General features: G+C 40.6%; 5 protein-coding genes and 1 long non-coding RNA gene across 19 annotated transcripts; 3 read left to right on the top strand and 3 right to left on the bottom strand.

The window, feature by feature from the left end:
• Window positions 1–14,350: 14,350 nt before the first annotated feature.
• LOC127352050 (lactoylglutathione lyase) lies at window positions 14,351–20,573 on the bottom strand. The gene is made up of 6 exons (XM_051380150.1): window positions 20,334–20,573; window positions 17,278–17,360; window positions 17,011–17,151; window positions 16,202–16,269; window positions 15,346–15,435; window positions 14,351–14,804 (listed from the first exon to the last, which is right to left on the bottom strand). The coding sequence occupies exons 1-6, from the start codon at window positions 20,556–20,558 to the stop codon at window positions 14,713–14,715; spliced, it is 699 nt and encodes a 232-aa protein (XP_051236110.1). The 5' UTR covers window positions 20,559–20,573; the 3' UTR covers window positions 14,351–14,712.
• Window positions 20,574–21,578: 1,005 nt separating this feature from the next.
• On the bottom strand, window positions 21,579–42,943 carry eprs1 (glutamyl-prolyl-tRNA synthetase 1). Of its 4 annotated transcripts, none has more exons than XM_051379015.1 (35): window positions 42,773–42,943; window positions 41,187–41,271; window positions 40,387–40,486; window positions 40,017–40,310; window positions 39,723–39,817; window positions 39,483–39,609; window positions 39,163–39,355; window positions 38,882–39,053; window positions 38,534–38,767; window positions 38,248–38,332; window positions 37,614–37,673; window positions 34,900–34,920; window positions 33,076–33,186; window positions 32,842–32,978; window positions 32,531–32,738; window positions 32,328–32,440; window positions 32,085–32,202; window positions 31,498–31,698; window positions 31,223–31,411; window positions 30,724–30,969; window positions 30,009–30,245; window positions 29,651–29,881; window positions 29,307–29,569; window positions 27,584–27,635; window positions 27,211–27,420; window positions 26,938–27,010; window positions 26,687–26,766; window positions 25,749–25,850; window positions 25,427–25,582; window positions 24,974–25,171; window positions 24,567–24,740; window positions 24,222–24,382; window positions 23,128–23,206; window positions 22,971–23,035; window positions 21,579–22,567 (listed from the first exon to the last, which is right to left on the bottom strand). In XM_051379015.1, the coding sequence occupies exons 1-35, from the start codon at window positions 42,813–42,815 to the stop codon at window positions 22,417–22,419; spliced, it is 5,064 nt and encodes a 1,687-aa protein (XP_051234975.1). In that variant the 5' UTR covers window positions 42,816–42,943; the 3' UTR covers window positions 21,579–22,416. The 4 variants fall into 4 exon arrangements, with proteins under 4 accessions (XP_051234975.1, XP_051234977.1, XP_051234978.1 ...); XM_051379017.1 differs by lacking the exon at window positions 42,773–42,943 and adding an exon at window positions 41,700–41,807; XM_051379018.1 differs by lacking the exon at window positions 30,724–30,969 and having other exon boundaries at window positions 42,773–42,942.
• A 2,146-nt stretch (window positions 42,944–45,089) lies between these two features.
• On the top strand, window positions 45,090–54,381 carry tdp1 (tyrosyl-DNA phosphodiesterase 1). Its single transcript, XM_051380205.1, has 16 exons — window positions 45,090–45,227; window positions 45,786–46,415; window positions 46,981–47,024; window positions 47,351–47,406; window positions 48,231–48,327; window positions 48,517–48,551; window positions 48,886–48,978; window positions 49,058–49,228; window positions 49,454–49,532; window positions 50,101–50,277; window positions 50,848–50,896; window positions 51,123–51,189; window positions 51,470–51,577; window positions 52,095–52,197; window positions 52,398–52,500; window positions 54,128–54,381. Exons 2-16 carry the CDS (start codon window positions 45,788–45,790, stop codon window positions 54,199–54,201), a joined length of 1,884 nt encoding a protein of 627 aa, XP_051236165.1. The 5' UTR covers window positions 45,090–45,227; window positions 45,786–45,787; the 3' UTR covers window positions 54,202–54,381.
• A 1,735-nt stretch (window positions 54,382–56,116) lies between these two features.
• LOC127351084 (homeobox-containing protein 1) lies at window positions 56,117–71,645 on the top strand. Of its 4 annotated transcripts, XR_007880791.1 has the most exons (11): window positions 56,117–56,306; window positions 60,800–61,294; window positions 62,636–62,721; window positions 62,846–62,956; window positions 63,905–64,061; window positions 64,174–64,256; window positions 64,408–64,503; window positions 64,905–64,999; window positions 65,463–65,546; window positions 65,722–66,104; window positions 69,017–71,645. XR_007880791.1 is itself a non-coding variant. In XM_051378255.1 (10 exons), exons 2-10 carry the CDS (start codon window positions 60,801–60,803, stop codon window positions 66,049–66,051), a joined length of 1,530 nt encoding a protein of 509 aa, XP_051234215.1. In that variant the 5' UTR covers window positions 56,117–56,306; window position 60,800; the 3' UTR covers window positions 66,052–71,645. The 4 variants fall into 4 exon arrangements, 3 of the variants coding, with proteins under 3 accessions (XP_051234215.1, XP_051234214.1, XP_051234212.1); XM_051378255.1 differs by having other exon boundaries at window positions 64,911–64,999; window positions 65,722–71,645; XM_051378254.1 differs by having other exon boundaries at window positions 64,908–64,999; window positions 65,722–71,645.
• Window positions 71,646–72,430: 785 nt separating this feature from the next.
• On the bottom strand, window positions 72,431–116,408 carry kif13ba (kinesin family member 13Ba). Of its 8 annotated transcripts, none has more exons than XM_051378245.1 (39): window positions 116,366–116,408; window positions 114,988–115,323; window positions 108,985–109,078; window positions 97,863–97,875; window positions 97,227–97,287; window positions 97,032–97,124; window positions 96,102–96,282; window positions 95,072–95,159; window positions 94,431–94,565; window positions 90,225–90,337; window positions 89,700–89,811; window positions 89,369–89,581; window positions 89,174–89,284; window positions 88,920–89,054; window positions 88,299–88,429; window positions 88,051–88,137; window positions 87,544–87,734; window positions 87,162–87,441; window positions 86,815–86,977; window positions 86,551–86,706; window positions 86,246–86,395; window positions 85,687–85,812; window positions 85,259–85,432; window positions 84,901–85,058; window positions 84,610–84,742; window positions 84,306–84,461; window positions 84,104–84,203; window positions 83,569–83,695; window positions 83,361–83,416; window positions 83,145–83,269; window positions 82,772–83,047; window positions 82,519–82,671; window positions 82,207–82,284; window positions 82,072–82,122; window positions 81,634–81,790; window positions 80,658–80,803; window positions 80,450–80,509; window positions 79,489–80,074; window positions 72,431–78,820 (listed from the first exon to the last, which is right to left on the bottom strand). In XM_051378245.1, exons 2-39 carry the CDS (start codon window positions 115,055–115,057, stop codon window positions 78,615–78,617), a joined length of 5,445 nt encoding a protein of 1,814 aa, XP_051234205.1. In that variant the 5' UTR covers window positions 115,058–115,323; window positions 116,366–116,408; the 3' UTR covers window positions 72,431–78,614. The 8 variants fall into 8 exon arrangements, with proteins under 8 accessions (XP_051234205.1, XP_051234204.1, XP_051234206.1 ...); XM_051378244.1 differs by lacking the exon at window positions 116,366–116,408 and adding an exon at window positions 115,547–115,694; XM_051378246.1 differs by lacking the exon at window positions 116,366–116,408 and adding an exon at window positions 115,547–115,694 and having other exon boundaries at window positions 80,450–80,506.
• LOC127351085 (uncharacterized) lies at window positions 87,648–92,000 on the top strand. Its single transcript, XR_007880792.1, has 2 exons — window positions 87,648–87,753; window positions 91,176–92,000. It is a non-coding gene; the product is annotated as an uncharacterized LOC127351085 (long non-coding RNA).
• Window positions 116,409–125,183: the final 8,775 nt, after the last annotated feature.

Raw genomic sequence — 125,183 nt, 5'->3', positions numbered from 1 at the left:
CAGACATTACTGATAATACCACAGTCAGGGGTTAGAGATTAAGTTCAGAGAAATAAATGCAATGTAAGTATTTCTAGCTGACACACATTTTATTTATAATGATGACCTACAAACTTTGTTGTTTATTGGTTTAGAAAAAGGAAGTAATTGCAATGATGAACTAAATTCCACTAAATGAATAAAATTCATATTTGGAAATATTTAGTTTGTTTTCTTTGTGTTTATTAGACAGTCAAGATTGAGAGTGGCAGATATTGTGGCAAAGGTTGTGACCTGGATTCAAACCAAATATGCTAGACTGCTAAACCTTCACTGTGCTCAGGTGCACATGATGATTTATCAACATGATAAGGCTTCAGGTCATAAGAGAAGAGAGAAAAAGCATCTGTTCAATCCCCTCTGATCATGGAAAGTAGCACCTGAGCACCAAAACTGAGATAAGTGGTACTTGTGAGATGTATTTTGGTTAGAATCACTTAGGCCTTTACTGTACCTCAGAACCATATTAACATGTTTGATGTTTTCTGATGAGAGAAGGAAAACTCGTGAAAAGGAGAAAACTGGATGGAAAAGGCTGATAATTAATTAGAAACATTTTCATTATTTGTATTTTGGACATTGGACAGCAGCCATGCAGAGGAGACAGTTTTTGTATGTCATTGACTCACCTCTCTGTCACAGGCTCTCCTCTGTTCAGTCTGCAGCGGTGGATTATCAGCAGCCTATCTCTTCTGAGTGGTGGAACAGCTGATTGGTGCTGGCCGCTGGTTTACGCAGATGTCCGACTTTGGGATACTGTCCAAACAGGCCGCGACCTTCCCAGCTCCACAGACATCAGACTCTTTTCCACGTTAATCCACAGTAATTGTGGTGCTTGTATCGAGGCTAAGTATTATTATCATCATTGTCTCAATGTGATCTTGCTGAAATCCCCCCGCCCCTTTCACAACCAACACATATTACTGCACAGTGTGTGTAGTCTAAGACAACAGAGTGCTTAACCTATTAGTTTCTCATAAAACCTATTCTTCTTTTGCTGTGTACATGTGCTTCTACCTTCATACAGATGATGCTTAGCCTATAGAGGATTATATATTGTTGTTTCTGATATATGTATGTTTTGTTGAGTGTAAGATGAGAGTGTAAAGATTACAAATACATTTGTTAAATGTCCAGTGTGTAATATTTAGGTGGATCTATTGATAGAAATGGAATATAATGTTTTAATTAATGTATAGTCACCTGAAAATTATATAAAAAAAGAAAGAATGAGCCCTTTTATGCAAGTCACCTTCCATGGAGTCCATCATGTTGAACCGCCATGTTTTCTACAGTAGCCCAGAAGGGACAAAACAAAAATTGGCAATAGATAGGACTTTCACATTTTTTGCAAGTTTTGCGGCCATCGTAGTTTCTCCTACACACTTCAAAACCTGTTCTCATTCCCAGGTCACGAGTGGCGTTCAGTTTGTTGCAATCTGTATCTTTACTAACTTTTGTCGCCTACTAATATTAAATCCAACTATACAATCACTCCCTTGGATCCATTTTGTAATCATGGAGGAAACTAACTTGGGAAATGGAAACGCTTATATTCAGTGGCTGGAAATACAGCCATTACTTTGATTTTAACAAACAAAACTGAATTTTAATCGCCATATGATTTAGTAGATAAGTTTTAGGGAGACATAGAAGAAGAAAATTGACACAAGTAGTAGTGTAACTAATTACTGTTGGCAGGGAGTAATAAGTAAAGGAATAATATTACTTTTTAAAAGCTTAATGAGTAATAAATTATTTTTTTTTTAAGGAACTAGTCCAACACTGGATGCCACTTAATTCTAGACACTGGTCTTTTAAGGCTAAGAGTCGACAGCTACCCTATCAGCTCTGTGAGGCTGTACATAGCCATAATGGTGCTTTGAGCTAAATGCTAATGTCAGCATGCTAACATGCTCACAATGACAATGCTAGCATGTTGATTTGAAGCAGATGCTGACCATTTTAGTTAAGCGTGTTGGTATGCTATCATTTGGGACGAAATCAAAATTTCGACCTCATGGTGTCAGATATTATTAAAAGTTATTTCATGGCAATCCAGGTTCGGACATTTCACTCCAACCCAAAAATGTCAACCTCATGCTGGTACTAGAGAAAAAGTCTGGGGATCACCAAAGTCATTAGTATTCATTGTGATATGTTGATAAGACTTTATAATAAGGGTATAAATCATATAAGTACTGCTTAACTAATGCATGACTCATGATGATGTAATGCCTGAATTAATGCTGGAGGTTTCATTAATTCCAGTTGCTCACCATTAACAAATGCTCAAATCATTTAAAATGGTAAAAGTGTATGTGGAGAGTCCAGTGCTAATCTGACAAGCATGTAATAACCCCATTTTACCACAGACAGCACAAATGTTTTCATAGAGGATTTAGTATGAAGATACAAAGCTGCGATATATACCTGACATAGGTCAACAATTTCAATAATTTCTTCTACCATTCAAAAATAGTTTCAACTACCATGTCTGGCTGTTGCAACCAGTGCCTTAAAGGATGACTTGGGAATGAGAACGGACTGTAGGAGAAGTTATGTTGGCACAAAACATGAAAGGCCCAATATCCAGCCAATGTTTGGTTTGTCCATTCTGGGATACTGTAGAAACATGGCGGTTCATCATGGTGTAACAAGGTAACAAAAATTCATTTTTTCAGGTGATTATACACTAATGAAAACATACTTATGAATATTATATTCCATTTCTTCCAATAGATGCTCCTTAATATTACACACTGGACCTTTAAGAAGCAGTTCCAGTAATGGCTGTCAGCTCTTGGCTCCATAAAATCTGAATGTATCGAACTGATGCATGTCCAAGTAAAATACTGTATCAGCATTAATGCAGCTTTTACCTGAGAGCTATGAAGTGACCATTCACCTTTATAAATGCTAAAAACATGTCCTGATCCAATTAATAAACATTTTAGTGACTGAGCATTTCACTATCGGTGGACTAGGTGGATTTCTGAATTGAAGGTCACAGAATCAATCAAATGGTTTCATTGGCTGTTTCATTCTGCCAGCTGGAGTCAACCTTGACTAAAAGCTGAGTTGACATGCTCTGCGTAAACAGATTTGCTTTAGACTGCAGTGTAATCACAATGAAGAAATGACCGGCCAGGATGGGCCATCGTTTCTTATCAGGGGTCCAAGCAGCGAAGCTTGTATCTGGATTGTATCTGTTGGGTATCTGTTCTTCTTCTTCTGTTCCATTCAGTACTATTTTATTTTATTTTGATAACAGAAGTTATCTCAGGACACTTTTCACACAGAGCATTTAAAATCTTGTCCAGATCGTTTTTTTCACCAGTCCCCCAATGATCAATGATCAATGATCAATCAGCATCAAATTGGATACATAGTATATCTGGACCAATCTGTAAAAAACTTTCAGATTTTTGATATTCAATACGGTTTTGAAATTATACATTTTTAAACCCAGGCCTTTAATGTCAATTTTGTATAAATATTGATAAATCAAAATTGGCTTAAGCTATTGTAACCAAACTTTGTGCACATGTTTGGATGACAGGTCCGAGATTCACTGAGCAGTTCTGGGATATTCTGCCACTGGGGTCGCTTCAAATGCAAAAAGTTTGAAATCTATATGGATTCATACAAAATTCGGTTTACACAATCTAGGCTATGAGTTGTGTATTAAATGGGGTAGTGATTGATTAAAGTGAATTAAAAATAATATTAACAATAAACCCCCCCACGTCCTACAGAGCTGATTTTTTTTTTCAGCACATCCACTAAACTGTGACAGAAGTCTGTCGCTCTATATTTTTCAAAATATGCAGAATCAATTAATATTTATATCTCCACAAGTCTTCATTCAAATTCTGCAAAATCGAGACATTCTTTAGATACTAGATATCATGTGTTTCGAATGGTGTTCAGATTGGTCAAATGAGTGATATTCAATATCTTGCTGTAATTTGTACTGTACTTTTTTTTTTTTTTTTTTTGCTCAATTTTGGATCAAATGTCACCAAACTGAAACCAGCAGAATAATGTGATTTTATTGTGAATGTGTTTTTTACCCCCAGAATTTTCTCACTAGCATTTTGACAGTTAACATTTTAAAGCTGCAATAGGTATTTTTTATAAAAATAACTTTCCTTCTTATTTACTGAAACTTATATCACTATATCCTGACAATAGTACATGAGACAGATCACCTATGAAAGAAACTGGTTCCTCTGGCTCCTCGTGTTCCTAATGGCATTTAAAATAATCCACCCTAGCAGAAAGGAAACAAGGGTGCCTGGTTAGCTCAGTGGGTAGAGCTGGCACCCCATGTACCGAGGCTGAGTCCTTGCTGGAGCGGCCCAGGGTTCGAATCTGACCCGTGGCCCTTTGCTGCGTGTCATCCCTCTCTCTGTCCCCCTTTCCTGTTTATCTTCAGCTGTCTCTATCATAAAGGCAATAATAAGCCCCAAAAAATACTTTTAAAAAAAAGAAAGGAAACAACCAGTCAGAGCCAAAAAAAAAAAATACTCTTTAGGTTGTTGAAGATAGATTGATTATTGAGTCTCATTCCCAGTGTTGACCTGGGAATGAGATTCAACAATCACATATTTTTCTCAGCTCTGGTTGGTTTGTTTTCGTTCAGGCCCAGTGGATACATGCAAATTCCGTTCGCTCGAATCTGACCTCCAGCTTTTTGCTGTGTGTCATCCCCTCTCTCTCTACCTCCTTTCCTGTCACTATCGATTAAAGGCAATAAAAACCCTAAATTTCAGCAAATATGACAAAAGTAGTATTTTTTTCATAGTAGTTACCTACTGCTTTAAATTTAAACAGACAGAAATACCCAAATCTGGCCCATGTGATGTCACTGCCTCATATTATGTGGAAAGTGGACTAGTATAGTGATTAAAACTCTTGACACTGTACCCCTTTTAGATCCTAACTAAAAATCCTGCTAAGGGCAACATAGAGTAAAAATGCAGATGCACACAGTGCTTCAAAACTGCTGACTGAGGCTGCAAAACACAGTTCTTCTGAAAAGACCCGTCTTTTTCTCAGTTTTTTTATTGTTCACCTGGATACCTTCCGGTTTTGTTCACAACTCAAACTCACTTTAACACGCAAACACAAACAAACAATACGTACAGAAACATCATAACGCTGATTTGAGTGAAAATGTTACCACATGTTCTATTCATGGGATGTCATTGCCTCAATCTGTGAGAAGGTGTGTGGAAAATTATGTCTCCCCAGTGGTACAGTCAATGTTTACCCTCTTGGGGGATCCAAAGGTTCAGGGTATGAATCCCCAGGAGGCAAAGTCCTACCTGCCAACAATGTGTATATTTATGCTTATGCATACAGTGTCAAGTCCTTCTTGTCAATTAAATGAGAAACAAGCATCCAAATTTTCGCAATTTTTTTACGCACCCATTTATTATTATCTTTCTATTATTTTCTATCTCAGTGTCACAGTGCAAAGACAGAATGAATGCAAAACCACAAAAAAGTAAAGGACAAACAATGAGTTTTAGAAAAACATGAAAACAAACAAAACAACAAAATCTAAAGAAAAAACACTAACAACACAGGTCATAAAGGTTTATCATGGGATGATGTTTCTTGAAGATTTAGCAGTAGAGTCTAATAACTGAATGTAACGGATAATATAACGGATATAGGTGTAAAGGGCAATGTGCGGGTGGACATAGGTAAGAATGCATTGTGTAGTGATGCTGCAGGAGGTATGGGTGTTTGAGTATGGTGGTGTGTGTTGGTTACAGATGGAGGGGGGGGGGCGCATAACAGCCTGGGGGAGGAAAGCTCTTTCACTGGCTGGAATACGTTCCAGGTTCCTACTAGATAAATTATTGTTTGGAGGGTGACCTAAAATGGGCTGCTTACAAACCCTAAGGAGTGAGCCCGCCCTAACTGGGTCTTAGCCACCTTAGCAACAATACACTGTTTGTGGATGTGAGGAGGACTGTGGGTCAATTCTCTGCTATAGTGTCTTTATTCAGGTTTGTAAAGTAAATCATAAACTGAAACCCATTGTATGAATGTATAAGATGGAAAATCTTACAAAACACATGAAAAGGAAAACATGGAAAGTAGGAAATCATGTAAATTTACACTTATACCACCATATATAAAATGTAAGATTATGCCATATGAGTCAAAAGGTTTTTTTCCACGTAAAAAAGCTGACACATCATAGTCTACACTTTATAACCCTCTCTGTGTTTAAAGTGCATTATATTCTGTTGCATTATGTTGTAAATGGGACAACAGACTGGACAGGTAAACTACGGGTCTACCTGCCAGCCCTCTGAGCTGTTATTTGTCTCTGATGGGTAGTCAACGGTAAAGTGTATAGTGAAATATGCCTTCTTCCCAATGGACTGCATGCTAAAAATACCCTGAGTGGCCCTCCTTCAAAATAGGTCAGAGATGATTTTTCTTTTCTTAATACATGGCAAAAAGGTTGTGCCTGGCTGTCTGTCATCCAGGCTGAACAGTGTAATGTAAATCCGTACCAGAGTCAAAGGAGACATTTAAGGACCTCTGGCATTGGACAAGCCACTTAAAAACAGATAAGGCCAGTTAATACTAACAGTATTAGTGTTTCAATTTTTATCCATTTTCAAATTGGTGCTAATTAATGCTCAATCAGTGTGTGTGTGTACTACTACTACTACTACTACTACTGTTATACTGCTGAGATAGCAAAGGGTTTAACTTTGGTTTATGACCAAATACCAGTAAAACTATGACATTACTATCAGCCTCCACTGCACTTTCTGTTTAGTGTTAAGCATGTTAGCATCTAATTTATATTCAAGCCTGGCATTGTCATTAATGGTCTTGTGTGGAATATATAGTGGCATATAAGGTCTGCAAGTGGTGTTCAGTCCAAACAAATTTTTAACAATGAATTGGTGAGTGAGTGCACCATTGTTGGTCCAGACATAATACACAGTTTGTTACTTCCTCAACAGAAGCCTACAAAAAGACAGCGAAAGTCACAGAGAGTCATCAGTGTGACTGGGAATCTACGAATCTAGAGACGGCTGTGTGTCTATTGGCTATATGCGAACAAATGTGACAAAACTATGATTAATGAGTAAGGACTATTAAAGGATCATACCAGTGGTTTTGTATGTGCTAGACAAACAACAACACAGGCTTTCCAGACCATATTTTTGAAACTACTCTATGGGGAGACCATATAAGTACAACTCTTTGTACTGTGTTTTGCTTTTGTCCAATTATCTATAATTTTCTGCTATCACTATGTGAAGAGAACAAGCTGCAGGAAGACATCCCTGCAGTGCCATTTTGTAATCATATACTACAGCAAAGATTTTGTGAAATTTGACGAAAAAAAGTGACGTTCAGGGACTCTCTCACATTCTCTCACAAGATACAGACGCTGTAAATGCACATGTATTTCATGTTCTTTCACAGTGTGATTCATTTGTCCTTTTCTTTTGTCATATTCATGTTTTAGTACAATATGTGCCCCTTAAATATAGTAGTTCGTATATCCTATGTTGTAGAAATTTGTTTATTCCATGAAACAAAACGCAATTGGCCATTTAACCTAATCTAAATTATATGCTGACTGTTGAGCATCACATGTGGGACCTTTTATTGATAGCAAGGGTTCACTAACCATTTGCTATTTTGTATTATGGGCTGACCTGAACTAGCCTGCTCCTATAGCTCACATATGCAATTCTTTGCATATTATCTCAGAGCAAAGAAGAAAGCACTTTATGCTCAGTTCCAATTACCAGCTGGATGTACAATGGCAAAAAGATAATTGACACACACTTTTCATCATGAGTCATATTCAACAGGCTTATCTGCGCATGGGAGATAATGGAAAAATCCTCAGGCATATGGAATATTTTCCATATTCACATTAAATATATGTATAAAGTACTTTCAAGCTAGACGGCAAACATGTAAATATGTAACACCATACCAAACACCAGGCCAATCAGAGATAAGATGCATTGTCTCTCTGAGTCCTCTGATGGTGTAACAGACACTGTGTACAAAGGTTTCATATTTTGACCTTTACCATAACGTAGTACCATCTATATTAGTCTAATTTGAAGAGACAGTAGGATGTGTGTAGCAAGTTGTGTATTTTGTGTGTTTTTGTTCCATCACCGTTAATGTCTATTAACTGCCAGCTACTACCATTGGTTTGTGGTCATTCTTGATAATCAGAGGCTGCTCTTATTTCAAGAAATTAATAGAAAGCAGCATGCACAGATAGCTGCTACAATACTAACATAATACGCCATGCAGAATAGCCCATATATTTTTCTGACAGGGAACACTTATCTTCAAATGCCAGAGGTACTTTGAGGTAAAGAGCAATTAAAAGGGTAACTGTACTGTACTGTCACAGTTGTCAAGAGTGGTCTTGGAGGCTCTTGGCATCATCCTTGTGGAGCAGTACAGTATTCAAGTGAGAAATTACTGCTACAGTAAGAATTTATAACAACCAAATGTATGTTTTCCACAGCATAAGGTGAACTACTCTGTTCAGCACCCACACATCGAAGACTCTCACTACAAACATTCTCAATGAGTTGAAATCCAATTTTTAAATAGAGAAACCTGTTTTAATTGTTTTTGCTCTTCCTCCTCCAGTTATCTGTAGGGTTCCACTAGGGGGATACCACTGACCACTGATGTTTTCCATACATGCAAATTGTTTCTCTTAAAATTAGATAATACAAAGGAATGCATGTTTGTTTGCAGGTGATGCTTTTTTTACAGCAATATGAGAATCACAAATTTACATGATCAAATGTTCATTCATTGACTTCTATTACTAACTGGGTAAAACTGAAATTGGTGGAGGAAACTGAAACCACTGATTACAACATTTCATGTAGTTCTGATTGACAGGAGAGAAACTATTAAAATAGAATTTAATAGAATTAAATTACAAAATCTAATTTTAAAAAAATACATAAACATGATGAATTGCAATCCAAATGCAATGCCATCTTCCAAAATATATGCAAATCATGGGCCAATTTAATTCATAGTCAAATTGGCTGCCCTTCTTCTGTGTAGTGAGGGTCTAGTGCAAACCAGGGAGACAGGCAGATTGCAGTTTGCACTTAACAAGGAAGCCACAATGTTTTTAAATGTAGCTTTGAACGACGGCTCAGATTCCATAATAGACCATAATCAGATTGAACTGGCATTTCATTTCCACTTCTGTGAGGGGTCATTTGGAGGTCTGGAACAAGGCTAAATAGACTGGCCTTAGTTAGTTTTCAGTGCAAAAAGGTCATTTTAAAATTGCTACAGAAAAGGAACAGAGATGAGCAGAAAGGGTTTTATTTAAAGAATGATAAAACTGTGCGATTGCATCATGATAATCTATAAAAGGAATAAATTACATTTATTCAAAAGATACAAAAGAACATCCATCCATTCATCCATTTTCTTCCACCTATCTAAGGTCAGGTCGCAGTGGCAGCAGACCAGGTCATTATTCTTTAAAATTAAGTCAACATGGAATGCATACTAGATCGCCTGTGTCTGCAGCGACCCTGGTTCGATTCCCATCTGCAGTCCTTTGCAATCCTCCCACCCTATTTCTGCTCCCTTTCCTGTCAATCTTCCCCCCCCTCCACCACAGAAAATTAAATGAACCCTACACCTAAACCATTCCAGTTTTGCTTTGCAGAACTTTTGGTGAAACATTAAAGGAAGCGTGAGCTTTATGAATCAGAAAACCCAGTCGAAATATTTTTAGCGCTATCTCGCTTCCTTCAAAGTGCCAAAGCTTGTCTGCTGCTCTTTTCTCTCCCTGGGAATATGGAGGGATCACTCAGACAGACCGAGTCATCTCAGGTTCAGCCAGACAGAAAACAAAAAGCTGAGCTGGATGTTTCCCGTCCAGAGGCGAGTCACTATGGCTGGACTGCAAACTTGTTTGGTCATACAACACACAATCATTTCAAGTCAGCATTGACAAGACTGAGAAATTCTCTGGATTCTAAGGCTGACAAGGATGCAATTATCAGCCATCATAATAATGATGGAGCTGTTTCTGGATTCTCAGTGGACACAAGTCACTTTTTATTACTGTTATGTCAGGTAATATATTATATTTTGTGCCTTTGAATCATACATGACTTCAATTCTCACCTGTCTGAAACCATGAGTGTAACTAGACGGGCAGTTGGTGAGTGCAGACCTCCACAAAGGCAGACCAGTCTTCTATGATATACAAATCTCCAAGCGCAAACATGATATGTGTCTGAATTACATTCGACTTGTCTCACAATGTTGACAAAAGTGAAAAATAATTTGGGTATACGCCCTGTGATTGGAATTTGCTCCAAACTTCTTTCAGTTCTTTCATGGTCCATGCTACACCATTCCACCAAGTTTCATGAAAATGGGATCAGTAGTTTTTCTGTCATCCTGCTAACTGACAAACAAACAAACAAACAAAACAAACAAAGAGAGGTGATGAAACTGGTACCATTTAACAATGTCCATTACCAGTCACCCACAAGCATTCATCAGTTCAACAGACTAGAGACCTGTATGGATTGTGCACATCTGGCTGTCATATGGGAGATGAGGATGAGGTCATCAAGGTCACGTGGGAGTCTTGTGATAGTGAGTTAAGGTGTGAATTGTGTAAAATCACTTGAGAAGGAATGTCTCGATGGCAGCTGATTGCAGGACTGATGAAGGCTCTCTTATGAGATGATGTGTTGACTGGTGTGTAATGTAGGTTTAAGGTGTAAGGCACCTGCATTGTGAATCTGATTGGACAGACTCTTTGTACTTAAAGGTGCAGTGTGTAACATTTAGAGGGATCTATTGCAGAAATGGAATATAATATTCATATGTATCATATGTGTAATCACCTGAATATAGGAATCATGTTTTTGTTACCGTAGAATGAGACATTTTTTAGCTAAAAAACCATACACTGGCTATGGATAGGGCCTTTTGTGTTTTTTGCAGGTTTTGCTACAAACATCACAACCCGTTCTCATTCCCAGGTCGTCAAATATACACGAGCAGTGTTCAGTTAGCTGCAATCTGAAACCTCACTGTTAGATGCTACTAAATCCTACACACTGGTCCTTTAAATCAGATGCTTACTGCATGTTGAAAAAAATAATTTAAATTTAAAGTATACTGTGATTGATTTTATACTTCTTTGCACAGTGCTGATGAACGCAAATTACAAACCATAATCCTGAATATATCACACCAGAGGATATAATGTACTACATACATGAAAGAAGACTGGCCAAGGGCTGAGGCTGAATCACTTTATTCATTATTATGTGTCTGACAAATAACACTGACAGAACTCTTTTCCAAGCTCAAGTTCAATCATCACAGGCGTATTCATATAAATAATGAATCAAATTAAAATCCTGGTATTGCATGTGCAAATTATGACAAATTAATAACCCTCTTGCAGATCTCTGCAATGCTGCATGAATATTTTCTTAGTTTAACCGTAACATGTCCCAACCATGATTTGGTTAAGAGTACCCTCTAGTGGCAAAGTAAATTATATAGGGGGATACTTCAGTACAAGCAGTCCTTTGACCAAAAGAGAGAGAAAAACACAATATCTCTATCATGGGTACAGATCACAAAAACAGCACAATTAGTGCCATTATTATTTTAGTTGTAATTATTATTGACATGTTATTATAGTCCATTCCTGAAGACCCTTGCAGTATGTATGATATATGACCTTTAACAAAAGGGAGAAATAGGTGCTTAAAGAAGGATGGGTGGGACTGTGTGTAGAGGGACATTCTTAAGCAGTTACTATAGAGACTTAAATTGGAAGAAAATTAATTCTATGTAAATAAAATCTGAGGAATATTTACAAGCATGTAAGAGAAACTACAGTGGCCAAGAAACTCATGAAAAATGTATTTGTATTTTCAGTATTTGGTCTGTCCAATATAGCCTACTATCGAAACATAGTGGTTCAACATGGCGGCCTCAGTAATCTGTTAATAAGTCTTCCTGTGTGTTATGTTACACACTGGACCTTTAAGTGTAAGCTAGCACATTAACTTGTGACGAACAAAAAGGAGGACCAATCTGAACCACTGTTGGGATTTAATCTTACTACTACTTGTGGTTCCTATAGCCTCTAAAAGTAGAACAGGACCCAGAGCCTTCAGTTACCAAGCTCCTCTCCTGTGGAACCAGCTTCCAGTTGTGGTTCGGGAGGCAGACACCCTCTCCACATTCAAGAGTAGGCTTAAGACATTCCTCTTTGATAAAGCTTATAGTTAGGGCTGGATCAGGTGAGTCCTGAACCATCCCTTAGTTATGCTGCTATAGGCCTAGACTATCGGGGGATTTCCCATGGTGCACTGAGCTCCTGTCTTCCTCTCTCTTTCTGCACTCATTCATGTTCCATTAATGCATGTTACTAACTTCATTTCTGCCCCGGAGTTCTTGTGCTTTCTCGTCTCGCAGGTTCTTGTCGATCCTGGTGGAGCCTCCTGCCATGCTCCTGCTAGATTGCCATTGCTAATGTCACTGATATTATTGTTATTATTATTATGACTATTACTATTACTACAGTTACTATTATTACTATTGTCACTGCTCATTGTTCCCCATCGTTGTTGCTGTCGTCGTCATCATCTTCTTCATGTTCATCATCATCAGTCACTAATATTTGTGTAGTTGTTGCTACTGTTGTTGCTGTGCACCTCTGTCTGTCTGTCTGTCTCTCTCTCTCTCTCTCTCTCTCTCTCTCTCACCCCAACTGGTCGAGGCAGACGACCACCCACCTAGAGCCGGGATCTGTCTGAAGTTTCTGCCTCTTAAAAGGAACTTTTTCCTTGCCCTTGTCGCCAAGGTCTTGCTCATGGTGGTACTGTTGGGTCTCTGTAAATAATGTTATAAGGAGTTCGGTCTAGACCTGCTCTATTTGAAAAGTGTCCTGAGATAATTTCTGTTATGAATTGGCGCTATACAAATAAAATTGAATTGAATTGAATTGAATAGTCAAATGGATTCAGAGGTGCAGAGCGAGACCAGAGAGTATGCTAGTATTCACGGAAAAATGGTGGAGATAATATGAAAAGAGGATTCAAGACTACAGTTCACACTGTAGTACACAGTAACATTTTGGCTGTGTTGCATTTTGCATGTGGCTGCAAAAACTGGACTTGAAGTTACCGTAAAGTGATGTTGTGTTCCTGCTATTATGAAATACAACAGGCTTTAACCCAGAATCACTTGTTCCGACAGGCCCTTTGCAGTCCCCTCAATCTTTATCTTTTTAGTTTCTGATAAAAATTTTCAATTAAAGTGTGTTAGCTCTTTACACACAATAACTTGACTCTCAACAGTGGCAATAATTGGACCTGATGTTAACAGCTACTCCCTTTAAATGCCAAGGTTAGAGATAAAGGCTGTAGCCTTGTGTTTTCAGCAAGTCCATGAACAACTGTGACTTGCCAGTCGATACTTTATCAAAGCACTTTACTCTTAAATGCCACAGAAATAAAGTGCCATTGCTCCCGTGTGGGCCCAAACCACAAACCTCTATGTTAAAAGCAGAAGGTGCGGATTGATTAATATACCACAGAGGCCTTTGGCCAGGTCAATAAATAGACATGTAATCTGCAAATAATGAAGCCACAGAATAATCCAAGATACAGAGAAATGTGATTAATCCATATCCTTCTAAAGCAGAAACTGGTCTCACCAGCCTCCCCTATGATCCAAAAGTCACAGGAATATTATTGAGCTTCTGTTCACATTTTCCCTCATATTTAACAGGACTTCATAACTTGTGGTAAATTTTGTCTATTTAAATTGAAATTTAACATTCTGTAATTTAAAATTAAATTGATTTCATATTACAAATTATTGTGCAAATTCCAAAGACTAAATATTTTCAGCATTATTTTTGAATTTTTTTTTTTTTTTTCCCCAGTCGATTTTTAACTAATCAAGGATAATTCCTTCTTCAACATGATGTCAACTACAAAACAGAAACAGGTGTGCTGATAGAGGTGCACAGCAATCAACATTTTTTTGGAAAACAATGTGAGAATTGTTTCAAGTTTTAACGTTAAAAACTGTATATGACAATTTTGCGGCAAAGAACCAGGTCACCTTACTGTCGCTTGCTGTAATTGTAAATGTGATTACCTATACTGCCACAGTTATATCTTGGCCTTGAGTGTTTTGGCAAAAACACAATTAGTCTTTGCATTGTTTCTCAAAACTAAAAGAAATCACAAATCCATTTAATTTGAATGGTGTCTTTCACATTTATTACACAAACAACGCTTTACTTCAGCATCACTTTTTGAAGACACATACAAACTGCAGATGGTAAACAAACTCAACAGTTACACAAAGTAGTTGCTTTTTGTAGCAATAACTCAGGTATCTAATCAGTATCTAATGATTTGCTCATCAACTGTCCAGCCCATAGCACGGCACACTGATTGCCATTGTGCATGTGATCCCGCTCCTTTTCCCCTTGGCTCCCCGGTGCATGTTGCTAAATTCTTCGCTAAACCCCAACATTCTGCTCTCCCAGTGAAGCGACAGTCGGTCTGGCCTGTATGCACTGCAGCAGTTAGCATGTTGTCAGAGTTTTTCTTAGGAGGTAATGGACACCATGTTGTTGGGACTCAGGATCTCAATCCAGTAGCCATCAGGGTCCTGAACAAAGGCCAAACCTTTCATTTTACCTAAGAAGAAAATAGCAGAAGGGAGGGGGGCGCAAAATGAACTCTTAATACTGTCTGAATAAACATGTAAAATACATAAATAGAAAAACTCTGAAAACTTTAAAGTGTGTGTTCTAATCATAGAGCAGTAATCATCAGTCAAATGCAGATACAAGCACTGAGCAGGTGCTTTCTGTTCTGTAATCAGTCAGTACATGGAGCTATAGCAATATTATACAGTACATTAGGGCGATACACAATTATCTTTTGTCACTTGACAGGTGCACAGTACTAAAATGTTCTATTTTGGGGAGTCACAACTATAATATTGCCTGAGAGAAAGACAATTTTCACCTCTATATCTGAGCGCTTACTCCCCGTTTCTTCCCGTTTCCTTTTTTCCATTTTAAATTAAGTGTGCCAATACAAATCATCAGCTTTTGAAAAATCAAGGGTGAATGAATAGTTTCAGCCCTAATTTCTATTGTACTAAAAACACTGTCAAGTCAGAGCTATTTAACCCATCTATGACCCTCATATTCACAAACACGTCACATCTTACCATCATCTGGTTTCTTGACAAATGTGACTCCTTGCTCTTCAAACAATTTGCAGGCTGCATAGACGTCGGGAACTGCAATTCCAATGTGTCCTGTCAAATGTGAGGTAGACAAACAGAGACGGTTGACCAGAGCTCAAATGTAAGGATGCCTCGTTATCCCAGGGACAAAAAACATAGAACCTGGGGCACACGAATACAGTGACCAGGACAATTTAGGGACAGAAGAGAAATGCATCATTACAAATGAAATCATTAAGTTTATGCATCATGGAATTTTAATCATGTTAAAATTAAAAAAATGTGAGGTGGCACTGGCACAAGCTCAATGCCAAATCATACATGCACACATAAGTCATACAGAGAGAGCACTGTTGGGACAGTTGAAGGTCAAATTTGGGACGGGGGGGGCGTAACTTCAAGCCCTGCTGTTGACTATAAATCCATAGTTACACACATACATACACACGCACATACATACATAATCTTCAAGTAGTAACAGACAAGTATATCTAAAAAACTAAAAGCATGGAGCATGCCTGTTAAAGGACAAACCTGTGTTAAGAAGTAATAAATGATGGATGAATTGGTTCTTAGGATTAATTTTTAAAGCTGACAGATCAAGACAACTAAAATGTTACTGTTAAATCAAGTGTATGTTTAATAATATTATTGTGTGTTCCTGTATTTCAAGTCCATTCAATCATATTTTGTATGCCTTCACACAGAAAGAAGAAGACGTTGTCTTTTGGGACAACAGATTCTTGGAACTTGTAAATCTCATTTTCCATGACACTTTTTAAAAATGTCATTCTACTGCTCTTTCTTGGCAGTCTGTATTACAAGGAAGCAATCTTACCAAAGCCACGTGGATCTGAGTTTCCATTGTGATAAGACTGGCTTTCATCAGACTCGGAGCCCCAGTTACTGTCAGACAGGAGGGACGGGAGGAGGGATACAACAAGAAAGAGGAGAGAGAGAGAGAGAGAGAGGCACAATTTACAGAGATATCAGATATACCAGTAATCATATTTTCCCGCTGTAGCTTCCTCAATCAAAAACTGTAAAACTGATGAGAACTGCAGTGTATCCTCTGTATGCATTCGCACCGCCACACCTAAAGTTTCATATGATTATTTATATCAGTGGGCTACTATTACTAATGACAGGTAGTGTTATAAGAGGACACAGAGCAGAGCAGAAGAAATAGTTATCACTACGATGTCAATATGGCAGTAAATGTACAGTACAGACTACAGTGTGTCAGTTTATAAACACTGCGGTTTCTCACAACCAATGAAAGTCTTGTTTGCTGTTTCCCCAACTGCTGGAAAAGTGAAGTGGGTTAGCTCTAGCAAACATTTCCCCTGTGCTACGCTCTGGAAGCTGAGCAGAAAAGGCAGTACTTTTTTTGGCTGCTATGTAACGTTGACTTAGTGTTTAATTAGCAAATAAGACGAACATAACATCAAGATGGTGATTATGTGCCAACGTTAGTTTTTTTGTGCCTGCAGCACTGTCTTGGCTCGCCCTAGTGGTGACGGGGTAATCGCTGTTTGGAGTTTCCTCAGCAACGACGCTGAGGTTCTTTTGTTATGTCGGTTAGAACTGACATAAGTATTTTTGTTTCTCAAGTGACCAAACGAATTTCAGGACATAGGCCCTTACTGTGTCAGCTCAATAGTGGCTTTTCTGGAAAAGGTCCAGGCCGTCCTTTCCTTTACATCTGTAGGAATCTCCTTCTTGTCCTCGTAGCCCAAGAAGAAGAGAGAGAAACGCATGGAGGGGAAGTCAAACTTTTGCAGGAGCCTGGAAGATTTTGCACACCAGAGAGAAAACTCCACTTCAGTCACCAAATCCAGTTTATGTACAGAAAACGATCTCAACACACACACACACACACACACACACACACACACACACACTAATACTCACGTCATGCCGAGGATTCTGGTGTAGAAATCCAAGGATTTAACTGGATCTTTAACCCGCAGCATAGTCTGCTGCATCACAAAATCCTAAGACACAGAAACACAATAACAGAGTTTTATATGCAAGTAACACTCAAGTGGTCAGCAACACCATTAAGAAACCACAAAGATCACTGGATGGTGAGTTATCATTTATTTAAAATGTAGGACAAGAAATTAAAATTTTCCAGGATGTTGTACTTGAATACATCAAAAGGGTTTTTGTTTTTTTAAATATATATTTTTAGGGCTTTTTTCTTTTATTCGATAGGACAACAAGAAGAGAGCTATGAAGGGGGAAAGAGAGAAGGAACAACATGCAGCAAAGGGCCACAGGTCAGACTAAAACCCATGGCCTCTGCAGCAAGGACTCAGACTTGGTACATGGGGCGCCAGTGCTACCAGGTGAGCTTGAAACACTGCTGGTTACATGAGCTGCAGTTTGTTAGTCACAGACCTAGTACATTACTCAAACACAAATGACTGCCATCCATCAGCCTAAGTATCAAGATGAACACTATTTAGGATTTAAGAATTAAAGTAAAATGGATAAATATGAAGCAGTGCATTATTCTTGTTTTAGAAAGCAGGGTAGAAGGTCTGTCTTTGGCTCCTTTGGCTGAATTCTGAATTCCAGCAGAGGAAAATGTGTATCCTGGCAATCACTTGTGAAAAGGGATTTCAGCCAAACTGCACCTCTGTGCAACCAAGCACATAACTCAATGACCACCTCAACATCAAGGGCTCAAAATGAGCTTTTCTCCTCAGTTTCACGCAGCTGTCCGAGACTTTCAACCATAGTCCCAAAGTTCTTTTTTTTGTTCTACACACTAAATATAGCTTCATAACTTCATTGACTCACTCTGGTCCACCATGGATGTTCTGCTAGTTGTTCCTTGAACTTACATCTGAACAAAAAGTGTTTGGCCACAATCAGTTTGTGTCATTGTTGTTTTAGTCATTGGTTGAGTTTCTGTTAAATGCATCACTGCAAACTAGTTTCTGACTGGTATAGAGAAATTTACATACACCAAATAATAACAAACGCACTACAGTGTAAAAATAAAAAAGGAAAGCTATGGAATAATCCAGAGATCTGGAGAGAAAGAATTGTCACTTTTCACTTTTGAGAAATAACATAGCTGAGAAGTTCTGAGAAGTTGCTAATCTAATGTTAAATGCTTTGCCATGTTGGCAACCACAGATTTTGTGTAAGCATGCGTGTGACGTACAGCTCGTGCCGGTGCCACCTCACATTTTTTTAATTTGAACACCTAACGATTAAAATGATACATATTCCATGACACAAACATAACAACAACTTAATTTGTAATGATGTATTTCTCTACTGTCCCAGACACTGTATCTTTGTGTCAACTGGGACAACAGGACATCCTTACTTTCAAGCTCTGACCACATCTGTGTGAGATATGCATCAGTCAATATTACCATACTGAGCAGATCAGGCCTGCTTGGAGAAGTTGCAATTACTTCCTCTGCAAAAAGTTTACATGCCATGTCAGTGCTGAAGTCTGATGATGACAAATTTACTACTACAAAAGGCCCAATTCACACAAGCACCACTTACGCAAATGGAAACAGCATCACATTTCACCAGGGATTGTTGCTTTAAATTACAGATACATTTGTGAGTCCTGCACAGATCCCACATGTCCATGTGTGGTTCAAAAGTATGGTGTGCGTTTTGATTTGTGAAATATGTCAACACTAATGCAAAAAGAAGCAATTTTACATAAATGTTCAGCTTGCATGTTGCAAATGTGGTTAAACAGGCCTTGTTTTGTTCACCCTGATCCAGATACTCTGTAGTTATAAGTGACATCTCGTCTATGTGTGTTTTAACAGTCCGGTGTTATCTCTCTGGCTAGTGAGTGTCCCCCTTTCCTGTGCCCTTCCTCCAACCACGTCAAGTTTTCACAGTGTATGTATCACGCATCCATAGAAACTCCCCAAACACACAATGCTGCAGCATAACCCATCTCTCCAGTATTCCTTATGTTCCAGTCACAGTTTTGCCCAATGTATTACTTCTGGCAGAGCTTCAAAAGTCCAAGAGGGTTGATGGGATGACACAGAAGCAGTGCATTTAGCCATATTATCTATGTGTTTATCCAGTAATATGAAGTATGTTTTATTACTCAGGTCAAATTATAACATGTGAACTTTGATATGTGAGTCTGTTGGAACTGCCAGAGCTCACAATTTCTTAAAAGCCGGAGCAAAAAGTACAAAGTTCTACCTTTTTGAACAAAGGCCTGCAGAGTAGATGGACTCTCTGGTGTCTATAGATAAGAGATGGTATATAATGACCTGTCCTTCATCAAGTAGCCTATCAATTGTTTATATTCCTGTCTTATTACAGTATATATACTGTCTATGTAAAACGAAATAATACAGGCACAGCAGGCGGGACGATGAATGCCAGCACAGTGTCACAGAGTGAGTGCAGTAAATGTGTGTTTAAAAGGGTAAAGGTTTCATTAGCCAGCTGAAGTTAGCTCCAGCAGCATTTGTTTGGACCCCTGCCCACATTAGCCCTCTCCAGTCCCGCCTGCTTTACGCCGCAGCAGAGTAAATTCAGGTCTGACCGCGCCTAAACACCAGCTTTCTCGTTAATACGGACATTAGTTGCGTTGCGAACAGACTGGTGTTACTCTTGCTTTGATAAATGTAGTCTAAACTCCTCCGCCAAGTTTGGAAATGAGTTTGTTTCCACACGAGAAAGTTCAGCTGTAGCTAGCTCGCAATATCCTGAAATAACACCAGCACACATTTATTACGTGAGATGTGTCTGTCGAGCAGCCACTAGCATTGTTAACCATGTTTGACACAGCCGAATCGCAGTCGCCGGGTGACCAGTGCACATTTAGTGTAGAAACGTGTCGAGGCAATGGACGCATAGCTGGTTACCCTGTCTGGGAGTCGTCGGCCTGTTGGGTTGGTTTGACAAAGTCTGGTAGCGGGTTAGTTCAACTTCAACAAGAACAACAGTTATCTTACCCTAGTAACCGGGTCTCCATCTTTACAAGCTGCTATTGCTGCCTCGTCCGACAGACCTTTGTCGCTCATGTTTGCTAACAAACTGCAAAACGCTGGACCGCAGCTCGACCGGGTGGACTGACAGCAGTGGGACTCCGCTGAGGGAATCTTTACCCAACCACTTCCGGTACCAGCTTTCAAAATAAAAGAGAGGTGCTCAACATTCAGCAACTGCTGGGCCTTCATGATCGTTTTCTGTTTTTGTGTGGGTTTATATTATGGACCATAACAAACGTTAAACAAAACCGCTTATACCTGTAAATAATAACATCCTTTTGCAAGTAACTGCTTTCAATAAGTACTCTTATTTGGACAAGTTTGCTTACTTGCTTGCTTACTATGGTTACTGTTTTGGTATTTTCCTGTTTACTGTTATATTGCTTATAGGGAGACTACAATAATTTAGTATAGAATTATTTAGTATAGTTCAGTATAATTAGTATATTTCAATATATATCAATTTATATAATTCAGTTATAATTTAGTATAATTGGTAGGCTATAATTCAGTTTAATTCAGCTAACATGCATGCTTATTTCTTCATATGCAGGGAATGTTTATACTGGTGTCATATGATTTTCTTTTCTGCAATATTCATAATTTTGTACTTTAGTACTGATGTTTATATATATAAGCGTAAACCAAGATCCTCTTGGGCATGCAGGGACCAACAACCCTGGTCATGCAACATTTCCCCTGCTTCCTCTTAATTTCAAAAAACTGTTTTCAGAGGTGCTTGCTTACGAAAACACATAAAAAAGACATTTTCAAAATGATCTTGACAACTGTGAATATTGTCTAAGAGGCTACACATGTGCCAAGACAATGCCTCCATCCTCATCCTGTGTCAGTGCTTTGGCAAGCATTTTGTCTTTTGCACTTCACTGTGGAGCTCAACTGACAGTCACACATGCCAACAATTTTATTTTGAAAAGAAAGGATGTGCCACTTTTTTATCTATTGGGTAGACAAGGCTTAGCATTATGTAACTGAGGAAGCTTGCTGTACAATATGCATATGCTAATTCCACCACATATATGTACAATGTTGACCAGTTCGGTACAGCTGCACAATCTAATGATTTCCAGTACAACACCACCACTAATACTAATACTAATGCTAATAATACTAACACTAATAATCAATGACCAACTCATTCTGCACCTACACCCATCTTTATCTAGGATGAAAAACCACACAAGACAGTTGGCCATGGAAATTACTTTATTATAGACAACTTGTAGAATTCATTAATGGGCGTGAAGTGGCAGAAGGCTATATTACAGGCTATTAACCACACACAGCTCATCAAAGCTTTAGTCATTTTGGCTCTGGCAGATATGAGGAATTTGTATTAAGCTGTGAACCATGAGCCTCCTACTGTACCCAGTCGTACAGAGAGAGGAGGGCTGACAATAACACCCCAACTACAAGCCTGAGTAGCTGCAGAGTTCCTGAGACAGTTTGGCTGCAAGAGATGGGACTGCTGGCAGGCAAAGAGTACTTCCCCTCCCCCACAGACATTTTTTTATCAGTACTTGTTTTTCAAGTTTTCAAAAGGCCCAAACCCATTTAAATCAGAATGTTGAGAGAAACTTAAGGGAAAAAAATTGATTCAGGATTGGTTTCCACAATCGACCAGCTGCTTTGACCATTTTACCTACCATGTTTTGAAAAGACATTTAATATTTGCCTGGTTTCTGGTGGTACTTCCCACCCTAATACAAAGCAATGCTGGACAGTGAGTGTTCTTTTGATGTGGCCTATAGAGAGTTAGCAGCCTGGTAGGAGAGAAACGGGGCTAACGGAATAATGAGAGAGTAACGGAAGAGTAAACAGATGCATTATAATAAGGTTAATGTATGTTAAAAAAAAAACAAAAACAAAAACAGCATATTCCCAGGCTAAATCCCACAGTCCAGTCACCTCCATACCCCTTTTACCCAAGACAACTACAAGAGATCAGTAAAGAACTAGATGAGAAAGGGTAGGGAAGCCCTTTTTGACTACGATGTTCATCCTCGTGCTTCAGCAGAGCAGGTCTTTAGTAGCTGCGTCCAAACAGGGTGTAGTACTGGGCAGGCTCCTTGCCGCTGACACACATCTGACCAGGCTGCGGTGTCTTCAGGGGGGAGAAGGGGATACAGAGGCTCTTGGCTCCCATGGACGGAGCTCCAGGCTCCAGGTCCTGGTCCCTACAGGAGAAGAAGACAACACAAAAATGTCTTTACTGGTTGAAATTGAAGCACTCAAAGCAAAATGAGGTGAAATTGGGCAGGAATAACTAAGATATCACATTTTATATTTTCCCAATATGATGCCTGATCTGAATGGGACAAATTATGATAGTACCGTACAAATAACACTGACTGAAAAAATCTTGAATATATGCATCTGAAATGACTCAATTGAAACAGCAAAATGTGATCCCCCCCCCAGCACCTGCATAATGTGACTCTGCATATTTATTTCTGATGGACACAAATATTTTTCCTATCTGTATAGACAATAATGTGAGGGACTATGTTGTATTTTGCTCCCTCAAAAAGTTGGGCAAAGCACAAACTCTCATGCCAGACAGTTACATGTCGGACGTACTTGGCAGTGGTTTTCTTGATCCAATCCTCGCACTCAATTCCTCCACAGAACGGGATCTGGACAATCTATCGAGCAAGAAAAAATTGTTATCAATCATTTGCTCAGGTAAGGACAGACAGTAAAATGGTTTGTGCTGAGTGTGGGTTGTGTTACTCACCTTGCCCTGGTCCAAGTCTTTCTGGAACTGTTCCATTGTGTCTGCAGCCACCATGTTACTCTTCAGGTCATCTGAAGCTCTGACAAACACACACACACGTAATACATTTTAATCAATTTTCTTGTATGTTTATGGACACCATGTAAGCATCTATTCTTATTTTTAACACAATGTTGCCCCCAGCTGGATGGCAAACGGGTTGATTTTTAATCTGCAATAACAGAGGGGGCAGTGGAAATTGGTGAACACAGCTTTGACAAATGGTCACCTTTTAAGTTGATATGGTGAACTTGTTAGCAGTTGCTTCACACATCCAGCAGTTATATGCAGCAACATTATTAATAATTTAATTTCTGGCTATCTGATGATGAATCCAATAATCACTTGCTTTTAGCTCTCAACCAACTCATGAAGAAAATAAATGCTAAATGCTATGCCGGTTGTGCACACTGGGTTTGAGAGCTTTTTCGTTGAAATGTGGCTATGAAACAGTGACAGTGAACTGAAACAGTGAAGTTGTGCCAGACAGCTAAACAATGAGCTAAATCTCACTATAAAGCTCTGAAAAGCTGTTGGGAGCTGCAGAATTGGTTGATCATTGTGCTGAAGTTCACCACTATGTGTCAGGTTGCCTTTTTGCTAGAGATGATCAGTAGTGCAGCTATCCTTAAACAATGACAGCCGAAGCACTGAACAATCTTTTGACATTAACAACCCTCTGTATACTATATACGGTCATACATATATCAAATATAAGTATATTTCATTACATTAAAAACAACTTCCAGCTGCAAGTTCCATGTGAGGATTTATGTAATCTGTATGTGTGAGTAAGGGTCCGACAGGCAGACATGACTCCTGTTTTCATATCTGTACATACATTTTTCTATCCCATGACACAAAAGCCCACAGTAAAATTCTTTCAGTGGGATTTAGACAATTGAAACCGGTTGCAATTGCACTTTTTCCACTTACTACAACAACAACAACACATGCCTTTTTAGTAGTAAGTTGTACTTGATTGCTGATATGTCAAGTTATAATAAGCTAAGTATAGCGCATGTCGGACCTTAGTGTGTAGTGTTGCATCTTACTTCTTAAACAAGCTGGTCTGAATGTCCTCCAACATGGCGACCAGCCTCTTCTCCACCTCAGCTTCTGGAACTGTCACCTTTGCGCCTGAGTCTCTCCTCACTGCGACACACTGACGCTGCTGCATATCTTTAGGACCCACTTCAAGACGGATAGGAACTCCCTGGACAAGAGACACAGAAATACACAGATGGAGACAACAAAGAAAGAGAGAAAAAGCTACTGTCAGTATCAATGCTTTCACAACAGTTTTGGCTGCTGTGACTTTTATCCTTTTTTTAAATTGTTGCCTATTAGACTTTATTAAGTGCCACCACTAGTACTATTATCATACTATTACTGCTAACCTTGAGTTCCCAGTGGTTGAACTTCCACCCTGGGGAGTAGTTGTCTCGGAGGTCAGTCTTCACCCGGACGCCAGCATTCAGCAGCATGCTTTGGTATTTAGAGCACTGGGTCAACAGTGCCTCCTTCTCCTGCTCTGGTAGGGAGGCAGTGATGCCACATGGGATGATGACAATCTGGAAAAGCAAAGAGACATTTTTACTATTTAATGATTGCTATTTTTCTGCAGTGTCTATCCTCGGCTGGCTGTTTGTTCTTTACTTTTAATACATCCAAAATATAAGAATAGAAAAAAAGCATGCTTCTTGTGCTTAATGGGTATGTTATTTCACATTTATAAGTTTTAAAAAAGATGAACATTGTCCATCAAATACAGTGTCTCTGTGAGAGAAGGAGTGTGTGTGTCTACCTGCAGGCAGGCCACCCTGGGTGGCAGCACGAGTCCCATGTTGTCTCCGTGGACCATGGTGAGGACACCGATGGTCCTGGTTGTGATACCCCAGGAGTTCTGGAAGGCCAGCTGTTTCTCACCCGGCCTCTTCGGATCCTCAAACGTGATCTCAAACATCTTGGAGAAGTTCTGACCAAGATGGTGGGATGTAGCACCCTGAGGAAGCACAAAGCAATGCCAAAGGCGTGCTGACTTCATGGGTTGTTGTTTTTTTCAGACAATGCAATGTTTACTATGTTGTAAAACATTGAATCAAATCAAGTAAAAGTAAAAAAAAATATTGTTTTGTTTGTTTCTCTGCAGCTCATCATCAGTGAGCATCAAAGTTTTATCTATTACATGTAATATTCTGCTGACCTCATTGTGAATGGACGAGAGGATCAAGTGAAGTATTCCAGTTTACTACAGTACCTGAATGGCTCGGCCGCTGGCAGAGATGAATGCCTCCACAGTAGTGGTGTAATCTCCTCCTGCAAACTTCTCCTTCTCTGTCTTCCTCCCCTTCACCACAGGGATCGCCATTAGCTCTTCATACACCCTGGCGTACAGATCCAGGATCTGAAGCACCTGCAAATATACAAAGTGTAAAGCAAACAGAGACTTACTGCTTTTTTGCAATACAGCATAGTTTGGACGATATCACTTTTCTTGGTACTGTATAAGTACTGCACTATTATGCATCTCAGCCAATACAATAGAAGGGGGCTTGTGGTAGCGTTGCCAGGGCTGTTACCTCCTCAGCTGCCTCCTCTTTGGTGGCAAATGCTGTGTGTCCTTCCTGCCACAGGAACTCTCTTGTCCTCAGGAAGGGCTGGGGGTGTTTGAACTCCCATCTCTGAAGAATGGGTGCCAGAAAGAAAGAGGTAAGAAGAGAGAAGACTGGCACCCTTAAGTCTTTTTATATGTACCAATTTTCTTCAACAAGCTTGTAATTACAAGCCCCAGCGGGGAAATCCGGTTGTTGCAGCAACACAACGACATACATAGGTATAGAAGGTACAAGAAAGAAATAACAGAGGTAAGTATAACTACTATAGGAAAATAATCCAAAATATAAACTACAAAAATACATTTGGAGCAACATTACAAGGTAAAGAGACAGTGGTATGAGTAATTGCTCTAACTCATTGTCTCTGGTCATGCTCCAAGCAACACAGTGATGGTCCAATGTGCTATCTGAGACAGAAAAATGATGGGTTTGGAACTGGAGATGGACACCTCATCTTTGGCCTCCCAAACAGAGTTACAACAATAACCAATAATAACAAAAACAGTAAGAGACTCTACTGTATTCTGAAAAGTAGCAAAAGTTCAAGGCTGGCAGAGAGTGCTGTTAGACTTAGTGCCATTAGAGTACCTTGCTTGCATATCACATTCAATACAATTTGGAAACCCTATCTGTGTTGTGTGTATGAATGTCATTTCATACACACAATTTCGTAATGTACCCATCTTCTAGCTGTTGTACAAGTAAAAAATAAATATATTGCTTTATTAGATATCCCTGTACACAGACGAAGTGAACATACACACACGTTTACTAAGGGCAGAACAGTCAACTTTTATCATTCTAAAACCATGCTGACAAAATGAAGGGACTGTGGGAGAAGCTACATAGAAAAAAAACAGTAGATAAAGATGGTGTAGGCATGGCTGTAGGAGGATACTGACCACAACATTACACCACTGGTTGAGTTTGATTGGCAGGTCTCTGTGGGACTGGACCCATTTAGCGTAGGCAGGGTACATCACTGAATCAGAACAAAACAGACCAAAGTTTCATACCAAACATAACAGAACAGCAAAAACAAAACCATGATAAATGTCTAAAAAGCTATAGATGTTGTATACGCTGTGTGTGTGTGCCTGCATTTATATAATCAGTTTGGTCTTTAAGTCAGAAAAAGAGCTGTGGTTCAGACCTGTCTCACTGGTGGGTCTGACAGCAATGGGCTCTGCCAGCTCAGTCTTTCCTGACCGGGTTACCCAGGCAACCTGACAAAGGGGACAACAGCACCATTAAATAATTATTAACGACATATTGTTCATTCATTCATTATCTTCTTGTTCCAGTCAAATACGGTGGTCATTTTATTTATTTATTTATTTTTCTTAAATGGTGGAACACATGCTTTTTCCCTCCATTATGTCATTTTATCCACGGAGGACATCATAAAAAAAAATATTTTTTTTACCTCTGGAGCAAAGTCTTCAATGTGGGACTTTTCCTTCTCCAGTGCGGCCTGAGAGACGAACATGGGGAAGTAGCAGTTCTCCACACCCAGTTTCTTAATCTCCCGGTCAAAGAAGTCTTTAATGGCCTCCCAGATGGAGTAGGACCAGGGCCGCAGAACATAGCAGCCGCTCACATCATAGTACTCAATCATCTCCGCTTTAGTGATGACCTGGAGGGGAGGAGCAACGTTACATATAAAGGGGAATTTTCTAACAAATTCCAGGAAAGACTGGACTTCTGTTGTCCAGTGTTTGTTTTTCTTTATCGTTGCTTTTCTAAAAGTAGAAAAAGGCTTAATTAGAATAAAGGAGACCTGTGTCTATTTAACTCACCTGAGAGTACCAGTCAGCCAGGTTCTCCTCTTTCTTGGCCTCCAAACCCAACCTGTCAGGAGACAAATTAATAAGTTAGTATGGGGCAGTATTTTTATTTTGTTATTCACACATTTTTATCAAATATTTTGTTTGAAGACATCATGATTTTTTAAGAATTGGTGATGTTATTTCGGAACCAAGCAGTTTGTTTTACTATATTTCAGTATTGTCTACATAACATGTTTATTATGCTCTCACTCAAAGAACTATTAGAATACTACTACTTCTACAATGAAAGGCAGGGGTGATTAAGAACTGCCCGAATACAGTGGCAGAGCGATCTGGGAAATGATCACAACACACACACTGACAAGTCAGGTCATGCCTGATTAGTTTGTCTAGGTGCAGGTACAGGATAATTCCTGAGTGCATTAAAACAATCTTAACAAAACAGAGCCATTCCCAGTCCAGCCAACCATGCAAATCAAAGCTCACATCAGCAGCTATAAAGCCATCAAACCAGCTTCTTACTGCTAACTGACACAACAGAGAGAGAGCTGCACTATAAGGGCAATAGCATAATCCCCATTATTATGTCAACATTATCCAGATTATTCATTTTTATCTGAGGAACATATGTTTTCATTGTACTTTTTGCATCTTATATGAAGACTTTTGACATTTTCAACTTCAGCAAGTCTTCAGAATGAAAAAGTCCACGGGTGTTGATGTGCCAAATGTGTAGAGAGAAACACATGCTGAATATAAATATTTATATATATTAGTAGTGCAGCACAATCATAGAACAATCAAATATCATCCTTGGGGCTGACAGCAGATCACAAGCAGATGAAAAACACACCAATCATTTAAGACTCACCAAATCTGAGCACAAAAAGAAAAAAACAACTCTTCAGTCGTTAAGCTACAGAGCCAGAGAGTTGTGCTTACAGATGGTCCATCTTCAGTGTCCAAGAAACAAATCCAAGTATGTGCTTCTGTCCCCACAATGTTCCAGTATAAAGGCTTAAAGGCTAAAATATACAACTCATGGCAAAGTCAGGTCTGAATAAAACTACCCATCAACTGCCAGTCACTGTGTGTTATGTGGTAACAATTTAAAACCTACACACAAAATAATGCATCTAGCCAAAGAAACATATCATTTAAATAGCTATAATTCACTCAAAACAGAATTCGGAGGGGATGGTTCAGTAAAAGGCTTTTTATTGGCTCACACACTCCGCTTCCAGTCCATTTCAGCCAAATCATTTTACGTACAACCCTAACCGCCATATGATCTCGCCATGCATCTGACTATATCCATACAATGTTCTTCAGTCTGCTGAGCCTTGCTCCACATGCAGGATGAGGGAGAAATATGTCCACCAATCATTATAGTTAGAAATATCAAAATAACAGTATGATGTATGATAGGAGAGGTTCAATCTGCACTTACAGAGAGAGACAGAAAGAAAGAGTTCAAAGTAGCAAAGTTGACTTCAGATGCAAAAAGTAAAATAAAATTTTGTTCCTCAATATCCCTAGAACAATGTTCACAGTATTTATTCTAATGAGGATTATCATTTTAGCTGAAATCTGGTAAAAACTTGCCATTATGGAGTTCTATTTTATACTGAACATTGTGCTGGCTGGTAACGTTTAAAATGTTTCATCATCATCATCATCATCAGGATGTACTTCTTCACCTCTCTCCTTTCATCAGGTTCCAGTCTCTCACCGTGTTTGTTTCTTAGGTCCTTGACCCTCTCCTGAGCCTCCTGCTCCTCCTGAGGCCTCTTTGCCCTGGCTGGCTTTGTCTCCTTTACCCTTCTTCCCTCCTCCTCCTCCTTGTTTCTCAGACTTGTTCTCCCTCTCCTTGCGGTTTTTATCCTCTCCTCCAGTGGCCCCAGCAGCGGCCACTGGTTTGTACTCTTCCCCAGTGAGTGTCTTGTACTGGGTCTTCAGGTCCAGGAGAGTCTTTATGGCTTGATCCACCTGGTCCTGAAATGGAAGGACAGTGGTTGTTTTTGTCCCTCCCCAGTACTAGTTATATTTAATGCAACTCTGTGATTGGTTCCTTACCTTGGGGGCCTTCTCAGACTTTAACTTTCTCACCAGCTCTCCCTGTTGGGCCACCTGTGAGAACAGTTCCTGGGCCTGCAGAGAAGAGCTGGACTGCTTCGCAGAAGAGCTGGACTGGGTCTGAGCAGGGCTACTTGTGGTTTGTAATCCTGGTTTGTAATCCTGTCCGGTCTGCTGTTTATACTCTGCCTTTAGTGCCAACAGCTGCTTCACTGCAGCATCTACTTGATCCTGATGAACAGCCAGCATGAAGAGAACCAGTTAGTCATAGCAGCAGGAACAGCTGCAGAACTATTTAACTATAAAAAAGACTGTGGAAGCAGGGAAACACTGGTAGCAGATGCATATGTTGTCTCACCTTAGAGGCCTTTTCAGTCTTCAGTTTCCTGACCAATTCTCCCTGCTCAGCAACCCTCTCATAGAGGCCGGTGGCAGCTGCAGGGGTAGCAGCAGCAAGGGCAGGGCTGGCGCTGCTCTGGACTGGGGCGGGGGCTTTCCGAACTGGGGCCGCTCCAGGCTTGTACTCCTGGCCTGTGATCTGTTTGTACTCTGCCTTCAGGGCGAGCAGCTGTTTCACTGCTGCGTCAACCTGGTCCTGGGGAGACATGGACAAGAATACTGTGACTCAATTCGCAGCAGTTTTTCTAATCCTGTCAAGGTGCTCTAACAGAACATGTGTATAATTAACATATCAATATAATATATGTCAAAAATATTAATATTGCAATGAAATGGAATTATAAAAATCTTGATACCAAAAAATCACTCATTTAAGAATTTAACTGATTTTCACTTTCAATAGCCAGGCAAGGATGAGCGAGTACACTATTACCTGTATCTGTTCAACCAACTAAATTATCTGTATTTGTATCTGTACTTGGAATGGGCGTGGCTTAAATTGTACATGGGTGGTGCTTGAACCTGAAGTGGGTGTGCTTATTGAAAATTCTTAGGACATGATCTAACCATGTTTGAGATTCTTTCTCATATGTTAACAATTATACTTTGAGCTTATAAGCACCCGTTTTTATTTGACATGTTTTCACTACATCTCTACTGTTACATCGGAATACCTTGGGGGCTTTTTCAGACTTCAGTTTCCTCACAACCTCCCCCTGTTGTGCAACACGTTCATACACGCCTGAGGGAGAGGAGGAGGAGGAAGAGGAAGAAGAAGAGGAAGAGGTGGTCGCAGGAGAAGGAGCAGAGGAGGTGGGAGTGGAAGGGGGGGCCATCCCTGGTTTGTAATCCTGACCGGTCATCTTTTTAAACTCCGCCTTGAGAGCGAGGAGCTGCTTCACTGCTACATCAATCTGGTCCTGGTACCATCAACAAACCAGCTTATTGTTGCAGGAAGTTAAGGATAAACTTGACTGGCATGCAAATGACGTGGGGACATGGAGCAATGACTGGAGAAATCATTTGGGATACGAGCAAGCAACTAGACGAACTACTCTGGACGCGAGAATTCACTGGACAACGAATGAGGACACGACGGATGACTTGGGATGTGAGTGCTGACTGGACAAACAGATGTGGAGATGATTAGTAATTGGACAAATGTCCGGGTACCTTAGGTGCCTGCTCTGCCTTCAGTTTCCTGACCAGCTCGCCCTGATGAGTAACGCGGGCGTGTGGACAGGAGGTGGAGTCTGTCTGTGTGGTGGGCGGAGCTGGAGCAGAGGTGGGCGGAGCTGGAGCAGAGGTGGGAGGAGCCATGCCTGGTTTGTAATCCATACCTGTCTGCTGCTTGAACTGGGCCTGAAGAGAGAGGGAAGAATGAGATTGCAAAACATTGGAATAATTAAGAGTCTTTATTTTGTTGCTTTGAATGACAGCTGACCTACCTTTAGAGAAAGCAGCTGCTGAACCGCCTTGTCCACTTGGTCTTTAGGAGCCTTGGCAGTCTTAAGCTGGCGGACAGTTTCACCTTGTGCTACAATGCTCGAGAACAAGTCACCGGCTGAGGTGGAGGCAGGCGCTGGGGCGGAAGCTGGGGCAGAGGTTGGGGCAGCCTTGGCAGGGGCAGCCTTGGCGGGGGCGGCAGGCTAAGACAAGAGGTAAGACAGATTTAAAGATAGAGAGGAAGAGCAAGAGCAAGAAACTGAGTTGAGGTACCAGGCATTGTTTCAGTTTTCAATGTTTTGTTTACCCACTTTCTGTACCCAGCCCTAGGAGGGTACCCCGTCTTTATTATATGCCTGAAAATCCCCTCCTATTTTACAGCTAGTGGATGCCCATCATAAAATCAGATTAGTGTCTAAATAATCAACAAGCTGACTTAGGTGAGGGGCAGAACACTGACTTACAGTTTAACAAGATTCAACTGAGTGCAGCCGTTGGCTCATTTAAGAGGACTTATATAATCATAACAAGTCTGACAGATAAAATGTAGATAATTGGTATTAATATAATTAAAATCAGAAACACTCACTGTGTTGCTAGAGGCCTGGCTCTTGCTCTTGTCCTTGGATCCAGCAGTTGGCATCTCCTTGACATGACCATCGGGAATGTAGAGCAGGACACAGGGACTCTCCTTACAGCTGTTAGGACTGTCGATATTAGACACAGACAGTAGGATGATCAACATGGTTAGACAGCAGGAAAGTGTGATAGTACTGGAAGGATCTCCATCAACTGGGGTGGTTCAAACGTATAAAAGGTCCTTTCCCCTCACCTGACTGGCTCATAGGGCTGGTCACAGATGTAGAAGCCCCGTCTCTGGAGCTGGATGATGTCACCTTTCTTCAGGTTCTTCAGGCAGGGATCTCCAAGCATCTTCTCCTCCAACTGAGAGAGTGAGAGTGAGACAAAGTCAACAAAAGATATAAAGGTGACCAGCAAATGTCTGGGAGGTTAAAAACACACTAAAGAACAGACCTTGCTGTTTTTATTAATGAACTCTTTGAAGTCGTCGTCTTTGGCGATGACTGCTTTGGAGATCAGAGGCTGGTAGTTTATGCAGATGGTGGGCAGCAGGGGGGCACTGTTTGTCTCAGCCAGCCATGTGATCTTTGTTGTCTTCTTGAAATCCTTGTTGTCCAGGTTCAGACGAGCCTCCATGGATACTACCTTACCATCGGCCCCTCTGAGGAGTGAGAAAGAGTGAGTGGAAAAACACAGCTTAACGTTAATGCAGCGCCACGTTTCTCAGCAACAATATGGATCTTCTTAACAATGAGCCTACACACTTGTTGATTTTGGTGATGATGAGGTTGCCCCAGTTGATGAAGGTGACCATCTCTCCCTCTGAGAACGTCTCAGCATCGGCTCCTTCGACCAGAACTCGAGGTCCGTACCACACTTGTTTCATGCCCACTTCTGTGTTCTGGATGGACACAGAAGTTGAGTGTTGTAGGATTTAAACAAACATACGGAATAAAGCCAGTTGGATAGAAACTGATTGAGAGAGAGAGAGCTCTAACCTTAGGGTGTTTGGCCACTTCCTTCATCTCCTCTGTAGCCTCTTGGATGGAAACGGGAACCACATAGGAGCTGGACAGAGCTGTGTACCTGGGAGCTACCGGGTCAATAACCTAACACACACACACAAAGACACACACACACACACAAACAGGTCAGTAAAAGAAAGGGCAGACTAGTGCTTTATAACAATTTCCACATTCAAAATGCTGAGTAATGAAAGGACAAAACAGAAAATGATGCAACTTTATTCAAAAACCGTTTCCACCAGAAAAAAAAAACTGCTCAATGAGTGACACAGGAAGAAAGTAAGAAACAATAAGAACGACGAGTGGAGAAAGAAAAGTTGATTTCATGAGTGAATCATGATTGTATGAAGGTATGGCAAACAAGCTTTTCTTCAGCTGCTTATTCAGCCACCATCCACTTTCACTATTTTACCAGCCAGCTGGAGTGTTTACAGGAGCCCAAAGATAACTGAGGATTAGCAGCAGAGTATTAGCAGAAACAACATCATCCCAGCAGGGTCAATGTTGTTTAGGTTATAAGAGAAGATCCCAAAGAAGCGTTGGTGGATAGTTTTACACAAACTACTTCACAGCGCAACGGAAGTAGACATTTTCAGTAGGCGAAAGTGGGAACAATAATAGTCCACAGTTCTAACAACAATGGAAAAGAACCAGTTGATAAGCTCAGTTTCCACAGATTAACTCCAAAACCAGACACACTTCAAACTAACATTATCTTCAAACAAAACAGTTTTATTAACTTATGTCCTAAAGGTGGCATCAAACGTATATCTGTGGTAATGACTGATTATTACAGAAAAAAAAACATGTTAAAAGGTCTTAATCAGTAATTAGGACAAAATGCCAATTATCTGTGCAGAGCAATTTGGCAATGACCTTTGACCTCTTCAGTAACAGAGGGTGTGATGTTGGTGCTTTAGGAAATCAAGTGTGAAGCACTTTTGAAATCTCACATGAATAAAAAATAGTGTTAAATGAAGTGGATATTGTCAATAATTGAAGAGGAAAAAATCTCAACTGCTGAGTCAAAAAGCTGCAACGGACAAAAGGACGGATGGAATAGATGCTAGGAAGACATGAAGGGAGGAGGTTTTAACATGATATGAAGGTCTAGTTTCTCTGGTCTGAACTGCTGACTTTTTAAATATATTTTACAGTTTATGTAACTGGTATGTTTGAGACAGATTTAAAGCTGTATTTGAAAAATCTACCAATCTTACTCCCTGGGTTTAAATCACAGAAGGGCTGCAGAGTGGAGCATCCTGTCCACTCTGAGTGATACATTGCAGTTACACCGCCCACCATGTTTACTTCAGTCAGTTTAAATCAGTGAGGATGGAGAATGGTAAGTGATGAAAGCAACAAACGGGTAAAAAAAAAACATGATGTGCAAGAGAATAACACTGATCCCTTGTTTTATCATATTACTAACTATACTATTTTACTTTTGTGCCAAGATAGAAGATGAGCTTTCACATAGAGGACAAACCACTTCATTAAATCATGTGATTACGTCTCTACTGCGTCGTCCACAATTAGATCAGAGGTCAAATTTTAAACAGCACCAGGGAGCTGGTGGAGTCTCCAAGTGTCCTGCTAAAGGACATGCTTCTCAGACCTACTGTTACACAACTCTGCTGCCCTTTGCTTTTTAAACTACTAGGATAGATGATTGATGATAGATATGTGGCTGGTAAAATAGCGGAGGTTGTTGGCAGATTTTCAGACAAACCAGCCCATGGTGAAAGCGGGGAGGAGGTGGGTGAAAATGGGCAAGAGGAGGAGGTGGAGGAGTACCTTCAGACAGCTAATTGGCAGCTTGGAAACAGAAGAGTGAGATGCTGTTTAATGTCCGATACAAGGAGGGAGGAAGAAAGAGAGGAAAGAGGTAGAGACACATTTACATAGAATGGACCGCTTACATAATTTCCCCTCGCCGCTTTTTCCTCGATACAACTGTTACAACTTCCTGTTTTGTTTGTCTCTTCTATTTCCCCTCTGGCTATGCCTCAAACAATGCTTTTTACTCTTGTATTGAGAAAGCACAATGCTGAACGCAATCTACGATTCTCGCCTGTTCTGAGAATGTTTTTTATCTTATTGGCAACATCATCCACCAGGCGACAAAATCCCAACCCTAAATACACAAAATGGATAAATAAAATATAAAGTAATTAGATAAATAAATTAAAAATAATTCTTTCCTCTGGGGATCTAATGATAGTTGATGATGATGATCTGTATGTTTTCTGTTGCCCAACACGTATATACATGGGATAGTCATGAAATAAAACAGAAGAGGAGAAATTTAACGCCATTATGAATTCCACTGCTTTTCTTGCCAAGACATGCCCTGCATAGCATTCAGGCACTAGGACTGGTTAGGCGCCAGTGCTCGTCAGGTGACATAGAATGCTTATTTAGAAAAGCTTCATACATAGGATAAATTGTGACAAAATCCAAGTCTAGCTAGGAAGTAGTGGTGGATGAATGGGTTAATCACAGGGCCTGTAACTGGAAACTGGGTTTCAGTTGCTGGTGAGTACAGTTTTTTGTTTGTTTCTTTTCTTTTATTGATTTTTTTATTTTTTTTATTATTATCTTCAGCTTTCAGTCGCAGTTTGGTTATGTTTGGGCAACAAAACCTCTTGGTTAGGTTTAGGAAAATATAAAATTTCACAATGTTAACCACATGTTCGACAGCCTTTCTGGCAGAAAACTTGTCGCATGAGAGAAGCATGGGCGCTTGGGTAATCATGGCGCTTGAATGCTGCAGAGAGCCTGTCTCACCATGAAAAGCGGTGGGATCGATAATAACGCAGAAATCTAAGTACAGCACGTCTTGAAAGTCTTGAAATGTTATTAACATTAGCTTGAAATTGCAAGGACTACTACTGCAACTGATTTAAATAGCAGCACCTGCAGAGATACCAGATTAAAAGTCATAGATTCATATTTAGTGACTTTATTGCTTTAATCTGTTGTATTCTGCTGACATGACTTCAAACCTGTTTCAGCTTGAGCTGAGTCAGTGAAGCTTTATTATGGCTTTTTCTTGTGTTTTGCAACATATTTCAGACACAAATGTAATCAAATACATTTGTGGCTATTTGCTAGTAAGGCATGTGTGACACCAGTAAGCAAACTGTCCATTAAACAGCCACAGAGAACAATAGTTGAAGACATACATGACTACTTGCACCTAAGAAGTGTATAATGAAATCTTTAAAATTCCCCAATTAACATAAGAGCAGTGTATTAGGTAGAGTAAGGAATGCAGTTCTTGAGCCAGCGCAGGAAAGTGAACAGGTTTTGGGAACCACTGAGACATACTACAGTGGAAACTATTTTTCATTTGGTTTGTTATACCTGAGTTGGACAATCTAAAATAAACTGTGAATAACGTCTGCTACCACATTTAAACATGAGCTGCTGTTGCAGCAACTTTAAATATTGGCAAGTTAACGTGAAAGAACTCTGGGGGCATGAGACTGTCTGAAGAAGGCGGGGGAGGAGAAGTTAGTTGACCATGCATATGAAGCCCTTTGCAAAAACAGAAGCAGCTGTTCCTAAAACTCAACCTAACATTGACTGTCAACACTGCTGTCCAATTGTGTCACTGATGCATCCTTACAGCATGTATTCAACTCCACAAATGATGCAAGACTAGCCCGACACTCGCTTTTATTTTAAACTAAGGTCTGAAACTCTTATTTGTTCTTTTCCAGGCATTAGATATGTGTGCTGTGTCTAACCACCTCTTCGCTCTCCGTTTATGTACATTTTTAAACTATTAGCTTCACACCTTCTACTTGACTCTGAGATGAAGCAGCAAGTGCCAGCAAGGAAAACCACACAGAGGAAGCAACACTGATGTCCAGACAGATGGAATTGGCTGAGACAACATGAATACAAACAAATGTGGGACATGAAATGAAGCAGCTGGTTTGGTTTTGAGGGTTTCAGTGTTATTGGGAGTGATATGGAGGGTGAGGGTGGGGTAGGGAGGCACGAAACCAGGTAGCAAATTAAAATGTTTAACAGAATGAGAACAGCAAAGCAGAAAGAAGCCATGCCAGCAGTGAACCCGCAGGCAATTCTCTGAACCTCTGTCAGTGAGGTTTGTGTCATATTCATTCACTATATCCCCTCTTTCTCTAACATAGAAACTAGGTCAGACAAACTTAAAATTAGCTCCTATCCTTCAAAAATAACACATTAAATGTCAGTATATCAAAGTGTTCTGCAATTGTATCCTACAAGATACAATTCAACAGTCTGATTCTAAGACTGCTTCAAAGTTGAGTGATAATAAAATGTACGATTATATCATGTCTTTAATTTAGAGTTTGACACAGTCAGTCGTCTACAAAGGGACCATTAGGCAGATTTGAAATGATTAGTTCAGTTATTAACTGAATGTCAGGAACATTTTTATCACCATTCAAGTATACAGCTAGGTTCAGACAATCAGGCGTAGACATGAGATGACTAAGAAGAGAAAAATGTACCTTCTTATTGAAGGCCCAGATCTTGTCCCACTCCATGTTCACCACTGACCTTGATCCACCCTAGAAAGCGGAGGGAAAAAGAAAAATAAATTTTAAATTGATACAGAATTGTGCACTCCATGAATACTATAGGTAAGCAAGAATCGAGCAAAATATGAAATCCTTAATGTTGACATTCAAATACAAGATCAATATGTGAGCAGATTAAGGCATTTTTAAAACTCATCATTAGAGGCTATGTTGAGCTGAATTAAGCCGTTTTTAAGCCGATCCTTGTTTTACGTCAGCTGTCACACAGGTGTTTTTACTCAAGAAGCTTTCAGCACAGTGCAGCTGTTGTCAACTCTCTCCGCTGTCCGTCTCTCCTCCATTCAGCTGACTTCTTGGTCAGAGGCGAGACAGAGAGCGGTGGAGAGCTGCACACTCTCAACGTCACTGTATGTGCACAAAAAGCTCCACGAACGAAAAGCAAATAAGACTAATTTATTAATGTAATCCACGCAAAAGATGTACAGACGACGAAAATAAACATTCAGCAGAAACATTCAGCAGAATACGTTTGTTTAGGGTTTGTTAGGCTTTCGCATAGCCTGCTTTGTTTATTATTTATTTAGTATTAAAAAAATATATGTACCTGGGCTGCTATGAACTGTTTCAGACCCTCAACAGTCATTCCTCTCCTCAGGACTCCTCTGACAGTGGGGAAGCGAGGGTCATCCCTGGAGGACAAGATAAGAAAAGTCAAAAGAGAACATGGGGTTGGGAAAGGGAAAAATGTCAAGGTAAAGAGAGGACGGGGAGGAAGATAGGGGGAATTGGGGGACAAGGGGAAGGAGGTTGTGACAGAGCACAGAGAACTAAGTAGTAGAAGTAATAGACACCTTCCCGGATTACTAAACGTCAGTCACCATTAAACCTACCATCCGTCAACGTATCCCTGGTCGACGAACCAGGTGAGCTTTCTCTTTGACAGCACTGTGTTGTTGAGGTTGAGTCGGGCGTACTCCCAGATGTAGGGCTTCCTGAGGCGCAGGGCTTCAATTATCCAGTAGAACTGCTCGTCACGATCGTGGTACTCTGTGGTCCTAAGAGCGTGGGTCACACCCTCCAAACTGTCCACAATGGGACAGGCAAAGTCATATGTTGGGTAGACTCTGGAGGAAAAGAAGGGGACAGTTTCAACAACAATTAGATTTTTTAAATCACAAATCATTACAACTGATAGTCTAGCTCGCCCCTCCCTGGACTTTAAAGTCAAAGTCAAGTACTTGTAGGTGTTTCCAGTGCGAGGGTGGGGAGCGTTCTTGCAGCGGAAGAGGGTGGGGTCTCTCATGCAACCGTTGTTGGAGCTCATGTCCATCTTGGCCCTCATGCAGCAGGTCTGACCAAACTCTGTCCCAGCTTTCATGTCTGACCACATCTTCATGTTCTGTTCCACCGCTACACAGGAGAGAGAAGTTGCATATTGTGGCCTCATTAAGTTTAGAAATGTGCATGTTGTAGCTTGAACATTCACTTTGGTAATCATGTCATGTTTCCCCAGGCGTACTGTTATTTCTGCATTTGGACTCAACACGCTGTTCCCTCTCCTGCTTCATCTGCTCAGGAGGGGTGTTGTCGATGTAGGCCTTGCCCTCGGCAAGCAGCTGTTCCGCAAACCCTATTATGGTGGGGAAATGGTCACTGGTGTAAGTGAACTGGTCTGGATGGATTTGGAGCATGGCAACATCTTCCAGGATTACCTAAGTAAAGAAATGTGTAAATAAGAACCCAAAACCTTTTTGGCCTCTTGTTTTCATCTGATGAATAAAGACAGTACTGTTTCTGGTTTCTTAATAATGGTGCACAACTCACATCACAGTATCTTACCTTTTCAAAGTCCTCCTTTTCTTTCTCGGGGTTTGTGTCGTCAAAGCGCATGATGAGCTTGCCTTTGAATGTGACCTGGTAGTGCTGGTTGAGCAGAGCAGCCTTGGCGTGGCCGATGTGCAGGTATCTGGCCACAGAAAGACAGAAAGATGGTCCCTGTTAAGAAAACTACTAAACTCCTAATGCACACTCTAACAATATATAATCTGAACTTCTCCTGAACTCCAGATCAAGCCTTACCCGCTGGCCTCAGGGGGGAATCGAACCACCACCTTGCCCATCTCAGCTCCTGGCAATTCCACAAACTTGCCAACATCCTGCTTCTTCTCATCCGACTGTTGACCAGGGACAAAAAAAGGACAGCTTGAAATTTTGTGTCATACTTATTCTGTTACTTTTCTCCCCACCGTGAGTTCCAGTGAGGTCAGATTACGTTTCAATAAAGTGATCACAAACACAATAATCCACCAATTAATCTCAAGACTCCAGATGTTATAAAAATAAGATCACATCAGTTTCTGAAATTGAACTTACATTGGATTTGCTCATTGGAGCTTTCTTTACAGCATACTTGTTGCCCACAGCACTGAAGGGAACCTGTGAGCTCAGGAAATAGAACCAGCGGCTGACATGGGAGAAGGATTTGCCCTGGCTGGGCCATTCCCCATGACCTTTGAGGGCAGCCCAGACAGAAAGGTCAGCCAGGGTGATGGCATGTCCGACCAGGAAGGTCCGCAGGGAAAGGGCCTTATCCAGTTCACCCAGTGCCACAGCCAAACCAGGCTGACCACACAGACGCCGAGCACTGAACTCCAACCAGTGGTCGACCTGCAGATAGCACAACACCATCTCAAATATCGAAACGATTACAAGGCATATCACACACACAAATAAAGGTACGCACCTCAGTCTGCTCCATCATGTTGGCTCCGTAGAGGCCAAGAGCGGGAGCCACCCGAGCCAAGTACCGGCTGATAGAGTTGGTATCATTGAACTGGATTGCACTTAGGAAACGAAAGAGAATGTAGAGTTGAGATAAATGAGTAATAAGCAGGGGTACTCAACTTGCTTAGCCTGGGTGCCACAAAAATGACAGAAGGCCAGGGGCCAAGTTAATAACCAAACATTAATAATATTTTATCAGATAAAATGAATAAACATTATGTTAATGTACGTCAACGCGACAGAAGTCATAATCTTCTCTTTTCTTCTGGTACTACCAGGCTGGACCGCTGCACTGAAGCTAGAGTGAGTTGTTTTGGCTCAAGATGATGTCTGATATCAGCAACCTTGCATACAGCAACTGACAAATTATATTGTGGTTTATGACTGATATGAGGTGGCAAAAAATAAAGGCAAATTAATTTGTCCATTTTTCATTGAAATGACTGTTTTCATTGCCAACCTTCCAACGTTTGCAGTCCTCACTCATCTGTGACTGGCAAATCCAGTCACAGCAAACCAAGCATCACCGCTACTGCACACTATACAGAACACTGACAGGCTAATGATGGGACATAATTGAATATTTATTTACTAACAAACAAACAAACAAACCAATTATTTTTATTGTGAATCAGAAAATGCTCCCAAGACCACCCAGTACCCTACTGCGAGCCAGATTTGGCCCTGGGTCTTAAGTTGAGTATCATTGCACTGAAACAACAAAATACACAAACTTCACATAATAATTATGTCACTTACTCTGAGACTTGAAGCCGGGTGTCTTTGCCTTCCTCCACTGATACCTGCACGCTGCTCTTCACATGCTCTGCAGCCAGAAGCGCCCCTGCAGGACGGAAGACATGATTTCAGTGTTTGTTAGGGTTTTGTTATGAGTCTGGGTAAACATGGCTTAACAACCTAAACTGGCTTCAGTCAGAGAAAGTGCTAGAGTAAGTCAAGGGCAACCGGATTCACTTCAGACATTTAGGTTAGAGAACCCGTTGAACTGGTCCTGTTATGAAAAACGCACACAGCAGTGTTGTATGTTTATCTGCTCAACATATAATCTTAACTTTTAAAAGTTTAAACAGATGATAAAAAAATAAAAAGCTAAATATAATTTTCTAAAAGACTAATACTCTGAGTTTTGATGTTCACCTGATGTAGGCTAATGTTTGTCAAAGAGATCACAGAGATCTTGTTCCTCATTCTCTCAGCTTTCCTGACAGTTAACAGTCGACCATATAGGTTTAACAAAATATATAGTTTTACTTTTATTAGTCCTGGTAGTTGTGTGCACCAAAACAACAGGCTGCCTTTAACCCCTCTTCCCAGGAGGACTGCTGGTTCTCAGCAAATGAAACAGAAATCAAGAGTGCAACCATCAGTGTCCATCCAACAGTCCACGTTGCAGCCGCTTGCGTCAGCCTGCTACCGTCTATGACGCCGTTTACCGAAAGCTACACATTAGCTTATCTTGGTACAAAGTATTGACACTAACCACCGGGAAAAACCCCTGTTCTTTGTGTAATGAATGGTGACATATGAATAAAATGCGTTGTAGATACAGTCTAACAACATTTAACATAGCATACGTCTAAACACAAAGCACCCAGCTGAGCTAACCGGGGTTAGCTAGCTAATGTCAGCCTGTACTGGTCATGATGTAATGTCATCATTTGTCCGTGTGTCGTTTCTAAGTTCATAAAGAGTGTATGGATACATGTAAACAATGTTTATAGGCAGTCCACAATCAAGGCTGAGTGGAAGAGTAAAGTGTGAGGTAGCCTGTGTGCACATGTTGTGGTTTGGTTTGTCTGCCACGACTGCAACACATCGCTAGCTTGTTAGAGCTAGTGCTACCTAGCTATCCTCATGCTAGTGTGCTAGTAACGTTAGCAAACTGAAACACGCCCATTTTAACTTATATGGCCACACAGTCACACCAATTTTAATTCATATATAACGTTAGCTCAAGTTACAGAGCTTCTTTGCTAAATAAACCACTTCGCAATCGTTTCTTCGTGTCTATTCCCATATTTCGAGTTAGAAAGATCCGCTATTTAATTCAACTAACTGCACATTATTCAACAATTAATGCAACTTTTACTTTTAATATCGCCTCAAAAATGTATCAACTATGAAATGTTGAACTGGTCCAGTGTCTGCAGGTTTCCTGGCTCTGCTATCTGTATGTGATTATACAAGCAAACATCAAAGGAGGAGTTTACAGTCTGAGTTTGTTTCATTTAACAGGATGACACGTAACGGAAGCTAACTTCTAGTCCTCTACAGTCAGAGCATGCACACTCTCTGAAGAAGTGTTTATTCAGGCTCTCACTCACCTAAGGGAGGATTGCTTGTGTTGATGGTGAGGTTTAACGCCATACTGCGAAAGTCTTCTCACTATTTAATAGACACACAACAGCAGACAGCCAAGACGACTCTCCACAACAAGTACCCCAAAGCGGCACGGCTCGAGAGCACACTCTGCACGACTGGACGAACAAGATCTTCTTCTTCTGGTGGGACTGCGGCAGGGATCCAGCCTATTGGTGCACTACCGCCACCTTCTGCTCCGGAGTGTGTGTGTGTGTGTGTGTGTGTGTGTGTGTGTGTGTGTGTGTGTGTGTGTGTGTGTGTGTGTGTGTGTGTGTGTGCATATCAGCACCATCAGCTATTCCTGTTTATGAATAATGAATAATGAATAATGAATACTCCTCTGTGTGTAGGATTTAGTGACATTTAGGTCATTATATACAAAAGAAAACATACATATGAATATTACTATATATTAATATTGATATATATACAGCTGTCAGACTATTTAACTTAGCAACCACATAATGTAGCACTGTCTGTCTCTGTCAACACTATTTAATATACTATTTGCACTACTAGTACTGTACAGTTTCACATACATATATTTATAATTATATAATTTCCTAAACACAAATATTAGACCTGTACTGTATATTCATATATGTTTACCAATCTATACTGCCTTATATATACTTTATGTCCAGTGCAATTATTTATTTGTATACCATGCCACTACCTCCTGCTGTAACCTGTGCGATATTCCATATCAATCCCTTCTGTGTAAAGAGCTGTATATAGTGTACATGCAACTCTTATTCTATTTTCATTATCTTGTATTTTTCTATTCTATTTTTATTTAATGTATATTTTCTTATCGGTTGTGTTATATTTGGAGCTGCTATAGTGAGTGAATTTCCCCAGTGTGGGATCAGTAAAGTCTGTCTTATCTTATCCAAATATTATATTCCATGTCTGACAACAGATCCTCCTAAATGTGGACGTTAAAAAGGGCCAGCGATATCCTAACCAGTGCTCTCTCACCCATGCCCAGAAATCCTTTTAATGTGAATTCCTGCACCCTTAATTCCTTTATTTTTCCCCTCATCATCTCTCTCTCTCTCTCTCTGTCCCACACCTCCTACAACTCAAAACTATATGCTCCACTGACTCTTCTTGCTGGCATCCCTCACATAAGCCTGTCTGATGTTTCCCTACCATTTACAGAGTTTTGTTTAGTGCACAGTGCCCCAATCTTAACCTTGAAAATCACAATTTCTACTGTTTTGTATCCAATGAAACAAGATATTCTTATTTTGTTTTTTATGACTGCTAACCAACAACTTATTGGTGTAACACTTCCACCAACCGTGTGGGAGTAAAACAATAATTACAAAAAACAAAAAAATAAATAAAACAATCCTTCTGCACTGCATCGTCCTTGCATGTGATGACCATCATATGGCACCAGCATGGTCGGTAGTTGCTGTTGCTGTTGGCATTGGAGCAAATGTGCAATAATGAAGCTTTTTTTAAACAACTTCCACAGAGGCAAGCATTGCAATGGCAGAGAAAATACATTCAAAGTCAAGTGGCAAGGTTGTAATATAATTGAAGTCTGTTCGGGCTTAATGGGGTAGGGGTGACACCTATGGCTTATGACTTCAATAATTATTATAATGACATATCAGTAGTAATAAAAACGACTGGGCTCTCAGGCAGCTGCCTCCAAGGGCACCCACCTGTCTTTACCTGATGGTAAAATCATTAAAAGCAGTAGCTATTCTGAGCATTTTCTGATGCACAGCTGAATAAAGACGGTCTGCTTGGATATAAAATAATTACGTTTGCAAGCACTTAGTTATTATCTGCCACTCTGGTCCATATTGAATCAGGAGGTCCACATTCTTGAGTGCTATGTGTGTGTCCCCCCCCACCCTCTGATCTATCACAATATTATATACACAAAATAATTAAGTAACAAACTTCATAAACAAACAAAATATAAACATAAACATATTTAATATATATATATATATATAACAAAAACTAAAAATGAAATACAAAGAAAAAACAAACATAAACAAAGACTAAATATAATATAATATAATAAATCAACGACTCTGCAACACGTTATTGTTCATGTTTGTGTACCAACTCTTATGTTGTACATGTATGTGTACTGACTGTATATATATATACAGTCAGTGGCTAAACCCTTATATATACTGTCAGTGTGTTTAACCTGCTCTTTAATGAGCGTAATGCTTGCCTTGTCTTTAGATCTCGTCGTTATTGTGGCGGAACTACACGAAAACACAGGAAAGGGAGTTCCTACCCGGACACGTGTTCCATGCGCACCTCCTGCGCTGTGGTTTTCTTGATGGAGATGTATTGTAGTGAAGTTTGTTTAGCGGTGGATTGATAAGAGTCTCAGCGTAAACATCGTCAACCTGTGCCGCTGCTCACTTATCTGACTCGGTAACTCAAATATGGCGCTCGGCCGATCCATTGTTCTCCACAGTATAATACTATCATCTTACCATCACAGGATCTGTTTGGCTTGTATTACTCTGGCATCTGAATTTGATATGTTGATCTTAAGTATAGAATATATGTTATTGCTTATATTTTCAGCTTTTGCATACATTGAACTATTTGTTTTTGTCCTTATTGTGCATGTACCCATGTTGTTAATAGATGTTTACACAGTTTATAATTAGACCTTGTAAGTTCTTGTGTCATTGAATTTGCACTATGCAATAAATATAACACCATTTTAAATAGCCTCGATGCATTAAATATGCACCCAGATACTGCTAGTCGTGGTTTTCCAGCTGCACACATCCGCTGCTGTTTACAAGTAAATCAGTCTTTTAGGTTCCTATCATAAACAGTAATTCATTCAGCACAAAGCCGTCTGTCCTTAAAGTTTATGGATGTCAGTTGATATATTTGGTATAAAACTCATAGCAAGCAGGTGGGGTGTCTGTTAGCTATATCAAGTTGTGGTTACTGTGTCTCTGTGTCTCTGGTCAGGCATGTCTCAGGACAGTCAACATGGCAAATGGACCATCTCCAGCAGTGATGATGATGATGACGATGAGGGTATTCCTCTATCCGGGACTACAACATCTAAGCCCCACCAACCCACTGTATCCAATCCCAGTTCCCAATGGTCTGCCTCTCCCCCCAGCCCCAAACTGGAACCAGTGAAAGCCACAGCGGAGGTGAAACCAGAACCAGCAAACACCCCTGTATCCTCACTGGTTGTCGGCTCTGAAGCCAGACAGTCTGCGGCAAAGAACCAGATAAATCCGGTGAAGTACGAAACCAGTCCGTCACTGGCTGGAAAGCGGAAGAAAGAGGTGTCAGATGGCTCAGGGTGGGCTCTCTCAGACAGTGATGATGATGATGATGATGGAGATGTGAAGGGGAAGGGTCTCAGTAACCTACCAAAGAGGGCGCCGCCTCCAAGCCCCAAAGCAAAGAAAGTGAAGGTGGAGAACGAGCGCCCTCCGAGTCCCCACGGCCGACTCTACTACATCGACGAGCCAGAGGACTTCTTTGAATCCAGTGTTCCTTGTCTAAATGACACCTACAGGTTTTACCTCAACAAAGTCACAGGCGTGGACAGGAAGTACAACAGTGGAGCTCTGCACATCAGAGGTGAGGAGAGTTGAATTGAATTAGATTTGGTGCCGGCAGTTTCGTCCTGCGTTTGAGGAAATAAAATGGCAATTCTGTAGCATGGGAAGTCTAAACTGAGCATTTCAGCATCTGACATCACTCAAATTGTTTTAAATTCCAAATTTCCTTCAGGCACTTCTTTGCTCCAGTGGAGTTATTCAGTGGCCAGCTGGTTGTATTGGGAAGCTTCCAGTCTGAGTTTGTGGGACAGAGTCAAAGTGAATAAGAGCTGAAAATGCTCACTGGATGCCTGGAAGCTGAATATCTTAACTTTACTTGTTTTTGTCGAATGAGAGAGAATTAGAAGAGAAGAAGTTAGAATTTGACTCTTCATCAAGTCAGTCTGTTTTCACTTTTTTGTTATGTAACTTTATGAAAGAGCAGCAGAGTGATCTCATAGGTGGTCCTCATAGTCCTGGTTTTAATCCCCCATGAGCCCAGTGCCTTGTCCTTACTGTGGATCTCCCTGCTGAAATCAGCGGAGTACAGACCACCTCTCGTCTTTTATACATTCTGTCTACTAATATTTGCTTCTTTCATCTAGACATTCTCTCTCCATTATTTGGGACCCTGAAAGAATCTGTTCAGGTGGGTAACCATATAAACTGTGGAGAAAAATTCAAAATTCATGTTCCCCTCAGGAGGAAACATTTCAGCAGACGAGGGATTACATTTGGTGTTTAAAACAAAATACATAATTAATGAGAGTATTAAGATTGGGAACATAGTAAGCATGTTACCTACTAAACCTCAGCATGTGAGCATTGTCATTGTGACATTAGCATTTAGTGCAACTATGACTAAGTGCAGCTACCAGCTAACTGTTAGCATGGCTATAGAGTCTTGTTTACATCTTTCTGCTAGGTTTGGGGTAATGTCAGCCATTAATACTGCTATACTGTCTGTCTTCACAGTTTAACTACTGCTTTGATATTGCCTGGATGGTTGAACAGTACCCACCAGAGTTTAGGTAAGTTCTCACATTCTCATATACCTATCCCTTTTTCTGACATAGGAGGAATGTCCACATTAAACTGATGAGAGTGCCCCCTGGTGTAAAGACTTTTTTCACAGCAGCTGTTTTGAAATGAAATAGCAGGGTAAATTTTTTTTTTTTTAATGATACTAATTAAGGTTCTGTTCTATTAACCTTCCAGTGAGCAAATATGCACAACAGCAGCACCCTGACTCTGTTTGACCTGAATGGAACATAATCTTAATTAGTATCACTTGTAATGTCTCTGTTTACCCAACTATTTAATATCAAAGTGACTGCTGTGAAAAGGTCTATTATGGCTGGTATAATATTGTTGCAAATGTAGGGCTGTATGTGACACGTTTCTTCACAATTTTAAATAAATGAACTGGAGAAGATCAGAAAAATATCTAACAAGTTCCAATATGAGTTAATATGGGCTGTGCAATTCTACAACCAGCCATTAATAAGTGTATACTTTTATTTAACAATTCAACAATTAAAAAGAGAGAGTTTATATGTTGATTGTACTATCTGTTAAGCATTTAGGAGATTGTTTGCATGGCAAGGTTTAGGGTTTTACAAACATGCCTTTTTCAGTGCTCTTACCAGTGTTGTTGTGTTTACTGTATGTCCAGTTGTATTTGTGAAATTTAATTCCCAATGATTGTTCATGTTTCCTTAAATTTCAATTCTCTGAAACTGTAATTAAATCACCACTGGACACTAAAATTCTTGATTCAAATTTGCATTATAACTTATTATGACTATTGTTTTAGCATTGTTTCTCAACCCTTGGTTTTGGGTTGTGTTTACAGGGATCGTCCAGTCCTGATCGTCCATGGAGATAAGAGGGAGGCCAAGGCCCGGCTGGTACAGCAGGCTCAGCCTTTCCCACATGTTCGATTCTGCCAGGTACAGACTCACTACCACAGGAAATAGTTGTTCAACAACAGTTTCTCTAAAGTGCAATTTGGCTGATATTATATATACTCTGATCTGTAAAGTAGGATAGTCATACTGGCAAGTGCCTGTTGAGTCCGGTCTTTAAGTACTCTGGATTTCCCTTGAAATGGGATTAATGTGGGTGCTTTTCCCTGACAGGCCAAGCTGGATATTGCTTTTGGAACTCACCACACGTAAGCATTACTTTCCCTGCTTGCAAACTGAAACATAGCAGGGTTTAACACAAGTGGAGATTAGTCAGGAATTATCTGTGTGCCTCTTGATTAAAATTGCACATTTACATTAGGGCAGTGTATTGGCAAGAATCTGGTGATAAGATACGTATCACGATACAGGGGTTACGATTCAACGTATTGTGTTATATTGCGATACTGTAAGCAAGGCAACATATTTCAACCTTTTAATAAAATAATATAAGTATATTAAGTATGAACAACACACCACCATATGAATAAAATCTGAGTAAAAAAGGTGTTGGAAAGTACTCTTTGTTGTGCCTTTGTGCAGGAAGATGATGTTGCTGTGGTATGAGGAAGGCTTCAGAGTCATCATTACGACCTCCAACCTCATCAGAGCTGACTGGTACCAGAAAACACAAGGGTGAGTCTGTGTGTGGCACAGTATCTAGATATAAGGTTTTCTTATGGAAACGCCCCTGAATGTATTCTTTCCAAACCAGGATGTGGATGAGCCCCTTGTTTCCACGGTTACCAGAGGGCAGCAGTGCGAGCGCAGGTGAGTCGCCAACCTTCTTTAAGAGGGACCTGCTGGAATACCTGGCGTCATACCGTGCGGCAGAACTCGAGGAGTGGATCCAACGAATCAAAGAGCACGACCTGTCAGAAACCAGGTGAGGAACGTACAGTTACACACTCACACACACACGCACACACACAGACTTGATATAGACATGACGCTGGAAAATAAGGAGATACGCAGTAATAATGACTCTTACATCCAACCAGGTAATATAGACATTGGTCAGTTGCTAAATGATAATCTTGCAGCATTAAGTACAGTTAAAAGAAAATAATAAAATCTGGATTATAAGCATCCTCTTGTCTTGTATTATCAGGGTTTATTTGGTTGGCTCAACACCAGGGAGATATGTTGGTGCAGACATGGATCGCTGGGGCCATCTGAGGCTGAGGAAGGTAGAAATTTGTTGTTGTTTGTTTCTACTCTCGTCACCTTCCACTCTCCTCTCTAGCTACTTTAACATACTGTAGTCCAAGACACAAAGCGGGGAAAGAAAGTCAACAGCTGCTAGTAGTTCCAGTTTGTCTCTCTGTTATGGTTGTTGCCTCAGTTCATTTCAGTGCAATGTGAAAAAAAATCCCTCCCACGGTCATCAAAGATACTTGTAATGAAATGCATTGGAAAGAATTGGTGCTTGTGACATCTGATTTGCACATATGACCAATGTTGAAATATGCAAACATGTCAGGTATATTCATTTTGCATGCCGACTGGCTGATAGTTTGCATCTTAGCAACACGGCATTTCCCAAAGTAACGTTCTAAGGTATTTCCTTGCATATACGTAGTCCATATAAGTGGTAATAGTGGTTATAATTCAGCAGCACCGCAATAACTATTGAGACTAAAAATAAAGTTCTTGGTTTTTTTCGCAAAACAATGACAACACTTTAAAATGTTGCAAAATATAAAACACTAACTGTGATTTTCTCCTCTCTGTCGTCTCTTCTTCTGATTTTATTAGCTGCTGTATGACCACACAGATCCCGTTCCCGGCGAGGAAAGGTGGCCTGTGATTGGCCAATTCTCCAGCATCGGCTCTATGGGACTGGACAAGACCAAATGGTTGGCAGGGGAATTTCAGCGCACCATGACCACACTGGGGAAATCCTCTCTTCGCTCAGACCCCCCCATGCACTTGGTACATGCCTCCAGCACAAACTCGATGTGGTCTGTTGTTTGTGTGATGCAGCATTCAAATGTTATAAGAAAGAGAACACAATACAAATCAGGTTTACTATGGCTGCTGCTGCTGCTATTATCATTGTGTTCCCTCAGCTTTCAAGCGGTAAATAATAGAACAGCCATTTTTAAGTTACATTTTTACACTTCCTGCAGGATAGTTCATTGTCTAAAATAATTTTCTATCAAGCATGCATGTTGTGCTTGATATAAAATTTAACACCTACCTGCCCCATTGGCAATACAGAATATCTCGTAATTAGATTTCTTGTGAAATGTAGAAATGTACTGTATCTCTCAGACATGTAAGAAAAGAAACCAATTTCATAAATTAAAGAGATGCTATGTAACTTCTGAAAGAAGAAATGACACATTCTTCTTCTTAGATGAGAAAAGTTAAACACATAAGCAATAAAACGCTGTAATTTCACTGACCTAATGACTCTATTTGTGCTACTGTTCTTGGCATTAACCTCTCTGTAAGATTATAAAACTAAGACTTTCTTGACAAATGGTTTTATCTTTACAGGTGTATCCATCTGTTGAAGATGTGAGGACTAGTTTAGAAGGCTATCCCGGTGAGTAGTGTTTTTTTAATTCACATTTGAAAACTGCATTTGTTAATATGTAATGTGTTGTCCTCTACTAGGTGCAGGTACATTTCGGCAGCTTGTTTGCTTTTTGGTATATTTATTTTATCATCCACCTCAAACATCAGGGTTTCACTGATTTCGCAATCGATCTAGCCTTTGAATCTTTAGTGACTGCTGTGTGTTTGGTTGTGATGTCTCTTTTGTCGTCCAGCGGGAGGCTCTCTTCCCTACAGCATCCAGACAGCTCAGAAACAACTCTGGCTCCACTCCTTCTTCCAGTAAGTTCACGCCTACAAATTAAAACTCAGCCATGTTGTACTGGTACTTCCATGTTACATCACGTCTGTAAAACTGGTTAGGATGTCTGTCTTCTTTGTCCCAGTGCACAAGGTCACAAATTGCATTTGCCTTTGAAATTTGGTCAGAAATGATGGGACTGGTCTCCATGTACAGGATGATTTTAGACCTACAGTTTACACAGCAGCCCTATTCATAGTTAAACATTGCTCTAAGTTTAATTCAACAGATGAATAAAATACTCTTTTTGCATGTGTGCAGCCGATGGAAGGCGAATACGACAGGAAGGAGTCATGCCATGCCACACATCAAGACGTACATGAGGGCATCACCAGATTTCACTCAGCTGGCGTGGTTCCTCGTCACAAGGTGTGTGTGCCAGCTTAATAATAGTTTTATTATGTGACATAATATATATGTCTTCATTTGCAATTGTTATTCAGTGTTCTTTTATTTCTTACATATTACTAATGAAACTTGTGCAGACACGAATTAAAGAAACAGTACCATTAAAGTTTAAAGCCAAAAGTAATTTTTGTTGCGCCAAATGCATTTCCTCTTTTTTCTCTATAACGACAACAATGTAATTCAATTTCCACCTCTTAAATAATTAGCAATATACTCTATGTAAGATGTAAACCATAATCAATAATAAATATGGTTGTATAATTTGTGTATTGTGGTTGTATGCATTATGTTTCTCATCAGTGTGTCAGATAAAACTGTTCTCGGCAGTTATTTAGGGCAGCAGTCACGTCAAACCCCACCAAATTGAAAATCAGTTGAAACGATCATTTCAGATTATTCATAAGCTGAGATGGTCCTTTCCTTATCCTCACAGCTGTATTAAAACATCAAACTGTGTGTGTTTCTGCGTGTGTTTCAGTGCCAACCTGTCCAAAGCAGCATGGGGTGCACTGGAGAAGAACAACACTCAGGTGATGGTTCGTTCGTACGAGCTGGGAGTCCTCTACGTGCCCTCCGCCTTCGTAAGAACAACCCACATGGACAAACAGTATCTCTGTGCTAACATGTCATTCTTTGTCCAATACACACCTCCAAACATTTCCATTGTTCATAAATATGAATAACAGCGTAGAAGATAAAGTCTTACATGTGCTGAGTAACAATAAAAGCTACACAGAGCTGCTGTGTAGTAATATGTGGTGTGATGGTTTTCTCCTTCCAGAACATGAAGACCTTCCCTGTTCACAAAAACCCATTTCCCGTCTCCTCCTCCGCTGGTTTCCCTGTTCCCTTCGACCTTCCTCCTACATGCTACTCCCCTAAAGGTACAGCAGTGTGTGTGTAGGAAATCTATTGTATGTAGTTAGATGCAGACTGGATTACTCAGTGAGTCTGTTGCTCTCTAACTTACTGTTTGACTCTTGCTTAACTGCAGTTAAAAGTGGGTCCTCTCAGGTGTAACCCTGGTTATAGTATCACATGGTCTTTAATAATGCTGTTTGAACTAATTTTAAAGTGTATTTTCAAAGTCTAATTTCAGCATTGTACTGAACTCTGTGGTCTTAAACTTCAGTGAATCCAGACGTGCAGCAGGATTAAACTGCAGTTACAGTGACATCTAGGGGCATTTTAGGTGAATGGTTTATATTAAAACCATAGCTGTAAATAGGTTTAAGAGAGCATCATTTATTCCTCAAAACACAGGTTGAAATTTAAATATTTCTAGAGAGTTGTGGCATATTGTTAAACTTGGACAGACCTAAATATAAATTTTGTCTATTTTTCTTATTTATCTTTAAATTAAGCCATGTTCCTAGTTTCACAAAATAATAATATATAATAACAATAAACTTTACTTCTTTTATAGCATCAAATGCAGCTCAAAGTGCTTCACAAAAGTAACAAATCAATAACACAGGTATTAAAAACTAGAGACATAACGATACTAGTAATAAAAACAATCATAAGATATACAAACCATAACACAAGTATGAGAAATAACATATAACAATGTAAAAAAAAGCTAGATCCTAAAATATGTTTTGAGCTGTTTTCTTTTTTTAAAAACAACCATATATAACACCATATATTTAATTAAGTCATCCTAAGCAACCTAATGGAATGGTTTGGAACCTACTCAGATAAGCAGTCGGAGAGGTATGAAGGAGGTGCCAGTGTAATGATGCTAGTACAGGAGTAATATTTTCTCTTTTCATGTTTTTTGTTATTCTTGCTGCTGCATTTTGAACGTTGCAGCCTAATAGTGTTTTTTAGGTAATTCCGCGTGTGAGTGTATTACAGTAATCCAGGTGAGAGAAAAAAGGCAGATTTTTTTCCAAAGAGAGGTAGGGTTTGGGTTTAAAATGAAGTTCATCCTGACTAGATCTTTTCAGACACTCCCTCTACTGGGTTGAAAGGTGGTTGTAAACTGTTTAGTTTCTTAATTAATGGCACACATCAACAAAATCCATTCCCCACACTGCCATCATCAGCAAGTGCTTTTCTGGAAACCACATATGGGGGGGGGGGCCCTGCCAAGATGGCACTATATCACGTTTATTGCGAATAGTCAGAGCAGTGAACAAATGTGAATAATTCTACCAATGAGGCTGAACTGACGAGTAGTTTTCCCGCAGTACTTCACTGTAGAAATCATTAGTTCAAAACTCCTCATTAGTTCAATTCATATTGTTTCATGTCATATAGATTATTTCAGAATCAGTCCTGTTTCTTTTAGCAGATCAATGCAGCTGAATGGGCATAATTTAAAATCGATGGACCCTATGAGATTGCACTTAGAAATTATGCTTTGAGTGAGGCATGTTGTACCTCTGAGACAGTGAGTGGAGACACTGCAGCTGGCATAAATGCTGCCATTTTGTCCCTTTTTATTCATGAAACCAAAGTATTCACGTTTAATATAGGTGACCTCTTTTCTTTCTCTGTTTTCAGATCAGCCTTGGATCTGGAACATTCCTTACAGCCAGGCTCCCGACACACACGGCAACATCTGGGTTCCCTCCTGAACACACACACACACACACACACACACACACACATAGACCTCTCTATTAGTTTAAAACCGCTGTGTTTGTAACTATCACTACTATGTCTAAGTGTTAGTTGTTGTCAGTAACATTTATTTTTATATTTTATACCATACTCACAGGTTTTCTACCAATAAATAGAACAGTGTTGTCATTGTCCATCTGTTTGTGTCCATTTTGCAACAGGATTTAACTGTAAAGGGACATACCTCATTAGTCTGGGTTAAACATTGATTTATTATATTGCTTAAGATTAGGATCCCACTAAGATACATCTTCAGTTTTTTTACATAAGGCCTGTCCAGCAAAGCATCATAACATAGACAACATACAATAATGAATGGTAACGATATACTCAATCACAGCGTAAGTGGTATTTTTTCTTTATTAGCTATATTATCACTCACTGTGATTTATTTTTCATTTTTTAGATGCACAGAAGGTCACCAAATTATGAGCAGTGAGAGAAGAAATGTGTCATTAAATGTGTCCGAATGTCCAGGATCATATTTTGGCTTAATGCAGCAGATTCAGCATCTTACTGAGTTTAGCTGACATCCTGCAACAATAGACCTTTCAAATCCAAATGGTTTTACAGCAACTCTCAGGTCTGCTCTAAACATGCCGATTGAGCAGTGTTTGCTCCTGAATATCATCCTGAAGAGTTTACTAACTGGGAGAATCCAAGATTATAAAACAGGTACAGGCCCTGCATGACCATGTTGTATCATATGCACAGTGCAGTCTGGTAATACTTTACTAAACTTTTCTTGCATACATCAATGGTTCTCAGTCTTGGTAAGTCAGGGCTCACATCACTGCCGATTTTCTAACCTACCAGGTTGATAATTGTATTCCCATTGTCTCCACAGTGTTAATTAGTCACTGATTAGGCAGCTAGAATGCAAACCAGCGGGTCTCAGAAGCGCCACTGATCTAAGTAAGGGCCATATCTAGGTTCCCTCTGGGCCTGACACATCAGCAGCATTCTGGGTAAAAGAGTTATAACACTCTGTTGTCAGCTCCAGAAGAGTCACAAGTAGAATAACTCCCCCTGTGTACTGAAATTCCCATTTTTTTAAAACTAGGACACAATGCGTCTGTGGCCCTAATGGGATATTTTTGCCCTAAAGCCACAAGGTAGCAGCACTTCAGCAGCCCAGTGACCTGGTGATGAGCCCAAATCCCCTAAAATGACCTAATACTTGTCTAGTTAGCTCAGTAGCTATTGTGACAATAGTTAAAGAAACCTTAACACAACCCTAAGCCTGCTGCCCTTTTGCTTCGGTGCACACCACTGACTGTCAGGAACCTCTCCAGCTGCTGAAAATGTTTCATGTCACTAATGTACCAGAAGAAACTGACCTGGTGGTTCCAATTACTCGGAGGTCACAGGAGCCAAACCGTGTCCACCTCTGTCTGCTCCAGTGTTTCGCAGCTGTGTGGGGACTGTGACTGTGTGAGGCACTCAGGAGAGCTTTTGAGTACGATTAGGTGTAACGTTTACTTCAGCAGGATAGTTTTTGAATTTATGTGAGACACTGAACTTTTTTGTTAATGTGTATCACCTAAATGTGTGACTTGTTTTAGTGATTGTGAAAAAAACAGGAATTAAATAGCTGGAATAGAATAGAAAGTTGGTTCTGAACCTGACTATTTTAATCATCCTGAGACAAACTAAGTAACATAAAAATGCTGGGTGGACAAAATACTAGAAACACCCTACAGTGCAGCCAGATTGTCCATAGGGTTGTCAACAAAAGCTGAACACCATAAACCAAATAAAGGTGTGTAACCTTGCAGAGATATTGTATTTATATCCAGGTGTACTTAATAAACTGGCACCTCTGTGAGTACAGTAAGTTCTGTAAACTGCGAATCCCGTCGTTCCTTGCGTCATTGTGTCAACATGGCGCCTGTCTGCCGGACAAAAGGCGAATCTGTCTGACGGTGGATTGAAACCCAATTAGAAACAGAGGAGACATTTTGGGAAAACTGACAGTCTTCGTGTGTCCTGGCGCCCCAAGGCAATACATATATGGTCAAATAAACATCTGTGGAGGCTCTTAGACTGGAATATTAAGGTAAGTTAAGTCCTGCAGCTCCAACTACTGCTGTCTTAAAACGGTCCTGCTAGCCCGATACATTTCCTTTTCTCTCTGTGGTGATAACTGTAAACTCCTTAAAAATTTCGGCTGTGCTGCGGCGTTTTACTTGGCGGTGAAGGGTCACACTGTTTAAACTGATATGAACGGTCTCATCTGAATAATAAAGAGTCAGTGTCTAATTCGGCATGCACGTAGTTCACCAAGAAACACTTAATCAAACACAATGTCAACTTTTCCAGTTGGTCTACAATGCTCTCTACCGCGATGCACAGTGTATTTTAGTATAGTGTGATAATTACGGTGAACAACAGACGAACCAGGAATCAAACGTACAGTTTAGTTGTGTTAAGAATGGTTAGGTTTATAAGATGCATGCCGAATTGAGGAGTTGTTCTTCGATATCCATAAATCGTCTTAAGACACCCTCTATCGGGCATGCACATTTTCCTAGAAGCAAGGCGAAATGAAAATCCATTATTTTTTCAATGTATTTCGGCGTGAAAGACGATCATTTCAAGAGAACGCTCTCCGGAGCTCCACTGCTATTTTGGAGCCAGCTGTTGTTTTTTTTTGTTTAAATTTCGTGCTCTGAAGCCAGTTAAAAAGTTGCCTACTGTAAATACATGACTTTTGTGTTTGTGCACATCTGGCTCATGCCTGCAACCAGGCTACACTTTGTGCCACGTCTGGATAGGATCTTATGCAGGTCACTGGGTTCAGGAATATTAATCCCGCTCATATTTAACATGTTAAAGCTTTATTAGACGTAAGCCTTTAAGCACAGCAAACATCATTCTCTCACAAACACACACAGACGGATAAAGTGAGAGGCTTTCTTGCATGGTGCGTGGAGGTCTGAGGAGGGAATCAGTCTGAGAGTTTGTTGATGTATTACTGTGTTATCCCTCTCTGCTGCTCGGGGAGGTCAGAGGTCAAGTTTAGCTACAGAGCAGCACCTGGAGCTGGAAGGCATTGGGTATCTTTGCTCATGACACTTCAGGATTGTGGGAGCTGGAAGGGCACATTAGATCTGGAGTCAAACAGTATTATCCTGGTTGTTACTTAAGTGTGTGTGTGTGTGTGTGTGTGTGTGTGTGTGTGTTCATGCCCACAGTCTTATACTTCCTGCTGTTGCTGCTTAGCAGAGATCTCTTAAGTAGTTGAGCAGTGCCAGTCAGCACTTTTTGATTACTAGTCTCTCCATCCCTACTGGCACACATACTCTCTCCCAGCCCCACATAGTCTCTCTCTCTCTCTCACACACACACACACACCGTAACACACACACACTGTAACACACAATCTCTGTGGCGGAGTTTTACTGGTTTTCTACTGGTTTGCTGTCAGTCCAATAAACCCTGAACTCTGCAGATAATGTCATTTACCCTCAGAACCTCCAAAGTTGCCAACATCATTTTAAATATGCCTTTTTCCTTGATGTGGCCACACTTATTAAAAACCAGTCCAGATGTTTGGTCAGGTGACACTGGCTCCCTAAAAAAGAATATTGGTTCATGGGGCGTGTGCTATAGCTCACCTGGTAGAGCTGGTGCCCCCCATATATTAAGGCTGACTTCCTGCAGCAGCAACCATTGGTTTGTTGTCCCACCCCTTTTCCTGTCACTCTTTCCTGCCCAATAAAGCCCCCCCCACCCCTAAAAAAAAAAAGGATAAACATAAAACATAAAAAACACATATAAAGAAAGAACATAAGACAATAATATTTGTTCATTGAAAGTCAACTTTTCTTCTTCTTTCTAATTTTCCACTCCTTGTCTTAATCTTAGTTTACAAACTGGAATTAATTTTAAGTCTGCAGCTGCCTTTTATAAAACAGTTTTCATTAGAAATGTTGCTGGAGATGTTAAATGATGTTGGGAGTAGAGGTTAGGTCCTGTGTTCCGTCCTAGTCAGCGTTTCTTGCTCTTTACTGGACTTTAAAGGGGTGCAGTTTCAGTGCATGTTTCGCAGGGCTACCACTGATCTTATGTGGAAGAGTCAAACTTCACTTAGATACAGCTTCCTCTGATTATTCTAAACGTGTCTGTCTATTGCATCTGGCAGATCTACACACACACACATACACACGCTGCAGTCCTCATAATTCACAGTGCATGTAGAGCAAAACTAAACTAAATCTCATCATTCAAAAAATGAAACTCAGACAGGGAGCAAACGGCTGGGTGGGCATGAAAAGTTATTTGGTAGGAGGCCCTGGTGGCCTGGGAATTAAGGCGTCGACCAAGAATTGCAACATCCCCTGTTTGCATCTGGGCAGAGACCTTTGTTGTCATTCCCCATCTCTTTCTTTCTTCATTTCCTGTCATCTCTCTGCTGCCGGCTATCGAATAAGCGCATAAAAGCTGTGGCTTGCACAGTGAACAACAATTGTAATCATATTTATAACTTTTTAATTGAATAATATTCAAGTGTTTCTCATACTTTCAGTTTCCTTGCATATGCTGCACTTTGGTCAGGAAAATGTTGCAATAACTGAATAACAGTAATGCAGAAAGACTGGAAACAAGATTTTATAAACACTACATCGAAATAAGTGAAATAATTGAAGTGTTAATTGGCAACAAAACATTGTTAATTAGTCATTATGAAATAAAAACAAAATATTTTAGATGATCATTTCACAGTCCTGTATCGATCCCATGTATCAGTCTAACTTTGTATGGCGTGACTCATCCTCTGCAGCAGTGAGAGAAAGTATGGAGCTTGGCTGCCTGAGATGTAAATTTTTCTTGGCATTTTTCCCAAGACTCACACACACACACACACACACATCCACACTCACCCTCACCCTCCTCTATAAGTGTTGACATGTCTGCTGACTTTGATTCTCTGCTGTGGCCTGTTTTTCTTCTTGGCGTCAGAAAAAAAAGGCACCAAGACAGACGTGTTATCTCATTTCTCCTGCTCTCCCTCTTTCTCTCACTTTAGTTCAGTGACCGTTATTGACACAAAATCAGTGCACATTTAAAAGTATGTGGCATATCAGTTTAAATGGGAAGCAAATTACTTTTTGTTAAAGCCACATTGAAGTGAGCATATTTTTGGTTTGAAAACATACCATACTTTACATTATTTGGGTAACATTATATGGTTATTGGGGTTGAAAAGGTATGTACTATAATAAAAGCCTTATTTAGTCTGGAGGAATGCACTTCATATCTGGAAAGCAGCTGCTGAGCTCTGATGTCTTACTGTGTGTGTATGTGCTGTAAATCTGCAGGCAGGAAGCTAACAGATGTGACTGTACTTCCATTTTGTGCCGTTATTGTCTCATTGGTGATTTTTTTTACAGGATGTGAAGCTCGGTGTGTAGGGAATAAGGTCACTATTGAGCAAAAATGTATAGATTTAATCAGAAGTAGAAAATACAGATTACATGATATCAGGTCTGGTTTTTATGGCCAGTCGTTTTTGTCCACTCAATGTCTTTGTATTCTTTAATTGCCTCTCTACGGTATAATAGCATTCTTTGCCACTGATGGAATCCACCCTCCTGAGTGGGATTTAAATTATGCACCCATGCATGGGGAGATTCACAGGGAACAATACATGCATGTACTGAATGTGATGTGGAGGATAATCAACCACGACTGAATTATGTTTACATTCAGTGTTTCTCACCAAAATGCATTGTGTGTATTGTTGAGGTCTTACAAACGGATTGAGTGCATTTCCTTCCTACTAATTAAAATAAAACAACCTGTGCCTTGTTTACATCCCTGTTTTCTCCTATGTTATCTCTGTTGGTGTGTTACTGCCACCAACTGCGTAATAGCGTAGAGCCAACGTCAAGATGTGAATAACGCCTGCTACACACTGCAAACAAAAGAGGCACTTTGTTCCACAACAATATTAGTGGTCCAAAACTACCTACACTTAGTACCTTAAGTGCTGTATATTCAGTGCAACATTGCAACAGTGCTCCATTAAATTTTACATAAGTGAATAATTGTTACTATTATTGTTATTTTTGTGCATTTTACTTGTATAAGTAAAGGTTAGAGACAGTAAAATTTACAAAATGATATAGAATGGTTCTGATCTGTTTTGTGTCTGCAGAAAAATACTGTTGGATAGGATGTAGTGCTTCTTGCCGAGCTGTCTTAAATACAGTTGTCCATGCTTGTGAGAGAAAATCGAGTCTAATTTGATCATGGACATAACCTACAAGAAGTATTTTAATGGTGTAGCTGTAGCTGACCTAACTCCCTTTGTTATCGACTAGACTGAACTTAAACAATGCACAGTGTGAATGGAACATTCCGTAGCTCTCAACTAACTGTAATGGATTGAAATGTACAACATTTTCCCAGCAAAAACTTTCAGGTTGGGAATATTTATGTAAACTACCACTGCTTCAAACCTGTACAACAAAGTACATCACTTGGGTAAATGTACTGAGTGTCGTTTTTCTTTGCCATTAATTGTGTTGTTATGATCTCCTCCAGGATGTTCCAGCAGTGTGAGGAGCCTCGTTTCACCATCGAGCAGATTGACCTCCTCCAGAGGCTAAGGAGGACAGGGATCACACAGGCGGAGGTCCTCCACGCCCTGGACACCTTGGACCACTTGGACCGGAAACATGGACACAAGTTGGCCCATAAACCTTCCTACATGCCTCCCTCGTCTTCCTCCAGCACCGCCGCAGCCTCTTCCTCCATGACTTCCACCGCCACTCAGACAAGTTTCCCTGACAACCGACTCTCACTGTCACCTAATAACAACTTCGACACCACCTCCCCGCCTCTACCGATTCCAGTAGCTTCACCTGTCGTCATAGCAGCGGTAGCTCAGAACGGTCTAGTCGGTGTCACCAACGGGAAGCTGTCACCACCCCGGTTTCCTCTTGGTGTGGTTAGTGGCAGCGTGACGGCACCGGGCTATGGGTTTGAGACCAGTGAAGAGGACATAGATGTTGATGACAAGGTGGAGGACTTGATGAGGTAAGACCAGACTAGACTTGTCTTAATTTAGACTAGGTTAGACCACAACTGTCTAGACCACGAAGTACCAGACCAGCTCAGAGCAGGTATTCAGAGACGGTATTTTGATGGTTAATGAAATATTGTCTTTGAGGTGCTGATATCATTGTTGCATCATGTTTAAATACACAGCAAGTATAAACAGTTGATTAATCAGCCAATAAATGACAAGGAATTAAAGTACACAAGTGAAAAAGATACAGTGTCACCTTTCTATTGTTTGTCCACCAGAGAGTAGTGACAAGGTTATTTTTCAACTGTAAAATGTCCTGAACATTACATTTCTTGGTTGCACTTGAAAAAAAAAAATGAAGGGAACCTTACATGTATACATGTATCATTATCAGATTAAAATAAAATCAACTATGGATATTGGTATCGGCAGAAAAAATGGGCTGTAGTGTATTTATAGTGGTTATAAATACTGCACACAACACAGACACAGCCAGTGTCTGAGTTAGCTAAAATGGGGCGGCTGTAGCCAGAGGTAGAGTTGGTTGTGCACTAATCATAAGGTTGGCCTTGAGCAAGATACTGAATCCCAAATTGCTCCCCAGATATGAATGTTAGTTTCTGTTTGTGATAAGTCATCCATCAATGTATGAATGGGTGAAAGTGGCATGTAAGCACTTTGAGTGGTCAGAAGACTGGACAGTATTAAAAAGAGGCAGACCTCATGGCAAAGACACAAGCACCTACCAACTGTATTTAGAGCTGTCGGATCACACACATAAATTGGGTGCAGTTTTCTACAATCATGACAATAATTTGCACTCATAATTAGAATTATGATAATTAAGACAATTTTACTTGCTATCAAAAATCTAACATACAGTATGTGGTTGCACTAGGTGGTAATACAGAGGGCCTGATGGTTGACAACAAGCCTGCCTGTAGCTCACACTGAATCTGAATATGATGCATGGATTAATGCCTACACGTACACTCACACACATTCTGTACACACACACACACACACACACACACACACACACACACACACACACACACACACACACACACACACACACACACACACACACACACACACACACACACACCTTTAGTCTGCAGTCAGACAGCAGCAATCAGAGTGGTATTGATTTGAGGGTGTGTGAAGATGAAATCAAACCAGAAAAAGAGCAGTGAATATTACAGCAGTGTCTGGCCTCTGATTCCTACACAAGAAGTGTGGATTGCAGACTTGCAGCTGGTACAGTAACTGTGTTAGTAATGGCTGTTGGAGATATGAACATTTATTGTACTTTGTGGTAAACAGTAGATTCTCCCGTCTGCCTGTAGGAGAGACAGTGCTGTGATCAAAGAGGAGATTAAGTCCTTCCTGGCAAACAGGCGGATCTCCCAGGCTGTGGTCGCTCAGGTAACGGGTGGGTATCAACCTCGTATGCCACACAAACCAGGCCTACTAAATCACCACCAGAAAAAGTTGTCATGCCAGCAAACATCCTGTCTGCTGACGCTACAGATCTCACTCTGTTCCTCTTCCTCCAGGGATCAGTCAGAGTCGGATCTCCCACTGGCTCCTGCAGCAGGGATCAGACCTCAGCGAGCAGAAGAAACGAGCCTTCTTCCGCTGGTACCAGCTGGAGAAGACCAACCCTGGTAACACCACCCTCCACCATCAGGCCTACATCTCCTGCATAACCTCCACACAGAAAGAAGACTGTAGAATAAAACGGATAACACTTTTTTTAAATAACCAGTCAGCTGCTCTGAATGCATGACTGGCAACGCAATAACACCCAGAGAACACTGACTGAGCATAAATCAGGTCATTCAGACTTAGGAGAACAATAATACAAACGTAATGGGGAGAGCTAATTATCTATTAAAAGGATGCTTTACAACAGACAATCAGTCTGTCCATTGCATACTGTTAAAGTTTTCTTGAGTAGGACTCTGGACACCTTAGATTGACAGCTCTAATACATCAGTGCGGAAAAATCATTTAGTACCTCAGCTCATTGGTATTCATAGCTGTGATTGCAGTATGAACTAAAAGGAAGATATTCTTTTTAAGCTGTTAGTCTGAAGCAGAGGACAGGTTCCTGGTATTTGGAGAGTTGCAGATGACATGAGTTGTAATCAAAGAGCCTTTTGACAGAAGAAAGCCATGGCATGTGTTTTCATTTTTATGGGCATCTTGAGATGTCCCTCGTTACAGAAATAAACACAGTAAACAGTTTTTCCTGTGATTGAACAATGACTAAATTGTGTTAAGTTGAGACCAACATATTGGAATGTCAAGTCAGCCTGTGTCCCCCATGGAAAAAAAGGCTTTGATTAGAATCTCTTGACTTTAATTTGTTTCATTGGCCCGATGCTGTAAAATAAATGAACATCGGGGTGTGATGGGTCCCTCTGTCCTTACAACCTGATGATTAAGTATTCACACAGCAAAGGTACGGAGTCGATGTACAATATATAATGATTTCATTATTATATTTGAGACATATTTTTAGGTGTGCTTGTGAATTAGCACCACGCTGTTTGACACACTGAATGCAAGTAAACTTTATTACTAACCCTAGCTGGTATTTATGAATTCAGGTGCCACACTGGCCATGCGAGCCGCACCGCTGGCTCTTGACGACATGATGGACTGGCACCAAGCCCCGCCTCCATTTGGCTCGGCCCCTACGGGGTTCCGTCTGCGGCGGGGGAGCCGGTTCACCTGGAGAAAGGAGTGTCTGGCTGTTATGGAGAGGTGAGGAGGAGGAGGAGGAGGAGGAGGAGGAGGAGAAAAAGTTGAGGGTTAGTTGATAATATACCTACGTATAACATCATAATATACTATAATTGTGTGTGTGTGTACACAGCTACTTCAGTGATAACCAGTACCCCGATGAGGCGAAGAGAGAGGAGATTGCCACTGCCTGCAACGCTGTCATTCAGAAACCAGGTAGGTAAACACATGAAAAATTAAAATGTAACTGCTGATCATTAGTAAACTTTTCACTTATTTGAAGTCTTGCATTACTTCGAAAATACTCTTTGACCAGTGAAATAAAATGTGCTTAAATGAGCCTCTGTCCTCTGTGTGTGTGTTACAGGAAAGAAGCTGTCAGATTTGGAGAGGGTCACATCTCTGAAAGTCTACAACTGGTTTGCCAACCGCCGCAAAGACATCAAGAGGCGCGCTAACATTGGTAATGTCTACCTCTGTCTGTGTGTGTGTGTGTTAACATTAGTGGATGTTGTTGGAGTTACACATAGCAGATACCCAGAAACTTTATGTATGTGATCCAGTAATAACAGCATATGCATTGTATTATGCTGGTTTCCCAAACAGTCTCTCTCTAAATAAATCAATAAGCACACATAAAAGAGCTTTTAGTCTTCAGCACACACCCTGGACCAACTGGATGTACGGCTGTAGAATTTTGTAAAGCGTCTTTGAGGAACATACACTCCTTCCCTTTTGCAGTTGTATGATTTTTACCAGCAGCAGTTGCAGGATGTTGTTCTGCTCTAAAAGGTTAGCTTCTGAACTCTTGAGTGTGTTGTTGTTTGAGGTCGATATCCTATGATGAGGTTTGTGTTTTTGAAGAAGCAGCCATCTTGGAGAGCCACGGCATCGAGGTTCAAAGTCCAGGAGGTCAGTCCAACAGCGACGAAGTGGACGGCAACGACTTCCCTGACCAGGTAAACTAGATGTAAATGAGTTGTAACTTCTCCCCAACACCGAGAGCCTCTCACAGAGCTGCCCTGTTACAACAGAAGATGAGCAGCTCAGAGGTATGAATGTGTGGAACAGTAAATATACAGTGGGGCTTAGTGAACTTTTGGTCAGTAAAGTTAAACAGCGTATGGAACATTATAATAATAATAATAATAATACATTTTATTTGTAAAGCACTTTTCATAAAAGAATCTCAAAGTGCTAGATTGCAGATAGCATTATAAAATCTCCTTGGTTTTAATTCCTGTTTGTGTAACCGGTTACACAAACAGGACAGTCACATGTCCCGGTCTATCTTTAGACTTTCAGTATGGTCAGCAGTAAAATCAGCATACATTTCTACCAGTAGTGAGAGCATTATGACACTATTCTTGTGATGGTAGAATGACCTGGTTATTGTATAACCTCTGTGCTTCTATGTCACAGGGTTGTGAGGTGTCCTTATTTGACAAGAGAGCTTCAGCCAGGCAGTTTGGTTTCAGTCGAGCTGATCTGTCCTCTCCGACCCAGGTACAGCCCGACTACACAAACACGCCGCCTCCTCACCACAACTGCATTTATCAAAGACCTTTGGCCTCAGATAAAGATATGAGGACAGGTGTACTGTAGAAACTTTAAATTAAAAGAAATAAAATGGAGCCAAAATGTTCTAATTGTTCCCTCCAATTCTGCTCTCCCTGTTTAGGTTCCCACGCTGCTCCCTAGCTGGTTTTCCGCCCTGGGTAGAGGAGGCTTGTCTGGACAGAGGGGCACTTCTCTGATTAGCCGCTCCCTAGTGGCAGGGGCAGGCCCTCAGGCGGAAGGTTCCAGATTGACAGGTGTGTCCTGGTCTCCCCCCTCCCCGTCCCTCCAGGACGAACCCACCATCCACAGTGCGCTGTCCGAGGCCCAGGACCCAATCGGTTTGGAGAAGGCGGCTGTCAATCACAGCAACCAAGCCCTAGCCAGTCAGGTTGATGGGGAAAGGTGCAGTATGGGGAATGAAATCAAGACGGAAACGGTGGAGGACGACTGAAGGGGGCGGTGGATATTGGAATTGTCGGGGTAATGAATGGAACAGGATCAGAGGTGTGTTAATATGCAAGCAGATTTTATAGGAATGTAATAAGTGAAAAAAAAAAAGACCAAAAGTCGTGTAAACTCCAACCCTGAGATACCTCCCAACCCTACCTCCAACCACCAACCTTCTGCTACGCTCTTATAGGCATTACTAGTATATTATAATATTAATGATAAACCTTTATCTGTTAAAGTCCTCCCCAGCAGGCTATGACAATGCCTAAATAAAAACAAATCAAACAAAGACGGAAATAAAATAAATCATGAATTATTTAATTAACACAGTAACTGTGTACTAGGGCTGCACAATATGGTAAAAGAAATCATATTATTTAGACAGATTGTACGATTGCGATATGATTCACAATTAGTGAGAATTTTTGCATCACAACTTTAATTTTTACTGAAAGATCTATTAAAATCATGATGTGACATTTTTTGGAGTCTGTACCAAACAAACGATTTGTAGGCACGGCACAACAGTACCTCATTATAATACTGTTTTGTTACGTTTTACTTTTATCAAAAAAATCGCAGCTTCTGCACTATTGAGATTTTAAGAATATTTCGATTAATTGTGCAGGCCTAATGCACAAATTAAAAAATAAATTCATATAGCAATGTATATTGTTTTTCACTTTGTTGATTTGGTTTTATCTGGGCATTTTAAATCTTCCGTAGGAGAATGTCTAACAGGACATGATGCATTGTGCAGATTTCTTTGAAAACTGCATTTTTCACAGCAGGACAACACTGTATTTGACACGGGGTTCAAATAGTTTCAGGGTCTTGCACTGTGATCACAACACAACTGAACAGCCTCAAAAGATAAATAACATGAATTTGAAAGTTAAGTTCATTTTAACTGATTGTTTTAAAATTATGTAGCACATTTCATCACAGTTAAATCATATTTCAATTTTTTGCTGTTTATTCCTTCCAGTGAGAAGAAGTGCAGAATAAGCTCAGTTTCATCGAGGTCACAGCTCGTTATATTTCTGTGAGCCTAAGATGATTTTAAAATGTAAAAGAGAGAAAGAAACAGAATCACTCACTCCTTCATCCCTGGCCCTGGTAAAATAAGCTTAATGTATGGAAGCAAAGAAAGGCCATTATAATGTAGAATTTTGTGAACTACTGAATGAAATTGAAAACCATCTATCTGCATTTGTGTGGTTAAATTACCCTCTGTGAAATGTCAAGTGAGTTCTCCAATTTCTAAAATGCAACTGAAGTGACTTTTGTTGGTTGTTGAACTGTGCAGAGGTTTCAGTAACCCATCTGAATGTCTTTATTGGATCACATGACTGACATAACTTCAGAAATTCAAGTTTTACCAATAACCCCTCCATACAAAGGCACTCCTGAGTTGTTGTTTTTTTAAATTGTAAAATTTGAAATTACAATGAGGATCCCATAAACAGGTGTTTTTTAATTTAATTCAGGGTATTTGAATATGAACAATAACAGAAATTTCATAAATAGGTATTCAGTTGATAAGATTCAGATTGTTACAGCCTCTCTTTGCTTCCATATTAATAACACATCATTAAAAAAAGAAAAAAAGCTACACGATAAATAAATATCAAAGGAAACCAAAATCATTGATAGATTTATAGAAAATATAAAATAAAACTAGGAACCCGGATGTCTAGGTGACCGAGTGTTATTCATTTGTACCCACTTACCCGGTGGGTGATCAGGCAGAATGAATCAATCACTGTGAGATGATCTATAATCAATACAGACCAGTTGGGAGGTATTCCACAGTGTAACAAGCTGTTACTAGATACTACAGATAAAAGTGTAAAGTGAATACATACATATACCACATGTGTATGTATGCATACACACATACATATATACAGTATGTTATATAAGCTGTGGGGGTATATATATATATATGTACCCTGATCCATTTCTATTTACAGTATATAGACATATTAGCTTCAAATGAGAGAAACTATCAGTATGAGTCTTTCTGTTGGTGAAAGGTGAGTGAACCATTAGCCAAAGTATTAAGTTTAAATTTAGTGTATTTTCTGAGTGTATGATAGTCATGGGTGGAATTATGTATTAGAGATATGCTAATCAAAGATGCATCAGATGTGTCAAATTATTGCAAGCAAAATGCATTTTTCCTTTTTAGGTATATCTGTGTTTGTGCTCGATATGCCATGTGTTCTAAACACATACTGTCATGTTTCAATTGTATTTTCATTTTAAATGACACTTTATTGGATCTTTATCATGGTGCTTAGAGTCCCTGCTGTTGAAACATTTCATTGATCGGTATGAATGACAGAGGCAGTAGAAAGACAAAAAAAAGAACTGGGAAACTGCGGTTTTCCTCAGAAAGCTAATAGTTGAACATTTAGTGAGTGAGTTCTCTTGATAAAACCACAGCAGGAAGTGTTATTTAGCTGAAACATAAATCTTTGATTAGACTAGTCAAATCAAGAAATATTTATCAGTACAGTACAGTCATTGTAGAAGTCCAATCCATCTCCATCCCCACAAGGAATTCTTTAAAGTTGGGTTTTGCTGGTTTTTTTAGCCTTTTGGTGGCTATTTAACCATATCTGATAACTGGATGGGTGAATCTTCTTTTAATTTGAAAGAACACTTGTCATTAAGCCTTACATCATCATCTTACCAAGTGCTCATTCACTAGTTTATCAGCGAGAATGTTAGCTCACTGTTAATACGTCCCTCTATAGTATGCACCTTTATAAAGTTGCTATGGCTAACACGTTAGCAAACTGTTGCCTGTTCAGACAAACAGCAACACTAGCATTTCATTTAAACTTATAATATTCATTCTCCTTTAAGCTCTGTTGACAGATTGGTGCAGCTATAATTGATTGAATTTTTTGAACTATGCTGTATGGATTTAAGTTTAAGTGCCTTATTTTTTGCAGTGAACTGGCAGGATCAGTGCATGAAGGACTTCTACAATGACTGTACGTATATACATCACTGTATCTGAAGCAATGCAAGGAAGCTAAACACATGATGTTCTGTAAGGGCCAACACTAAAGTGGCTTCATTTAAATCGGTTCATCATTGTTCATCACCAGGTGCTTTACAGGCTAAGCTACTAGTTCAGAGTTAAAAACTCAACACAAATACCTCACTTTACCCCCCCCCGCAGCTATAAGCTACACCCCACAGGTTCCTCCACAGCTGCTTCAATGTGAATCAAATTTAGACAGTGGAGAGTAAAAGTAACTGTAGAGCTGATTTATTCAGAGGAGACTGACAGCAAACTGTGATGAGGCTGTAAAGATGGTTCACTGGCTCATCTGGGACAACAGAAATGTCAGTGTCCTTTTTAAAAGGGAAATTCCTTCTCGAAATCGAGCCAATAAATATTAAGTTTGAAAGTAAAGGGAAATTCCACTCCAAAAAAGAATTTATTATTCATTCATAGTCCATGAAATACTTCTACAGATACCCCCACCCCTCAGCCTGGTGCAATACAAACAACCCATCAATGTCGGTTTCAGACTAAAATGTCTGAAGTTTTGTGGTGGAATGTCTCTTTAATTGTATGGCAGCAGAGCTGTCCTGGGTGTCTTTGCTTTAAGCGTTTATAAAACTCTGAGGCATCATTAGTCAGTTGCTTTCTGTCATCTGAATTATTTACACCAAAATACACTATCCCACTAGGGGTTAGAAGATGTGTTTTATTTTCTTTTAAATCTGCTAAGCAGAAGCCTTTCTGAAGTGAATCTGTGGATTCATTTAAGACAACGTGCTGTTTTGAGATTATTTCAGGGTTTTTAATCGTTTAAAATTGCTGCCTTCATGGTAGTCTCATGAAGTTGTACTTCGGAGTTCTGAAGCAGCAAATTGATGTGAAGTGAAAAAGTAGTTTATTAGTGTCATTTATAGTCATTTTAGAGCTAAAAAGTTTGAAAGTAAAAAGAGTTAAAATGAAAAACAATGAACAGAAACAAAACTGTTAATGGTACATGTGAGGCTGCTGTCTTAGTTTGTTTTTTATTATCTCAGATCCTCTTCCTGTCTTTACATTTTGCCTATTTTCTGTCACAAGGTGGCTGTTTAAACATTTAAAGATGAAGTGGTTATTCTCTTTAACTCTACAGTGTTAAAGTAGGGCCAAAATTCAGTAGATCATCTAGAAATAAGCCAAAATAACTGCTTGACATAATAAAACCAGAACAGTTTGACAGCAATCTCGTGACCTTTCATGTTGTTTCTCAATAACAGAGTTCATTTTAAATCGATTGGTCTTTGTTTCTTGACTACATTTGATTTTGCTTTCAGTTTTTGACCCTAAAGTGGCTCCTTACTTTTTATTTACAGAAATCAGAGTGTCAGAAAGTGTGTATTCATATTATAATCAACCTGAAATGCATAATAAGTCAAAATGATCATGGAATAGAAACACAGTTGTACCAGTTTTCCCATAAACGACACAGAAAGCCTTTGCTCTTCCAGTTATATTCAGCACTGTGTCAGACTACCCACGTGCAGTTTGTTTCTGACAGCAGTGGCGGCAGCATGTTGTATCTTTTCATTGGCTAAAATGCAGTTCTACCATCTGCCTTCAGTCCTCTGTTGCCTTGCTGTACTGTTTTGTTTGAAAGGATGAGCTTCCTTTGCTGGTTCTTCACAGGAACAAAAGCAGCTGAGGTTTCAGATCAGATCCTGTTTTTTTTTTTTTACACCTGGAACACCTGTACAGTGCACAGTCCTTCAGGCACTGATGTCTCGATCCCATTTGTCTTTGTCCTGCCAAATCCAACTGTCTCTTCCTCTGGCAATACTCCTGTCCCCTAACACAGACGGCACGGTAAATATTTGTCTTTATACTGTTTGGATTGTGGCTGCTTCCAGTGGCACTTGTCGAGGAAGGTGTTAAAGGGGTTGTAGAGGATCTTGATCTGATCTGAGGTCTGCTGTGTGATTTAAAAGCACAGGGATCTGTTGTCTGTGTGGTCTCTGTCAGTTCATGCCTCAGGACTGAAAGCTCCAGTCTGTCTCTAACCTTAGTCAACATTGTGAATATAATAGCTGCAGTTTGACATTTGAAGAGTTAATGTTCCAAAAAGCTGTTTTTATTGAGGTCGACATTCGTGCATTCAACATAAAAGTGTAAATGTTCCATTCCTCACGTTCTCCTTTAATCAGCCAATGACTGTATATACTTAAAAAATGAACATCTGGTTCAATCATTTTATCAGTCATGTAAAAAAAACATTTACTTTTCTTTAAACTTGAGTGGTTACCATTTCATTTTGGCAATAAACTCTTCAATAATTCTCTAAAGAATGAAAAATATCAACCTCAGCAAGACGTTTGTTGTATCAGTTTTAATTGATTTTTATCCCCTATCGTTCTTATCTATTTCAAGATTTAGTGCCTTTTTTGGACGGTAGACTGTTCTGTAATCGCTATGTAGAAAATCTACATATGCCTTTTGTTACTTTTTCATCTGTTGGATAAACCTTATTTGTTATTTTTAAGGTGTGTTTTTATTGATATTCTATTTACAAGGGAATAAAAACTGATCAGAGTCCATGCAGTGTGTCTTGGGTTTCTTTTGTCTGTATGTCAAAGTCAGGCACCACCACAGGGAAGAGTTTCTGTTCCCACTGGGACCACGTACAGGAAATGAAGTCAAAGTATAAACTGTTCATAGAAATGACACTGTTAAAGTTTATTCTGGTACGGTCTTAGTATAGAAGATTTAAAAGTACTACAAGGAGTTTATACTGATGCCTCTATATGATCTACATAAACAAACCAGGCCATCGGTGAGATGATTGGCTATTTCTGTACGGTTACTTTTAATGCCTGCCACCAGGTCTGATTCCTATTAAAATCAATGAAATGAGGCAGTGGAAACACTACTGCTTTTGTCCCCAGGGGCCGCCAGAACCAACACAAAATGAAAGTTTCTTGTACGGGCTTTAAATAAAAGGCTTGAGGTCTGAGAGCAGGCTTCACTTCACCCGCAGCTGTAAAGCCTCGGTTACTGAGAAGTCCTTTTAGATCTTTCTTAAACATTAAATTATATTAATCACAGCTAAATAAGCAAAAAAATAAAACAACTGCTTCATCAGGAATATGTGTGGTTTGATCAGATTTGATCCACAGAGAGCAGACATGTTGGAAAGAACAAAAACTGTGGAAAAACACTTTGGATAATTTCCTTGAGTATATTTCACCAGCGTATAACAAATAAAACCGGACCGAAGAGCAGTTGACATTAGTGGAACGTGTAAACCTCACGCTCATCGGCCTCCACAACTGCACATTTCTTTCAACATTAGATCAGTTTGGTACAAATAAAGAACAAATACTCTTGTTAATTTTCCTTTTTTTATTTTTTGTTACCAGATTCCTGTTCAGATGATAAAACATGAAAATTATAAATGTATTATAATACATGTTTATTCTTTGGATTGCAGCATAGAATTACATAAAACAATTAAATTAAATCAAAACCCAAACTTGTGCTCAGATTTTTCTTTTTATAAGTCTTAATATGCGCATATATACACACATACATACACAGAACAACCACTCCAATGATGCACTCACACATACAAAGGACACATCAAGACAAACCTGCTCCAAAGAATCAACAGTAGCGACAAACAGAACTGGTAATGTTTAGTTGGGATGATATAGTAATACTGTTGACCAGAACGAGGCCACATCAAACCCATGTTGGATTATTTTTTTCTTTAGCTGATTCTGTGAAAGCTTACAGGGACTGGAGGGGCTTTTTTTTTTGCAGGAGTAACGTGGTTGTATTAAAACTCCCTGACTTAGCAAGCACCAAGCCCCCTCCTTAAGCTCCTATTAGCCTTCTATTATTACACAGCTCAGTTAAATATGGCTGCTGGTACCTAGGAAACTTTAATGCAATATTCTATTGATACCAACTGTCTTTAAAATACACCAAGAAGAGAAGTTGTATCTGAATTTTCTTGGAAAGCAGACCCAGCTGTAAAAAAAATATGGGTCACTGCCAAAAACTGCAAAAAAGGAAACAACAAAAAAAACCCCAAGGCTGTATGGCATCACCTGGCAGCCGAGTATTGCGTGGTTGTTTGTGTGGTTTATTCTAATGTTTGAGAACACGGAGAAAGTGAACTGGATGCAGCCAGCAGGTACAACTCTTTGTCAGCTAAAAGGCCTCAGGGAAGAAGTTGGCAGAACACTCTGGTCAGGCGAGAAAGAGGTAGTAAAAAAGGTGAACACTCACAACCAAGGCTGGAAAATATATTTTAGTGCCCGGCAAATACAAAAACCGAGCCAATTACTTTTCTGAGCAGAGAGCAGCCTCAGACCGGTGGCTGGCAGCGTGATGATCCCGGGTAGGCAGAAGCTGTCAGGCATGCTGCTGCTGCTGCTGCAGGGCAGTGGTGGGTTCTTAATTCACTCATTTTGATGGTTTCTGGTTGTATATAAAATTCCCTTGGTGGAAGTCAGACCGTCGTCTGATTGAGGTGTGACAGCAGCCACCAGGGGGAAACAATGACTGTTCCTCCAGTGAGGCAGTAGGTGGGGGGTGGGGGTTAATAATCCCTTTGATGTCTTTAAAACCTGACAGCATCTGTGCCCAGATGTCCTTCTAATGAATGGTGTTGATGTTATCAGAAGATGAAGTGACTCCGTTAGAAAAATGGAATTTTAATAGTAAACCAGAATGGATTATTTATTTTTATGGTTTTAGAATGACTCTCTTCAATAGCACAGTGCACTGAGGGTACAGCATGTTTAGTTAGAGAGCTGGGATTGTTCCTGCTAAAACCAGTCTGGCTCCAGATTGAAGGCCACGTTAAGGCAGGGGGGAGGGCATGTTGCTCCAGACCAGTGATCCCATAGTTAGCACAGAGCTACAGGAAATGCAACAGGAGGTGAATGCAACAAAGATATGGGACAAATTCTGAGCAAAACAAAAGCACTTAAGACACGAAAAGGAACTGATGAAAGTAAAGCCGTTAAAGAAAAGAAACATTCTGAGGGGCTGAGGACTCGTACAGATCAATATGCAGGCTGAATATGATTGGACACGTCAATAAAAATAGAACTGAGTGTGGTTCTTGTGGTTGATTCAGTCACATAAATAACACTGCTGGCTTTGCTCTGCTCTCTACAGTGGCACACAGGAAAACCCCTGAAACAAAGTTACAACATTAAGTCCATTCTAAGCACAACAGTTATTACTGCTGCTAGTTTTTTCTACTTCCTTATTGAAATGGCTCTTGTTGCTGTGTGGATCATGTGCACCACGCGGCCCATGAGCTGCATTTTTCATATCTAATGTCAGCGTCACACTTTATCTGTTAAACTAATGCGTTTATGATGCTGCAAACTGTGTGGAGAGTTATAGACAGGATGTGTGCTGGAAATAAAGACAGTGTTTGAGCTTAGCTCTGCTGTCACATCATAGTAATAGCTCGCAACTGAACCAATTTTCATCTTTTTTACTTGCAGTTGAGCAGTGAGTGTGGGAATATAGCTGAAGAATATTGCTCCAAAAAACTCAAAATACTGAACTGAAAACCGAAGATTAAAACAATTTCAGTACAATGTAAAGAACAACATGAAAAATAAAATAAAATCAGGTTGCATTTTCTTCCTACGTATACAGGTGTTCCCTCTGGAGAATTCTGTGCAAATGAACTGAAGCGTTGATATGAAAAACAGTGTGTGGAAGATGATCACATGATTTCTGAGGCACAATAACATAAAGGGACATCCAGAAGCCTGAAGTGATCTCAAACCCCTTTAACAGCGCCACGAGCAAAGACCAGGACAGGAGAGGACACCAGCCACACAGACTGAAATGCAAAGAGAGTGGGGGGGTTGTTGCTCTCAGCTTAAGTCCGCTGTAGAATACGTAAAATGGCAGCTGGTGGTCGTTTCCCATCTTGGCAAAGACTCACGGACACGACTGAATCAAAGTCACGTCCACCCAACATTCACACACACGATCGACACACAAACACATGAGAAATCCTTACTCCCTTCCTTCATTACCACATAACTGTTACGAACCACAATATCACAACCAACCAACCCAACTAGAGTCCAACCTACATAACCACTTCACAACTTGCCAACCAATAACATACCAGACAGCCACCTATAGTAACCAATCAGAGGACTCCAGGGTCCTGGGCTTTAAGGCCAGATAATAAATACACAGATAATAACTAGACTATGGTGATATATTGTTTCATACTTCAACTTCAATGCAACTCCAACTTTATAGTTTCCTCAAAAAGGAAAAAATACATTTTCACCCAGAAAATATTCAAACCTTTTACTCCCACATCTTCTCCAAGGCTCACATGACAAAGTGCCTCATTTTTAGGAATTGTACTGCTTCATATTAAAAATAGATCGGCCACTGAACCAAAGCGCTGACTTTAGTTTCTCCGTCTGGGATTAAAAAACAAAACTATTGAATTCCAATCTAGTATACAGTAAGAGATAGAGTGTGTTAGATAAATCAATTGATCCATTTACAGGTAAATTTACAGTGCTAATAGCAGCAATTTTCATGGAATCATTTGTGCAATATTTATTAAAATAAAAAGGCTTTATCAATTTTCATGCGATAAATGCATGTGTACAAGCATTTAAATATAAATAGTAAATTCACGCCTCTCAAATTAGGAAGAACGCATGATAAAAAGAATGGAAAAACATATTGTATCCATAAAGATGATAGTGTGATTGGACATCCTGAGTGCGTTTATATGCACGCAGTATTCTAAATAATGTTTTCATATGCATGCATTGTCAAATCATCCCATCAGAAACCTATATAGATTCCATAGTATACATGGATAAACTGTATGTCACCATAGAAACAGCTTTCAGGCTGAAATACCTGCCCCAGTGGACATCAATAACAGAACATAAGCTATTGCTCACTTTGTGAGACAGCATCACTCCAACTCAGGACGACTCAAACACTTTACACTGACCTCATTCTAGTTTATTAAAGGGGCACTCTCGCGATTTACTATAGTGATTCTACAATGTTAGGACACTTGCGAGAGACAGATTTGAACATGATCTGATGATTTGAACAAAAAGAATAATCAAAACTGAAGCAGCAGAGGCTGACATCCTGACTTTTAGTCTATATGAATATGGGTCAAGCTCTCCTCCTGTGATATATTCCCAGGACTCTCAAACGCCATGCACAGGGTTTTTGTTCTAAATGTATAGCCTGCATGTAGTTACCATTTCTCAGACTTTATAAAGATACAGATGACATTATACAACTGTTGTCATAGGCTTGGTGAGAATGATGAACTTCATGTGTAGAATTGGCGGAGTGCACCTTTAACTCTAAGCACTGGGAGCATATGTATTCTGTCTACATATTTCATAAATTGATGGTATACATAAAGTATGAAACAGTGCTGTGGTGTTCTGCCATTGCTTTCCCATTAATTCATACACACAGAGTAAGGTCACTGTAAAATGTTAAAGTCCCTCTGGAATGTGATGTTCAATAAAAAACTAATTTAAAGTAAAGTCTGCCACATCATCTTGTATTGTCTTCAACAGACATGCCAGGAATGTTCAATCAGTCCGTATTGCTATTGTGTTCAATACTTTCCCAAACCGTACTGCTCGTTCTCCCAGCTGTGTCAGTCATTTAGAGACAAAAGATTAAAAACTAGATTCTTTTAAAACAGATCAAATGCATAGAAGAAAATCAATTCTCTTCTCAAGCGTGAAACACCCGGCAGAACATCAGCCTGTCCATCTCACCTTCTTTTCCTCAGCACATACACATGCATTTCCCATCAACACAACACCACAGTACTACCCTACACAGCGCCTCCTGGTGTCCGAATGTCAGCCACAGAGGACAGCCACCAAATCTGCTCTAAGAACAGACATCCAGACGTCCCACTCAGATGGAGAATGTACTCTGGTTCAAAGTCATCAATAACCATTTTCACATTACTAGTTGGTTCGAGGAATCTGCTTACACTTGCCTACTTCTCTGTCTAGCTGCACCATGATGACCACAGCCGCGTTCTGCTCACATACAGATGCTTCTTATCCAACGTCTCCAGTGCAAAATCGACTTTTAAAGCCTCCCAGTACAAACTTGCTCCCATAGTGGCTTTGTCCAAACAAGGACACGACTTTTCCTGCTTTACACATATCATCTTTAACATCAACACGACTACAACAATATGAACTTAATTTGTGCACACAGGGTAACACTGTACAACATTTACAAACACACATACACACACACACACACACACACGCCCCTCCTTGTCCTTTCCCCTCTGCAGTCCCTGAGATCACCTCACACTTAGCACAAGGCATTCTCTTAAAACACAAAACACAGCTAACAGAAATTAAATATACAGAAAAACAAATGCAAACCAAGCCATGGTGAAGGCACATTCTGGGAGGATCTATCTTCAAAAGAAAAGAGAAGGAGTCCAGGCGGAGGAGACGTGTCTCAAACAATGAGTCAAAGTGTCAGTATGCAGAAGAGAACTAGAGAGTTCAGGGGAATGGCAGCCGGAGCAGGGGATTCTGGGACATTGAGTGTCAGGAATATCTGTTACAGACATCATATCCAGGGATGCAAACACATCACTGGTAAAAAATCAGCATGTGACTGGCATGGTTTGAGCTTAATGTCACTCTAACCCCAAATAAAAAAAAATCTAATGGGTCTAATTCTATTTCCTAATTCACAAAGAACACAAAGCACATATTATAGTGAGACATAAAGAGAGAATAAAAATATTCCAAAGAGCCACTAGAAGATAATTCAATATTCTCCATTTAGTCAGCTTGTCACAAGGCCGTACACTATCTTTTGATCTTTTCTGGTAGCTATGACTACTAACAATAGCGCATCAGAGTGGTGAAGAGAAAAAAACTGCAAGTGACAAACAAATCCATCAGCCAGCATCCAGCAGGAAAACATGAAGGTTCCTTATTCTACAAGTGTTTTTTCTGCATTCTAAAATAACCCTCAGGTTTTAAATATATTTGCAGAAAAATAAAAAAAAGTGACTTGTGTGACTAGTTTGCATCCCTGTATATCAGCTCAGAAAGCATCTCTGAGGCAAATCTTCCAGCCTGCAGGGTCCCTTCCACACCCCCACAGAGCTCCGACACTCCAAATACGACAGTCTGCACTGACTTCCATTCACTCTTAGCAGTCTTCCCATTGACCGCCATTCATTTAGCATTATCTTCCCACATGATAAATAGTCCTTCCACGGACTTCTATATACTCTGCATAGTCTTTCATCAACTTACTTGCTTTCGTTCTGAATGGTCTCTTCACTCTCTTCATTCTATTTTATCCATTTCCTGTGAATGGATGTAGTGAATGTAGTTTCAAACTATAGGAGGGTAGGCAGTATGTTTGATGTGTGAGCCTGTTGCATAGCTGGGAGGAGAAAAAAAACAGGAGGAGGAGGGCTATGGGGAGTTCATCTCTCCCATCCAGCACCTAGTTTCCCTGTCTCAACTGCTCCAGGACTTGCGGTTCTCCCCCCGGCGGGCAACAATGGCTTCACCGCGCAAGACGGGGATGTGGACGGGAGCGGAGAACTCTCCCGTGCGCCGACTGGTCCGATCACGGCATGACAGACGGTCTGGGCGAACCAGCACCCCGTAACCCGGTTTACAGTGGAAATATCGATGACCTCCAACTGAACCGTCATTTTTACCTGTAGGGAGAAAATAAGGTCATCACCACCAATCAGAAGTCATTAAGCACTGTACTGTAGTCAGCTCCATCAATTAAAGGCAGTATATTAACAAGGGAACATCAGAAATTCAGAAATGATCTGTGCTTATTACAAAAGTACTACATAGAAGGGATGCCCATGATCCGATCCGATTCATTTAATATTGAGCATCTGTCGATACAGAGTCCTGAGACGATACTTGTGTTTTTTTTGATAATACAGTGCCCAGTTCACACTTACAAATACATTAGTTATTAAAATCAATCTGCTTGCTAATTAAATAGCTTTGCATTGCATTAAGAAACAAATGCCTGCATCAAAGCTATTATATGCTTTTCTTTTATTTATTTACACAGTAAACTATAAAATAACAAACCTTCTGTAACCTTTTTGGTCTTGTCGCTGCCTGGAGGCAGTTTCTCTCTCCAGTGTTTGGTGCTTCGGTGCAGCCTTTATCTGAGTTAGCCTACCTGAATGAACTGTCTGTATTCTGCTCACTGTTATTATCACTGTTACTTCCATCGTCTGTACATCTTTTGTGCAGATTACATTCATTTATTACTCTATTTGGCTTTTTGTTCGCAGAAGTGGTTTCTCATGTATTTGCGTCATTTGTGTGAAGTCATCCTTTTGAGTTGTGTACCTACCTACAGGGGTGTCCAGCTCCACCCCCACCCACACTCCTTCTGCAAACTGTGTCATTCCCACGTAGCGCACCGTCCCGGCCTTATTGCTTCCTACTGTAACATATGCCCCATCTGTCAGCCAATCAGGCAGTACGTCGTCATGGCTACGCTCTTCATCGTCCACAAAGATCTCCAGCCTCTCAAAGCCTTCACTTCCTCCTCCTGAGTTGACTAGCTTGTGTTGAGAGAAGGAGTTTTCGGTAGTCACGTTGTTGTGATTGGCTGAGCTGTGGGAAGCAGGTGGAGCGACGACGGCCATCTTGGTGCCACACTGAGAAGGAGAGGTCACAACATCGTTCCTGTCAGCACCCAGCTGCTGGGGGGTTGTGGTTAACGTAGTCTCAGCAGCCAGGAGGGAGGAAGACGAGGAGGAGGGTTGGAGGACGTCAGACAGGGTAACTGTAGAAACACTACTGGAGAAGTAGCCGCTTGATGACTGGCTGAGGGGGCTGAGGGGGGTAGTGTCATGCGGGTCATGCACAGGAAGAAGAGGGACTTCTGGGAACTCTGCCCGTCTGTCTTTGGTTTGGGGCCGTAGAATAGCAGTCTACAGGAAACAAACGGATGCCACAGGAACAGATGGACAGACGAGAGCATGCAGACAAGGCAAAACAACAAAACAATAATCAGCAATAAAAATCAACTTCCACAAAAATGGTACAATCACCCTTTGGACCAATCAGATTCTATTAATGCTGTTATGTGCAGCACAAATATATGTTGAAGGACCATTTGCATCATCTGCTAATGTTTTCTTGTGACAATGGCAGTCACATATTGGTCAACTAACACAGTCGCCCTTTGGACTAATAAGTAAATACATAAAAAGCTGTTAGTAAACAAACCATATCTAACATACATGTACACTTATGTTGCTGCAGTTTGCAGAAAACAACGGAAAAGTGGACAGGGACAATCTTACCGTTTCCACCTTGACTCGGCTGTCGTCCCCTCCTGATGTCAAGATGCGAGGAACATGCTGCTGAGTAACAACAACCAAGGTCATGACAAGAAAACAAGAATTAGTGCCTCGCTGCCAGAGCTTGAAATTTACAAGTTGGAATGACTATTAATCATATACGTGAAGTCTTATCCCGCCCTACTCCACAGTCACACAGAGCGCTACTAACATCATCTCTGCTGACCTGCTGGCTGTGTGGCGAAGGTCTCAGCTCCTTCTTGTCGTCTCGCGCTGGAAACAGGGACTTGAGCAGTTTGGGCATCTGAGGAACCAGCGCCTTAACTGAAAGATAAGAGGCAGCAAGTCCTGAACGCCCTGGGGGAGGGGGTGGAGGGGTGAGAGAGGAGAAGGAGGTTGAGGCAGAAGAGAGGAAGGAACCAAGGAAAGAAGAGTAGGTGTGGGAGGTAGAGGAGGTGTGAAAGATTAAGACAAGAAGTTGAAAGCGAGTCCAGGAAATGGCAAAAAATCCCAACACAGTGATAGACAGACAGAAGAAGGCATCAGCTGGCCACTGACACACAGATGGCTGATTTAGTCATTACAATGTGATTAAAAAAACCAAACATTCTAATCACTGGATTGTGAAACAGAAATTAAAATTGAAATTATTAATTCTGTTCATTTTTGAACAGAATTAATCTAAAGCACGTCACAGTGGCATGAATTCTGACATGGGCAAGAAATCACAATGAGACAGAAATATTCAGACTGATGAAATGAGGAGAAGTTCACACTGCGTTAGTCGAAGCAGGTTACAGAAATGGATGTAAGCAACACCAGAAAGAGCAGGAAGGAAGACAGATATTACACGTCACTCTAGCTGGGAAGAAAGGAAACAAGTGGAGACCCAGCATTTATTAATGTAAACAATGACACATGGGATTGTGTAGTGAACTGCAGAATTTTGGCAACATTAAACAAAAGGAGAAGAGGTAAAACAAAGTAAGTAGTCTGCCAAAGCGTTATTGACATGAGCACATATAGTAGAAATGGATAAACCCGTTGGGAAACAAGTAGAGAGGAGGATGAAAGAACTGTCAGGAGAGTAAGAGTTTAGAGCATGGAAGAAAAATGAAAAGGAATTGATGGTAGAGAAGAGAAAAGAGGAGAGATCAGACAGTGGGGGTTAAAGGGAGAAGGTTTACCTTGCTCCGGTTCCTGGGTTTGTGGGGGCGTCATGCCGAAGGGAGTTGGGGATGAAGAAGGGGATGTGGAGTAGCTGGAAGGGGAAGAGGCGGGCCGGGGGAGGGTGCGGTGAAACTGAGATGGCATGAAGATATCCTGCTGACTCTCCCATCGACCCTGAGAAACAGACAGATGACAACACAATGGTTTGTAAATAATGAAATATGAATACAATATGTATATAAAATGTAATACCATTTATATATGAATTCAGTTCACTAAAGTTTGGTAGTTTAAACCCTATGCGGCAGTTAGGTCTTCTTTGTTATGTAGTTGCATCAGATTAATAATTGCCACTGGAACCACAAATAATCACAAAATATTCGAATGATCATTTTGAACATTTTGTTGTTGAAAACAGTCAACATGTGGAGACAAGAAGTAAAAGTGTGTGTCACCTTGTCGTCTACCAGGCAGGTTGTGGACAGGTCTTGTCTGCTTCCAGACAGCTGAGGATGAATGGATGGACAGAGAGAGGGTAAATTGAAAGAAATATATTATACACTATAAAGGGAATTGTACTTGTGTTTTACCCTGTGGACAGAAGGTGAACTTAGGCTCCGTCTGCTGCTCCTCCCTCTGCTTGTCAGTTGCTCCTTCACTGCCACCTCCTAAAACACACACACAGAAAGAGGACATTTTCAACATATAAGAAAGCACAAAAAGAATAAAGTGGAAAACAGACAAATTACAACATTGATTAATGTAATATTTTGACATGCCATTAATCTCCTAGGCTGCTGAGTGTGTTAAAATTTTACATATACTGTGTCACTGAATCAATCAATGGATATCATTTCTATCTACCTGACTCCGTCTAAATCTGTACCAGTTTCTCCATCTACCTGTCTGAGTCTATCCAGCGTCAGGATGTTCTCCAGACTGAGGACACTGCGGAGGTATTTCTCAATTGCAGCCTCTTCATCAGCTGACTGGCTGTTGTGTGCGCTGGCAGCGAGCCGTGCCAGCATCTCCCGGTCCTCCGACCCAGGGGCGTCCTGATCGGACAAAACATCATAAGATTTGTGTTTAATAATCCTGCTCCTGAGGTGTTCTTCCTCAAAACACTAGATGCCTAATATTTTCCCCTGGCCTTACCCCAGGGATGTTGGAGACCACCTCAAAGGTGACCCCACAGCCAGGTATGGTGCTGCGGGTAGACATCCTTCTGAGAAAGTTGTGGGCAAAACCCTGGCGACCCGGGTTCACGTTGACGCAGATCCTCTTTCTCAAGACCAGCTGCATGTCGGCAGGGTGGCTGAGCTGAACCACCACCCGAACTGTCAGGTACACTCGCTGCTCCGGCCATGCTCCGCCACGACTGAGCTGGGGACATTCATGGACAGTAGAATCCCATGATGCTTCTGCTTTAACCTGCAGGGTCGGAAAATCACAACCGGTTAATAAAACAGCTCCCAAAATGGACTCCAGGAATTCCTTGGAAAAATACCTCATGCAGTTCCATCCTCACCTCTCCATCATAGTGTTTGACAATCTGTAGGTCAAAGAAATCGTCCTCATCCTCTCCACTCAGGGTGGCATCCCATCCTCCAGCCTCAGGAACCTCAAACTGGTCTGGAGAGCTGAGGTCATCAGCTGGGAAAACCAAGAGAAAACATCATAAATCAGCCCATGAGTAGAAACACATGCGAGCAAGCATATATTATTCAGCAAATAACTAACATACGTTTGAGGTTCAAGAAGACGACAGGAATATGAGTCTCCATGCCTGGCAGAGGGACCCTGTAAACAAACATGCAATACACACTGGGATCAACATATATACATGTTTTTGCCTTACAGAAGTAAAGTTGAGGCATTCATAAGGAAATATAAAATATTCAAATCACACACACACACACACATACACACACACACCCTTCCATGCGTCTTACCATTCAGCAGGTGCTCCAGGAATGCCGCTACCAGCAGAGGGCACCATGACAGCGTTTCTCTCCTCTGTCAGAGTCAAGCGCCACTCCAGCAGCTGGGCCTCCCTCTCTGTGTCATCCTCTGTCTTTTCTGTGGACACAGCAACACTTGAACATTAAACACTTCCTACACTTAAAAGCTCCTAAATTTAACTAGCAAAAAAGACCTTTCTCACAGCAGCCATTTTGACATGAAATAGTAGGATAATAAGGACCATTGACCTGATTGGAATAGAACCTTAATCAATATCAAACAGAGTTAAGGTGTTGCTACTGTGCATGTTAGCTCACTAGAAAGTCTCTGCTACACTTAATGGAACAGCACCTTAATGAGTTTCATTGGTAACAACAGTTTTTACCTTACTATTTCATGTCAAAATGGCTGCTGTGAAAAAGGTCTATACTGAAGATGCCTACAAGCTGTAGTTAACAACAACTCTGAGAGTTACACGAACAGAAGGTAGTGTTACAGACCTCTGAATGTGTGCTTGTGCATTACCTGCTTTGCTGACCAGGCTCTGCAGGTGCTGGTCCAGGTATTCTTGTCTCTTGGTGAGAGCAGCTAACCACTGCCCACGCAAACGTTCCAGGTCTCTTTCCTATACAACAAACCAGTCAGTTAATCGTCTTCAGTTCTCCTGTAAGTCAATGTAAGCCAAAGAGAGAGAACTAGTATTAAACTAAGTATTAAACTGGTCTACCTGATAACTGTCCATCTCATCTCCTTCCTGGTTTGCCGTGGTATTTCTGATCTCCACACAACCCACTGACACTGCAAGCAGTATTTCTGCTATCAGAGGCATGGTGCCTGAGTCCTGAACTGAACGCACCTCCACCTGGATTCGTCTCGACTGACCCTGGAGATGAGCAAGGGGAGGGGGCAGGGCAAAATGTTTAGAAGACAGGACATTACTTTGAAAATATTTAGAAGTTGGCTTTTCAGCTGAAGCTTGCTAGTTGCTCCTGCTGTGACCAGGTTGTGGTTGTGCTAGGGCCTATCCCTACCTGCCGAAGCTGGAAGATTCCCCCCGTCCGCACATCTCTAGCAGGAACCACTTCCACAGGGACAAAGTCTCCATTCTCGTTTATCTCCAGGATTTGAATCCACAGCTCCAGGCGACGTGTTACCTCACTCCACCTACAAAAACCAACATTACTGGTACATCTGGGCAACACAAGAGCATTGTTGTTTCAGTAGTTACTGGAAATCTACTCTTGCAAGCAAAATTAAGAGTCAGAGGTGAGTGTGTGTTGGTGTTTGTGTTTGTGTTTGTGTGTGTGTGTGTGTTTGTCTACCTGTCTCGTAGTGTGCGTGTCTTGGCCTGGATGATGCTGAGGTCCCACAGGGCGGGGTTTCTTCCTGCATCAGCCTGTCTGTGTCCATATACCTCAATGGCAACTGCCCCTTCAGTCAGATATTCGATGAAATCCTCTGTTACTGACACTGCCAGCTCCTACAGGACCAAATGAAAGATCAGTCTTACACCAACAACTTATATCCGAACCCCCCCCACCCCAACACCACCTTTTATTTTTTATTTTATTTGCTTTCCTACCCCCTGTGTGTCAGTTTAACACAAGAACAAATCCATACAGAGTTCTTTAAAGCATTGAATCTAGACTTGTCGTCCACCTCCTCCCTCCCAGGCTTCACCTTGCAGCTGTCAAACACAACCATGCAGTGTGGGTCCTTGGTGCTGGGCGAAGAAGAAGATGGGTCTACTTCAGGAGCCACGATGATGGGCTCAGGCTGGTCCCAGAATGCATACTGACAGAAGACGAAGTTGGACAGGTACTGAGGAAGACCAGTGGCCTGCAGAATCTTAATCTGTAGAGGGGAAACAGGTCAAAAGTAATTTAAACATATCTTCTTCAACCTTAAACTAATAATAAAACACTATTAACAAAAACTGAACATTATAACCTTCATGCAGGTAGGATATATGGCAGGAATGTTGCATTACACTGCATTAGTTTGAACTGAGTGTATACTGAAAATTAAAGTAGACTAAACACACTTTTTAAACTACCGACTGAACCAGGTGTGCGTAACCGAGATAATGTATGGTCTGTCTGTCTTACCATGCAGACCAGTTTGCGATCCTGGACTTCAGTGTCTTGGTTGTTGTCAGATTCATCTCCTCCAGCCATGTTGTCCTCCAACCCTCCTCCAACCCTCACCACCTCCACATGAAGACGCCCTGCCACCTGACCACAGAGAGGGAAAGCATATAAAACCTTTACGCCAACCATAGAATGTGTGTCTGTGAATGTAAGTAGTTAGTTAGTCCACTCCAGAGCTACTCATCTACCATTTGCAGTGGTATTGTGAACATAGACCTGGCATTTCCTTTGTACATCTTGTCTATTATACTAGCATTATGGCAACATTATCATATGAATATCATGTAACCTATGACTCTGATCTCCAGGAAGGAATAACTTTGAACTTCTAATCTCACTGAGTCACTCTGTATGGGTGTCATGGGGATTTCAAGTAAAATCTCAAAAGAAGCAGCTGCTGAAATTCAGAATCCACAAAACAAACTACATTGAAGAAATTCATAATACAGTAAGTCTAGAGTCTCTAATAAAAGCTCTGAAAAAGACAGGAATTATCAACAAATCTGTGACTACCCACCTCCCCCTTCTGGTTGATGATGGGAATAGCGTACTGCAGCTTGACATCGTAGAAGAGACAGGAAAGGAAGACATTGGCAACACCAATCAGACTGTGGTTTTCCTGCTCATCAAAGAATGGGTCTGCTCTACGGAAATATGAGCGCATCACCTGAACAAGGAGAAAAAATAACAAGGAATACAACTTTATTTTAATAAAATGTTTGAGCATGTTAGCTACAGTTCTAGGTCAGTGCTAATGTTTACTGTATTCATTCTTGTATTTGTGTACTCTTGTTTACTGACAGATTTGTTAAGCTAACTCACAGGGTTGTCTTGGTGATGGACGTGGTAGTCCTGCCACTCCTGGTACAGCTCTCTCATGTCAACCAAGCGGTTCTCCATCTTCTCCAGACTCCAAATCTGCTTCCCTCGACACCGACGTCGAACTTGAATTGCTGGTTCACTGAGCACTGCATCCCTCTACATACACACAAACACACATACACACGTATTTAGAGAATTGGCTGTGATAAATACAGACGACAGGAAATCTGTCTACAAGTGTTTACGTATTTGTGTGTGTGAGACCTTGCGGTTTGCGTTGAGGTTGTCTGATGGGATCTGCAGAGTGACTCTGTACTCAGTGTGTCGTTCCAGCTCCTCTGCAATGAAACAGGCTTCTTGCACCAGTAGGTTTGCCCTCACTATCTGCTCCCTCAACCGCCGCAGACTCCTCACTAACACCGCCTCCCTGAAAGAGGAGAAGAGGTGGCAGAGAAGAAGGGGAGACAGAGGAAAGGATGAGGGAATATGAGGAGAAGGTGTTCAGTTTGCATTCATATCCAAATGGATGTGCAATAGACGGAAGTAGAAAGGCTCTAATTTTGTGTGCGCATTTCTATTCTTGGTACACATAAAGACATAGACACTCCCACCTGTCCTCACTCCACTGCCTCAGTCTGCTCTGAGCGCTAGTTGAATGACTCATCCCTCCCATACTGAGTCTCTCCAGGCTGCGGTAGTGAGACTGCTGTCCCGGACCTTGCTGGCCAGACGCTGACCCTCCAGATGGTCCTGTGGACAGACGGTCTGGGTTCAGCTTCTTGCGGAGCTGCTGGAGTTCCTGCTCGTACATTTGTCTCTGACGCTCCAGAGCAGAACGCTTCTCCTCTTCATGCTGCCTCTCCAGAGACTGAAGGACTGCTTGCATGGGGTCTGACAGGACAAAAGATAGGAGGAGTCAGAAAACACAGACAGGAAACTAAACTAACCGATGATGCAGAATACGGATATTTCATTCTCCTAACGTCTCCTTACCATTGCTGCCGAGGGCCTTCATCATGACCTCTGTCTGGGCAAACTCATATGAAAAGCTGACTTCACTGGACACTTCACTGGCAGTGTCCCCATCTGCATCCAGCTGCTCACTGCTGCCACTGTTCTTCATCACACCACCCTCGCCCTCCTCATCCTCAGCTCCGCGAGAGCGCCGCTTAGGCAGGTTGATCCTGCAGGTAGGACGTCCAGGTAATTAACTATAATCTTTGGTATCAGTTGGTTAATTTGCTGTAACATCATCATGAGTGATAAGGTAATATCTTAGATACATAAGAAAAACTGTTAAAATAAAAACTAAAATAAAATATGTAAAAATGAAGATTAAAAAAAATTTATGTATGTATATTTAAAGCACGTGCAAATTATGTAAACTGATTTTTTAAGGAAATACTGAGTAATATTCTCTTATTTGAAAAAGTATGAAAAGTATGATTGAGTATCCAAAAAAGAAAACATTATACAAATTTGGAATCGTTATGAAATTACCTAAAGAAGTGGTTGTTTCCCCAGAGGATTCGATCACCATGGTGAAGCTGCAGACCACTGGTTACTGGAGAACCATTAACACATGTCCTATAACACAAGACAGCAGTGACATTAGGGCTTACTGTTTCAAACTGATGGAACAATGTCTCCAGTGGTACAGGAACTTTTAATCCAGGCACTGTCAGTGCCACGTTTTATTCTTATCACTCAGCCTGGTCTTTAGGGACTGTGATGTTGGTGTTCCTTACCTAGCATTGCGATGGGGGGTGAGGATGACGGCAGCATCTGCTGCAATGTCGATGACACAGTGCTCTGCCTGGATACCCATCCCACACAGCTGGATGTCCTGAGAGTCTGCTGAGCCCACCTTTGTGTGTTCCTGAGACACAGCATTCCAGATGTTACTACATGTTATCAGCTGAGAATCGGACCAGTTAGTAAAGTAAAAGCCTACACGCAAGTTTGTAAGTGCAATTACAACTGACTTGACCTTTATTTTCCCCTGAAATGATTATCTTGAGGAGACTTTGTTTTTCCTAATCGGGCCAATCAAACAACAATTTTATTTTATTTATTTATTTTTGTGAACGCTGCGCTTTCAAATTTAGTATAATTAAATTAATTTCTGTCTTGAGGCTTCCCAACACACAAAACACAAGCACTTACTATCAGTCAGATGACAACAGAGTCCTACTCAGCCAGTTAGTTATGAAAATGAAACTTCAGCTTCTATAAATCTAAACCGTTTGTAAAGATTGTGATGACAGCAGAGTTGGGATGTTTAAAGAGCAATTGGATCGACAAGTAAAAACAGGGAAATTAAATAACAGGGTAATAAGTAAAGCATGATGAGGTTAGTATGTGTGTACCTTCAGGTAGTACACCAGAAGTTCATTGAGGGCAGGATCAGCGTTAAGATTGACAAGAAAACTCTTATCATCGCCAACTTTAATCCCTGAAGACTGGAGAGAAATACCCAGACTCTCTAACTGCTTCTGACGCTCCTGCAAACACAGAGACAAACATCATATTTACACAGTGTATGATCTGATACTTTTAATTTGTGCTTGGGCGAAGTATCAAATGTAGAAAATCAAACTTCTACAAGTCTTGGGCGTCTTACCTGTGCAATCTCCTCAGTTTTGCGAAGCTTCTCCTCCCAGGTGATGGTCATCTCTTGAATCAACTTTTCGGACTCTTCCAGACGGTCTTTCAGCTCTGGAGCCTTCAAAGACTGGAAGAAAAAAAAAAGCAGATGAGTGCCAGGGAAAACATACATTTCCAAATGCTGATTTCTAAGATTTTGCAGATATCTCACCTCTGCCTGAGTCAGTTGTACTCGTAGTTTCTCTACTTCCTCTCTGAGCTCTCTGATGATGCGAGCGTTGGGGTCTTCGTTAACAACAGCATGGTTCACAATGTTCTTTGCTCGGTCTGCATAGCGCAGGGTCGATAGAGTCTCCTCATAGTTGTCTGCTGCTGGACTCACAGTTGCAACCATCGCCGTGCGGCTGTTGCCACCCAGACAGTCCTGGAGAAAGATGCAAAAAATGCAGGAACAGGGGGGGATAGGAAAGACATGGAGAAATGGTCAAACAGCAGTGCTTAAGAGGAAAGTAAAGAACATGCACTGGAGAATATATGTATACCTTCAGCAGCCATGTCAGAACAGAGTCTCTGTAAGGAACAAACTTGTTCTTGTTCTTGGCTGTTCCCTGTTCAGCTAGCGCCGAGATCACAAGGCCCAGTGTAGTGAGAGACCTGAAAAACACAAACACAGTTTAAGGCTTGGTATCACTATGTATCACCTTGTTCCTTTAGCGTGTGAATATATCCATTTATGTGTTGGGATGCTTTCAACAAAAAGCTTGTTTCAAAGCTTTTTACCAGGTTTTTCCAGACACCTTTACTAAGTATTATACTACGCTTTAGAAGATTTTAATAGTATATGCTTTATTTCACATCTACAGCTCTAAGTGCAAATGACAAAAAATGCATCTCAGGAGTGTTACGACAACAAAAAATTATTGCAAAAGAAAGTGACACTGAATACATCTGTAAGACAGTTTAGGGTTTAGACTCGAATAAACAACCTGATTGGGAAAACAGATCACAAATCATGGGTTTCTGTGTGGGTCAAGTTTATGTAACTGTATTGAACTGCTTTTGCGTACTTGTTGATGTTGCTTCCCTCCTTGAGTCGTTCACCTGCTGCTCCAGTCTTTGCTGCTCGCTCACTTCCTGCCAAGTCTACCAGACTTAACCGACTCACCTTCTCACCACTTGTCTACAGAGAAAGAGACAGAAAGTCTGATTAAAGTCTGATTATTGACAACTTGCATATTCTTTATTTAAACATTAGTGGCCCCCTACTATTCATTAACAAAACCCAGACTCCAGGATTTTGTGGATATTTGTTAAAATTTTTCTGTCAACATTTTTGTCCTTTGACAAGACAGCTTTTCACCTTGCTAAATTCTACACCAAAAATGGGCTTTGCACAAACTATGTGCAGTATTGCATTGAAAATGATGCCATATTATTCACAATGTGTTACATAAAAACCCTTTCAGAATGACATGTTACTCACAGTCATAGTCATAAATGCCACCACCATTAGGGAATTTTTTGTTTGTCTTGTTGTCAATTGCAACAGTCCAATACAAAAGTGGCAATGCAGCCGGACATGGGCCGCTTTTCACTTTTACCCTCTGCAAAATGCAACCAGCTTTTGTTCTCTTTCTTAATATGTGACGAAATATAACCATACATCCTCATGAGGTCTGAAAAACCCTGATGGCTCATTAATCACCATGGAAGCACTACGTCAAGGCAATCCCAGCTGAGTTTCCGTCAGCTTTCAACAGAGCACTACTTTGATTTGCAAGCAAGACACTCCAGAAATAAAGAACAAGGTGTTTGGCTTTATCAGAAACCTCCCCTCATTAATGAGGTTCGAGTTTGTTTAGCTACAGTTTATGATTTGGTCCACTCTTGTTCAGAGGACTTTCTCTATGCTTTCTGTGATTCTTGTGATTCTACCAACCAGGTGATGCAAAATGCTCTGTTAGACATTCTCATCCTTCAGTCTGTTGTTGACAGGTTCCTTCTGTTTCCTGTTGTAGGCTGTTGAAGATGTGGATATCACATCGCCATCTGTACTGGGACAAATCCACTCCTAGCCAAGCGTGACAGATCAGTAGCTGACAAGGCTGAATGTGACACCTGATCTTCACCTGCCGCACAGCGAAAGCAGCACATCAGCAGCTGCAGTCATTTATCTGTCTACAGTGAACCTGTTCAACCATGGGACTTCTGTAAGCTAAGAAGTGTTCTGACAAAGCTCAATGCACCATCATGCATCTAAGAAACAAGTGAAGTGTATTGTATTGTGCACATAAAGGCAACACTGGTTTGAGAAAGGGACAGGTCTGATCTTAAACATCTTAAAAAAGATTTTCATCACACATCCCACAACACATTAAAATCCCAGGTAAAGCAAACCCAAAACACAAAGTCCTCAAAAGACCTGGTCACGAGACTAACTGATTAAGATCAACCTCAACTGCACTGATACAGATCCGCCTCAGACCAGCACTGCTTCAACCCCCCACCCCCCAGAGTAAAGCAAATTATTAAACAAACAAGAGATTTCTATCTGGAACACTGAGCAAATAAGATCCAAAAATAGACTAACATCTTCTCCTCTTTTTTTAATTTATTTTTTTATAAATAGGGCCTGAAACTGTGAATACGTACTGGAAAGCCAGATAGAGGAGGGCAAAGCTGTTGACTGAACACGAGCAGATACAATAGGAAATTATAACTTAGGGTAATTCAATAATCATGGCTCCTTAATGCAATGACCAATGACTAGATTGTACCAAACAGTGAAGGTCTCGTTACGTGCTGATGTCAGACTTGGAAATAAACACCTGTGTTTTTCAATGTGCATGTCTATGTCTCCGCAATTCTATTCTTTGGTCCTATTCTTAACATGTTGCCGGATGATTAAATAGTGAAAAGGAGGACATACCAACCTCTGCAGCATTTTTCTTGCTTAATAAGAGATTCTGTAACCAAGACAGATGATACCTGGATCAGTAATCTGATCATCAGGATGAACATCAGCTCGCCAGCCTACTTGACAGTAGCTTTAAGGTACCAGCACAGAACAAGTGTCAGGGCATCAACAGACACTACACATGGTAAGACAATGTAGCAGATGTCATCATTGGAAAACAAAACTCTGCATTATACTACAAGGTTACCAAATCTAGACTGGATTTAGCAAGGAAGAGTAAGACTAATCAGCAAACAACTGAGAGTTGGTAGCAAATGGGGCCAAAGTTCAAACTGACTGAACTTTGATTGGAGTGTTTCGTTGACAAGTCTGAGCAGGGCACATTTAGTAAGAGGAAATCCTGCAATGAGCTGTCGATTTTCAGAACGAGTCATCCAGCACAGGGTGATTTTGCTGTGTGTCATAGGTGGCGGTAGGCATAGGAGTTTTTTTTCTTTTTCTAACCTGTCCGTTCATCCCGTGCCTCCACTCACAACACTGGCTGAGCCATTAGGGGGCACAGATGTGCTCCAATGAGCTAGAGGCAAGTCAGTAAAACTAAACATTTGGCTGAAAAAAAACAGTAATTAAATAACATTTCTTTCTCTTAAGCGCAAATATTTAAAGAGCAATGGTAAAGTCCACATTTATATGCATGTGCAATACTATATATTCATGATATTAGTGGGCTTTCTGTAGGGGATTCTGGCAATAGAATAAAAAGTACTACAGACAAAACCAACAAGATACCTGTGCAGTGAAACTAAATGAAAGATTCAATTTGATTCAATTTTACATCATTATACATTACAGCAGAAGTTCAGCATATAATTTAGGTGTAACTTAACACTAAATCCAGTTATTTGAGTTAGTAAATGAATTGTACAGTCATTTTAAGGCTGCAACTTATGATTATTTTCATTACCGATTAATCTAGTAATGTCTTATTAACTGATTAATCTTCTAGTCTATAATAAGCAGTTACTTGTTTTGTCTGACTAACACCAAAATATTTAATTCTGTAATTCATATAAAACAGAGATAATCAGCAAATCCTGCTTTGTAAGAAGCTGACACCAGATTATGTGTGGCAGTTTGCTTGATAAACAACAGTTGTTTAACAGATTATCAAAACAGTTACATTTTATTTTTCTGACAGTAGTCTAATCGTTGCTCTAAGTCACCAATATATATTTATATCATCACTTTCCCTCTTTTATAGATTTAGAAATGGGAAACACAAAATCAAGAAACATATGTGGTTCTTTACATGCACAGACTCTGCGGGCTACTGGGTACTGTTTCTCCCTGCCTTGAAACATTGTTTGACGGTACGAGGATTAACTATTGTTTTAAAGCATTAAAAAGGTATTACGCAGCTCTGCCTGTCTTCCTTTCACTTCTTCTGTACTTTTAAAGCAGCATCTCTCATAACTGCTGAGTAACGCAAAGCAGCAAAAAGTAGAACATAAAACCAGGCGGATCAGAATATAACTCCAATTGCACCAAAATGAGCTGACATCTGGTCTATTGGGGCTTGTAGTGGTCAAAGAGGAGTGAGAAAGCAAACTAATTAGTCATTTTCTGTCCATTTCATTTTTTTGTGTTTAGAATTAGGAGACAATAAAATAAGGCAACAAAGACAATAAAGAACTGACTCATCCAGATACAGGACGGGTTGGCTAAGTGATTCACTCACTGACTACACAGACTAGCATTAGCGGTTTCCTTGATGAACCTACTGACTGACTGAACAACTTAGTGACTGACTCTGGGTGTGCCTTGTAAACAGAGCAGGCTGTATCAACTGACAAACTCAAAGTCACACCTGTGAATTATTAACAGCTTACGCTGGTGGCAAGTTGGTCTGGAAATAAGAGCAAGGAGCAGGGGTGGTAAGTGGGTCAATGAGGATGGAGAATTAGTAATTTAGGACTTTTTTTGGATTGTCTGGTCAGACAGCTGAGCAGACATAATTTTGTAACTACCTTTTTTCCCGCCGGCTGCAGTGGTTGATTGATTGAGGATTAGAAATGACCACTGGAAAAAACATTAGTACATGTTCGCCTGTGTTAGATGAAGCAGATGGACTATGGGTCGACAGAAGGTGAGAGAGGACAGGCGCTTATGTCTAATGATGTGAAAACTAGGATGAAATAATAACGTATGGAAGGGACACCATAAAAAAACGCTGAGGAAAATTAATTATGATCTCTATTATTACAAGTTTCCCTTAAAAGTGGCTAACGCACACGTTTGTGTGTGTGTTAAAACTCTGCCCTACTCCAGCCTGTGTATGTTTGTGATATTATCTTACCCCAGACTTCAAGTCTTTGAGTGTGTGTGTGAGGATGATGTTGAAGACAGCGTGCGATCGACTGCTCTCCTCATTCATGTTGGTAGCAGCGACAGTCCGGGATTTATTCCCCTCTGACATTAGAACCTCAATGTCCTGTAAAAATAACAGTAATCAAACAATAAATAAATAAAGAATAATACGATTTTATAAAATTGATTCTCCATGCACAGTTACCTTTTAAGACTGAAGAATATTATACAGTACTATGTATTTGGTTGGAGATTCTATGCATGTTTATATATTTAGTGACAACTTCAATTGGTGAAGTGTGTTCAAGTCTCCTAGAAAGCCAAATATAAACTACAGAATGTGATTAATTCAGATTTTTATAACTAGCCCCTTTCCAGTGTGATTAGTGGGACTACTAAGCAGACTGCAGCCATCATGTGACCAGCACTGATGCAAATCCTCAAAGTCTAAAGATCAAAGTGAGAGGGAATGCAAGTAAGATGCTCTGCTCACATGTCTACTTGACAGGGACACACTGGTCAGAGTGACTGCTACGGATGAGGCAGCCAGAATGTAACATAGTGGTGTGATGAGTGTGCCAATAAACCAGCTTAAAAGCAAACTAAATCCACGATAGACGATATTTTTACCTTGTAGCAGGCCACAGCTAGTCGAGACAAGCCATCCACATAGGGACCCAAAACTTTATGCTCCCTCACCCTCAGAGTTTGTCTGCCCCTGGACAGGAAATAAAAGCAGGTTTCAAACACAGCCAAACAACATGGTCACTCTTGGTAAATTACTATTCATCTGATGTATTAGCAGGAGTGGAAATATAGGCTCAGCTGATTCTGGACACCACTACAATTTCCCCAGTTCATAGAGACTTTGTTAGCACCTAGCTCTCTGACCCTGATTCAAGCTTGCTTCAGGCTTGAGAACTTTATCATCCTCCGCTCCACAGCAAAGCCCATATGGCTGTCAGATGGTCTGCTTTTCTTTGGCCCATTTTACTGAGGTTAAAAGGTCAAATAGTGAGTGAAGGTCAAAGGTTAGGATGTCTGGGGCTGCAGACACAGGCCTGTGCTCCTGATTTACTGCTGACCTGCTGGACATGAACTGGACTCCATCAGGGACGGCAGGGCACAAGAGTGATCTTTTTAACTGCAGTCCACAGCAGCTGGTGGTACCAGGATCCACCAGTCACTTTCTCCGTTCTACCAACTGACTTGAGATTATAACAAAAATGACTTTGAATACTGATTGTTCACCTAAACTAGGTGACTAGACTAGACTAGCCTGATAAGACTAACTTGTCAGAGACAGACAATATCTACAAGAATTTAAGGTTGATGCCACAGTCCATGACTGTTCTACAGATTCATCCCAAATATATCCCCAAGGCTTGCACTTGGTAATTAAATTGCCACCAGTGACTGCAACTTAACTGCAGCTTCACAGTAAAAGCCACAATCTCATCTCCTCAGTGGAACAATTTTACTGGGAAGAATCTTCAAGAAGTACATTCTGTATACTACTAAAGTCTTGGACCAGTGAACGTAAACACACAGGCAGCAGTCAAAGTGTCTTGAGAACTTACCAGAACCACTATGCCATACAGAGGGAAAGAAATGATCCTTCCTTTCATAAAAGGGTTAGAAGATTAAGTTGAGCACATACCCTTTGGGATCAAGCAGATCTCGGACCTTCTCGTTGTAGATCTCCATGTAGGACACCTCAACAGTAAAGCTCTCCTGCTCCCGCTGTTCCTTCTGGGTTCGATCAAACAAAGCACTGCACAGCCGGGGAATCAGACCAGGCTGGTCCCCTGAACCCATCATGGTGTATGACTTTCCTGAACCTGGTAACAACACATACAAACAATGTCAACTGAAACAGGTAATTTGCTGAAAAGTGAAAATGGCCTCATGAGTAACAGTAACAGCTGATGTAAACACAAGTTGTTACTATTAAAACAACCTTCTATACACAAAGAGGCCAGTTTATTAGGTACATCTATTCAATTTAATACACAGCTCTACCTTTACAAAGTTTATAATGTTCAGTTTTTCTTCACATTGTGAAAAATGTGTGAATTCTATAACATGTTTATTACTGAGGTAAAGGTGTTGTTGTACTAGACTGCACCATATGTTTTTCCTTCTTCCCATTTACATACATGATGAGTGCAGAATATTAGGAACATCTCTGAATATAATGTATTTCACTAAAACACCATAAATTCATTCATTCAATTAACACCTTTGACAGTGCAAACAACTGGAACATTAGGGCATCATAAAAGTAAACTTTTATGTCATCAGTTTTAGATGGTTTTGTTAACATTGTGCAGGTCTGTTAGCTTTAAGCTTTGGTATTTTGTTCATGCTGGAGAGAAAAGAGGCTATTCAACCTTCCTGCCACAACATAGCTACAAGGACATTCTCTGAATCATTATATGAAAAGCTTTAGGGCACTATATTAATGAGGGCAAAGAGAAATTGTTCACATATTCTGTTGAACTCATGTAGCTATGTAACAAGCTCTGTTATAAAAATATATCCACATCGTCTTGACCCCACAATAGTGAAGCGTCTCATGGTACATTACCAGTTTGTCCATAGGCAAAGATACAGGCATTGTAGCCCTGGAAGGCGTTGCGGAGAAGACTTTCCCCAAGGCACTGGAAGACCACCTCCTGACCTGAAGACACACACACAAGTAATTTGAATATTTTGTTTGGCATTTTAATGATGAAATGTTAAAAGTTTTTATAATGTGAAATGGAACTGTAATTAAACTAACCTGCAAATTTTTCCTTATCGGTCTCGTCCATGGACCAGAAACAGTAATCATAGGCAAAAACCTAGGAAGAGATAACAGTGGCAGTATGAGACACACAAACGATATAAGTACATGGTCAATTAACACAGCAATATTACAATATTAAGAAATATTAAAAAATTATTACATGACATATGGTTTAGATATTACCTATATTACCAGTTACTATGTTTGTTCAATTAGCTCTAAATTGAGGAACAAAGTTAGATACAAAAGGACTTTTGACATACACAAACATAGTGGAGTTTAAGTGTCATGTGGTTAATGTAGCACTATGGGAACATCTCAGATGACAGAAAGAAAAGTGCTTCTTGGGAAATACTGATATGCAGTAAAGTGAACAGCACAGCCAGATACATGTTCAAAGGTTTCCAAGCAATAAGTATTCCTAGAGGGTTAAAAGTTAATAAATTAAACAAAACTCTTCTGGCAAAAACGGCTCTACAGACATTACTTTGTATCACTGCCTGTACAGTTGCACACATACTCCAAACTGAGCCAAATAAATACAGCAGTTCCTTTGTTTAACACAGAGATGATTCATAAGCATGTAATTGTGTTAAAAATGTCTCTGCGTTTGTGTGTGTGCGCCTTTACCTTGGACTGACTCCTGATGATGTTGGGAGGGTCAAGGTCCACAGCAGCATGTGGAGAGATAGGAAGATGACATTTAGTGCACATGTTAGCAAGGATGCAGTATGTTAATCCATTCAGAGCAGGCTCTAATGAAGGCTTTGGTGCTTCAGGTTTCATCTGCTCCAAATCAAGAATGGAAATAAGCTATCTGTCTATCACTGTTTTTCAATAATTATCGTCTGTCTCTCTAGCTAGAAAAGAGAGGCAGAGAGTCAGAAAAATAAATAAAGACATGGTTGAAGAGAGACAGATAGAAACAAAGGCAGAGCCAGAGCCACTGGCCTCAGGCGTTCCTTGTTTTCACAAGTCATTTTAGCACACATCGGATTCTAAATAAGCCTTGTGTGTAGCTTGTTTACATGTTTGTCACATGTCAGACCAACTTCTCAGGGGATTTGGTGTGTCTGTAGATGTCAGGGTTGGCAGTGCATTATCTCTAAGGCTTGTGGAAGCATAAAAAAAAAAGAATCTCTGGGACTGGGTGAATTGTTTGGATGGGAATGTCTGTGTGGGCATGTGTGTGAGTGGGGGAATGAGTGGTGGAGGGGGTTGAGGTAGTGTATGGTGGAATCAGATGGTGGCGTAAAGGGGTTACTGGGTTGAGGTCACGCTCAGAAATGAACAGGGACAAGTGGGAAAAATGCCTCTGAAGGTAAATAAATAGCAAAAAACTAAAAGAAAAGAAAGGGGGGTTGGCCCCAATATCTGTGTGATCTTTAACAGAAAAACTCAGTCAATACATATGCAAACAGAAGAGAGTCACTCCATCTGACTATCTCTGTCTATGAGGAATGTCTGAGCATCCAGACCAGACTATCTATTTTAACAAGCCATGAATGTACCAGGGAACATTCAGTATGGAGCTACACTTAAAACGAATGCTACAGCTTATCAAGAACCAAGCAGAGCTCCACAGTTTTCTTTACCAGCAGCTAGAGAAAAGGTGATGGAGGTTAACCCTGAAATAAGCTCAAACTTAGAAACTTTTAAATTAATGTTTTAGAATTTTTTTTTATTTTTTTTATAAAAGTCTTCTTAACTACTGAATATAGTAAATAAATACTACATAATACATGATTTTCTGTTTATCTTCAGTACAAAGAAAAACAAAGAATCGCACACAACCGAATTTGTATGCATGTAGTTTGTATGTTTTCATTGAGAGAAAATATGCTGTTTCCCAGTATTAAGGAAGCAGTGAGTAAGATTTAGTGGCATCTAGCCGTGTAGTTGTAGATTATAACCCTGTTGCCTCACCCCCCCATTCCATGAATGTAGGATAAACAGTGGCCATGAAGGAAAGGTCCCATCTAGAACCAGTTTAGTTTGTCCATTCTGGGTTACTGTAGAAACATGGCAGTTCAACATGGCAAACTCCACAGAAGAGGACCTGCTCCCTCTGTAGATAAAAACAGCTCATTCTAGGTTAAGAAAACACAAAAATCTGTATTTTCAAGTGATTATCCACTAATGAAATCATACCTATGAATATTCTATTACATCTCTGCTAATAGAGCCTCATAAATGTTACACACAGGACCTTTAACATTGCAGCTCTCTGGCCATTTCAGTATTTTCACCTCATTAGACACAGTATTTGCTTTTGATCTCTAACCGAAAGATGCAACAGCACAGATCTTGATATTACAGATCACGCTGATCAGATCTGAAACATCTCAATTACTGTGTGGCGCTTAAAGAGCACAGGTTGGAACCCAGCACAAACAATTATTAACCATTCATTCATTTCAACAACTTTAATACTTGGCACTGAGTCACTGAACAGTCATCAACTTATTCTGCTGCCAAGCTCGGCATCAATATGCTGTTAATATTCCAATCTGGGTGGACTACAATAAACAAGAGTAATATTAGCTCAACACAAACACTGATACATTTTAACTGTGCCTGGGAAATCTGGTCAGGTGTCACTTCAACATTTAAAGTAAACACCATCATGATTTTTTTTTTTTTATCACAACAGGGTTCATGAACAATATCTGACCAATACTTTTAAATCTAGGTTTGAGAAAAGTAGCCTGCCAGTCAGTAAAAGATCTGTTAGCATGTAATCAGTAGTAAAAAATAGTAACACTCACTGGAGGTGGATTTTGTTATTTCCAAACCTCAATGTCATATGAGCCAAAATAGATACTCCTAATGTATTGCAAAATGAGAGTAAAAAAAATACCTTATTTTTATTGAAAAACTGACATGCTGTCTTGTGACTGTGAAGTGACAACTGTCATTACAGTATTAACTTCAGCCATTTGGTTGGCACTTTAATCAAAAGGGCTTACAGCAATATGACAACTGCACTGGCAGTCCCTGAGGGAACAGCAGCCGTAACCCTGGCAGTCTTGTTCTTCCTATTAACCCATATATATATATATATATATATACACACAAAAACTCATGAATTTCTCTCATTCTCTCAAACATTTTCTCTGAAGTATAAAAAAAGTTATGCACTCCTCTGTACTCTGTTCTGTTCCTCATTACAGGCGACTATTCGTCTTCCTCCTCCATCTAGGCACCCACAGGGTGAGGGCAGCTGTCAATCAGCTAGATGATGAGGCCAGAGGTAAGAGACTGCTAGTGGTTTACACACACACACACACACACACACACACACACACACACACACACACACACACACACACACACACACACACACACACACACACACACACACACACACACACACACACACACACACACACGAGGACCCTAAACTACATTCATTCTATTTTTAAGTAATACTGATCATCAACAATAAATGCCAGACCCATATCTATCCATCACACTAAGCTACATCACAAAAATGTCCAGAATCTAAATGTCTCAAATTTGTCCTTGTAAAGATAGAAAACACACACACACACACACACACACACACACACACACACACACACACACACACACACACACAAAGACACTTACACACCTGTTTCCTTTTACCCATGCACATTCTTTAAAAACCGCCAAAGCTGCAGCAAAGTTTCTTGCACAAAGCAGCCAGCATACAGTCCAATGAGTAACACTTCATATTTCACTGACGTTCCACTGCTGACATGCTGCATTCAGAGAGCACAAACATGCAGAGTAATTCCTATCTGGAGGCTTATTGATTCCAGTAGCTCTTCAGGATACAATTAGTACTACTCTACACAGTGCTGACGTTTATCCTAAGCATTGTTTTTGAGTCAACAGGATCTCAAGCAGTTACAAGAGAAGATTCTAGGGGTATTTGAGAGGGTTAAAAAAAAATGTTAAAAGCATGTTATTGTCTAAAAATACAAAGAAAGGATATAACGGGATTTGACTGTAATTCTGTACAAACAATTGCCTCAACACAAATCTTCACAGATGGGGTTGCTTGAAGTAAAGTCTTCAAACTGGAATCCCTAATCCCCCGTGTATCAATTCAAAGGCTCTCTGATATTAAATAGTTTGTGAATCCCTGATTTCCCAATATTTTGGTTTCTCTGAATGCTCCTCTCAGGGGCTTTTAGAGCATCCTACTAGACTATCTCCCCACAGTCATATCTCCAAACACTTTAGGGGTAAAATTGGCGTGGCAGGTTTTGACGTACGTAGTGATGACAGCTGTCATGGTTGCTTCAAAGGCTGCAGGCGAGGAGGGTCATCCATGTCTTGCGCTCAAACGCCCCTTAACGAAGCTAGGGGGACCCCCCCAACCAATGAGAGGGGAGAATGAGGCGGTCAGGAGAGCCATGAACCCGCCTTCCTCGGTCCACGAACACTTCTATTTGTCCCTCCTCCCCTTCGGCCTGCTCCTCCACTCTGATCACCGTCATTTAAAAAATAACTTAATGCATGGTTGCTCTCTCCCCCCCCCCCTTTTTCTCTACTGTTCTTGCATTCTTTTTTTTTTTCTCTAGGACTGTACCATCCATGGCTGCGTAGGGAGGAATGAGGAATGGAGGATGGAAAGAAGGCTGAAGGTAGCCAGGGGGGTTAGGGAGGAAAGAGGCTGGGCCTGAGACTGGAATGTTAAGCTGATGCAGAAACAGAATCAGCATAACACAGTACATACTGATGGCACAGGACAACAGGACACGTAACAGGCTAATACATGAGCTCAGCACATACTGAATAACAATGTATAGTTCCTCACATACTGTGAAAAAGATTATACGGTTGTCAGCCTAACCATATCCGCCCACATACACACACTGTATGTTCCAGGGGACATACAGGGGATTATACCAATCACTGTTCAGCTGCTGTATCATTTGTAATTGTATATACACTTTGAGTCCAGTATTCTACGCTTACAGTACATGGGGTCTAGCAGCCTACCGATGTTGAAATGAATAAAATTCATTCAAGGAGGCCATGTTACCCACCCAGTCTGAGGTTGGATTTATTCACGCTGCCTAAGGGAATTTACTCTGACAGAAGGTTATTTTTTCACTTGCATCTATTTCACTTAATGTAAATAACAGATTTTAGGGCAGATTGTATTTTTTAATATCAAATCAATGTTTCATTGTTCCAAAAAAAAATAAAAAATTCAGGACAATCAAATTCAACTTCTTTCTTTTTTTGTGTGGAAATTTCCAGTACAGTAAAATCCAGTAATACGGTCTGCCATTTTACTTCTCTTTGCCCACTAGTATCAAGAAAGAAACCTTCAGCCATGAACTCAATCCAACTATTTGATAAGATAAGATCACATGGTTTACTGCAAAATTTAAAAAAAATAATTAAATTTACTTGAAATTCCATTGAACAGTAAAACTTGAAAATTACCAAATTCAAAATAGACCTAAGGCCAGCAAAACATAAATATATTTATTACTAATTGCTTCACTGATTGATTTTGACCATGCCAAGTGTATAGCAAACAGCTTGCAATAACTATTTAAATCAATGCACGTGTCTTGATATAAAGCCTTTGCATCAAACTGAAACCCTAATATACATATTTCACTTTCTGTCTATGTGATGCACATTAACTGGACCCTAGACAGTTGTGCTTTCTCATGCTCGCTTTCATGCTCTTCACAGAAATTTAACAGCAAAGTTTACATAGTTAATAGTTTGCATGGTTAATGTTTATCATCTTGAGACGGTAAAACAGTTCATATGTAAGCAAGACATTTTCAAGCTATGCCTCCATTAAATGTTGGGCATTTCTCACTGTAGCTCGGAAAAGTACAGTGAATAGGCTTTCTTCAACTTGAGGATTGAGTGTGAACTCACTTCCCTTTTTAAAATGTGTTTTTAAGATGGTACTAAATTAGTATACAATGGGCTAACATCCAGCTTTCAGGCAGGCCCCGACTCTGGATGTTCAGGCCCGAGCCCCACAGCATACATGATTTCCTGTCCCTTACCAAACCTGAGCTTGATACTCAAACACTCACACAGTCAGGCTTCAGCTACACTAGTGTAGGACAATCTGCATATCTTGATATAATGTTTCTATCTATGGTTGGAAAGGCACACTACATGGGCAGTGGTGGCTATGGCAGCCTACTCACATTTTGTGAGAAGGACCAGTGTCTGCAATACTACGGAGGTAGAGAATTTAATTTATCATTTCCTCTTCACTCTTAATGCTCACTATAACGTTTTCTACATTCACACTGGTTTATGTGTTTACATTTAAGCTCAGTAACTCCTCACAACAGCCCAGACACACTCAGTTTATGCTCATGGTGATGTATTTATGCGAAAGTCCAATATCCTATGGACCACTGAACAGCCTTACTTGTGCTTGTGCATGCGATGTTTGACACTTTACAGAAGTCTCACACATGAATGCTCTGCAGCACACACAATTACAAGCACATGCTGCTAAAGGTTTACTTTATTTTTATTCAAATGTTGTTACTGGTTTTGTTAACTAACATACTACTACTACTACTACTACTAATAATAATAATAAGTAGCATAATATAACCCTACCCAAACCTGACCAAGTGATCTGAAAACTGGTAAACTTGGACTTCACCATGTTTGTGTCAAATTGATGACATCCACACTGCTTCAGACAAAATTTAAAATTTAAAGCAGAAAGAAAAGTGAGGAAATGAGCCAGTGTGGCCTGTGGATGAATGATATCATCTTTCCTTAATTCCTAACCCTATCATTATGTCAGAGGACTGTTAGAAACTCCCACCATCAAACCTTTTTTATTTTTAGGCAGGACTGTTCCAGCAATTCGCCTCACCCTACACCCAAATACCACCTTTCTAGAGCCTTTACTTCCACAAATGGAGATTAACAAATAGAGGTGGGCGATATATATATCGTTTGCGATAATATCGTCATTGTTGTTTTGACGATGTGCAAATTTCCATCATCGAGTATTTAAATTACTTCGCCAAAAATATTGAAACACACGCGGAAACTCCTCACATCCACTTAATACACAGTGCAGCAACGCTCTCTACAGCATGGCAGGATTCAGTCACACGACTAGTGAGCTTACGTGATCACATGACCTCTCGCTAGCATCCTCCTTGCAACAGTTTTGCAGCGAGTTGCGATGGTAGAGAGAAAATGCAAGCACCTCCAGTCCCTGAAGCTACCGGTACTTCAGATGATTTAGTGCTGAGACGTGGGTCTACCTCTCTGGCATGGAAATGGTTTGGTTTCGAAACAAGCGGAGACTGTTTTTTAGCGCAGCCCTCAGAGCGCTTCAAGTAGAAATCTGTTCAACTTTTAACACCACTGGGTTAACCACTGGGTCTCAGCGCTAAAAACGTGTTTGGTGGACACAAGCCCTAACTCAGACAATTCCAATCACATTTTAAAGGATATCGACTGATTATCGTTATTGCCAAAATCCCCAAAAATAACGATATATTATTTTTTGCCCATATCGCCCACCCCTATCAACAAACATAATAACACCAGACACATACAATAAAAAAAAATGCACTCATAGACACACAAAATGTCCGACATCATTCCAAGATATGAGGCCACACAGTCTCTTTTGTGTATCGTCTTGGAAACCAAGCCGCTTGGTGTTTGCCTCACTGACATCTGACAGGAGACAGATCGTTGTCAGAGTGTGTCAACATCCAGCTTCAACAGTCCAATGCAAACAGCCTCAGGCCATCATGCAAACTATAGTGTCTGACCACATGTCTGCAGGGAGGATAGCTGTCTGCTTATCAGACAGACTAGTACAGAGTGCGTGACTCTGCAGCTCAAACCCTGGAGGTAAGGGCATTGGTAGGACAGGTACAAAAGCAGATAGGACACAAAATAAAATGTATGCAAGATTCCTAATACTAGACAGCAAAAAAAACCTATGTAAACCGTGGCTCTCAGAGAGCACAGAGAACTAGTACATTATATAGCATTAACAGTGCTTAAAGAGAGCAAAAAAGTCAAACTTCATAACACAAGTCACCACCACAGTGAGTCACTGACAGTGCCAGCATGAGAGACCTAAGTCTGGCCTGCCCAGAGTGCATTACTGGTGGAAAAACTGAATCAAACACACAAGTAGAACACACAACTGACAATTCAGGAGTGAAATTTTCCCCCCAAAAACATAAGAAAAGGAAATGACCTTGAAATGAGGTCCTTTCAAATTATTTATGGTGGAGAATTTAAAAATACTTGCTTTGATCAGGTAAAGCACAGAAACTTAAAATTGTTTTTGTTAGAAATACTTTTATTCTTCACTGATTGAATCTTGTCTTGCAACTCAGGCCTTATTTTAATGTGACAGCATGTGGTAGAGAGGCGATGAGTAGGTCTGCATTTGGTGGACAAGGTCTATTGTGTGTCACGCTTGTTCAAGGGTCAGTGTTTAACCAATCCTTTACATGGCCTTCTCTTCTTTCAGTGATGGGTGGCCTCTTCTCTCGCCCATGCCTGGGTGGACGACATGGTCATTTCTAAGTATAGTAAGGGAATTTCAAGACCTAAATGTAAACTCAATATACTGAACATTAGGATATTGAGTTATACCTTGATAATGCATGCCTTCCCCTACATTTTCTATATGCTGACCCCCTGTAACAGAAACCAATTAGGATATGACCATAAACCACTGGCAAAAAATGGTCAATAATAAGCTATATTTGTTAAGTTAGCAATCAACGAGTAATTAACCGCTGTTTTGCCTTCTGAGGATAACTTGCCTTGCTGTAAGTAGGCATGCAAAAAGGAAGATGGGTAAAAGAGACAACAGCTTCCATTTGAATTAAATGGACACCTCAGTGTGAATGCACTTACTAACCAGAAGTAAGCTCTACAGAAAAAAACACAGTCAACTCTTACAAATGAAACTTCTACTTCCCAGCTGCCGTGAACCATTTAGTGGATAGATATCAGCTCAAACCTGTATGGCTTTTACCAATTACTTTGAAGGAAGGCAGTTTCTGACAGACCAGAGAAAGAAAATCCTTCATTTACATTTACACAGAAGTAATCCTTAACTTCGGCAACAACTCCAACAAAGACACCAGTGCAGAAATTTTTGAAAACTTCATGTCAGACTGCAGAGATAATGGGTTTACTGCTTAAGAATAGAGACGATGATGGTGCTCAGACTGAAAACAGTCCTAGGTTAAAACGAGAATACATGCAAAGTGTTCTTCACATCAGTTCACCTATGCTATATCTTGTTATTACCCTGAAGTGAAACATCGGTCACAAATCTATACATGCCCAAGAAAATTTGCTCCATCTGTTTGGCAAGGTCTCATGACCTCTACTCAAGGATATCCTTCCTAGAATTTCAGGCTCGTCTTTGCCCTGTCAACAAAAAAAGCTGTATTGTTGTGCTGTAGCGGTTTAATAAAAAAAAGAATATAATCGCATTTACATCGTTGTAAAAATTACAAGCGGTTTATTAGTTCGGACAGCAATAAACATCAATGTACTGATGCATACAGATCAATGAAATTGAAGGCAAATTAAAGTATAAAAGACAATATGGACGGAGGCTGGAGGATCAGATCCTGGACGGGGGGAAGGATGTGGCTCTGTGTAATCTAGGAAATTATATGACCTAGATCACAGATACAATGGAGGCCAATAAATACCAAAAATTGAAGTGTCTTTAAAACAGACAATACTGGCAAATGTCCGATGGCAACAGATCAAAAGAGAAAGCCATAATACATGTAAAAATATGGACTGTCTCCTGTCTTAGACTGAAAATGTAAATCTTTTTCTTCCATTCCTCGCTGCTCTTCTAAAAAAGACTGCTATCTTGGTGCTTATATAAGAATATCTTTCACATTCAATCATTCAATCAGAAGTCTGGTCAGTTTTTTGGTCTAATAACCGGAAAATTCTGGAAACAAATTGTGCGGATCAGTTTGTCAGCATCTTCTATAGCAATGTCTGTAGTTAGTTTTTGCAGATACGCCATAGAAGTATAGACAGAGTTTAGATATAGTCAGTCAGGCAACTCCACTCTCTTTTTTATGTGTCAAACTCTGCAGATATGTCTTTCTAGCTTTAAACAAAGGGCATCCTGACAGTTAGCTAAGAAAACACCATTCAAGTGCAACATCTTAACTTTACTCCATACTTCCTCTATGCACCCACTCCAGTCTTTCTCAAGTAAATAAAATTCTGGGCAAAAGATAATCCTTAAATGTAAACAGTGGAAAATGGAAAACAAACAAAATGAAAATAGCATCTGCACGCTGAGGGCAGCAGTCAGTCAGCCCATCCTCCTGCTGCTTCCTCGCTCCATTGTCACCAAGAGACTGAGAGAGAAACTACAGCTCTGCTCTTGTTTAGTCCTCCATAAAAGTCACTGAAGTTAGTTTATGGTCGACAGATGCTCGAGAAAATGAGGGTTTTTTCCCCCTCTTCCATCGTCTCCTCACTCAAGGAAGGGGCTTCACGGTCGCAGACAGCGACCCAAAGTTAACCTCCCCCTGTGTTACCACGGAAACGGAAGAGCTGAGAAAAAGGGAGGAAGCCAGGCGGTGGGGAGTTACGACCCGACGGAGTGAGGGAAGAGAGTGGAGTGGAGTCTGTCTTTTCATGTATAATTGTCTCTGTCTGCCTCTGTCTTGCTTCTGCTGTCTTTCTTCCAACTCGGGCACCTCTGACACACAAACACACACACCCACCCACACGCTGCTGCTGCTGCTGTTGTCTGCTCCTGCACCTCAGCCTGAAGCCAGCGCTATTCAACACTTCTGATCTGGCAGTCTGCAGTCAGCTCCGCCAGGCACAAGGAGATCTTTCTTCCGACAGCTGGCTTCCTCCAAGATGGCGGGTGGGTAGTCGATTATGACCTACTAGCTAATCCTGAACCATTATATAACTAAATTAACGGTCATTATTAAAGCTTTTCTTTTACAGATGAGAAGTTCAAATTCACAGTTTGTCCTCTCTCTATGTTATATTTGCAAAATGTTGCTGGGTCTGATCACTACTGCAACAATCCCACACAGACACACACACACACACACACACACACACACACACACAGTACACACACAGTACACACACACAGTACACACACAGTCACACACAGTCACACACAGTCACACACAGTCACACACAGTCACACATTTCTGTGCTGCAGATGCAAAAAAATCTAATATGTCCGAATGCCTCCTTCAGTGCAAGAATTGAGACTCAAGACTATTCAGTGCTGCCCACAAACAGCAGCTGGTTAACAGGATGGAAACAGGGAAAAAGCCAACAGAGGGAAATAAGTGACAAGTGATTTGAGCTGAACTACACCTGCCTCTAGGAGGCCCAACAGCTGGTTAGTCAGCTTCCTGCCAAAAACTACATCATGTCGACAAAGAAACATTCCAAACAAATCTGAGAAACGCTTTTTTTTTTTACAGTAGAAAATATGGGAAGGATACAAGAAAATGTCCAAGGTTTGGAGCGCAGTAAGGACAGAAAACAATGGCAATGTTTGCAATGTACCCATGGATGTATAGATAATTATCACTGGATTACTTGGACACTTAAGAAAGCTTGAAAACAGTGCATCTGCAGATACACTGTAATTCAATGTACCTCTAATGAAAAAAACATGTGTATGAAGAGAATAAATAGTTGTTGTGGACACAGCATGTAGCGAAGCTATTGATAAACGTACCTTGAGTCTCCTTTGCCCAGGTTACCTCCCGCAGGATGGAGGATCGTCTGGTTCTTCACCATCTCCACAACACATTTAGTGTTTAATTCCTTTTCTGTGGATCAGACAACACATAGTATCACAACCAAAGCACTAATAATCACAACCCAAACGTGGCCATGTTTCTACTGTTATCCTTGATTGTTCCTTATTTATTACACAATATAATGTTGTATGTCTCTGTCACTCATCTCCAGCTCTATTATAATACAACATAGGGTAGAAAAAGTCAAGTAACCACAGATATAGTATCATCATCACAAACATCAAGAAATACATGAATCTTTTCCCTGCATCCTTTCTATAGTGAATGAAACAGCTAAAGTTGTACAAGCTACCTTATAAACTTCCCCCTTTTACCAGCCAACTATTCGACAATAAAAATGACCCAAAAATGTTTTGTGTCACGTAGAGAACAGGTAAATTCACTGACACAGAAACTTTCACAAGCATTGGTCTGATGGTTCCTTCTTAGTCTACTCTGCATTAGGGATAGAGCAGAAGTTAAATAGTATGAGAGCACAATAATTTCCTGTGGAAAAAGTATTGTGTGTGCAGGCTGGGAAACACCAGCTCTGAAAATGACCTTTTACCTCGGAGTGAGCATTAAGCTAATCAATAAAACAGGACTTGTCCAGGCAATCTCTCTCACACACACACACACACACACACACACACACACACACACACACACACACACACACACACACACACACACACACACACACACACACACACACACACACACACACACACACACACACACACACACACACACACACTTATGAGGACCCTAAACTACATTAATTCTATTTTTAAGTAATACTATACTACATACTATACTATACTAATAATTAAGACTATGGACCTCTCATACGGACTCTGGCCTGTTGTATCACGATGCAACACTTGGCCCACATTAGACCATTTCCAACTCAGCATAAGGAATGGTCCTAATGCATCCACTCAGGCGTTTATGTAAATAGTCTCCACAAGTCAGCATATGTTGTTGTCTACCGAGACCACTTGATCAAGGTTGTAGGTTTGCCAACAACAATTTCAATGTCCCATCAGAAAAGTACTTTTCCTCCAAATGCAAAGTAATGCATTAGTGCAAAAAGAGTCTGATCTCTTTTTGCTAACAGATAACTCACAATGATCCCAGTATAAAACGCTACATATTCTGTTTGTTTTCATAGCTGAGTCAGTCAAATAACCTTCTAATAGAAGCCTTGCTGTGAAAGTCACCAGCAAAAGCATTGGAAAATAACAACATGAACCGCACTGGAAATTCATGAGGCTGGTAGGTCTCTCTCCATTCATCTGTCTTGCCAATGAGAACTAATGATGGTTGTCTACACACAGGCTAGGTGCTGCCAGCATGTCCTGGGCATCCTGTTTGTGACAGAAATGGCCGTGCATTTAATAAAAATAATTTGACAATTGGTTACTTGCAGGGAATTTAATTACCAGTAGCTGAATACCTGCATTTTACTGGTGGCTGCTGGTGAATGCTTGGGCCACAGCCACTAAAAGACTTCATGTTTTAACACCAATTGCTGCAATTTATTACACTGCATCATTAAACTTTGCTACCGTGGTAAAAAGCTGAAATAAAAATGACTCGTTATGGGTTACAAAATGTAGCATTTACATAATTTGGATCTTGTTTGTTTTTTTAATAAAAATGGTCTTTATTTTGGCCTGTAGGCTAATCAGTAATATAGAAACAGGTCACGTCACTCAGGATTTTCTCTGTAACTAGGAAGTGTTTTTGTAAATGTAAGGAACAAAACCTGTTGACAAATACAATTTAACCTGCTTGATAAGATCAGATGGGACTCAGGATTCTTTGCACCCATGTGTCCCCCCTGGTAGGGATATCCTCTTCTATTTTGCTCCCTTCCACAGAGAGGTCAGAGGTCAGGACTAGAACAGCACTCCTTTAGATGCAAATCAGTGTTTGCTCAAAGACCCAACAGCAAAGAGAAGACTTACTGATAATAGTATCTAATGTCCTTCAACTGTTAGACCCGGTTCAAGCCTCCAATGCAAACAAGCATCTATCCTGCTCAATTGCTCTTTAGAGGGAACCAGTAGTTTTCCAAACCAGAACCTCTACTGCAAAGGTTTACTGGGTATCTTCTTTACCATCACCATTTGGCAGAGTATTTAAATACAGACTGCTAGATTTTTAATACACAAGTACGCCCCAGATGACTGTCAATAATCATTTTCTCCATTATGTAGCAAGCATGCAAGAGCATGCAAGGATTTTGAACTTTAGCAAATGTGTTAGGACAGGAAACATTCTGTGGTTTCAATTCCTTTCCTCAACAGTAACTGTCTAAAGGAGTATTACACAGTGTCATATGATATTCTGATATTTATACCTTCAGTTACTCTTTCTGACCAATGCATGACTACTCTGAAGCAGGGATGAGCACATACAGTATAATGAACAAGAAGTGGAGCATGTGCCATTCTTTTCTCGATAAAGAAGTAGTAATCAGTGCACCACCCAGGGTTGATTGCAGTGTACAGGAGACAGAGCAGTTTCAAATAAACCATTCCTCAATGTGTGATGACTTCTCCAGACGACAACTTCTTGTTTTGGTTATAATGCTGTTACAAGAAGCTTAGCATCCTTGCCAAACAATACCTGGCCATACCTGCCCACTGTGTTCCTGCCAAGAGTGATTTCAGCTGCTGTGTAGGTGTAGGCAGTGTGTGTTTTACAAACCAAATTATTAGCATGATGTTGTTTTCCTGACAAGCACATGCAAACATCCACTTGATCTGGATTTGCAGGTAGAATAAAGAGTACACAAGTCCCTTCACAAGTACCTTTTTCTAAAAATGGCTGCTCAAGTAGACTACTCTAAATTTCGCTCCCTGCGAAACAAAAGGGAATCCTAACCTGAGCAGTTATATGTCTGAAGCTAGCTGTGCCTATGCATACCAGGAACATAAAGGATTTGAGACTAAATTGTCTGTTTTGAAAACCTCAACACTGCTGCTCCTGGCAGGAACACGGGAAAAGAGCCATGGAAACTTGGTGTCAAAGGTCAGAGGACCTGAATCACCCTCCAATTCTTCTGCTGTCAAGGACACCACAAAGCAAAAGAAGCAGGGTGAGCCAACAGGGGCTGAGTGACAAAAAAGACAGTGAGAGCTGAAGAACAAGATGAAGTTAAACAGGGGAAGTGACATGAGACATGAGGCTGGGTGAGAAAACTTTCTGTTCTGCCTTCTCTTCTTCTGCTGCTGCCTTCATTACCCATGTGCCCCTAGTGTTGTAGCTGTACTTCCTGATCAGCAGTAGGGAAAGTGTGATGCGGAGTAGTTGGGAGGATAAATGTACCCATTGTTATCTGCCTCTCCTTGCTCCATAACCAGATCCCACTTTCCACTGGCCTTCTCTCTGGTCCTTCCCTGTGCTACCGGTGCTGAGGCTTGGCACAACAGCACTGACATCAGCCAGGAAGGCGATTGGCCGTGGTGTTGCTGTTGCTACGCCTGCCGTTGCTCTGTTCTTCGAAGGCCACAGCCATGGGAACATGGAGCATTACGCAACATTAGCAAATATTCATTCAGACTCACTCCCTTCCTGCCTTTGTCCAGCTAGGCAGCTACACCACCTCTCCTCCTCAACCTGGGATACACAGGGACAGTGGCCTCGAGGTTAAAGAAGCCCGCTTATTATTTCAGTGTCACCAGTCTGATTCACTGTGCCGGCTAGGGAAAGGTGAGTGAGGAAAGTGAGAGTGTACTGTTTATCCCTCCTGTAACTGCTGCTGCTGTGTCCTGAAGCAACTGTCTGGCAGAAGGAGAAAGAGGAAGAGCAGTGTCTGAACAGAGCAGCTGAAAAGTGTGAATGTGTGGAGGACTGAATAAAAATGATGTGGCGCTGGGAAAGAGCATGGAGAGCAGTTTTGCTAAGCGTCGATAAGATTTGATTTCTTTCACCTCCTGTTAACTGACATATGATGGAATAATTCTGTGTTTGGTTTTTGGGGGCTATTGGAGGTCACAGAAGTCTTACATTTACAGATATGGACAGGAGCTCCATTCAGACAGGGATCAGAGCGGCACAACTGGAAACGTGGCACTGCTGGTTCCAAACCAATTCCCACTGCCTTTAGAAAGCCATCAGATTGGCTGCTTGTTCGCTTTCACCATAATCATCACTGCCTTTTCTTGCTGAGCAATGGAAGACAGATGCAGGGATTTGTTTACAATGTTAAGAGAATATGTCTTGCATGTTTAAAATCATGCACAACAGTGAAGCTGGACATACAGTTACTAGTATCGACTCAACTCATACATAAAACAGCTCTTTAGTGGTGCTTTACATCTACTTCTGAAAATGGCTTTTTGGCACTTGAATCATAGTTTTAAAATAAACAATGTGTTTTGAGTTAAATTAACACTGTAATTAAAGTGAAGTAGACAGACTGCCATCACCTGTACTTGTCACTTGTTAGCTGGACAGAAACTTGAGTGAATAAATGTCTCCTCAGGAATGATGCAGAGTTCACACTGACAGGAAGTAGACATGGGGATACTGGGAATTGGTCAAGAACACAGAACTGTCCCATTAGAAATGAATAGGATGTGGCCAGAGAAATGTATTTACAGTAAATCCCTACCTATATGGATCCAAATGTACCACAACCTTGACAGTAAAATTACCCAATGTCATCTGACTCATGGTTGTTGTTCAAAAACAGATATACGTGGGATTTTTGTGTGTCCAAAACAAATATTTAACCTTGAAGAGAGCCATGGCGGAGAAATGTCATCCTGACTGCTGAGTTTCTCTACATTAAAGTTCATAATAAATCCCTGCCTATGGGAAGAGCGTGGCAATCCACTGCCTTGGTCTTGTGACCAACTTCTCCAGCTCAGAGGGGGTGAGAGAGAGGGGATACACGTGATTATTTTCTGCCACTTGTCGGTCAACCACTCTGCCTCAGCAGCTCTCCTCCTCCTCCTTTCATGGGACACATGGTCTCCCACGGCAAAAACACGACCTGGCAATCGACCAGGAAATGTCATCTGTGCCTCTCTGCATGCAGCGCTGAAAATTTGCAACATAATTGAACAGAGAATCTGAACACAGATTTGTGTAACACTGTGCCTTTGTTTGCTGGGCTTTTCTAAAATTAGAGATGAGGATGTAAGTTATGTAGACATGTTGCAGCCCAGGGAAGACTGCTGGACTGACGATACATGAGCATTGGCCTAATGATGATAATGAAAGCACATTATCACTGTGAAACTTAATTTCTAGTAAATGATAACTTTGTACACGCATGCACTGATGCCCCTCAGAGGAGTGTTCCTGACATACTGCTGTTGTTCTCATTACATCATGGCAACCCATAGCTGTACGGTCAACTGACTAACTTGCCCCACTGTTGCAGCAAGTGACAGATGAAGTCACAAAGCTATTGGCATCTGTATCAGCCAGCGAAGGAGACAAAGCGTCTAGACTTTCTAACAGTAGATCTCACACAGCAGCTCGGCTTTAAATCTAGTTGGATGGCAGGCAGCCACGAGGGAAGCCCTGTGGCAGCACAGTAGAAACATGTGCCATCCAGACTAGAGCTTTCTTTAATCTGCAGGAGCTCATTTCACTAATGGGTGGTGATTTCTGACTGGCACCCCATTCCCAGGAAATTAAACTGGCAGTACTTGAGTCTCCTGTGGATAGTGTTACTGTGAAATGCAGCTTGTTTATAGTTAAGCTGAGGTAGTATGTCCATCATATAAGCCTGTGATTGTCTATGACTAACATCTGATTTTAGTGTATTCATAACAATAATCTGACAATCAGTCAATGCAGCCTCTATGTATCCATGATGTTACCCTGAAATTCAGCTAAAGTAGACAGATCAGTGGAAAACATTCATTAGAGAATCAGTGCATCAATATCTGAGCAGACTGGAGCCCTCTCACCTCTCCTGTTCATGGGCCGTAGACGGACAGCCACCTTGACATTGGCGTCGTCCAGGCTGGGCTCCCCCATGCTGACTCCTTACCCAGGGAGGGGAGGTAGCGCTGATCCAAAATAAATCAGCCCTTCAGCTAAACAGTCATCCAAAAGCCTGGAAATGTTGCGCTAGCCGGACAGTCGGCCAGCTAGCTTCGCTCAGCTTTCCTCCATAGACCAGGCATGTCCACGGAAAAACAAAAAGCCTGGGCAAAATCCCGCAGGAAGCCAGCCGCCGCCGCTGCTTATCTTCTTCTTCTGCTCATATTCCAGGCTAATTTAGATCCACAGAGGCGCTGAGGCTGGAAGGGAAGGGAGAAATGTAAATAAAGTAGGATATTACAGCAGCTGGTGGATGTGACTGAGCAAACATATGCTATCTGCAAGGCAAAAAACGGGCTAGCCAGCTAATTTGCCAGGCAAACCGAAGGGGCAGCCGCGGTAGGAAGGGAGCAAGTTTTGGCCATGTCCCACCTTTTGACCGCATAACATCCACAGACACTACCCCACCTTCGAGCTACATACCTTGGTGGATTCATCCCAGGGGTGGTACCGCTAACCTACACGTACAACCGAGAGAGATCACCAAAGAACCGCCTGGCGATGATCTACAGCTTCCCAGCGGAATCCACTATGTCCTCCCTCTGTGTCGAGTTACAAACAGCGAGCAGCATCCGCCCTTCCGCCTGAGTAGTACCCCTTCAAATTAAAAGCGCACGAGTAAAACTCAGTCTGTCAAACTAGAAGATACTCAGCTCGGTAACTTTTGAGACGAGCTTCCGTGCCGCTAACGTAAGCCAAACGCCGACTAGAATAACGTTAGTACGTTAGCGTTGACCGTCAATTTCTGTTCATACACCGTTCACAGTTAAAAGTGTCTTTAAATTATCGTCAAAGGACAACGTAGGCAAGAGACGCCAAAACACCGCTAGTGAGCTCAGATTCATAGCGCACACAGTCGCCTCACTTCTTCAACCACATTAGTTTAACTTCTAAAGCGAATATTAATATATCGATATTAACGTTACAGGTTGATTTTCAATATAAACACACGAATCCTTTGTTGGACTTTGTTGAAATTGTCTGTTGAACGTGTTTATAGCACATTATTCGTGTGTGGTTACAACTTTAATCCACACGCTGCGGGGTTGTTAGGTTGGTCAGAGCAGTGTCGACAGCCCAGCCGGGGACCGTTAACGTCAGTTAGCAGGTAAAAGTGCCGCTCAGCCTCCGTTAGTCAGAAATACGTTCATAATTTAACACGCTACCCGCGAGAAATTAACTAAATGACAACTTACACTACCCTTACTTTAGATTAAATATATGGAAAAAGGCGTTTGTTACCAGATGTGTTCAAGACCCCAGTCAGTCACGCGACACTTCCGCTGGCCACCGTAAAACTGAACACAATAAACGTCACACTTCCTGCTGTGGTTTTCAAAATAAACCCTGGCGAATTAGTCACATTGCATCACTTAGGTTTGAGTATTTGTTCAGTGTGAATTAACTCATCATGATGAGTCCATGGCAAATGTGGTGGTGGATATTTTATTTGTAGTGACATTGTGCAAATTATCATATTTAACCAAAGTGCCACATAAAAAACTCCCAAATATTAATCAAGATTACGTTTTCTTTATTACAGACAAACAGACGAACATTTATTGGTATTCACTGCTTCATCACTGACAAGCTCCTTTATTTTAAAAACTTCTAATCTAAAATTGCAGCTAATAACATTTACTATTGTTTGATTAAAAAAAAAAAAACAATGACTCTTATAAAGAAAGGACACAAAAATACAAAAGCAGTTCGATATTTTTATATGTTTGGAATCAGCTATTATTCTGAAAAACTCGTACCGGAAGTAGTGACACATCCTTCAATGAAACAAAGGATTGTTGTCAGTCTCTATAATGTGCTGTGACCATTGACAGTGTGTCTGGGAGATGTCTGACACCTGCTGAGCACTGGTGGTACTGACAATATTATTCTGCTACACAAGAAGAAGAAAGAGAAGATATACTTTATTAATACCCTAGGGGAAATTGTTCTTGTGTTTTTTTATATACACACACACAGGCTGAAATGCACACTTCATGCACTTGTGGACATGCAAAGGGGAGAGAGATGGTGGAGTGAGGGGGCTGCAACGTTACCAGCGCCCCATGAGCAGGTTTTGGGGTTAGGTTGCCTTGCTCAAGGAAACCTCGGCAGTGTACAGGAGGTGAAACTGGCACCTCTCCAGCTACCAGTCCACACTTTTTGGTCTGTGGCACTTGAACCGGCAACCCTCCGGTTCCCAAGCCAAGTCCCTACACAGTGAGCTACTGCCAGTGGTAAGCTGTTCACTACCTGTGTGATAATATTGTCTATTATTATACAACAATATAATATAAGGCGCTATGTTGTCTAATATTAGACAGTATCCTGTGAGCAAGTGGCTGCAGTTTTGTGCTGTGTCTTAGAGACTAAAGGCCCCACACACATTTAAATATGCATTTAAACTGAACTGCCTGAATGGAATAAATTACCTATTTTATAAGTATATCTTATCTTGTCAGTATTACAGATTAAATAATTTTTACCACCCACTTATTCTAGTCCCTGCATGCACAGAATGAAAGACGCATACCATGTAACACTTGTTTCTTCAAAGTGTAACTCTTTAACTTTATTTTGTCGTGACGAATGGGCCGTCAGTATTCACCAAACAGGACCTCACCCAAGTCTATATAGGGAATATTTAAACCAGCCTCCACAGACCACAAAGAGGAACTGGTCTTTTCACTCATTCCCTTTTCAGAGGAAATTAGCTCTCCAAAATATTTTGTCTTAACCAAAATATCTAATTAATTTCATCAATACTTATTGTGTAGATTTTGTATTTTAACAGTAGTTTAACAGTTACATGTGTACGTTGAGGGACTTTGGGGCATTTTTTTTTTATCATATTGGAAGCCAAATATAACCACACCACAAGAGATACCATGTTTACTGTTAATTGCAGTTTATAAGTCTTCTAGGTGCAGGAAACAGCCATTCTTTGATGTGTGGGAACACAAAGTAAAATCCAGGTGAAAATCAGTTCCAGTCTTGTCCACTGAAAAAGAAATCAGAGAAAATCTGCATCTTTCACAGCCCGCTGCTGGGATCAGATCAGTGGAGCAGTTGAGACCACTGGAGGGCACTCTGCTGCAAGATGTAGCAGCACTGAATTGTAATGTGTGGATACCAGAGACAATAACTGGCTGTTTAAAAAAAATAAATAAATACTAAACTCCTTGTAGAGTTGAGTTTTCCACTTGTTTAACCTTTACATACTGTAATTCTTTATAAGATGCATTTAGAGTGTATTTCATAGAAATCACTTCAAAGTAAGAACACAAATGAAAGTTTTTCTTTGAATATGACTACATTTGTTAATATTGGTGGTTTGCCTAATGATTAGGGAGTGGAGGTCATAACTTACACGCTTCTTAAATATACCCCATAGGCTACTTAAACAAATCCCTTTTCCTCAGGTGTCTCAGATGGTGATTGGAAGGACAGGGCGTATTCAACTCCTGTCATCACAGTGTCGAGAGCGTAGGCAGAGAAAACGCAGACAGAGATGGTACCCCGCCTCTTTTTCAAGGAACCACGTAGACACAAGCATCTGCTGTCATTGCTTACGTCAGAAGGACTTTCAGATGTCATTTCCTTTACTGGGTGGCTCCCAGTGTGAATATTCTGTGGTGCTATAGGAATCAGCGTGTTTGTTTAAAAAAAAAAGTGCATTGATTTTAGGAAATGAAAGTTGTAGAAAAGTCAATATATATTTGAAAATAGAATATACAGTATCAGGACTACTTTTATTTTACTGTATAAAATATCAATCTATTCTGTGTCCTAAGGGTTTACATTCGCCAATGTAAACAGATAAAGAACCTTAAGATGTAAATGTAAGGTAATTTAGATGGTGCTCTTAAGCCGTAAAACAGTGAGATGGCCTGTGTTTATCAAACTATGTGGTACTTAATGGACACTGGGAGCCAACGTACTGTACACACTCATTCACCATTTAGGGAATATGTCTGAAAGCCATTCTGACAAACTAAAGTTATTATTGAAACAGTAGTTTCAACAGTCTGAGACTGAGGATGAAGTCTGCAGTTGTGCTAATCATTTGATTATTATTTTCATACACAGTGTGTAGACTGTTGTAGAGTCATGAGACATACAAGATATGCATTTCAAGCAGTCAGAATATAGTAAACTTACTGTCAGAAGCTATTGGGCAGTGAAATCAGGCAACCAAACCCACCAAGTGACAGGGCAAGTAGAGAGGTAATTTTAAAGAGCAGCCAAAGGAAGGCTTGTAAAAAGATCGGGATGAATCACAATCAGAAATACTTTATTGATCCCCGGGGGGAAATGTGTTTGTAGAACAATGGCTAATAAAGCAACTTAGACCATGCTATTCCTACACATAGTTAGATGAGAAGATTGATACCACTTTCCTATTTGTAATAAATATATAGTAGTGGCTAGCAACTGGTTAGCTTATCTTAGCATAAAGAAACTGGAAACAGGGGAAAACAACTAGCCTGGTTCTGTCTAAAGGTAACACAATCCTCCTAGCTGCACCTCTAAAGCTTTTTTAGACATCTGACATACGATGCATGTAGTGCTGTATCCTTGAGTAACTTTTATTTATCTGTAAACATCTTGTCCCTTTGATCAACAACATGAGAAGAGGCTGATGAGAACAACAAGTTGAGTTGATAGTTTCAATTATTTACACCCTGGAATTTTCCTTGGTCCAATTCATGTGATATACAACATGGTCATGAGATATTTCCCAACTTGTTGACGAGGCTGTTGACAAAGTATGGACTACAACACAATGGATTGTGGGATACTATATCCTGCAAAGGGTTCATCCAGAGTACAACCTCCAGATTCTGGCAAAAAAAAGTCTGCTTTTGCAACCACAGTTGGAGGTGTTTTTGTATTCATTCTGTGTCTCCTCATTATGATCATCTATTCATTCAAAACTCCCATCCAGCCCCTGAGAGGAGGCACAGAATGGCCAATGGGGAACAGGTGAACAGACAGGAGATGGGATCAGGTGACTGGCAGAGTGGGAAACTTGCTGAGGGCGATTAGTAGACAGTTGATGGCAATCCCCATCGCCATCTGATGTTTCACTACAAACTCAAATGGATTTCAGCTGGACAGGCTCATCAAGGCTGAAGGAACCAGTGAACACCCAACATGTTACACAGAATGCATTGTGATCTTCTATAATTCCCCGTGCACCATGTCCAAGTATCTCATCTGCTTGTTTTTATTATTCATGATTCTCAATTAAGAAGCCTGCTCAAGGGCAAGTGTATTTTCAATCCTCTTCACATGGCAACATTCTTTTGATTCTGATTCTGATTCTGATGTCCTCTAACATGACATAGTGCTACGTAAGGGGAAATGTATAAAGGGATGTCAAACAATTACTGAAACACACCACTCCTCTGATATGTAGGACAACTGGAAATAGCAGGTTCAAACAGAAGAAGTGGAGTGCAAAGTACGGAGGGGAGAAAGATGTCACATCTGTGACCATGACGCATTGTAAGGTCTGTGTACTTTCATCCAAGCTGCTTAATTTAAAGTAAATGTTTGCAACCCACAGCCAAAGGCAACCTGGAGGGCTGAGAGTGATTAAGGGGTCCCAAGGGGTTTTCCCATGCAAAGGGCAGGGGCTTTGAAGAATATTAAGAACACTCCTTTAGTTTACGTTGTTCAATTTCAATCAGCATCTTCCACTCAGGGTAATGAGGAATTAGCCTCTTGTTATCTCCCTCGCACAGATACATACAGTAAATATATGTCAAATGAAAGGTCAGAGGTCAACAGGGAGAAACACCCAGGAAGGGACCACATGGAACAGTTAAAGGGAAACTACGCCCTCAGATTCAGCTAGAACCCTTTCTTCCAGCATATTTTAAACAGGCAACAGAGGAGTGTGTGAGTAACGGCATAATTTTTTCACGGTTAGGGAAGGACCAGATCCATGCTTCCAAATCCAAGAGAGACATACATGCTAATTTTGAGCACAATATGTGTGTTCATTGGTCACCTGTAGCTCTGTAAACATCAGCAACAATCATATGACAACAAGACTCTATGTGTAAAACAAATTAGCTGTTTAGAGTTTCCATTGTGTAACATTTAGGAGGATCTATTGGCAGGAAGGGAATATAATATTCATAGGTATGTTTTCATTAGTGTATCTTCACCTGAAAATAGGAATCAGTGTGTTTTGTTACCTTTTTATGAGCTGTTTTTATCTACAGAGGGAGTGGATCCTCTTCTCTGGAGTTCACCATGTTGAACCACCATGTTTCCACAGTAGCCCAGAACAGACAAAGCAAACACTGGCTGTAGATAGGGTCTTTAGAAGGAAAATTCTTTTAGCAAAAGTGCCCTCTTGGATGTTCTTACAGTAGATAAAACACAAACATGCCCTCCAGGGCACCCTTCCCGTGGACAAAACATCTAATCCTAACCCTGACTAAGCTGTTTTACCATTAATGCATCATAACTTTCTGTACGCTGGTGCCCTTTTCATTTTTTCCACCATAGATAATTGCAGTTCATTACAACTTAATTGAATTATTAGCTTTGATAACAATTTACTCAATAAAGTAAGTTTTAAGATCTGGGAACTCATCAACATCACTATAACAAAATCTCAGGGGGAAATAATTGAGCACTCAGCTCCTCAGACAGGTTGTAAACAAACCAACAGCCAGATTATTGAAACCACTTTGAAAGGAAAACCTGAAAGCAGCATGTCTCAAAGTCAGCAAGAATTCCTAATTGCACAAGAAAACTGTGTGTGCGTGCAACCATGGTAGATAGTTTGGGTATTTTTTTCTTTTCTTTTTAATGTTTTAAACCTGTCTGACTTCTGACTGCTCTGTAGCTCTCACTTCTGTTTAGCGGTCAATGCAGTCATAAAACCTTTAAAACAATTAATTCGGTGGCTACAGTTTTATTGTTAGAGACAGAAGTAATTAATTACAAAAAAAAATAAGATCCAAATTGTAAAAACAAGTAACAATCTACTGGGCACAGTATGAGCTAAACTGACTTGCAATGACTCACAGTGACAATGTTTACATGCTGACAGTTAGACATGTTTTTGGACTTAGCATGTTCACTATCTTAGTTCAGTGTGTTAGTATGGTAACATTTTCTGGCCAAAGTTTTTACACTTCATGCTGAGATGGACATCAATGTCTGAATAAATTTTTTTCCATTCGATAGTTGTCAAAATAACAAAAAGGTCAACCTCATGGTGGCAATAGAGAAAAAGTGATGTAATCACCAAAGTCGTTATGGCCATAAATGTCTATACTGGCTTGAAAAACGGAATTATCTTAACGTAATTATTATTAAGTACCGTACAAGTGCGGACCAGCAATATCTATCCTTGCATTTGATTAAAAAAGTGTGTGTTTTTCAGCTACCCTAAAATGATCAGTATTTTGACAAAAATACACCAAACACTGTAAATGTCATCAAATGTGCTAATGTTGAAAGAAAAAAAGATTGCTACATAACCAGCACACCACTTCATGCATTAGCACTCAACTCGTGGCAATACCAGTCGATATGCAGCATCAGCCAACTCTGTTCTCTATTTTAGACTGTTTTCACACTTTCAAGAGGATTTAACCTTAAATTAAGTGCTCAGTGCTACTCACCAAATTCTGCTGTGTGTGTGTGTGTGTGTGTGTGTGTGTGTGTGTGTGTCTGTATGTGTGTGTTTTTCAGCTACCCTAAAATGATCAGTATTATGACAAAAATACACCGAACACTGTAGATGTCATCAAATGTGCTAATGTTGAATGAAAAAAAGATTCTGTGTTTCTGTTAAACCACAGCATCTTGTTCCCAGTTAGGCATCATGGACTAAGCCCCGGATGGATACCTGCAACCTTACACTTAATCAGCATGTCTCTGCATTGTTCCCTTTAACTCCCACAAAGGAGAGGACACCTTTGTCTCTGATTTGTAATTGACCAGTTTGGCAGCAAGTATAGTATTAGTATTGAAACTTGTTTCCATCATGTTGTTGATGATGATGTACTAGATTTTTAGGGAACACTTTAAAATAAAGCCAATACAATGTTCCTAGTCGTACAGTGGGAGAAACAAGGACTATGAGGAACAAGAGAGTATAACGGTTTGGTGTGGGGAAAAGAAATGGCCGTAGGGTTTTCCCTTTCGGAGCTGGGGAGGCACTCATGGTTTCTCTCTTGTATACTGTAGACAGGGTTAGGGGTTAGAGTTAGGGTTACCCATGGAAGCACACATTTATATACATTTACTCCTGACCACTCAGTGTACTTCAAGAACAGTCTTTCCATGAGTTTTGCTGACTGCAGTGGTTGACTTTGTTTCCAACTAAAGACTCAGGCAATGATGTAGATACACTGACAAACGTATTAAGTTTAGTCTGGTATAAAGTGTGTATGCCTCTTGTTTCTTCCACTCTATGTAAGTATTTCCTTCCCTTACAACAAAAATGCTATACTTTCTACATTAGACATGCAACTATTATTACTATTTTTATTGTTTAGTTCTATCGTCTAACAAAATTGCCTGCTATGATTTATTTATGCAATAATTTTTATGTGTGAAAGTGATGGTGGTCTGTATCAAACGGAGCTTTCTCCTGTATTTCTTTTGCCCTGTTGTGTTTGTGTGTGTGTGTGTGTGTGTGTGTGTGTGTGTGTGTGTGTGTGTGTGTGTGTGTGTGTGTGTGTGTGTGTGTGTGTGTGTGTGTGTGTGGGTGTGGTGATGCCAGTGATAAGGGCAGGGGTTGGAGGAAGGCAGGGCTTGGAGGCAGCGAGGGGGGGGGGTGTCTGCCTCCTTATCTGCTACTTCGTTGAGATGACACGATAACAGTAATTGTTCCGGCCACTAATCAGACCAAAGCAGGAGATGGTATGTGTGTGTGTGTGTCTGCTTTGTGTGATGATTAGCTGAAAGATGCATTATCTAAGCCGGTCTACAGCCCGACATACGCAACAGGTAGCTTCATTTGAGCAACCTGATTGGTCACAGCTGTAGTCTAGAAATTCCAATTGTTTGCGCATGTGTGTATGTGCGCATGCACTTTTTGTGTGTTTGTGTGTAATATCACACTTGTGGAGTTGTCGATAATCATTCTGCATAGTTTTGACCCAGTGCTTCTCATTAAAGGCCAGAGGTATTACTTTATGATCCAGAGAATGTTTTTGCTGTTTTCAGTGATTCTCCAGCGACTGGGGCTAGGGTGCCTTGCTCAAGGGCATGCTGACAGTTGTTACTGAGGATCAGGAGGGCACTACACATTCTTTCTCCCTGTGCAGGTATAGTGATAATGTGACATATTAAATGTTCCACATGCTGTGGACATTAACCAGCCTTTCTTGTTTCCTGGTCTGTCTGCAGCAGACAGCCAGCAGTCACAACGGGTTACAGGAGCCCGCTGGTGATTGGAGCGCTGCTTGGTTGAATTCCCAAAAGGCCTGGGGAAATCCAGACGGGATGAAGACATAATTGAGTGATGCTACCCTCCAGCAGAGTACTGTAAACACATACTCACACACACAAAACACTGTCTGCTACTGAAAACTCAGGTTATACCTTCTCCCTGTCTATCCACACTCGATCGAAGTTAAAAACAAGGCTGTGTGAGACTTCCACTACTTTTGGGATAGTAATATTGTCACTCAGACAGACTTGTTCATCCCAAAACTTCCAAATGTCTCCTGGAATTTTACTAGCCAGTCAAATATTTAATGTCTAAACTTGTTAGACCCAGTTTTAGCTGTCTCACCCAAGTTGGAGAACAACATCATTCATTGACATTTAACATCTTAACATGGTCTGACCTGAGGACACAGTCACGACCTGAGCGATGTGATGTCATCCTGTCCATTACAAGAGGCAAAGCAATGCATCAAACCTCCCACATCTCCCAAACCTGAAGCTCCAGCCAACCAAACCCTAATGGGATCTCAAATGGTTGCTTAATATAATTGTCTTTATTGCCTATTGCCTCTGTGCAGGGAATGGTGGGGGTTAGGGCTACAGTTAGTGTAAGTGTGTGGAAGGGTGGTGT

Source organism: Dicentrarchus labrax, unplaced genomic scaffold (genome assembly GCF_905237075.1).
Source record: "Dicentrarchus labrax unplaced genomic scaffold, dlabrax2021, whole genome shotgun sequence".
NCBI lineage: Eukaryota > Metazoa > Chordata > Actinopteri > Moronidae > Dicentrarchus > Dicentrarchus labrax.
Note: the sequence above shows the minus strand (reverse complement) of the source record. Positions and strands in the feature narration are given on the sequence as shown.

What these genes read in the sequence shown, in the direction of transcription:
- LOC127352050 (XM_051380150.1), bottom strand. Translation starts at nt 20,558, where the DNA reads ATGAAGGCCCAGCAGTTGCTGAATGTTGAGCACCTCTCTTTTATTTTG. An exon ending in CTCAGATCCACGTGGCTTTG is followed by an intron (nt 15,436 to 16,201) that starts GTAAGATTGCTT and finishes CACATTTGACAG; the next exon opens with GACACATTGGAATTGCAGTT. An exon ending in TGTCAAGAAACCAGATGATG is followed by an intron (nt 14,805 to 15,345) that starts GTAAGATGTGAC and finishes TTTTCTTCTTAG; the next exon opens with GTAAAATGAAAGGTTTGGCC.
- eprs1 (XM_051379015.1), bottom strand. Translation starts at nt 42,815, where the DNA reads ATGGCGTTAAACCTCACCATCAACACAAGCAATCCTCCCTTAG. An exon ending in TTCCCCCCTGAGGCCAGCGG is followed by an intron (nt 39,610 to 39,722) that starts GTAAGGCTTGAT and finishes TTCTGTGGCCAG; the next exon opens with ATACCTGCACATCGGCCACG. An exon ending in AAGACTTGGACCAGGGCAAG is followed by an intron (nt 23,036 to 23,127) that starts GTGAGTAACACA and finishes CTTGCTCGATAG; the next exon opens with ATTGTCCAGATCCCGTTCTG.
- tdp1 (XM_051380205.1), top strand. Translation starts at nt 45,788, where the DNA reads ATGTCTCAGGACAGTCAACATGGCAAATGGACCATCTCCAGCAGTGAT. An exon ending in TAGTTTAGAAGGCTATCCCG is followed by an intron (nt 50,897 to 51,122) that starts GTGAGTAGTGTT and finishes TTTGTCGTCCAG; the next exon opens with CGGGAGGCTCTCTTCCCTAC. An exon ending in GCGTGGTTCCTCGTCACAAG is followed by an intron (nt 51,578 to 52,094) that starts GTGTGTGTGCCA and finishes CGTGTGTTTCAG; the next exon opens with TGCCAACCTGTCCAAAGCAG.
- LOC127351084 (XM_051378252.1), top strand. Translation starts at nt 60,801, where the DNA reads ATGTTCCAGCAGTGTGAGGAGCCTCGTTTCACCATCGAGCAGATTGAC. An exon ending in TGTGGTCGCTCAGGTAACGG is followed by an intron (nt 62,722 to 62,845) that starts GTGGGTATCAAC and finishes CTCTTCCTCCAG; the next exon opens with GGATCAGTCAGAGTCGGATC. An exon ending in CAAGAGGCGCGCTAACATTG is followed by an intron (nt 64,504 to 64,904) that starts GTAATGTCTACC and finishes GTGTTTTTGAAG; the next exon opens with AAGCAGCCATCTTGGAGAGC.
- kif13ba (XM_051378245.1), bottom strand. Translation starts at nt 115,057, where the DNA reads ATGGGGGAGCCCAGCCTGGACGACGCCAATGTCAAGGTGGCTGTCCGT. An exon ending in CGATAAGGAAAAATTTGCAG is followed by an intron (nt 97,125 to 97,226) that starts GTTAGTTTAATT and finishes GTGTGTCTTCAG; the next exon opens with GTCAGGAGGTGGTCTTCCAG. An exon ending in TGGTCTCCAACATCCCTGGG is followed by an intron (nt 82,672 to 82,771) that starts GTAAGGCCAGGG and finishes TTGTCCGATCAG; the next exon opens with GACGCCCCTGGGTCGGAGGA.